The 144,179-nt window shown below is 40.6% G+C and overlaps 6 protein-coding genes across 13 annotated transcripts; 2 read left to right on the top strand and 4 right to left on the bottom strand.

Moving 5' to 3' along the window:
- Positions 1 to 7,439: 7,439 nt before the first annotated feature.
- Positions 7,440 to 43,151, bottom strand: ophn1 (oligophrenin 1). 2 transcript variants are annotated; one of them, XM_080749656.1, is made up of 24 exons: positions 42,744 to 43,151; positions 41,092 to 41,187; positions 40,679 to 40,740; positions 38,908 to 38,979; positions 36,319 to 36,420; positions 36,097 to 36,207; positions 34,367 to 34,471; positions 33,739 to 33,868; positions 33,548 to 33,648; positions 31,830 to 31,921; positions 31,082 to 31,160; positions 28,800 to 28,833; positions 28,576 to 28,638; positions 27,714 to 27,788; positions 27,352 to 27,436; positions 25,931 to 25,989; positions 22,740 to 22,845; positions 22,447 to 22,606; positions 21,731 to 21,878; positions 20,392 to 20,736; positions 15,001 to 15,136; positions 10,962 to 11,012; positions 7,695 to 7,743; positions 7,440 to 7,554 (listed from the first exon to the last, which is right to left on the bottom strand). In XM_080749656.1, exons 1-24 carry the CDS (start codon positions 42,895 to 42,897, stop codon positions 7,543 to 7,545), a joined length of 2,427 nt encoding a protein of 808 aa, XP_080605782.1. In that variant the 5' UTR covers positions 42,898 to 43,151; the 3' UTR covers positions 7,440 to 7,542. The 2 variants fall into 2 exon arrangements, with proteins under 2 accessions (XP_080605782.1, XP_080605781.1); XM_080749655.1 differs by lacking the exon at positions 7,440 to 7,554 and having other exon boundaries at positions 7,626 to 7,743.
- Positions 43,152 to 50,281: 7,130 nt separating this feature from the next.
- Positions 50,282 to 51,330, top strand: LOC308304202 (gap junction beta-1 protein-like; the record flags this gene model as incomplete). Its single annotated transcript, XM_080748764.1, has 2 exons — positions 50,282 to 50,309; positions 50,600 to 51,330. 2 exons carry the CDS (start codon positions 50,282 to 50,284, stop codon positions 51,328 to 51,330), a joined length of 759 nt encoding a protein of 252 aa, XP_080604890.1.
- Positions 51,331 to 55,701: 4,371 nt separating this feature from the next.
- LOC308304772 (gap junction Cx32.2 protein-like) lies at positions 55,702 to 56,751 on the top strand (the record flags this gene model as incomplete). The annotated part of the gene is made up of 1 exon (XM_080749402.1): positions 55,702 to 56,751. The coding sequence occupies one exon, from the start codon at positions 55,702 to 55,704 to the stop codon at positions 56,749 to 56,751; it is 1,050 nt and encodes a 349-aa protein (XP_080605528.1).
- A 7,997-nt stretch (positions 56,752 to 64,748) lies between these two features.
- Positions 64,749 to 89,812, bottom strand: tbc1d8b (TBC1 domain family member 8B). Of its 3 annotated transcripts, XM_080749785.1 has the most exons (21): positions 89,591 to 89,812; positions 88,441 to 88,551; positions 86,862 to 86,980; positions 86,122 to 86,347; positions 85,029 to 85,269; positions 81,236 to 81,443; positions 80,870 to 81,037; positions 79,189 to 79,350; positions 78,259 to 78,409; positions 77,892 to 78,106; positions 75,475 to 75,592; positions 74,270 to 74,555; positions 74,005 to 74,134; positions 73,701 to 73,799; positions 73,382 to 73,450; positions 72,990 to 73,230; positions 72,338 to 72,403; positions 70,807 to 70,899; positions 70,440 to 70,487; positions 70,204 to 70,301; positions 64,749 to 69,413 (listed from the first exon to the last, which is right to left on the bottom strand). In XM_080749785.1, the coding sequence occupies exons 1-21, from the start codon at positions 89,757 to 89,759 to the stop codon at positions 68,991 to 68,993; spliced, it is 3,441 nt and encodes a 1,146-aa protein (XP_080605911.1). In that variant the 5' UTR covers positions 89,760 to 89,812; the 3' UTR covers positions 64,749 to 68,990. The 3 variants fall into 3 exon arrangements, with proteins under 3 accessions (XP_080605911.1, XP_080605909.1, XP_080605910.1); XM_080749783.1 differs by lacking the exon at positions 70,807 to 70,899; XM_080749784.1 differs by lacking the exon at positions 70,807 to 70,899 and having other exon boundaries at positions 79,189 to 79,341.
- Positions 89,813 to 91,522: 1,710 nt separating this feature from the next.
- On the bottom strand, positions 91,523 to 96,232 carry LOC308304771 (tetratricopeptide repeat protein 37-like; the record flags this gene model as incomplete). The annotated part of the gene is made up of 1 exon (XM_080749401.1): positions 91,523 to 96,232. One exon carries the CDS (start codon positions 96,230 to 96,232, stop codon positions 91,523 to 91,525), a length of 4,710 nt encoding a protein of 1,569 aa, XP_080605527.1.
- A 3,945-nt stretch (positions 96,233 to 100,177) lies between these two features.
- npas2 (neuronal PAS domain protein 2) lies at positions 100,178 to 137,251 on the bottom strand. Of its 5 annotated transcripts, none has more exons than XM_080749176.1 (21): positions 136,938 to 137,251; positions 128,108 to 128,297; positions 126,738 to 126,794; positions 126,029 to 126,183; positions 124,669 to 124,760; positions 124,425 to 124,514; positions 123,327 to 123,447; positions 122,020 to 122,133; positions 121,589 to 121,707; positions 121,366 to 121,448; positions 119,192 to 119,298; positions 118,748 to 118,895; positions 116,489 to 116,570; positions 115,823 to 115,949; positions 112,941 to 113,020; positions 111,481 to 111,705; positions 110,786 to 110,986; positions 110,053 to 110,237; positions 108,478 to 108,570; positions 107,363 to 107,573; positions 100,178 to 106,498 (listed from the first exon to the last, which is right to left on the bottom strand). In XM_080749176.1, the coding sequence occupies exons 2-21, from the start codon at positions 128,164 to 128,166 to the stop codon at positions 106,298 to 106,300; spliced, it is 2,550 nt and encodes an 849-aa protein (XP_080605302.1). In that variant the 5' UTR covers positions 128,167 to 128,297; positions 136,938 to 137,251; the 3' UTR covers positions 100,178 to 106,297. The 5 variants fall into 5 exon arrangements, with proteins under 5 accessions (XP_080605302.1, XP_080605303.1, XP_080605304.1 ...); XM_080749177.1 differs by having other exon boundaries at positions 111,481 to 111,702; XM_080749178.1 differs by having other exon boundaries at positions 112,941 to 113,017.
- Between the last annotated feature and the right edge of the window lie 6,928 nt (positions 137,252 to 144,179).

Raw genomic sequence — 144,179 nt, 5'->3', positions numbered from 1 at the left:
TTTATTTTAAGTAAACAACTGTTCATTCAGTCACTGTTTTGCTTTTTAATTATGTAAATATTTTTTTAGAGTTGCCATTTCAGCTTTATTAAACATGTGGGGAGGGTAACAAGAAAGCTCGTCATCAGCCGAATGTGAACCCATGCGACTGCATTTTATGAGCTTTAACTCACTGAGCCACTATGATGCCCCTGAAAACTAAAAGATACTGTTCACCGTTAGCTACAGTGTAATTACTGTACAGAAAACATGGAATAGCTGGTCTGTGCTGAATGTGCAATGTATGTATTAGGCTGGTTCTTTGTATGTGATGCAGTAACTATGAATATCTATAAGCTGAATGTTCATTTTGGTGTCTAAACCCTTGACTTTGGAAGACATTTCTTGTATGATTTATACAGTACCTTTTGTGATCTAAGTGTTTTTCACTTACTGGGTGTAAAGCTGCATCACCTTTTAAAGGCCATTAAAGCAGTGAATTAACATGTGTCTGAAAATTACCATTATTTAGAACTGTGGATTTGATGATGTTTTAAAATCTGATATTTTTTCCAAACTCAGTACCAAATCAAACTCAACACCACATGCGGGTCAAATGAGACAAATGAGATTTGAATCAAAATGTAAAATGTGCAGAATATGTGGATAATACATCATAATTAAACTACAAGAGAGTGCTCCTCAGTACAAAATCAGACTTACACATCTTCATTAGATGACAGAGATCATATGTACTGATTTTTGTTAATTTTGGACAAATCTGTTGTAGCACAAAGTGTGTTTTGAAGAGAACACTACATGGACACACTTCTTATTTGACATAAAGGCCTATATGTTGCTCCATGGAATCAGGGGGTAAATATTTGATTGTACAACGGTTCAAGAGTTATAATCTAAAACATGAAGTGGACTATGGTAGAGCCACCATGAAGCCGATTTGAACAATTTGGAGGTTTTCTTTGGGCTTAAACTAGTCGTAAGGTGCGTGCAAGTTTAACAGAAAATGGACCCTGCGTTCATGGTTTGGAAACCAGTGGTAGTTAATCAGGATGGAATATGAGAAATCTGACAGTTACGACGCTATAAGAGGCCGATGTTAAAGATCTGGGGCAGGGGCGCCCGCTGGCCTACTGGTCCAGGCACATACCACTTAGGCTCAATACGGCAATATAGAAATACTCTGTTACAAGTAAAAGTACGGAATTTAAAATGTACTTGACTAAAAGTACAAAAGTATTAGCATTAAAATGTACAAAAGTAAAAGTACTCATTATTATGCATAATGTCCCATTTAAAGTTTTCCAATGTATAACAATCTTTTGAAAATAGCAGATCTACTATTTTCAAATGGCCAAAATGTTAAAGATGGGGTGCTAGGAGGCAGATTCTTTAAAAAAAAAGTGTACAGGAAGAGTTAAAATTATGTTTTAAGTGGCCACACCCACCAGTTCATTAGGTATGCCTGGTTGTCAGGTGGGTGGTGAGCCACACCCTTTTACCATATACACCTGTTGGGTGTATGGTAAAAGGGGGGTGGATGATTTTATGATGTCATTAACTCGGTGTTTTTCGATCAGGCCTTTTGACTCTTTCAGCTTTCAGGAAGAAACCAAAAATACACGTGGAAGGCAAATTTAAAATAGACCACCACAGGTGGTAATATGTTAACTTCATAGACACATACAAAACAGAAAAAGTACAAAACTATGGCGACACCCCTTTAAGGCTGAAGTGGTTAGTATATGTTTTGTAATAATAATCAAAATCTACATAGTAACGAAAGTTGTATAATATAATAAAATAATTGTAGTGGAGTAAAAGTACAATATTCGCCTCTGAGATGTAGTGGAGTAGAAGTAAAAGTACTGAAAATTGGAAGTACTCCAGTAAAGTAAAAGTACCTCAAACGTGTACATAAGTACAGTACTTGAGTAGTGTACTACCGGTAGTTACTTTACACTACTTCTGTAAGAGAAAATAATTATACTTAACTAGGTTTCCTTTAAAGATTATTAGGGCCTGAGTGCACAGTAGTGTGAGGACCTATTGTAATTGCAAAGATTATTATAATTATTATTAGGACACTTGTGAGTACTGGTCACGAAAGGTCTCTTAAAGGTTAATTGGGACGGCAGATGGATAAAGGATGCTCATAGGATTGAAACACCTTGTGATTGGTAGGGTAAGAATCAATCTGGGAACCACATCATCAAAGCAAGGGCGACGCCCACTCGGCCTGTCTCTCTATACAGCAACTCTGAGGCTGTCTCGAGAGATTAGGTAAGAATAGACATCTAAGACATGGGTCTGTCTGCCTTGATAGGTAAGTATAAGCTGCCTGGAACTAAAGAAGAATCAGCTTGTTTTCCCAGGATTCTGTATGCCCAATTGTGTTGCAGGGTGTTGGTTGGAGAGTAGGTGTAGTCAAGGGAGTCGGGACACCTGACACCTGGCAACTGCCTCCTGCCCTTCCCTGGTTCTGAGACTTCAATTAAAAAAACAACATATTTTGTAAATAAAACATTTTTTTTAAAGTTAAAACTCTCCAGTTTCCAGTTTATTTGTTGCGCCCTAGAGACTAAACAATAACATGAAATGGAAGCGGTTGGATTCAATTTGCGTAATTTGCTATCCCTGAGTCACTAGAATAGCTAAAAAGCACACCCTTGTGAACTGAGCGGTGGTTTGGAAACAGGATGCAGTTATGGGCCCGACTCAGCCTATAATTGTTGATGATTGATTTGCTCCATGGACCATGCCATTAGCACAAAGTGGTATCTTCTTAAACTTTATTCGGCTACAAAAGAGGAGCTGTGGTCGTCACTGTTTGTGGTTGAACACTTAATGTAACAGTCCAAAGTGACAAATTTGTTTATTTAAACGGATCCCCATTAGCTGACGCCATTAACGTCAGCTAGTCTTCCTGGGGTCCAAGACATTACAAATATATAAAATATCATAAAGTATTACAAAGAAATACATAAACAGCAAAAAAAGAAAAAAAAATCACCTAAAAATAAAATAACATGTATACAACAAATTTAAAAAGTAAGAAAATTAGATATTTTATGTATTAAGTATGCATTAAAGAAGACAAAGTTTCCTTTTAAAACAGGCTTTTTCTCTGGTGTTACGAAGTTCATTTGGAAGACTATTCCATAGCATAATTGATCTATAAAAAGCAGCCCTCTTCATAGAACAACAACAAAAAACAAATGTACTTGATTAAACAAAACCTTGTGTACTCTTGGTAGATTGAACGCTATATGCTACTAATGTCAATTACCGATATACATGTTACTGACACATTACTAAACATATCTGTATTTGCTGTCAATGAAAGCGTAAATCTGGGTAAACGTTTTCCAACAGATGGTTTTAAACAATAATCAAAATCTCAGTTGTGTCATAATGAACCCTGGTCATCGGTGGGTCTAGCTGTAGATTCGGTCATTCCTTGGACAGGCTAAGGGATTCTGTTATTTTGGGCACCTGCTATATCCCTAAAAACACCTCCGCTACCCGTTACATTATGCATCGGTGTGGTTTGGCCGTTACAATAATATAACCAATCACTGTGCCAGATGCCATTGCCTTTAGAGAAGACCTGCAACCCTTTAATTGACCCTTTCCCTCTCTCGTCATGAAATGTTGCCTTGGAATAAAATTATATTGATACTGTACAGAGAATAATCACTCACGTTGCTGGTTATTGAGAACTTTAAATTACAGCAATCTGCTTGTGTTCTGGATTAATTCAATGAAATGTCAGGTTGATGTGCTGCTGTCTCCATAAATGTAACCAAAATAACAGATGTGTAAGCTGTCAACACACCATGACGCAGTGCGTTGATAGCTTGTAAGTCTGTTTTGTTTTTGTGTTGGGCACATCTATAGGATCTAGGAAGCAAAGAAAGACACCGCAGATTGATTCGGTCATAGCTCGGTCAGTTATGAAGCGTTTTCTCAATTAAAACGTGTCCAAGTCTCCATATTCCTTGGAAAGTCCAGTTCCATAACCAATGGAACAATGGTTGAAATTTATAGATACTGGACAGAACTTTGATGCCAATACTGGATGTAAAGTTAACCTCAATATTGGTATACCTTTAACAAACATGAGGATGTTAATAGTGACAGAATGCAAGAGGATGTCCACAAAGCAACATAATTCTCTTAGCTTCACTTTTATTGAAATTAAATTAAATTCAACAACAAAATAAACAACAAATGACCATTCCAAGTTTGGTTCTCACAAAAAAATTATAAAATATAATAAAGTACAGGCGTGTTGTTCAAATCTCCTACAGAACTATTCTTTACCATTCTGTAGACGTGCAATGAACTAAGGGAAGCTTCCCATCAACATAACCTACAGCACCTACTGTAGTTCCCTTAGATATAGTGTGACACTAAACTTACAATTAATACAAAACAAAAATAACAAATTTAAAATGTAGAAAATGTTAAAATGTCTTTCACTAAGAGCATCACCATATTATATAATATCAAAAACCATACACTGTACTATACACTGTAAGTGCTGTTGAACATTAAAATATGGTGTGAATGTGGAGCAGGAAAGTAAAAGAAAGAAAAAAAAACAACAACAAAAACATCATATATAATACACAGGTATTTAACGAATACCTATAATAATACAACAACAGAAATGTATCCCTGTAGCAATTATTCTATATTAAGTTGTACTGGTTTTCATGGACATATTTTACACAGACATATCTGGTATATCTAGAGACACTCCAAAGTTCAAGATTACTGTTTGGATAGTGTTCAGAATTAAGATTTTTGCATTGATGTGTATGACTAACCACTTAACCCAATTGTATGTGGCTGATTTTATATCTCACTTCCAGTAGGGACCACTAACACCATTGTAAATTAACTTGGTGATGTCATATTGACAGGTACATTCACGCTCATAATTGTGCTGTGGATACAAGAGCAAAAAGGCACTACTAAAGTAGTAATGTAATTGCACTTTAGGAAGGCTGTACCGTCCACTACAATCATTTTGTGTAAACCAGTGGTTTTCAAAGGTTTTTGTACGGCACACCAAAGAGAAAGTCAAAATCTCAAGGCACATCTTTGTCCATATAGTCCAGTAGCCAGCCCATAGAGCCCCATTGTGAACCCGGACATTTTGAGTACCCTAAAGTTTTATGTTAGAAATGTTGAGTATGGGTCCCCAGCAGTTAGAAACTGCCGGATGCTAACTTGCATATGTTGGGCAATTTTCATAATTAGCATCATTAGATTAAATTAGCATAATCACCTATAATAATGGAAAATATGTCAAAAACTGATTGGACGATTTGAACAATATTGGAGTGGTTTTGGGGGTTATTGAGGATGCTGAATCCATTTCTGACATTTTCTAAATTCAAAAGGGCCGTTTTAAACCGGAAATGGCCATATACCAACTTAAATTGGGATGATTTTGATACTTTTTTGTTGATTTTGATTATGAATTAAATTATAAATGTGGTTATTTATATGCTTATAGATTATCTGCATTTCAAAAGCAAAATATAGACAATCCACACAAATTATTAGAACAATGACTGCCACAATAGCCTATCAAAAATAGTCACTTCATCATTTAGAAAATCAACAAAAAAGTATCAAAATCATCCCAATTTAAGTGATTATGCTAATTTAATCTAATGATGCTAATTATGAAAATTGCCCAACATATGCAAGTTAGCATCCGGCAGTTTTTAACTGCTGGGGACCCATACTCAACATTTCCGGGTTCACTTTCTGGCTACTAGACTAATACTTAAAAAGGAAGGCTCAAAACCAGTGGTGGACAAAGTACTCAAACCCAGTAGCCTACTTGAGTCAAAGTACAGAATCTACAGATGGTCAACTACAAGTGAAAGTTGCTCTGTCAAATTTGTACTTGAGTTAAAGTACTAGGGTACTTAAAAAGGAAAACATATCCGAGCACTCGAAAAAGGAACATAGGAGAGGACATAAAATCAACGTACTTTAATGTCTATTACAAAGGTTAAAAAGCCAACATGTTTTGACCAGCTTGGTCGAAGTTTGTTTCAAACCAAGTAGGGATGTTCAGGTCTGTTACCCGAAGGAGATCCAAAAAGGATCAAAACGTTCAAGTTTTGTACAGAACAGAAAAAGTGAGTCAAAAGCCTTCCTTTTAAAATGATTTCACTGTATTTTAGTTTGGTTCAGCACAAATGTAGGTGGATGTGCATGAAACTGACCACAAACACTTGAACTTGTCTCACTGCATACCCAGTGAGCTGCCGCACCACCATTTGGGAACCACTGGTGTAAACTTTAGATTTTAAATATTTCCCACATATCGATACGTTGTGATTTAAATGATTTAATCGGTTCATATAATGGAATCACTTGTGCTTTGGGAGAGGAGTGTTTTCCATGCAAAACATACTGCTATAAAAAAATTAAGCCTAATTCATAACTATTTATGCGTTCAATTAGTTTTCACAATGGTATTTGATTGGCTGGGTCATCCATTCAATACATGACATCACAGGTATCCGAGTCAACAGCATTCACATACATAGATAGGCAACACTGTAAAATGTCTGCAAAACGAAATGCAAAGCTTAGAAACGTTAACAGTTGGTATGCAATTACACACATTCTCATACCGTTACGGACACTAACACATAGATGTATATACATAGATACCGCATTGGCCGCTGCTGTTCATTGGAGCAATGCGTCAATGCGATATTGGCAGGTGCAAGCCATGCCTCTACAGCATGTACTGTATGCCTCATGTACAGTAAGTATGTCTATTGAAGCAGGAAGTCTTTCCACAATTCAAATAATTATAGATCTTCTAAACCGAGAATATACCAAGCGGTTTGGTATATTACAAATGTCAGACAATGTTATGTTATAATATAGGACCCATATAATAGGATAATTGGTTACATTTAAAATGAGTGTCTCCCAAATGCTTTCCCTACCATATCTTACGTAGGTACTAACAGTAATGATCTATATAATAAAATGGAAACATTTTCAGTCTCATGTACAACAGCAGATTTCATACAGCGGAGTCATGGCAAGTTGTCCCTGACAATATGGCGGTGATGTTGACGTACAGTACGATCCAGTGGCCAAAGTGTCTACAGTACGTATATTATGTCTATGCTGTAACATCTAAACTTTGAAACAGTAATCAATAACACACTACCGGTAGCTAGCTTGCATACTAAACCAGCTAGTGACTGGCTACTGTTATCATAAAAACAAAATGAACTCCTGCTTTTTCAGTTTGAATTTTGTATGATAAAACAAAAAAGAAACTCCTGCTTTTTCAGTTTGAATTTTGTATAATAAAACAAAAAAGGTATTCTAACCCCCATCCCCACCCCCACCCCCCAAAAGCTGACCATTGCTCATCAGTACCAAATGCATGCAGTGAGTTCATTATTGGTGACTCCATGCTAGTAGTACTGTGTTTGGTCCCTTCTGGTCTACAGATGAACATACTGGTTGCTGCTGGCTTCGGTCTCCTTAACTTGCATTCTGAGATAAACACAAAATAGATGGTGGTGGGATCATTTATGTCTTTAAATGGACAAAAGGCTAAATAAATACTGCATAAAATAAGAAGAATTAAGAAGGAAAAAAAGTCAATTAAGCTGTAAATGCAAGGTACATGTTACCTCTTTTTTTACATTCGACGCTGCAGATGGTGAAGCGCTGGCTGACGAACTACAATGGCAAAAAGCAAAAATAAAACATGTTTTTAAAGGTGTGTCAGGCCTGAAGTCTATTAGGAATTTGTGGCACAACGCACAATATTATTATTATTATTAATAATAAAAAAAAAAAAAAAAAAGAAAAATGACATTTATATAGCACTTTTTAAGATACCCAAAGTATGCCCAGAGTTCCAGTTCCAGTTTTGACCATTGTATAATACAAATGGTGGACATACTGTCAGTTAAGTGTGCAGCTGTGAGAAATTACCAAATTCAAAGTTTTACAAATTCATACCCGTAGGACAAATGATCGATCAATTGATAGACCGACCTTCTTTGATCCTGAGGGAAATTCAGGTGTCATAACTGCAATTCTTCAAGAAGTTAACTCTCCTCATGTTGTCAATGCGACCCTAATAAGTCATTTTAAATGGAAGCCAGCAACATGAAGCCACTAAACTAATGCCTGACGCTTGTTGCTGTGTGATTTGTATGCTACAAATCGAGTTCAGCAGGTCTCAGCTCTTTAATCCAATGACGCAGTGAAGCATCAATCAATGTTTTGGTTTCACTATTTCCACGCCCATCTCTCCCCACAATTCATGCTCTGTTCCGAAAAAAGGAAGAAAAACTAATTCTCGCTAGTTCCGTGTGCCATTTAATCCGACCCATTTCATTTATGCAGTGTGCCGATCTACAAGCTCACAACGCATCACAAAGCAACTCGTTGTGAGCTTGTAGATCGGCTATTTTCACTACTTTTTAAACATTTGTTTTCTAATTTATGGAATTACTGGATTTTTAGCTTCTTTTGGGAACGTTTTCTTATAAATGCAACCCCAGATATTTCAGGAGTAGAGGAATTGCCACGCTGTCTCAATATGAGTATCATCTTGCTTTGACTGAGGGAATACACTGGCCTGATTCTGACAAAAACTTCACTCACACATCACTCAATCAAACTTTATTTACATGCCATAGTTAAAGACCTAGGGTGCCTTCCCTTATAGGATGGCAGCATCCCTGCTGTTACTGTATAAGTATGTGTAATATACTGTATGCCACCAAGCTGTCTGGGTGTGCCTACTATCCTGCCAAGAAAACAGCATTGAGGTTGGATGTGGTTTCTACAGCTGTAGACTGTTTGCAATGCTTTCCCCTAGTCTGGAAATGTGACCCAACACAATGAAAGGATCTTGGGATGTACAGTGGATGTGGTTGAATCTCACTTTGGAACAGTTCCTCTCAAGGGAATGGAGCAAAATTGACTGGTGCCAATCATACAGTATTTAAAGCCATCAATGTTAATCATGCAACATGAGCTGCTGCTCTCCACTCCAATGCCGTGTCTGCTTCATCACTCAACCATGTTGCTTGACAAACATTGTTTATCCAACTCACACTGACACTTTGTTGAAAATGTTACATTTTTGTCAAGCAACACGGATGCTGACAACGTTCTTGGTCTACCAACGTTTTTAGATTACTACTTCTATGCATTTGATGTATTACCTTGTGCTGTCCTTGCTTATTGTAATTCGCTCTGGATTAAGAGCGTCTGCTAAATGCCTAAATTGTAAATTGTATTGCGAAGAAGTATAAATTAGCCTCCAGTCTCTAAGATGCATATTTCCATGTGCCTATTCTAATACCGTACATGGACAGCATGTACTGAATATTTGGTCTTTTATCAAGGGCATAGCCCAAGTACTGTACCTACTGTAGCTTGTGTTTTTTTTTTGTTTTTTTTTTGCTGGTGGTTATCCGAGTGCTAGACATTAGAGAAGATCCTGCATACCCATTATCTACTTTTCACATCCCCTCACTTGCAGACCTACAGTATAATTATTTCCAGAATGAGCCTTTCACAATTGCCTGGTTCGATTCCATGATCAACATTATTTTATATTGCTACTGTTGATCTAATGTGATGTTTTCGGGCCGGGTAGGGCCTAAAATGTATGCTAAATAGTCAGGCCGGGAACAGAAAATCTTTCGGGCACAGGTCTCACCAGGTGAGGTAGGTTATTGTGACCTCCTGGTGGCGCTATACTAGGCCAATATGAAAAGGGTGTCATGTCTTCTTGGGCCTTCCACGGCAATCGGACGCTGCATTGCATGATTTGAGGCATTTTGTTTCAGAAGAATTGTTTTGCAAAAGTCGACCTACTGGTGGCACTATAACAGCCAGGCTAATGTGAAAAGGGTGGCATTTGTTCCTTGACCCAGTCGGAATGTGTGTGCAAGATATCACGGAAATCACAGGCTGCTTTCATGATTTGAGGCATTTTATTAAAAACGGACCAATCCTGCAATAGCCAATTAGGTTAGAATATGAAATATTGGACAAACTCATCTTGATCACATCACTATAAAGATACTGTGTACTGATTTGCGTGATTTTTGGTTAAAATTTGAAGGAGTAATATCAAAGAATGTGTTTTACATAAGTTGGCCTCCTGGTGGCGCTATAAAAGGCAGGGCAAAGGTTTTTCCTTGGCGTCTAGGGAGTGTGCATACAAAGTTTTACAATGATCGGTGGAGTTATAGGTAAAAACACAAATCGGCCAGACAGACAGACAGACAGACAGGAGGCAAAACATACTGTAGTCTCGGCCATGCTTTTCGGCCTGGCGGAGACAAATATATACTGTATAGTACTGTATACCGGTATGCTAAAATTTGTTTCATGGCAACTGTACAAATTCTTACATGAATCACAAATGTAATTGTAAAACTAGTAATATTCTCCTTTCCCCAAATGTTCAGCTCATAAACTGACATTTTGGGCCAACCAGTGTGCAAGTCAAAATCTCAAGGCACATGTATTGTTATTTTTAATGTGTGCAAAAATAAACATTGTGCCTAAAATGACATGCCTAAAATAGGAAGGCCAGGTTGAAAGTGGTTTGAATATGGTATACATTTTTAGGGTATAGAATTTGCCTATTGGGAAATGAAATGAATGTGTACAACTTACTGATATAGTAACTAAAATAAAATCATAACTTTTCTTTCTATATATATTGCAATAATATCATAACATTACAAGGAACACACCTAGACTACATAACAGTAAGTCAATCATGTCCTTCAAAAGATATATAATTTAACATAACTTATACAAATTAAATTTAGTTTAATCCACTACAATGTATTGTACTGTAAGGAAACAAAGAAATAATGCAAACTAATACAGTATATAGTATAGAATAAATGGATTCATACCTGCCGATTTGCTTGGAGGCATTCTCAAAAAACTTGGTTTTGGAAGCAACACTATAGAGAGAAAAAGAAAGTTCACTTTGATGTGTGGATATTACAGTTAATACTGCTGTAATTGCCATATAATGTTTTAACCCATTAAAACCAGGAAAGCATCCATGCCATTTTAGATTTTTTTTTTTAGTTTAGTTTTTTTTTAAGCTCACAGCTATTTTTGAACATTTTTGAAAAATCTTGAAAGTGTGATAAACAGCGCTGATTTAGAAGGCATTTGTATAGGCCTCAGGTCTTAATAGGTGAGTTTTACACTCCAACTTAAAATCTTTCATACAAGGAACATCAGGGTAGGACAACAGATCATTGTATTTGAAAGATCCTGTGACTGCTTAGACTGAAGAGAAGAATGAATCCGCACACTGTCTCACAGCTCCCAATTAATTTTATTACACAGCGGCCTATCTGGCCTTTGTCAGGTGTATATATACTGAACAATGTTACAAAAGTGCAGGTATATACAGTATAGCCTAGGGAATGCTGGGTAATAATAGCTATTCAGTTTAGCATAACTGAGACCAGATAGGGGACTCCGCCTCAATGAACTTGACTAATTACTAATAATATATACAGTATATAGTAGACTACTGATGGCTCTGTCTGCTGACAGTAGACGGATCTGATTAGTAACTAGAAGCAGTGCTCTTCCGAGCACAAGTCTCCACCAGGTGAGGTAGGTCCTGGTGGCGCTAAATGTGAAAAGGGCGCCATGTCTTCTTTGGCCTTTAATGGCAATGTGACGCTGCATTGCATGATTTGAGCCATTTTGTTCCAAAAATTAGTTTGGCCAAAGTCGACCTGCTGGTGGCGCTATAACAGGCCAATGTGAAAAGAGTGGCATTTGTTCCTTGATCTAGTGGGAATGTGCTTGCAGAATTTCTCTGTAATCACATGCTGCGTTCATGATTTAAGTCATTTTGTTCCAAATGGACCAATCCTGAAAACTTTGGAAGCCAATGTTAGCCAATTGGGATGGAATATGAAATATCAGACAGGTGAAGGAGTTTAAGTATCTCGGGGTCTTGTTCACAAGTGAGAGAAAGTGGAAGACGGAGAAGGAGATCAGCCGGAGAATCGGAGCAGCAGGAGCAGTTTTGCTGTCGCTAAATCGCACTGTTGTGAAGAAAAAAGAGTTGAGCCGTAAGGCTTTTTGTTTTACATAAGTCGGCCTCCTGGTGGCGCTATAAAAGGCAGATATGAAAAATGCAGGGCAAAGGTTTTTCCTTGGCCTCTAGGGAGTGCACATACAAAGTTGTACACTGATCAGTGGAGTTATAGGTAAAAACACGAATCGGCCTGTTATAGCGCCACCATGAGGCTGATTTGAAAATGTTTAAGTGGCATTTATTCCTCTGTCTATTAGGAAACTGCATGCACAATATCACCAAAATCGCACACTGCATTCATGATTTCAGGCATTTTATTCAAAACACACCAATCCTTCAAACTTTGGAAGACAATTTTAGCCAATCAGGATGGAATATGGAAAATCGGACAGATCCATGTCGATCACATGATTGTAGAGACCGATTTGTGAAATTTTTGGACAAAATATGTAGGATGTACTGGCAAAAGTTAGTTTTGCAAAAATCGGCCTCCTGGTGGCGCTAGAACAAGCCCATGTGAAACATTTGGGGCAGAGCTTCTGAATTGGTATCCAGGGAGTGTGTGTGCACAGTTTGGTAGCGACCAGGCCAAAGGTGCCGGAGATTAGCTGGTAACAGACAGACGGACGGACGGACGCACAGACAGACGGACAGACGGACGGACGGACGGACGGACGGACGGACGGACAGAGGCAAAAACATAGTCTCTCCCATGCCTTTCGGCTGGTGGAGACAATTAGTCAAGTTCATTGGGGTGGAGTCCCCTATCTGGTCTCAGTTATGCAAAACTGAATAGCTATTACCCAGCATTCCCTAGGCTATATATACCTGCACATTTGTCACACTGTTCAGTATATACACCTGACGAAGGCCGGATAGGCCGAAACATTTTTTTTTATATACGGCTGTGTATTGTGTGTAATAAAATTAATTGTGAGCTGTGAGACAGTGTGCGGATTTATTCTTCTCTCCAGTCTACTTTTTCGATCCAGCACCCGTCGCAGTTGTGTGGTGTGCGTGTATCTCCCGACCGCTACTGCTTAGACTTGGCCATTAGTGATGAATTTGCACATGTTAAGCAAAGGCACAAAAAAAGAAAGAAAAAAAAAAGAAAAAACACTTTGTGGTGTCGTGTTTTTCACGCACATACACAAGAACAGCCGTGACAGTGACATACAGGAGAACCTCTCCAAGTGTGAAACAGATGCAAGCTCATTTAACTAACGGCGAGAGATACTGTAGCACACACTTTGTCCATTGTGTCTTTCGCCAGAAATACAAACAGGTGAGATCCAGGCAGAACTAAAACCAGCAAAAAAATACATCCTCATATAACTTGTTTGGTTTTGGCACGACTATCAACCACTTTCTTAGTGATTAGTCATGATATCATAAAGATTCTCTTCTCCTTAAACGTGAACTGTTCTGGAGCTATACTATTCTCAGGGTCTAAATGAAATGGACATTCACCCCCTTTTTAAAGAATCATGACTTCTGTTTACTCTGGTTCCCATGTTATTCCCTGATTCTCCGTTTCTATGACCATGCTATGCTGTTGTTCTCACATTGCACCTTTAATAGAAAAACATTGGCACATCTTCATTAACCTGTTGTTTCATTTCATTCATCATATATTCAACATCAACAGGTGCAAAGCATTCACTGTGATCGTGTGATTTGTGTATTAAAGAGGGTGTCTGTCTCTTATTTACACCTCGGACTGATGAAGAGCGTAAGCTCGGAATGTCACTAAGCATCTTGTGGGTACAATAAAAGCTGTTTGAACTGGAGCTTAACAGTGTGCAAACGTTTTTGTGGTTTTATTTTATAGTTTGGCGTTTCCCCCAGCACCATCCAAACTTTGGGTAGAGGCAGAGGTACTGCCTCTCACTTTACACACCATTACTTTTTTGATGAATCAAATAATGGAGAAACATTTGTTTATTTTTCTTTTATATCAACGAATCGACATGAAACAATTCGAATACATTTTTTATAATCAACTAAATCGATTTGTCAGATTAACCACTAAAGCCCTACTTTATGATATACGTTGTACAATGGTGTCATGCAAGCATTTCAGTAATAGCCGATCTACAAGCTCACAGTGCGTTGCGACGTGTTGCGAGCTTGTTTATCTTTCTATTTTCTAAAATCGATTACGTTTTATAATCAAATAAATCCATATGTTTTAGTCTGGATTTCCCCTTTAACTGTTGCAACCCTAGTAGAATGATGAGCTTATCAATGTACTGTACCCTCTCACAAGCTCTCTGTCATTGCTGGGATCAATTGTGTGTGATACAAGAGGTTTTGTAACTGTAGCTTTTGACTACATTTTATAGTTCCTTTAAAGTTATACCATGTAACTTTTTTTATAAAACAAATCTTAAAATTGTCCTAACTCTTAAATCGCTAAAGTTTTAGAACACCCACTCCGTTATTTTCAGCTTCTGAAGCCTTCTCTTTATATATTTTCTTCTAGCAGTGACAGGGGCGGGTTTCCCGGCAAAATGACGTCATCATACACTACCGGCCAATCACAGCGAGGGTTATACACTGCCGGCCAATCACAGCGCATCTTGAAGTGGGGTCGCTAGCTATCACAATAGGGCGGCCATATTTGTAGGCGCCTGTGTGTCTCTATCTATACTCGGGTGAAACACTCCGTTTCTCCGGAATGCCTGAACGCACAGGAACCAGGGACCCCTCCAAAGATAGATCTCGGCGAGGTGGAGGCAGACGCGTGGGTGACGCGGGGGTGTGAGGCCCGGTCCGCGGCGAAAAACGGCCGAAAGACGCGGACGCTACTGACCACTAGTTGAGCAACTTACACAGTATAGCTTTAATGTGAATGCATACTGTATTCAAAGTCTACTTACTAGGATGCTGTGTTGTTGCTTTCACTGTTGGCTGTGCCTGGACTCTTTTGAGGTGTAGTATATCGAGCTGGGGGTTCAGGGGGTCTGACTGGGGGTCTGCAGATGGCATTAGTCCTTTTTGGACCCTCACCGTCTCCTGTAAGACAAGAAAGAGCATGATGAATATGAAACCTTGCTTTGTAGAAAAAAACTACATTGTCATACATGTATAGCCTGACATTACCGCTACTTTGATCATTCTCCCTGACTGCTGCAATTTCCCATTGCAGCCAGAACTGCAAACTCACTCCCACTTTTTTTTGAAGTCTGAAGACTACAGGTAATCTCTTCAGATTCCACCTCACCATCTAGCACTTCACTCTCCCTGCACCCCTTTTTTGTCTAAAACACTGCAATGTACAGTATATTCGTGGATACTGTTAAAATAAATCTAAATCAAAAACTTGACCAAGATTTGTCATGCAGACAGTCTTGGTCACTTGTTCTCATTTATCATGAAATGTTTAAAGCTGTATATTTTGATATTTAAAATTTGCCAAAAATGCTGCGTGGCGTTGTAAGCTTGTAGATTGGCTATTTTTGGAGGTTTGTAGAGGGAAAAGAAGAGCAGACTAAGTATTTGACTGTTCAAGTGGTTAAATGTCTGAAAATACACAACATCATGACAGTGCCGTCAAGTCTAAGCTGTCTAAGAAATCTATGAACACAACACAATTTTATACAATATCTAGTGGGGATCCCGCTTCATTTCTCTCTCAGCTAAGGGGTCCCTGGCCTGAAAACGTTGAAGACCCCTGCTTTACTGCCTAAAGTATATCAATAAATTACAAAGAAACTGCCAGAGACAAGCATTGAGTGTCTGCTCTGCACTGTCTGTGTGTTGTCTACCGCTGGGTGCAGCTGTTTGGACACCCTCCCTGGGCACGGACTAGTCACACCATCATGACATTGGAGGGATTATTTCTGTCTACAAAACCTCACAAAATAACGTTTGTGTAGCTCAGTTATCTCCTACCTCCCATCCTAATTTACAGTACACTTTAAGACAGAATAAGACTTAACTAGAAGCAGTGCTCTTCCGAGCACAGGTCTCCACCAGGCCGTGCGTACTGGTGGTGTTACTGTATAATAGGCCAATGTAAAAAGGGTGGCATATGTTCCTCACCTTAGATCTTTCATGGCAATCGGACGCTGCATGCATGATTTGAAGCATTGTGTTCCAAAAATGTGTTTTGCTAAAGTCTACCTAATGGTGGCGCTATAACAGGCCAATGTGAAAAAGGTAGTATTTGTTCCTCAGTTCCTCAGCGTGTATACACGCTGAGGAAGACCCACCCGGGTCGAAACGTTCGATTGTTGCTGCTGCTGGGGCATCTTGTAATAAAAAAAGAAAGATTTCATTCTAAAGTGAGTGCTGGCATCTCTTTTCTAAGTTCATTCGTTCCACGAGCCGTGCACCCAAGACAACTATTTGATGGAACTGTGTTTGACGAGTGCTCCTCTCTCTCTCTTCTAAAGTATTTGTTCCTTGACCTAGTGGGAATATGTGTGGCAAATTTCACGGTAATCGCAAGCTGCGTTGATGATTTGAGGCATTTTGTTCAAAAGCGGAGCAATCCTGCAAAATTTGGAAGCTAATATTAGCCAATCAGGATGGAATATGAAATATCAGACTGATCGGACTTGATCACATGACTATAGAGATACTGTGTACCGATTTGCGTGATTTTTGCATAAAATCTCAAGGAGTAATATCCAAAAATGTGTTTTACATATGTCGGCCCAAAGGTGGCGCTATAAAAGGCTGATGTGAAAAAATGCAGGGCAAAGGTTTATCCTTAGCCTCTAGGGAGTGCGCTTACAAAGTTTGAAACTGATCGGTGGAGTTATAGGTAAAACCACAAATCGGCCTGTTATAGCGCCACCATGAGGCTGATTTAAAAAAAATTAAGTGGCATTTCTTCCTCGGCCTAGTGGGAACGTGTGTGCGCGATTTCATGATAATTGCACTTTGCGTTTGTGATTTGATGCATTTTGTTCAAAACGGCTCAATCCTACAAATAGGCCTGGGGCCAATTCTGATATCTTCACAAATTGGTACCACCCAAGGTGACCGTACATTTTTTACATTTTTGACTTCCTACATGTCTCTAGTTTACATTTTGGTATGATAACCCTTTCTGCGACCCAGCTTAATTGATGTTATCACCCGCTAGAGTCGGTCTCCCATCGACTTTCTATACAGGAGGAAAATACCCAGAAAAAGATTTTTTTTCTGGGTATTTAAGGAGGATCTGAGGGGTCTAACTAGGGGTTTGTCATGATGCTGAATCCATTGCAGGCATTTGTTTTGCACAAAAAACATTCCGTGGGCTAGAAATGGCCTCAGAAAACAATACACGTATGGGTGAGTATTCATGTTAGTCGGAGGCCTTAAGTTTTTTTTTCTCGTGCTAATCAGTCTAAAAGTGCAAAATTTTGCACAGATGTAGCTCAGGGCATGCTCTAATGATTTAGCTAGGGCGCCCGAGTCTGCGACATTCGGGGTCGCCACAGCGGCCAAATCAAGTTGGGCTCCCATCGACTTTAGTGATGAAAAGTGATGAGTCATCACTTTTCAGAGTTTTGTGGGTGCTGTGGTGACCCCGAAGGTCGCCGACTCGGGCGCCCTAGCTAAATCATTAGTGCATGCCCTGAGCTACATCTGTGCAAAATATTGCACTTTTAGACTGATTAGCACGAGAAAAAAAACCCTAAGGCCTCCGACTAACATGAATACTCACCCATTCGTGTATTGTTTTCTGAGGCCATTTCTAGCCCACGGAATGTTTTTTGTGCAAAACAAATGCCTGCAATGGATTCAGCATCATGACAAACCCCTAGTTAGACCCCTCAGATCCTCCTTAAATACCCAGAAAAAAAATATTTGTCTGGGTATTTTCCTCCTGTATAGAAAGTCGATGGGAGACCGACTCTAGCGGGTGATAACATCAATTAAGCTGGGTCGCAGAAAGGGTTATCATACCAAAATGTAAACTAGAGACATGTAGGAAGTCAAAAATGTAAAAAATGTACGGTCACCTTGGGTGGTACCAATTTGTGAAGATATCAGAATTGGCCCCAGGCCTAAAACTTTGGAAGCCAATCTTAGCCAATCAGGATGCAATATGCAAAATCGGACAGATCTGTGTCGATCACATGACTGTCGAGATACTGCCTACCGATTTGTAGGATTTTTGAACAAAATCTGTAAGAGTAGTGCACAGAAATGTGTTTTGCGAACATCGGCCACTAGGTGGCGCTAGAAAAGGCCCATTTGAAAAATTTAGGGCAGAGGTTCTAGATTGGCATCCAGGGAATGTGTGTGCTCACTTTGGCAGCGACCGGGCCAACGGCGACTGAGATTAGGTGCTCACAAACTGCGAGGACGCACGGACGCACGGACGGACGCACAGACGGACACACGGACGGAGGGGAAAACATACTCTCCCTCAGCCTTCGGCTGGTGGAGACAATAAAGCCATAATAAGAAATAACGTGTTGGTAATTAGAACTAATATGTTTTATGTGCCGGTGCCAGAGAATGTATCCGCTCTTTCTGCTATTCTGTCTTTGTTTCTGTCTAATAAAACATATTAGTTCTAATTACCAACACATTATTTCTTATTATGGCTTTATTATGTCTTATTCTGTCTTAAAGTGTACTGTAAATTAGGATGGGACCAGTGTAACTTTCAGAAATAATTGTCATGAAACTCTATAGAAAATACACATTATTTGCGCTGATGTAAGGGGATACACTTGTGTTAGGATATTGTGCATCATAGGCTTACACACACACACACACACACACACACACACACACACACACACACACACACATATATAATATATATATTATATAGGGTTAGGGTACAGTATATATAGACAGAAGGATAACGCTGTCCTACTGTGCCTTGTAGCTTTTGAGTGAATTGATACAGTGAAAGGTTATTGACTGTCCCTCCGTAGTGAAACGCAGTGTCGGTGACGTGCTGAGACTAATACATAAATAACAAAAAAGTTCACGCAGCACCTCGCACCGGCTGTGTGGGCCACTGACATGGGCTGGTTGTAGCCAGCAGGTGAGTGGACATGTGAAGTTGTTGACGTGGGAGGCAGTGCCGATTTGTTTTAGGTTGACATGCACACTACGCACGCTACGCACGCACGTCGCACGCACACAGTTTCGGTCAGGGTAGCTCCAATGCCATTTGACGAGCCAGTAGGATTAACCCGTGACACTTGTAATTTCCACTTGCTCCAAATTAAGCCATCCACCCACCCAAACATTCTTCCTATCACTCATCACTTATTAAGTTCCTTAATGATGAGACACCATCATACAACTTTGAGGGTTTACCCCACCTCCCTCTGGTTTCCGGTAGGAGCCTAATAAACTACTGATGTTAGTGAAGACAGACTATTGGGAAAGGGGGTGTGCGTGACTTTTTGGGACATGTTCTATGACATAAATAGAAAAACTATTTTTTTTTTAATTATATAAACTAATTATAATAACTACATTAAAATAGCCTAAAAAGAAATACATCACAATATTGAACACTGCGTGGAGGCCCCCATTCCTAGCACAGCATTGCTATAAATGAAAACAACATCCTGTCTATAATTTATTTCTATGGTCATCCGATTTGCCTAAAGATCATCACAGCTGACAGATGAATTTAATTTACTATATTAACAGCCTCTTACAACATTCTCATAGGCTCAAAATAAGCTATGGTAAGCAGGTTCTCCCTCTATAATACAGTATCCACAACTTTCCAACATCCCGTCGTGCATTGTGCAGAAGGCAAGCTGCATTTCCGGCGTCGCAGCCGAGTGTGATCTACAAGCTCACAAGGGTTGCATCTGCGACGCGACGTGAGCTTGTATGTCTGCTGTTAAACGGAAGTGTCCCGCAGATACAGTAAAGTCTTGCGGAAACAGGTGGATATATTTTTTGTGTTGGTGTTGACTTGCAAGGCAGGAGTGACATTGGGTGCAAAGACCCATCATATGGTAGTGGGCGGGTAGGAAGGTCTGTTAGTTACTTTGATCTTAAAATTGCAGAGGGAATTTAATAAGCATGTGGGTGAAGTTGGTGAACGCACACCACAGTCTTTATAAGTTACCAGTGGTGATAGCAAGATTCAAAGAAAAGAATACAGCACACACCTTGTGTAGCTCCATTTAGGTTATTTTAATTACCCATCTTCATCAGGGGATTGATACTCTGATGAAGACAGCTTCAGGTTATTGATACTATGATGAAGACAGTAATTAAAATGATCTAAATGGAGCTGCATTTTATGGGCAGTATTCTTCCCTATTTGAGTAGAAATGCAATACCTTCTCTAATGGCGGCTGCAGCAGGGAGAGGTGGTCTCCTGCCCTGGAAGGAGAGAGCTCGGCTCACAGTGACTCCGGCGCCCCCATTTGACGCCGAAATCGCATCTAGCCTCTGACTTGAGTCATCCATTTTAGAGACCAGCTTGCCAACGTCAGAGTCAGAGTGCCTGTCGTGACGTGACCCTGGTTTGGGTAGCAGAGCGTGCCTCGGAGGAGGGTCTCTTGGAATCGGTGGAGCGCTGCCTAGTGCAGGTTTCGTCCGCTGGAGCGGTACGGGGCTGGTCGGCATGTCCCCGTCTGGCACCTGTGGTCTGTGGCTGTGTGGAGAGCAGTCATGTTGGCCATCTGTTGGAGATCAGCAACATGATGGTTAAAACAATGCATTTGTATTGGACGTAGGCCCAAGGGGTAGGTAGGCCTAGGTAAACATGAATATGCGTGAGAAATGTAGTAGGTTAGATTTACTTATTTCTCATGTCTAATCAGCAGCTTTGGATGTTGTTTCTATAAGGTCAGCATTAGACAGGAATCATTCTAATAGTATTACACTTAAATCAGTGACACCTCTAACAATCAAATATGATAGCTATAACGTAAATAAATGGTAGGATGGTTTTGTGGAAAAGTTGAATATTTCTGGGCAAGCAATGGAGTTACTTTGGAATACTTTGAGTCTGACAATTCAAAGGTTGGGATAAATTCAGGCAGGGGGTTGACACAGAGCTGGTTATTTGCCAACTCCGAGCAGTAACCTAAGAGCAATAAATGAAATACCACACAATGCAGGGAGGACATGTTGCAGGTGTTCTACGTTTTGATGAGAGGATTGAAATACACCCACTTAACCAGGGGTTTCAAGAGAAATAAATGACTGATCTAGGCCTACATGTACAGTAGTTTGGAGCCTTTGGGGGTGGTTAGACAGCATCTACATTAGTCTATTGTTTGGGATGCAAAACAAGTCACTTAATTTGATTGACACAAGTCTACAGTGAAAAAATTCAATATGTAAATTTAAGGTTTATTTATTTAAGGAATAAACAATGTTTTTTCTCTTCGTAATAGACAAATCGCATGCGCAGAGTATTTAGTAGTCAGTCCACCAACCCTAAACACACAAAAACAAACTTTCACACAGATGCACTCACAGACACAGACAAACACAGACAGGTCCAACTTGCGGAAGTTCAGAAGGCATTCTGGAAAGGGGGTTGTACACACATTTTCCTGTGGGAAATTTTAATAATAACTCAATAATTATCTACAGTTGACAAGATGGGCTAATGAGGATGATGATGATGGTGGTGATGGTGATGATGCCAAAGAGGATGATAATTACTCTCTGTGTTCTGGATCTGGTCATAATTAAGAGGTTGGTAGACGCGGGGTGGCCTCTTGGAGATTGTGATTGGTTGTCGCTTCCTTGGGGTGATCCTGGGAGGAGGAATGGGCGGGGCAGCACTGTCCTCTGGCCTTCCACTGAAGATCTTTAATCACACCAATGACATATATGAGACAAGTGTAATTACTAAACCAAAAAAGAAATCCTCCTCACATGGAATACTGAGCTCAGTTAAATCAATGAAACACCTTAGAGCAGTGGTTCTCAAACTTTGAAATTTCAAGTCTCCCCTTAACTCTTACTGTGTACAAATGGAACCAAATGAACATGTGAGGGTTCTCTTGCACAGGTTCATTTGGTTACATTTGTACACTCTCCAAGTTACAGACTTGTATGGGTCAATTTAGACCCCCCTAAAGCAAACCACAATCACTGGAATCCACTTTGAGAACCACTGCCTTAGAGTATAATTGTACTTTGTAGATTCAAAGTTTTCAAAGGAGTGTAATTGTTACTGACAGTATGAGTTGGTAGTCGACTAGGAATGTTTGAGATTATCAACTGCCAGATGATTTTCCAATGATCTGAATCCAATGCATACCGGAGTTAAGTCAGAATGACCTAGTGTATGTTTACTTAATCTCTTTTGTTTAATGTCTTAAGTTATTTTGATATTGAATAGTACTGAATCATGAGGCCACTGTCACATGTACCTTTCTACTGTCCTCAATCAGAATCTCAACTACTATGTTCTGAAACTTAATATCCAACATGGCTGCCACACTCTCCTCCTTTGCTCTCATCAGTGTTGGTCCAAAAATAACTCCCATGTTGGACGGAGTCATTAAGTTCTCTTGGCTGTGGCTGCAAACACTGTTGGGAAACATCAAGTTGTATTAAATGTGACACTCAAACACCAATAAAACATAAAATATAAATGTATATTTTACTTCAGAAGCAAACGCCATCTCAGATTAATGCAATGAGAAAGACTCTTAGCTCCCACCTGACCAGGTGCTTAATCAGCATGTCTAGCATCTCGTGATTCTTCTCCGGTAATTTGTAGGTTAATGAGTGAATCTCACTTAGTCGATAGTCCAGATTATCAGACTCTTAGATACAAACAAAACAAAGTAATTTCATTATTCACTTGCTTTAGAAACTTTCTCTGCATCAATGACTAAACCTGGTCCTTCACAATAGCATCACAATATCGGCAAGCATACTGTACACTACAGCATGCTGTACTACCACAACATAATAAAACTAATACTTTGCTTAAGTATGATACTCAATTTACTCACATAGTAAATGTGACCGCAAAATAGTGACTTTAAGTCATTAAATCACGTTCAAAACATAGTTGTCATGAATACATTTTGCATTATAAAAGATTGAATTTGATTTGTTTGAACATAAATGACTGCATGTCATGCAAGCCAGACAGACCATATTAAATCTTCTGCCTTTAATTGAAACTTGTCAGGAATCTTGTTTTCCATTTTCATAATGAAAAACACATACCGTAAATCAATTCAATCTCAGTTAAGATTAGTATTGAGTCAAAACAGAATGTGATCGGTAAAAAAAAGAAAAAAAGCCAAGCCAATTATGGGTTGGATGACAAAGAAAACCCAATCAGTATGAGAATAACATGTCCAAGCAGTTGTAGCCACCATCTGCACAAAAAGATCCAATATCACTAGCAGGGTCCAAAACCATTACTTTTCAGGAAATATCCTGTGTAGTTAATAGTGCTTGTTAAAGCTTTATTAGTTAAATGTTTATAAAGCCCACAGACAGACCTAACCACTTTCAGTTTGATTCTGATTCTGAACACAATGTGTTGTGAGCTTGTACTGTAGATCTTCGCTACTTTTGGGCGATACTGCCATACGACAAAGCATAAAAAGAGGGCATTACAAAAAGATGAGGTTTCTGCCTGACAGTGACAATATATCCTCATTGACTATCATTTTTTTTGTCTTAGAAATTGGACAAATACAAAAAATATATTATTTAACTCAAGTCTCCATGGTGTGAGTAATCAATTTGAAAAAAGTCATTTTGGGGTGAACTACTCCTTTAAGTCTTTAAATTGTGACTTCACTGTCATCAGATTGACAACAATCTCCCGTGGAAGGTGGAAGAGAATAGAATAGATGGAACAAAGATATATGTTGCGCAAGAGTTTATTACGTGCTCTGGTGTTTTCTACAAACTGGGATTGTCTTTGAATGATTGATGCTTGTGACGCACAGTCAACGTGAATAGCGATCTAAAACCTAAAACAACTTGTCGCACAACTGAGTTTTGCTGGCCCGTGGCTCGCTCCGTAGTTGGCTGGCGTGTTTCCCGTGTTTCACGGCTATCACAGGCAGACGGCAGAGAGAGGGTCGAGTCACGTTCTAGCCTCGTATAGCAACACTTCCCAACTTTGTGTCGCAAATAAAAATACAAAAGTATCGCTATGCTTGTTATTAACACACACACACCCACACACACACACGTGTCTCGTCAAACATCGCATGCATGCATGCATCATGTGAGCTGTAGTCTATCAGAAGACGCTGGCCCGTACTTGTTATAGAAAAAAGTGTGACCCATAGAAAATTGCGGCGCGCACGATTTGTTGTTTTATATACCGTTTTTAGGTGATTGTACACACATCCAGCATAAAGGTTAATAAGAAGCAAAAGACCAATGAACAGTCAGAGGAAATATAACAGAGTGTAGTGTGTTACTACTTTTATTGTGCTTTCTCTGTCTCTCTCTCTCTGTTTCTATCGCGCTCCGTGTGAGAGAGAAATGTATACTGTATGTGTGCACAAACACATCAACGTTACTGTGTGTGTGTGTGTGTGTGTGTGTGTGTGTGTGTGTGTGTGTGTGTGTGTGTGTTGGATCCACATGCAATCTACTCTTTATGGAACTGCTGTGCAACGTGTATCTCGGCGATCATATCATGCTTGGGCGCGCGCGCGCGCGCGGGGGGGGGGGGGTAGTCAACTTTCGTCAACACATTTGTCTGCATTAAATTTGGATCCACACGCAATCTACTATTTATGGAGCGAAGCAATGTTTTGTTGAAAACACGCAAAAGGCGTGTGTTTTTTAAGTCCTTTTTGAGTGTGGTGTGAGTCCTGGTCCTGGCTCCCTTCGGTGTGCAACAGAAGAGACTTTGACGGTGCTCTCTCTCTCTATCGAAAACTGTACGGTAAATATGCATTCTGTAATAATGGTGACTTCCAACACAACCAAAGGGTTGGGAATAGGCCGGACAGAAAGAGGCTTTTGCCGGTGCGAGTTGATGTGGCAGAGATGTGGCAGAGATGATGCGAGTGCAGAAAAGTAAGGTTCACCAAATCTACCCTAAAGAAGCATTAATGGACCACATGACACAAATAAGCTCAAAACTCAAAAATGTGTTTATATCTTATATCCAAACGAGCACACGTTACAGAGACCGCTTTCACACCTGGCTGGCATCAAAATGCATCTTGGGAATCAATCATTTTGCCAGGTTAGTTGTGTTACAGAGAGCCCTTTCTCACACCTGGCATCAAAATGCATACTTTTATATACTTTTGCCAGGTAGAGTTCATCTAAGTAAAACACAGCACAGCAGTGTACACCATCTGAACTCGCCAATAAGAGGAGGTGGTATTGATACCAAACAAAAAAGTAAAAAGAAAAAATCAAAATATTGTTGCTTCACTGACACCAGTATATTAGCAGTCATACATTTACACTGCTGTATACCTTCTGCACGTGTCCAAATCTGTGTAAAAAGATACACAACATTGACTTCCTTAAAGCCAATTATGGGATTATGTATACAAGCTCATTTGCTATCTTCCTCATAACACACATGAAATCACTTCATGATCAGACTCTGCAGGACTGGATCAGAGAACAAGCATAATCATCAGAATGGTGACAAGAATGACAGTACAATGACTAACCTGTCATCCCTATAATGTATGACCAAAATAACATAATAAATAAAATATAAATAGATCTATCTTTTTTCCCCTAAAATTGTACTTTAATCTTTAATGCCACCGTGAATGCAGGATTTCCACGGATGTGAGATGCAAATGGAAGCAGAGTGGCAAAATATGGACATGATGATAGAATGCTATTTTATTTGTGCATATAACACTTCCTAAGAATTTCCTAAAATGTGTGACTTACTTGCAGCTAGTATGAGGTCTCTGTGTAGACTGTAGGTCATCAGCGGTTCAGAAAGACTCCTGTAGTGTAGACAAACAAACAAACAAACACACATGAACAAGAAAGCCACAGTAATTGTATCAAACACAATTAATAAAATAAAAGACACTCTGTGGACATACAAATATGTACACGGACATCCCTACTAATTGAGCACAGTCAATGGTGCAAAAAGACTAGAAGACTAATGTTTCCACTTGTTGAAACAATGTTGTTTGCATGAGCATCATTAAAAAATTGCCAAATTGACCGTCTGCTCCAGAACGGATTTCTTTGTTCAGAATCAGATCACAGCATTTCTGAGAGGCTCCAGTTCAACAAGGTCTGCCAGCTGATGCGAATGATATGATATTCCCTCTTTGTACCGCAAGTACTACTCACGGTGTGGGGTGTAACCTAAGCCCTCTTTGTCAAACAACTCCTTGCATTTTCTTTCCAAATAAAATGTTTTGATTTAAAATCATTACAGCAGAAGAGATCAAGGCCATGATTGAGGTTTCAACAGCTGTGGGGCCAAACAAATGTGTTCCCTTTTGAGAGTAGGCTGACATCCAATAAATAAATCATGCAAGTTAAATTACAGGTTAGATAATAATATCTGGATTAGTCAGTGACGTCACAACTAAGAGTTATGTGCTAGCAGAAGCACTTCAGACCCATGGGGCCCTGTGCAAAACAACACCATTGAGATAATATGCATCGCTCGACACTTGTCAAAAGTGCCCCATGAAACTACAGCCCACACTTACTTCAAGGTGTTTGTAATTGTAACATCACTGTCCTCTCCTTGGTATCTTTGTTCTAGGTTATAGGGTAAGGGATGGAACATGGCCTTGGATGCACAAGGCCATGTCACAGAGCACTTCATTTTGTTTTTCTAATAACGTTGTTTCTTCTCGCCCCCGGCCCGCACCACTGTGATTGGCTTAGAAGCAACACAGTCCGTTTCACAAGTAGCAAACACGTCACGATATGCAACAGGTTTTTAAACGATAGCAACAACAACAACGATGTGGCAACAACAGACAAGAGTGGTCTAATGCGGCGGACAGCTCTGATTCCTGTAATAATAAAATAAGCTACCTTTTACATGGAGGAATGTATTATTTTGGTAAAGAGTTAAGTATGAGAAAACCAATGAATGAAGGAATGAATGAATTAATTAATAACACTACAACTATAATCAATGGTTACCAGGTACAAAACTTGGACAAGTTTAATATTCAACCAGGGGCCCACTGGTACAGTAGAAGACCAGAGATTATAAGGGACAGAACGCTATTTTAGAAATACATCTATAACTTTCCTTCATTTTCCAGTTCGGCCACATCTTAGTTGGCTCCTCACAGAATGCACGCACACACGCACACGCACACACACACCTTAGATAAAACTTCATGGCACTCGTGATGGTTTTAATGTCCCAGTCGTTGTTTTGGAAATCCACATCTCCTGGACATGTTGGGTCTATGGGGAGATAGTGTGAGTCACTCAAAACCAAACAAACTAGGAAACGTTGCACACCATTTATGTCCAATCTCCAGCAAGCAGTATTTAAAAACAAGTTCTGAGAAGAAGAATATCTTGCTGGTCAAGGTCACTGGCCAATGGCCTTCTGTACAAAACCTTAAAATAGTTCATAAACAATGTGAACATTAGCATAATACATTCAGGTAGAAAACCATGGTGAAGACATACAGTCAATAAATAGACTAGATGTTGACTGACAGAGTAATTTCCTTACCAAAGAAGGCATTTAAAAGCTTTTGCACTTGGATGTTGCTGCCAACTGTTCTGTACACTCCCTCTTGTGTGAGACCTAGAATGAAGAATGGAGGAAGGGAGAAAGAGGGAGTGTACTCAGGAGGAATACAAGGCAGTGGAAATCTACAACACACTCCACCTCAGTGCCTGTAGGAACCCCAGTTAGTTCAAGACCACTGAAAAACACTGGGTCGGGACTCATTTTATGGGTCCCTTAGTTGTTTTGTTTCCTACGTTTAGTTTTTAATTGTTATTATTTCAAAACATTTTCAAAACACATTCCCAAAAAATGAAGCGAAGCGGTGTGAGCTTGTAGATCTGCCGTTCTCACATTCTCACATTATTTTAACCAATCTAAATGGAATCTACTATATGTTCGTACAAAAGAACAAGCACATCTGCAGTGGTTGGATGTATTCTCCCTACTCTTCCATTGAGAAATGTAACCACCTACAGTACAGTACATGTTGTACTGCATGAACCTTATAAGTGCAATATATCCCCTGGCCAAGCAGGGATTGACTCTTAAATGAGCGGTACAAATTTTCCCGAAGTTTGAATTCCGGGTCGGACATAAAAGTTAAGGATTGCAGCTTTAAGAATGTTGCTTGAATAATGTATAAAATGACACCCCTTGACAGTACACCATCATTAAAGCTCTAATTCTAATTGAGAAACATACAACTGATTTTGAGCATTACGTTCAACAGTTCTCAATAAACGAGAGCTTTGCCCAGGAATTCATGCAGAATGCAAGAGGTAACAACATGCAACCTACAGTATAGCGCAGCAATGCCCCCTTGAGGGCAAAAAGCTAACTGTGTAAAAGCTAAAATGTTTACCTTTGGTTTCAACAAAGTTTATGCACTTTCTCACAAACTTGAATCCAACTTCATTCAGCTCCACTATGAACGTGAAAATGAAACATTGTCAGTTGGTTTTCTTTTTTTAATATAGCCTTTATATTTTACACACACATATTCCATCCATATACTGTACAACATATAGATTGTACAAAACATGTTACATACACCAATACAACACTTGGAAGGAAATCTTGACTTACTTTCAGCTTGCTTGTGTATTGGTGAACGGTAAATCTGAAATGACAGCACAAACTAAGCAACGGCCCACATATGTTACAAACCTGAATTCATTCATCCAATTCATATGAAAACCTAGTTTAGTTCCTTTTCCTTTTTGTGAAGATTCATAGTACTCTCCCAGAGCTGAAATCAGAGCCAATGTTTTGGGGACATGTTGATGATGTTACCAACATACAAAGCTGGACCTTATTAAATAGGAGGCGACACAGAGCAGAGGCATTATCAATAATGACTTCATGGGTGGTATGAACGTGATTTGGAAGAAAATTGTAAATTACTCAATGTCTTATTTCATTATGCAACAAGAACAATGTCCATGCAAGGGCTTCATCATGAACTTGATTAAGTTAATTAAATAAAACACAGGAGAACAGTATAATTTATTGTGTGTACATTCCCATCTTTTTACTTGAATATTCTTGGTCCACCGTTTTCAAAGAACTGTGGGGATGTGCATATCCTGACCTATTCTATCAAAATGCAGTTATTTACCTACATTTTACATTATGTAAAAGCACAGGTTTAATTGGCTTTGAACCTTATGTTGCTTATGTTGAAAGATATGGGTGCAAAGTTGTATTCGAGTAGCACCAAATGGAGTTGGATTCTGTTTTTTTTTTCTTTTTCACAGATTCATCTCAATGATTAATTTGTTCATCTGGGTGGCAGAAATGCTGGCAAACTATCCCATTTCTTAAATAATAGTAAGTAGTATTGAATGTGCATTTCTCAGCTTTGTGTTCAAGCTAAAAGTTTTTTACTTCACAACAGTTTCATCTGAGAAGATAGTGAAGATGATAGTAGACTTGGAGGTGACAAATCAATTCAGAGCAACACATCTTGTTTTCGGCAAGCACCATATGGGCTCATGCTTATTCATTACCATTGTTATCCAAAGTGTTGTCACATGCTTTAATTTTCCGTTACTTGCCTAAAAATCTCACTATATTTTCTATCAAAATAAGACTAAAGCAGGGTAACTATAATAACCAAAATAAAACCTCTGACTGATAGAAATAACTCCTAGGCCTCTGTGCATTCATCTGACTGTTAGAATAACTCCTGCCTGAATGACAGCTCAGCATATCTCTTAGCAGAACAAACCTAGAGTCTGCACTGTGGGCTCCGCTTCAGAATCTGTTGAAAAGAAGTGTCATTTTTGCTGAGATATATCAATGAGGAACTGAAAACTGCATCCTTTTCATTTTTCACATCCGCTGGCAAGATAATGATGATATCCAAGCAGCCACACTGGAGCAGCATCCATTGCTGAACTAGTACACTGTGAAATCCTGAGGTTTTATTTAACTCGCAGTGGTTCCATTTGTAAACTACGTTGTATTGATTATAACTGAGGATTTTACTGTGCATGTATTCTACTCAGTGATTGAATCACATTATTTCTTTTATTTTTTACTTTAAAATCTCTCGTATTAAAAGAAATCTGAGGCTTGATATGTGCGCCAAGAAACACAAAGGGTTGATGGAAACTACTACACTACCACTTAAAATGATATATCATGTAGACAAATCTGAATGGAATACATATGATACAGTGCAGATTGTTATTGTAGCTACTTTCTGTGTTTTAGATCTTTGGGGTAACTGTGAGTGAGTTTAGGTGTATACTGTACTCTGTATGTACATGATTAGATGGAGGTTAGAAGCGACATTCCAAAGCCTATACAAGCTAGTACTATAACCACGACTACTACTACTGTGCTATGACCCCGCCTCACTTCTGCGATGAACGCGAACCTCCCTCCCATCTTGCTTTTTAGTGAAGTTCGCTTGAGCCGACCCAGCGCTGTTCGAGTTATGTGCCGATAGACACAGAATCGTAAATCGTAACTCATGTTTTGGGGTGAGCGTTTTCCCCAACTGCCACTCGTAGTGGCTACTGGCCAATTACAGTGCGTCCTTATACAAGCAGTATATAGGCTTTGGGATGTCGCAGGTCAGAAGGTGTAGGGCGCCATTACATTTGGTCATTAGCAAGAGAAGCCCCTTCTGCTTGCTATACTGCATTGCAAGGCACATTATTTAGCATTTCTACAAGGATCTATGCTGCCTAGCTTCCCTTTTTTAAGAGAGAGAGAGAGAGAGAGAGAGAGAGAGAGAGAGAGAGAGAGAGAGAGAGAGATTTATTACATTCTTTTTTGAATGCATAACAGGTGTACATCCAAATAAAATGCTACAATACTAGCTTCCTGACAAATTAAATGAAAATAATTTAACTCACAGGCTCTTTTCCATCCATTACTTCCATCCACAACTTCCTGTTCGCCTCTGAGAGAGCCTGGAATGTGACGGGTGTGTTTCTATGGCGTGTCAAAAAAGGAACACAATTTACTTTTATTAATTTTTGACAACACCTAATGTGACAACAAGCAGTCATTCAGAACAGTTTGCTAATTTCAGAAGGATCATATAGCTTTTCTTAAATCATAATGAAGCACGTTTCAATTGTGTTTACGGTGTGTGTGTGTGTGTGTGTGTGTGTGTGTGTGTGTGTGTGTGTGGGGGGGTAACATTATAAAACGTGACCAGCCTGACAAGCTTAGAATGGTTAATCAGAATCAGAAGACTATGATGTTATGTGGTGTTAATACTTTCAAGCACATAATGCATAATTCACCACACATTTAGGAAAATTCAAGCATTTCACAGATTTCAAATAATAAACTGAATATGATGACATGTCAGCCAATGGCAGATGTGTCTTTTAAGCAGTCTGTACTAAATGGCCTGTTCATTGCGTTCTCCCCCCCACCCCCACCCCCCAGCCTGAAATCACTGACTTTGCCATCTGTTTCCAGCAGAAGCCTGTTGTTGTGTTGCCAAGGCATTGTTTGGGCTGGAATCCAGTTTGCCCCAACATTGTGTCCTTGTAGGCCACCTGTTCACCTCACTGCTTAAATACGTTTATCCCACAAGGCTGAATGTTACCTCATTTCACAGTTTGCTGTTATTATATTTCGTGTGCTAACCTCTCATTAGACTCAACGTCAAAGCAGAAGCGCTTGTCTATGGATTCTGTCTTCCGGCGGACGCAGGATTTAAGTGTCAGCTCTGTCGTACCCTGGAGGACAAGAAATCAAACAGATTGGAAAATTGTAATTAGAGAGACAAGAGACACACAGTGTGTGCGCGTGTGAGAGATAGAGTGTGCGAGAGAAAAGAATAAAAAATATACTTTTCTTAAACACAATACATTAACTTATTGATTGCCACGCGCACCAAGGCCCGCCCCCACTTAATCATGAACTTAAGTAAAATTACTTGGTGAAATCTCGCTTTTTCAACGTCCCATCATTTTGACAAAGGGTTAGGGTTAGGTTTAGGCATAGTTTTACTGAGGTTAGGGTCTGGGTTAGGTTTAGGCATAGTAGTTAACATTCACCAGGTTAGCATTCACCAGCATCAGCAGGTTAGCATTTCACAAGGTTAGCGTTCACCCGCGCAGAAAAGATGGGACGTCGAACAGATGTTATGTCGAAATGATGACACGCTCCCAAATCACTTACACTACCTTTAACTCATTGAATGATGGCTAACATTGTTTTTCGACTTATGACGTTCCCTACCGGCAATTTAAAATGTTCTTACCTTTTAAAAGTAGTCACAGCATAAGATCATCCACACGCACGCCGCAACACGGCGTCGCCGACAAAAGACTGTGCGTTAAACCGTTAATCCGTTTCAAAGCTATGAGCTAATTTAGATAGTATGTTTACACTGGTAGACTTTCCGCTGCACAGTAAACAGAGACATTTTCCTGCAAAATTTTACATGGAAGTGAATGGAGATCTGTTTTTTTATCACGCTTACTTCCTGTTGGAAACGGAACCGATTATTTTACAGCAGATGCACACAATTGCGATTATTAATATTTAGAAATTAGCAATTAGCCTACAAAATCAGAAATTAGCCTACAAAAACAAATATGTTGCTACATACTGTACATGTACTGTAAGCCCCTCCCATACACTAAAATGTGTTCCCGGCCTGAATGGGTAAACCCATTTAGGCCTGAACACATTATGACGCAATATTTTATGCTTTAAATATCAAAAAATAGCAGATATACAAGCTCACAGCGCGGCACTGAGTGCCGCGCTGTGAGCTTGTAGATCTGCTATTTTTGAAAAAACTTGAAAATTAGAATTTTGTCCCGATTCTATAAGTGTCTTTTGAATCCTTCTAAGATTTTTGGAGAAAACCTATGTTTCTATGTCAGCAATCTGGCCAGCCAACGTCAAAGAAAAGGTCCTTTTCACTTTAACTGGAGCTCAGTTAGTCTGTTCTTGAGAGACTACTATGTCAATGGTTCTCAAACCTTTTCATGTGAAGGACCCCCAAAATGATATGTATTCGGCCACGGACCCGCATCTCAAAAGTTCCAGGGACCACCCAGAAGCAAAATTTGAGTTACAACCATTCGCTTTGAAAATACACATATTCAAAGATTTGCACACATTTTCATGACTTTTTCAAAAATAGCAGATCTACAAGCTCGCAGCGCGGCACTCGGTGCCGCGCTGTGAGCTTGTATATCTGCTATTTTTCACTGGTTAAAGCAGTCAATAATTCTAGGCCTAAATGGGTTAAGAGAAAGCAGCCTTGATAGTCATATACATAGGGTAAAAGTAATAAGAGTATAAATAGAGTATTCACAATACAAAGCAGAATAATGTCTTTCGTGTACCTGTTTCGCTGTAGGTTTCTGTTCACAGGGCACCATGACCAACAGTCCGCTGTCCTTATGATACTTGCAGTAGTACTTGACCCAGGTCATGCCCAAAGCCCCTTTTGAGACAAAGGAGAGGTGTCACGTCAGAGCATGTCAGAGTAAGAACACAGTCAACATGTCTGTGTGTGCATGGCTGTTATACCTACACTTCTCCTGACAATACAGGTAACCCTCCATGATTCCATGGCTGTGGATTTTACAAATCTGCGATGGATGTTTCATTCTCTTCATCAGCTCCTCCATCTCCTCGCGTGTGCTCTCATAGTGGTTCCTTGTCTAGACATGAGAAGGCCCAAGACAGCGATTATAGGGTAGTTGTAATACAAATTTATATTGTATTATAATCACAGTTAAAAGGGTCACTTTGTTTCTTACCAATAGGGGTACTTTTGTGTAATAGATGGATATGGGAGGCCAATACTATACATATCATTGTTTATTCACAGGTTCAGCTATATAAACATAATTGACTTAACTTTAATCAGATGTAAAATGTTCGGTAATTTGTCTCCAGTCCAAAGTCATTAAAATGTTACCAGATTCATTGCACAGTAAAGAAGTCCCGGATCTTTGAATTTATAAGTGAATTTATACGTTTCGAGCCTCTGCAAGTTTATTTTCATTCCTTGCTAAAATGAAATGGATCCAAATGTTTCCTCTGAGTCTGCAATAAAAACACTGTGTACTGTATGCTTCGGATTAGTAATGTCAAGTATGTGGGTCATGGTCATAGACCACTGGTATGGTCCTTTAAACCTCAGTGTAAGAACTTACATTTTGCAAGCTGAGCTGCAGTTCCTGTTTGTAGGGCATGAAGTCTTGAGTCATCTCCACTGTCAGGTTATTGAGTGTAAAAATGCTGTGAAGAAATGCCAGCACCTGTCCAACCAAAGCATAGATTTGGGTAGTGTTAAAACCACCAACACAGGCACTGACACCAAGGCTTGCCCACCTGCTCCCGGCAGGTAAATAGAACTTTCAGGCAGGTGGAGTTTGCTTTCAGGTTGCCCAACCGGGCAAGTGCTTGTTTGAGCTGGGACGGAACTGTCTATAATCAGAACACAAGATATCTGTCTAGCGCTACACTTAAAAATATAAAATAGGTGTGAACCCATAGTCATATTCAATCATAGCAATGTAGGTATTTGGATAAAAATGTAGGTATGACATTTTTTATCCAGTCCCGGAAAGTAAAACAAAATAAGTGTTAAAGTTATACCATGTAACTTTTTTTATAAAACAAATCTTAAAATTGTCCTAACTGTTAAATCGCTAAAGTTTTAGAACCCCCACTCTGTTATTTTCAGCTTCTGAAGCCTTCTCTTTATATGTTTTCTATGAGTTGTGAGGGGGGGAGAATTTCCCGGTAAAATGATGTCATCTCCCACATGATACACTACCGGCCAATCACAGCGCCGATCATACACCACCGGCCAATCACAGCGAGTCTTGCTGTCTCTAAAGGAAGTAGCTTCCCTCAGCAACTGTGTTTACATTGGTGAAGGAATCTTGCTTGCTACTCCCTCAATCCTGGTCTAGAAATGATGGGAGACGGCTCTACGGAATCGTATCGGCGAGGCGGAGGTGCTCGCGACGGCCGCGGGGGTCCGCGGACCCCCGTTCCGGTGGTCCGCGGCGACTCCGGCCGAAAAAAACAATACCGCTACTGACCACTAGTTGAGCAGCTTCCACAGTACAGCTTTAAATTGAGTAGAACATGACCTGTACTTGCCCGACGGGCAAGTGCCTCTGAGACCTTAGTGCCAACCCCTGAACATAAATCATTCTCAAAGTGACAGTGGCACATAGGGCATGGTTAGTCACAGATGTGCTTCATACTCGTCACAACCATCAGCTTCCCCGTTCACTTCCATTCTATGGGAGCAAAGGGGTGGCGTGTCTGGTGGCGGTACGCTGATGGCGTTTAAGCATGTGTAGTGACTTTGACTGGGGAATCAACCAATAGGGAAGAAGCGCATGGCTGCCCACTTGGCAGCCATTTTACTTGTAGTTTAACTTTAGTTTTCTTTCAGTGAGCCAAAACTCCAACGTAAGTCAAACTAATTACACATCATAAAAGGTGCAGTCCTGCTGAAATTGCCCACAGCTCCACGAGGGAAATTGATGCATCTGAATGGCTACAACACGTATGACATGAAGCGGATGTATGATCGTGCTCTAACAGTTTGCCTTGCTCTTAAAAAGTGATGACTGGAGATTTGATTCAGTACACACCTTGTGTTTTGGTTAATAGATGAACTATTACAATTACTACAATATGAATGATGTTTGTAGTCATTGTGTTTTTACGGCTGAAACCCTTGGCCATAAGTTGTAGGGAACTGTATGTCATAGATGACTGACATCACAGGCTGGCCACATTGGAGTCATGCTGTACGTGATTCTATTTTTAATAATTTATGTTGGGATTCCAGCCATCACTTCTAAAATGCGTGGGACCATGTAAGCACGAGGAAGTGTGGGAGAAGATGGACAGCACTCACAGGCTCAACCGCGTCAAACTTCTTCCTGTCCTGCACCTGATGTATCTGATACACATACTCCACCGACGACTCATAGAAGTTCATTCTCTCTTTGTCTAGGAGTTCATCCGCCTAAAGGTGAGACAGAAGGTTTACAAAAACAAAACAAAAAAAGTTTTTCCACTTCTTTCAGACATATACTGTATGTTGTTGACGGTAAATCTTTGTGGTGTTTCAGCTAACCTCTTGGAGCTGACTCTCTTTCTTCTTGGAGGAGAGATTCAGGTGTTTGTCTACCTGAGAGTAATACTTTTCACTCTCTTTCTCAAACTTCTTCCTTCTCTCCTAAAGGGAAGATATACAGTCATGATTCATTGAGATAACAGACTTAAGACTTACAATCAGAAATCAGACCATTCTCAACGATTATAGTGATGTCTGTACCTATGCTTCGCTAAAGTAATTTCCATACATGAACATTCATTTTATTCTATTCTATCTATAAAATATATACCATAAAATGTCTTTAAAATATGTATATATCTTTTTATTTTCCATTTCTGCAGCCAGCTAGATAGGTTTCAAATAATTTGATTTACAGTAGTAGTTATTTGCAGGATTGCAATTGCAAGACAAATGTATTTTCTTCGCATTTTCAACACTTGTTGCACACAGTTAGGCGGAAGCATTTGGAAATTGTGTGAGCCAACAGTCTGTCTCGAGAGTGGCTAATAAACAAACTAGACAGTTCCTGAAGAAACCTGTATGCCTCACTATAAGCAAACATTGGATAAGGATAAGCAAAAAGAAAGGAGCTGGAATGTAGAGAGATTTACCTTAAAATATTGAAATTGTATACATTTTTGACACATTAAAGTCCATATCAACCACAGGACAGCATTGTAAAACATTGATAATTGTCATTATTGGTTCTAAATATTGGTTTATATATATTTTCAGTTAGTATTAAGTAAATATTAGAGTAATAGAGCAGTTAGTGTCCCACTTCAGGCAGACAGACAATAAAGCCTCTATCAGAGTCCAAGGTGAAGAGCTATCCACCGCAAATTTTAGGTGGAAAGCTTTCCACCTCAAGTCAGAAAATAAGTGGAGGCCATCATAGTCAGTCACGGTGAAGTCCTATTCACCGTGACTGACTGGTCTAGATCGACCAATCAGTGAACGGGGTGAAGAGCCTATCTGTCTGAAAGTAAAAACAGAGAGATGTGTCGGGACTCGCGGTGGAAAGCTCTTCACCGCGAGGAATGATGTAACGTTGTAGTTTTATGACTCAAAAAGACTACACCGCGGTGGATAGCTCTTCACCGCGGTACCGACTCTGATAGGGGCTTAACTCTCTTCTGGTCAGGACACAGGCTATTGAGTAACACAGCTCCACAACATTATTCTGGAGCAGAGTTTCTGTTTCAAATCAACGCAAATATGCAAGACTGCGGAGTTGAAGAATGGCACTGATTTACATAGACCTGCGGAATGGAACTTTAAACACCACTTTATTCAACGCACACTGTTGGCTGGCATGCATTTGCTTAGACCAGGGGTACGCAACCTTGGGCACGGGTGCCAACATTGGCACAGGAGAGGGTAATCACTCTGGCATAAGTGTTTCTTTTTTTCTTTTTAAATGTAGTCAACTCCCTTCGAATCTGTATGCAAATTACCTCCTTCACATAATCCTTGCTCCTATTCATGCAGCCTATGCTATTTAGTTTTGTGTACACCCTGGAGCATATAGCCTATACGCCAACTCACAATGATTGCGATCACCCTGCTGCAGTTCTGACTCAGAGAATAAAGACAAAAAAGGCAAAGAAAGTTCAAATAGCTGTCTACTCTAGGCATACCAGCCTTATGGAAAAATATGGTTTTGGCTCCGACTTCTGACTGATACATTAAATAAGGTGTGGTGGGAGTCTGGGAGATAAGTGGCATTATTTTATGTTAATAGTCTAATACATTTCAGTCCTGTCCTGTTGTGAAATATAATGTTTAAACTAAGTTTAAAACAAAATTGTCATCGTTATATAATTGAACCATCAAAATCTGTTGGAAAAGTTGTGTGTTTGTGTGTGTGTGTGCACACGCATGCACGCACTCACATAGTATATATCAATCAATCGATAACACAAAATTAATAGATGTTTTAATAATCAACTAAATCAACCATTTTGATTACCCACACATGTGTCCAATGTATAGTCATTCAGTAGAGTAGCAGAGTATAAAGTCCCTAGGTGGCTGTCACCTGAGCACTTGTTTGTGCACTGCAAGGTTCCCCTTTTCTTTACCAAAGGCCTTTACATATTTCAGTGCAGCTAAAATCAAACATTTCTAGGCGGCTTAGGATCTGCTCCAAAATTGTTGTTCCAAAATCATTATAACAACATGTTGAGACTGGCCAGCAAGATTTCATTTCCCTCGGAAAGGTGCTTGAGGCTCCCCAGTGGGAAAAAAACAACAAATACACTTAAAAACTTGTGGGTTCTGCATTTGATTAAGCTGCTGAAACAGCAATAGTTTCCATGCCATGTGCCATAAATTGTGCAATAACATATAAGTATGTGTTGTGAACTGTATTGTATTATTTTTATCTCATCTCACATAGTGAAGGCTGTATGTGTGGCCTATACGGTTACGGTATAAGGTTGTCATTAAGAGAAGTGGTGTTATACAATTCATTGGGGAGGTCTGGGTAGAGCCGTCACAAAAGAACAAAGGTAATTGTGAAACTCCACACCTTTGGTTTGTAAACACAACAATCCAGTGCTATCCATTTTTTTAATATTGAAGAGCAAACAAAAATCAACTCACTTTTGTTACTGAAATCTGTTCTTTGCGGAACTTCTCCAGTGGTTTAATGAGCAGATCAAAAGAATTCTGAACCTGAAATGTAAAGTATATCACAGTAGTTTGGATAACAAAATGCAAAAGGAAACTTCACCAGCAAATTAACTACTACACCATTAATAAATAAGATTAAATGAACTCAGTACAAAACCTGAGGACTAGGAAGAAAAAACACCAGTAGATGTCACTGTCATCTCAACCACTGTCAGCTAGCAGTCTGGCCAATGCTGTATGCCATTATGGAATCCGTAGGAGACAGTGGGGGAAGGAGCGCTTGTTTTCGGTTCACCAACATCAGGGTAACTGAGGTGCGTCTAGCAGAATACCAAGCGTGTTTAGGAAGGGAGCGCTCGTTTTATGGTTAGATGTCACAGTTATTGTCCACGACATTCAGTTATTGTCCACGACATTGCAAGCGGCGCGAAGGCCAGCGGACCTTGGTCCTGCTCTTCGCGCCCGAGCACCGCAGGCGCGAGTGCCCGCGCGGCCGGCGGAGCGCCGCGCAAGTTACGAAGCCGTGGTGAATGCAATCGTTATATTTATGCCCAGGCCTTAAGGCCTGGGCAAGCCCACGATAAACGCATTCTATTCACCTCCTCTGCGCGGTCCAAGTGACTACAATGGAGCGCTCCCTACCTCCGGTTCAGCCAATCACAGGGGGCTCGGGGGGGGGGCAGGAACTTGTACAAGCTTGGGTATCCACTAGACGCAACTGAGGTTAGAGTTAGGTTTAGACATAAGAGGTTAACATTCACCAGCGTCGGCAGGTTAGCTACTCACCAACGTCAGGGTTACTGAGTTTAGGGTTTGGGTTAGGTTTAGGCATAGAGGTTAACATTCACCTGCGCGGTCCAAGTGACCACAGCCGAGCGCTCCCGACCTCCGCTCCAGCCAATCACAAGCTGCGCCTTCTAATTTATTCAACCCCGTCTCCTACGGATTCCATTATTGCATACTGCATATCAGTCACTATTTGACTTAATTTTCGTAATCTGCCACCCAAGTGTGGAAATCCTTGACCTCTGCCCTTAAAACATGTAGCTCGCTGGCCTCCTTCAAAACTGCCCTGAAAAATCACCTTTCAGGAGACCAGAGGCAGGGGTAGTTAACACTTCTCCCATTAACAGGTGAGATAAGTGATCATGTTTTATACTTGCGATGATATTTGAATGTTTTTTGTTGACATTTTATGTTGATGAATTGAACACCAAGGACCTCCAGTGGAAACAAGACCGCAAGGGCTTTTTTGGGGTGTTCCTTTTAGGAAGGGTGTTTGACTGTACTCGTACTGTTCTTCATTTTTGTCTAATAAAACATTCAATCAATCAAAATCAGTGGGCTAGGATCAGCATTAAAACCCAAAGATCTCGCATAGGTTGGGCTCTACTGTTAGATATGTCAATAGCCATCTAGAACTGGAAACCCAGCCTAACAGGAATTACTAAACACTAGTATTTTTATATGGGTATGAAAGAGTGTTGAGCCTCTTTCCTGGCTGATCTTCTGCTACATTAAAGGTTGCACCTCTTGTTGTTGCTGGCACACAGACTTTTCTTCTATGTGAGTAATAAGGAAGGGGAAATACTGTAGCGATTGTCTCTGTTTGGCTGTTTGAGTTAGGAAGAGGTACTAGAGTGTGCTAGACGTGTCAATATCTTTGTATTGTGGTATCATGGGAACAAAACACATGGTCAAAGAGGATGTTCAGTGAACGAAGAGGATGTTGATAACCCACCAGCATCATCCTGTCATGCTCAATTTCCTGTAGCAGACCAGCAAACTCTTGAAAAGACTCAGCTAAAGGCAAAAAGAAACAATATATTAATACATACTGTGTAGTACACATTGCATTACATTAAACAAACATGTACAAATATATGAAAGACTCCAAATAAACATGCATTACATTAAACAAACATGTACAAATATACGAAAGACTCCGAATAAACATGCAAATATCATTAGACCTGAAGTATTACACTACACAGAACATAATATAAAGAGACCACACATACTAATGACAATGATCGTTATGAATTCCTCAGATATCTAATGTGCATTGTGCTGTATTACGATCATGGAAATAGCGCTGGTGTGCAGTAAACGCAGCATGGGCTATATGATTCATTGTCTATGACATCATCTTACCAATGTTAATCTCATCATCTGTTAGAGAGTCGCCAATAAAGTCAAACTTGAATACTCCCAGTGTCTCTGAGAACTTCTGTACTGCCACAGAATAACCTGTGGAAAAAGTAGGTTTTGTCAATAATTATGTCAAAGCTTGACTTTCACTATTAGTGGAGGAAGATTGTATTATTATATTACTAATGGTCTATTATATGGCATGATTACAGCTGGTCCAACTTCACTTTATACATTAATGAATGGATGACTATATAGCTATACATCAGTCTGGCAGAAATATCAGCCATTACTGTATTTCATTTTGGGTGGATATGGGGAACTAAAAACAACCACAAGATAATGCATGTTGTGCAATGCAATGCCAATGTTGCACATGCATAGTGATAATTACTGAAGTGGTATTCACAGACGGGGAACCGGTTAGTAATAAGATCATTTGTCTTGCCTGAATAGGCTTCCACTCACAGTACACCCTAACAACAAACTTTTCTGTCCAGCGCCACGGCTATAATAGAGACTGAATATTGGACTGTCTCCACTTTGCAGAAAGACTACCTATGATGACAGTTTCTGTTTTCAAGATAAAAAGCTTGGCATTGTTGTTTTGGACAGAAAGCTGTAATCTTGGTAAACCATACAGAACAAACACTGTTCCACTCCTTGGTGTGACAAAGACCTGTACAGTATTGACATGTAGTAGGCCCTAGGGGATACAAGTCAGGTGGGCAGGCACTGGGCACCATATGTGTTGGACAACTGGGCACCTGGATGAGTGGGAGTACCGACTACCGAGGTCAAAGTACATTATAACAGAGTTTCAAAGTACAATATAAGAGTATACTATTTGCCAAAAGAAGAAGTACTGTTAAAAAGTAGAACAACATATAAGTAGGCTACTATTCATATGATATATGATTTAAAAAATAAATACCAAAATGATGGAAAAATAGAACAGTACCCAATAAAATGAGGGCAAAAACTGAGACAAATAGTAGCGTACTGTTTTTAAAAAAGGAGCCCACTCGTCCAAGTGCCCACATCTGGTGCCTAGTTGTCCAGGTGCCCACATGTCTCTAGTCTAGTGCCCAGTTGTCCACGTCTCTAGTGCCCAGAAGGTTTTTGTGCCCACATGTCCCTAGTGCCCAGTTGTCCAGGTGCCCACATGTCTCTAGTGCCCAGATATCTCTGGTGCCCATTGGTTTTGGTGCCCACCTACTGTAGTAGGCCTACAGTATGCCATTAGTGACACTGGACAAAAATGTCAACAGAAACTCCCAGACAGGTGCAGGTTCGAAGCCATAGTACAATGTCAGTCAGTAAAGAAAAACTGCTGTTACATTAAACTAAAAATAAAGTGCTAACAGAATTTTGCTATCGTGGTAAATGCATGCCCTTTGGCCATTATCATGCTCAGATAGATAGGCTATCCATCTCTCACGCAAATGATGCTCCCCCAGGCCCCAGCGCTAAGACAAAAACCTTTTGAATTTGTGCCCACCACCCACATTACAGGCCTACGCTACAGAATGATCGCCAGGTCCCAAAATGGCCCAACCAATTCTTGTTGTGAAAACAATGCACATAATAAGGCTACAGTAGGTAGGCTAATAGGCTACATCTACTAAATGAGACGGGAGAAGAATATTGCTTACCCTTTATCGCATTGATCACACTGTTGCCATCTTTAATGACATCTTTGAGGAATTTACTCGTTCTCTCCAATTCAACTTCATAACACTTGAGTCTCTCCCTGAAACCGGGGCTGTCCAGATAACAATCACTGAACTCGAGAGGCGGATGCCCCATTGTTGCTTTAACGAAGTTTACAACATACAATTTATCAAGTATTTATGCACTGGTTGTTATTGTTATTCGGTTTTCTGGTCAGTTTATAAGAGGCGACTTCACGTTCAGCTGCAGTCCGCGTTTTCTCCACTCAGAAACTGCAGAAAGAAACCATGGGGTCCTTGGTAGCCCGCTGCCTGCAGCCAGTCGTGTGCCTCCGTACAGCGCTGTCTAGTGTCATAAACATTAAGCAAAGCATAAATGTATTTCCATGATTCCTGTACACGTAGTGTTAAACTACATTGTAATTTTTTACAGACAGTTTTCCCCTTGTTGGAAGTGGAACGCCGTAATTTAGGAGAGCTGTCCGATATGGAGGAGGGCGTGAGTACGTTCCATTCCAAAAACCGTGTTCACTTGTCATAAAACCTGTCAGGGCTAGTCCCGTCCGAATATCAGTAGAGTCGCCGAAATGAAGCTCGCCGAGGAACGGGGGGTGCGTTCGGAAATGCACACCGGGTGGGGCAACGCAACGGTGCGCTTTTTCAGTCTGAACTCTGAAGGTAAACTTTCTGAAAAGCAGCAGTTGCTAACCTAACGTTGCTATTGATGTTTATAAACTAGGGTAAATTATAATAGAATATTAGAATATTAATAATACATGTTGATACTGAAGAAGGCATACTGTGATTGTGTGTCCTACTTTACATGTTTGTTGTTGCTAGCATTAACATTTATGATACTGTGAGATTAAGACTATAACCATAATTTACCCTAGTTTATAAACATCAATAGCAACATTAGGTTAGCAACTGCTGCTTTTCAGAAAGTTTACCTTCAGAGTTCAGGCTGAAAAAGCGCACCGTTGCCACACCCGGTGTGCATTTCCGAACGCACCCCCCGTTTCTCGGCGAGCTTCCTACTAGCCCTGAAATAAACATGACGGTCGTATCTCACAAACGTCATGGATGAGGTTCAACCTGAAGTGGAGCAGTTTAGCCAATTTGCCACGCACGTCTACACAAACGTTCGGATTTCAAAAATAAAGTAATTACCGGAGGCTCACGGATGTCACAGTGTGGTACGCTTAAGCAGAATGACGCGAATGTTACGTATTGTTTAATATGAAGCATTTTAATCAGATCGCTCGCCATTTTCTAAACAAGTTTGAACGCATCAGATTGCAGTACACCTCACAACCGATGGGGTCGCGTAGTCGAAAAAATGCCCATCGATCGGATTAAAGTGCTTTTTATTAAACAATACGGAAGATACGGGTAATTCTGCTTGAGCATACCAAATTGTAACACTTATGTACCTTCAGTATTGGCATTTCCTTTTTAAATTGAAAGTTTGTGTAGACGTACGTGGCAAATTGGCTACACTTTCCAACACCAGGTTGAGGTCGATCCATGATGATCGTGAGATACGACCGTCATGTTTCAGGGACCTTTTCATAAAACCTCGTTCTGTCCTTTGTACAGATTTCGCTAAAAATCGTCTGGACAGAAAAACCTATTCAGACAAAAACACCACTTGTGATCCTCTTTACAATTATTAACACACATGTGATTCAGTCCCAGTAGAATACTTCAAGTTTAACACACAGGCCGTTTATTCTACATATTTAAGGTCTAAGGACAGGCTAAAGATAAAACTGAACGGAACGGAACGCATCCAGATTCCTCGGGACGCCCCTCTTTCCCACACCCATGAGGTCCTTAAAGGGACAGACCCGGAGTGCCGGACGCTATTGTTCCAAACGTAGGAGACGGTGTTTGAAGGAGCGCTCGTTTTATGGTTAGATATGTCACAGTTATTGTCCACGACATTGCAAGCGGCGCGAAGGCCAGCGGACCTTGGTCCTGCTCTTCGCGCCCGAGCGCCGCAGGCGCGAGTGCCCGCGAAGAGCGGGCCAGGGCCGCGCCGCGCGAGTTACGAAGCCGTGGTGAATGCAATCGTTATATTAATGCCCAGGCCTGGGCAAGCGCACGATAAACGCCCGCGCAGTCCAAGTGAACACAGCCGAGCGCTCCAGACCTCCGCTCCAGCCAATCACAAGCCGCGCCTTCTAATTTATGCAACCCCGTCTCCTACGGTCGGACAGACTCCCCTTGGCTAGATTTGCACAGTTCTTCAAAATTGCTGCTACTCATATTATTGTACAGTACCACTTTATTGCCTTAAATGCTTCAACTGAAAATCAAATAAACAAAGTTGAAAAAAAGTATGTAAAAATCAAATTAATTAAATTAAACAATAAATGTAGGCTAATTGAGATTGTTGTGGCACTGGATTGGAACAAAACTTCTATATTGATTGATTGATGACTTTATTCAAGGTTTGCATAGGAAAAGGTACAGTTTCATAACAGTAGGCCTACAGTTCATTGGTACAAGCCAAGATCAACTAAAATGATACATGGTTACACCCAAAAAAGCCTATGGCTTGTTTCAATTGAGATCCTTTAAAAAAGAAATCATATAACATTGATTGACAGATAGAACACAGCGTCTTGCAGTCCTGGGATGGCTATTATTGAAGCATCTCTACAGATTCACCTTTCGCCAGCCAGATCTATACACGCTGCGAATTGCTGATTCTGTTATAATATTTAATATTTACAACAGTGTTGTATAATTGTAATATCAAAACCATGTAAATCACATAGGTCAGGGGTTTTCGTGGTCCACTGTTGTGTTGGGTTACTTGGGATATGTGGCCTAAGATGAGTTCAAGGTGGGATGGGGGGGCCTTGAAGATTGATTATGGTGCTGTTAGGGCAGTAAATTTATATAACTAAACATCAGTTCGACCAATTATATTACACAGTACAATATGGTATAAATGTCCAGTCAGAGAGATACTTCTGCTGCACTCCACCTTTCTGGTTTGAGGATAAGGTCATACATACTTGAGATTACGCACACACATCTTATACAGTGACTCCAGGAAACTACCAGAAACCTGCGTGGTCACTAATGATTCCACATGAGTCTGTGGAATTGCTTGGCCTCCTACTTCCCAGTAACTGACTTCATTCTTAGGTCACCAGGTCATTTAGTGCACTGCTTCTCAAGTTGTGGTCAATGGACCACTAATGGTCCATGGCATGATTACAGCTGGTCCAACTTCATTTTATACATTAATGAATGGATGAGCAGGGACCACATGAAATACCTTCATGCACCACCAGTCATCCACGGACCACCAGTTGAAAACCTGACATAAGGGAAAGAGGCTTTCACGTGACAGGGTGAGCAGTGTGTGGAAGCATGACATGCATGGCCTTTGGACTTCAATTTGGACCAGAAAATAATGGAAGAATTTCTATACCTTTCTCCCCCTTGACTTTCTCAATAATAATAATAATAATAATAAATAAAATATTGCTAATTGTAACCGCTATTTCATTGTCGAAATTGTGATTATATAAACACAATAATGTGATTTAATTAATCTTAAGGGGCAACAAGTAGAGTAATTTATTATTTATGATATTGTTACGCTAAATGTGTGTGCAGAGGATTGTAGGCTAGCACTCTGGCTCATTGCAATCTCTTTATTGGACTACAGATGGCCCCCTACACTACACCACACAGGCATAGAGCCATTGGTGCCCAGGAGTCCTCTATAAGACTATGGCCATTGCTATCCAGATGTCCTCCTTTATGACTACTAGACCATATGCAATTTATATTAAGATGTCCTGCTACACTTCCCCACAAGACCATAACAGGGACATTGCTGTCTTTGAGCACCGCCACCATCCACCACACACACTTAGCCTAATTCACACTCTAATAATGTCAGCATTAATGTACAAAAAATGCTCACATATTTTCCTGATAGAGCCTTCAGTTAGACTTAAAAATAATCAATTTAACAGAGCATATAGACTGGTGACATTTAGATTTGACCGGTGACCCTCTGAATGATCAAGAGGACATTCTGTTCAGACTTTCTCCCAGAATAACACCACTATAGAGTTTTCATACCATACCACTGAAAACTGATAACTAAGTGGTTCTATGTATAAACCTTTGCTCAAAGGATATGCTACACCAGCGGTTCTCAAACCTTTTTAGGCCATGACCCCATTGACCCCCAAAATAAACATATTTGAACTGGGGACCCCCACCCTGACAAGCACTTGGAATTGTAGGTATTACATTTAATGTGACTCGGTTCTAGAGATAAATATTGTGAAAATAGCCGATCTACATGCTCACAACGCCTCGCACTGCTCACAACGCCTTGCATATCAAATAGCTTGATGTGCAACATTGTTTCCTCACTCAACTCAGTAAACAAATCACCAACATACACACGTGTCTACAGGGTATCTGCACATTTCTAGGGTGACAAAAGGGACTTTTTAAACACCTCTGAAATTACATTTTCATTGAGTCGGTAATCAACAATATACTATAAAAGATTTGTCAAACATTGGCCAAATATTGAAAGAGGTGTTGTGAACATGTAGTTCAGCTATTTTCAATTATTGTATCTGTATAACTGAATACAACTAAATGTATTGCCGCAACTCCTACAATTCCAACTGCTTGCCAGGGTGGGGGGTCCCCAGTTCAAATTATTTCAGATTATTTTGGGGGGTCACGGCCTGAAAAGGTTAGGTGTGACCTAACAGTAGGCTACTAATGGTAAACAGGTTTTTTGACAAGACTTGCCAGCAGGGAGCATCCAAGGAGGATCACCTGTTAAAACACTGTCAGTGACCCACATTGAGCAGCTTCAGCTTGCAACATACTGAAAGTCACAACAATCTTTCTCTTTTTCTCATGTTTTTTTTCTTTCCCCCACCCCACATATTTTATTTCTAGATGATTTAAGTGATTTAAAATCCTATTATCTATTTGATCACTAATTGTAATATATGGTTTAATTTAGATCTGAAGACTCTCCTCTTCAGTCTCCAACTTAGCCCGTAGCAATTGCCCTATAGCCTTGACGCCTGATGCACAGGCCAAAATGTCATTTAGCACGTTATGTAGGCAGATGTCCTTGCAGGTTCATTTGTAGACCTGGCATCCTAAGTTTGTATCTTTTCAATGTACAGATTATTTTTATTTTATTTTATTATACAGTTTACAGTTTACAGTTTAACACTGAGTCGGGATCCATTTTTTATGGGTCCCTTAATTTATTTGTTTCTGTTTTAATTTTTTATTTCAATAAAAAAAAACATTTCCCAAAAAGCTAAGATTTCCATAATATTTTTAAGTAATTTCATAAATAAATGAATCATGAATGTGTTATTGTGGCCCCCTGGTGGTGCTTTAATAGTCCAATGTGAAAAGTCACTGTAATCTGACACTGCATTCATGATTTGAGGCATTTATTTCCAAAAATGTGTGTTACAAAAGTCGACCTGCTGGTGGCGCTAAAACTTTGGAAGCCAATCTTAGCCAATCATGAAGGAATATGAAAAATCTCAAAGACGAGTTTCCTTTAATGACTATAGAGATACTGTGTACTGATTTGCGTGATCTGACAAAATCTGTAGGAGTAACGTCCAAAAATGTGTTTTGCACAAACCCACCTCCTGGTGGCGCTGTAACAGGCCCATGTGAAAAATTGGGAACAGAGGTTCTGCTCTGGCACCCAGGGAGTGTGCGTGTGCGGTTTCACTGCCAGTGTGCCAACGGTGCCGGAGATTAGCTGTCCACAGACGGAAGGACACACGGACAGGGGCGAAAACAGTCTCGGCCTGCCTTTCGGCCTGGCGGAGACAATAAAATAAATCTAAGAAATTCTATGAATTAGAAAACAAATGTTTAAGAATTGGTGAAAATAGCCGATCTACAAACTCACAATCCGGTTTGAAGTGACACGTTGTGAGCTTGTAGATCTGCTATTTTCACTAGTTTGGATCCCTGGCAAAAGTCTAATTTCTCTTTTGGGTCACAAGCTAAAAGGTTTGGGAACCACTGGTTTAGATTATGATGATAGGTTCTTGCTTACTGTAAATCACTCTAGATTAAAAGCGTCTGCTAAATGCCTACAGTAAATTGTACATTTTAAAGTACAAATACTGTATGTGAAGTGGGCTACACTGGTGATGAAGAAGAGCATGGATTCTTTTTACTGGAAAAATGAACATAAGAAAAGAACAAGAGCAAGGTAGCAATATTTGTGAAAGCTGAAAATCATATTCTGGATGCAGAGGCTGGAAAGAGCAGCTGGGCAACACAGGCAACTGATTACCATGGCCAAATTCAATTTCAGCACTTGTATAATAAACTCCTGTCCTCTTATCTTTAAGATTTGCCCTACCAGCATTTATATAGGACGTTCATTGTTGTTGTTTTCTTGTACATTTTACTTCATATTGCGTCAAAATCATCCTCCACTTCCCTTCCAGAACACAGCACAATGGGCAATGGGTGAAAGACGAATCTCCCCACACAGATTCCTTGGTTTGGGTCGAGACGTTTGATCTGAAAAGACGTTTGTTTGTTCCCTGTAAATGGAGCTATTGTATGCAAATGTTTCACACAAAAGCATATGACTTCTTCAGTGCAGGGCAGTGGCTAGTGTGACCAGAAATTAGCAATGCAAAGTCATGGTCTAATGCTTTCTTTACCAGTCACTAATGGAAAAAAAACCTTCTAATGTCAACGTAAATGTTTCTGGGCATGCTTTTCTTTAACTACATCTGAAGGTAAACTTGTTTCATTTGTCTATTTTACAAACAGAACATCAAGCTAAAGCAATTATAGTTTATTTTCCAAAATTGTTGTGTTATGTATGCACTACTAATGGTCTGCTAATGTCAGTTATATATGTCACTTAATTTAACATTCTTTAGCAAGTCTCTTATTTCTGTAACATGTTTGGACATTTTCTTAATTTTATATCCTGTGATACTAGCCTACACATAAAAATGTGTTGCCATTATTGCAAATTGACCACCAAATGAAAGGGATATACAATATACAGGCTGGGGTACAATGTTTGACTTTTTAGTTCACATTTAGTCCAATAGTTCTTCCATATTTCTTCCGTTGATGTGTTATGTTTAAATTATTATGTGCACTACATTGTCCTGATGAAAAGTACGGTCGGTGCTATGCTATACATTGTCTAGTTCAAGTTGTAGAAGTGTGCTTATCTAGTCCATTCAGAATCATCTCACATTCTGAATGACAATGGCCAAACAATGGAGATAAATTATAGAAGAGACTACAAAGGTTGCTGCTGATGTCAAAATTAATTTCATGCTCCCATCCTGCTACTGGTGACAGCAGGTCACATGACGCATTATGCCAGATCATAGTCTGCCCGCCAACCCGAGAGGGCACAGAGAGATGTGCTTCTCCTCTGGATTCATATCCATGCTAAACCAGTGGGCACACGTTGACCTCCACCCTGGGTGCCACCTATGCCTCTTACACCACCCATTGAGCCTGGTAACAACTCCAACTACATTTCTAGCGGAATGGCAAGCCATGTTTGGGACCATGGGAAATGATGACTAGCACAAAGGAGTTCACACTTTTTGGAAAATTATTTCCCGCAAGCTATAAATTGATTCTGACTGGGAAGTCTTCAGCTCATGTTGGGTTTGATGTAAAGGTGCATCTTCCCTATAGGCAAGGAATATATCATTGCAAAGTGATAATTAGATAATATCATGTTGATTTTAAATGCAAAATTTGTTCAACACAATGTGACCCGTTGTCATGTCTTTGTCTTTCAGACCCAGAACCGAAGATGAACTGGGCATCGTTTTATGCCGTCATAAGTGGTGTAAACAGACACTCTACGGGCATAGGTCGCATCTGGCTGTCTGTCCTCTTCATTTTCCGTATCCTGGTTCTCGTGGTGGCGGCAGAGAGCGTGTGGGGCGACGAGAAGTCTGGCTTCACCTGCAACACCCAGCAGCCTGGCTGCAACAGCGTCTGCTACGACCACTTCTTCCCTATCTCCCACATCCGCCTGTGGGCACTCCAGCTGATCCTGGTGTCCACCCCAGCCCTGCTGGTGGCAATGCACGTGGCCCACCGCCGCCACATCGAAAAGAAGCTCCATAAACTGTCTGGACGCGCCAGTCCCAAAGAGCTGGAGCAGATTAAGACTCAGAAGATGAAAATCACAGGCGCTCTCTGGTGGACGTACGTCATCAGCCTGTTCTTTCGCATCCTCTTTGAAGTCACCTTCATGTATCTGTTTTATATGATCTACCCCGGCTACAAGATGATCCGGCTGGTGAAGTGTGACTCGTACCCCTGCCCGAACACTGTGGACTGCTTCGTATCGAGGCCTACAGAAAAGACCGTCTTCACTGTGTTCATGCTGGCTGTTTCAGGTGTCTGTATTGTGCTCAATATTGCAGAAGTGGTCTTCTTGGTTCTGAAGGCTGTTGGCAGGCACAGGTACAAAGATTCAACCATGGGGGCTTGGATCTCCCAAAAACTCTGCTCTTACTAACAAACGTGTGACTCAGTACTGGCACTAATGGACATGAAAGTGCCACCTAAGAGTAATGGAATTACTGTACATCCATCCAGGTAACTTTATCATGGGGGAAATGTAGATTTTACGAATAATATAAAAAGTATTGCCATTGAATAACCACTTGATAAATTGAACATTCATATGATCAGCACTCAAACATAGAAAGTGAAATCACTGGATTCAACTCAATATTGAACTGGCCACAGTATTTTCTTCCCCCTTTTTTTTTTACACACATTCGGAATCGTTAACATGCACGATGTGAATGGTGGTGAGAGTATACGGTAAATCTGTAAATGAAGTGCTGTAATCACACTTCAGATACAGACTTTCGTGTTATTTTGGTGTAGTGTATAAACATCAATCAGTTCTGGCGGCAGTGGCTCAGGAGGTAGAGCGACTTGGGTTCCAGGTTCGATCCCCAGCTCCTCCTGGCTAAGTCAAGTGTCAAAGTGTCCGGAATGGAACCCAATTGCTGCTGCTGTTCCTAATAGTTTCAATGCAGAGAACCAGGTATGTCCAAAATGTACTTGTTTGATGCCCCAATAACAACGAAAGGGGACACATTTTTATTTTCATTTATTATTATTTTTAGCACATATTACTTGTATTGTATTTCATATTTAAATAGTGTTAGTGCTTGGTCTTTAAAATAATTATTTATCATTACCATGTCTGAAGCAACATCTAGGCCCAGCACAAGGCTCACTATTGTTTCTGATAACCAGTATTGTAAGACATTTTTAATTATGACAGTTGTTCTCTTTACATGCAATTAGTTATTTATGAACATAATAATAGCCTATATGAATACAGACAAATCTACAGAACATATTTTAATTCAATGTTGAAACTATTGTAACTTAAACAGTTAATATCTATATTATTTATGCTTACAGTATATCAATCATGACAATAAATGTCTTGCATTTGCCTTAAACCGCAAACAAATTGAATATAATATAATATAATATTTGCTAATCCTATTTGAATGAAACATTCCTAGAGAGTTTTTTAAGCAATATATTATTCTGCTTCATAGAGAACATTTTACATTTTGAACCAATGTTAAAACAATATACATGATGTCTGCTTTCAAACCCAAATTAAAGAAGCAATAGCCTGCCACAGAAAAATATCAACTGGACTTCAGACACCATCTTTTTCGCAACTTCAGGTAATTTTTCAAGAAGGCCTGTCTGGTTGGGTAATTGTCCTCATACTGTTAGGTACCGAATTAAAGAAGGTTTTAAACATTCAGTTGGAACATTCATTCCATTACATACATACAATATATTACAGGTAATGTGAATATGAGATTCTACTACTACCTAAAGTATTCTGACTGTGTGAAAGAAAGTACATTAGAGCATGGGTCTTCAACAGGGGGTCCGGGACCCCTAGGGGTTCCTCAGAGTTACTACAGGGGGTCCTCCAAATTTTGTATTGTGTTTTATATCATTGTTATCGTTGATTTGTCACCTTTACAATGAGGTACAGCTTGTAAGGATCTGGCATTCGTGGAATGAGCAATACAGCCAAACGTGTGGGTAGCGCCCCTCCAAAAATGGTCAAAATGGCCAGGCAGGCCTGCAATACTGTTCTTTTGGTGTTCACCTTTGTTGCTTGGAGCATTGGATGATTGCACTCTCCCACAGTAATAAGGAAAAGAAAAAAAGAACACATATTGGCCATTTTTACACTTTTTTTAATGTTAAGCTCAGTGTCAGGGAAGCCCAAAGCAAGAGTAGATGCCAGCAGAACAGTATTACAAGCCATTTTGGCAAAATCTTGGTTGGCGCTACCCACACATTTGGCTGTGGTGCTCATGCCTCGAATGCCCGATGCTTACAAGCTGTACCTCGTTGTAAAGGTGACAAATCAACGATAGAAATAATAAAACACTAAATACAAATTGGTATTATTAAAGGGGAGATATAATGGACCAAAGTCAAGTTTTCTTTCTTTTTGTGCTGAGTTGGAATCTATGAAAAGGTTGTGGGGGTCCCTGCTTCATCTCTCTCTCTCATTGAAATTGTGCAATAGAGACACTTAAGAGATCCTGTGACATTTTGCCACCTGTAAAAAATACTCAAACAGTGTTACTAATTAAGTTCTCTAGACTAGGTTATCAATAGCCTGGTCATGTGAAGGGGTTACTGTGTCAGTGAGGTTGATTCAGGTTGGACAGCTGCCAAGGGCAAGCGTGAGGGCACTTCTCTTTTTCTGGCACATAGGTGGTCGTTTGGTCATTTAGGCAACTGTTGATGTAAACTGCGAGCTCCGAGTCAATAAGGAAGAGGCTTTATTCTGATTAAAGAAATCCTTTTTGAATTACAACGTCATTGCACTGTGTCAAACTCCCAAAGTGGAGTCGGCACCATGTACCACAGTTTGAAGTAATTTTATTCACCACCTTATAGGTCATACAATTACAGCTTGGAGTGCCTAGAATTTCTTTACATGCTAGACTGTAGTGTACAGGATGCCTTACTTGAATGACTAGCAATATTAAAATTAATTATGATTTTATGCAATCATCTGTCTGTCATTGTCATTTTTTTTGGTCTGGCAATGTGCATTGTGATTCTCTAAATGAAGAATTTTGACGTTTGATTTCCCTAGGTTGTCAAGTAGGGCCATTTCACATTAAAGTGAGAAACCATATTTGTGTTCACCCTGTTGCAAGCATATAATCTGTTGACAATATAACCACCACACACTCTGAAATTCCTGTCAGTCTATCAATAGTCACTCAAGAGTAACACGGCAAATAATCCCCACCATATCGCTAACCGGATAGTCAAAGGCCATCTCACCAAACCCCACAACACCATGACAGCATAGCCACTCCCTGAATTATATTTAGGACATGAAAGACTATCCCTCATCCTTATTGGACTACTGGGCTGCCAGTCAAATGTGAAGACACGCCACTTTAACACGCTGAGGTAGAGGTACACACATGGGGTCTAGTTGTGCCATCTCATAGAGTAGCCATTCACTGGGGTCAGAGTAAGGGACCTCGACTAGTTGAAAGTTATAGCCAGTAGTTGTGATTAAACTTTAGCACTACTATCATCACCAATCAAGAAGGAAAAGATATCAGAGTGGACAGGAGAGCTCCACTTTTTGGAGATGAACTTTGTCAGGTAGGTCTAATTTGGTGCTAAAATTAAAGATGCTGCAACAGTGCTATGCTACCTTAATTTTTTCCATATCAAATCTGTCTTGCAATTTATTAAGCTGCAATACAGTAGCTGTACAGTAAGTCTGTATTATTTAAAAAGAGAAATCCAAGTCAACCATCATCTTCAAATGCCTGGCTCAATCATTCAGTAGTGTGAGCAGAAAGACTCCTTAAAGTCCATGGTTGTATTCTTCAAAATAGGACATCCAAATGCAGACGATAATTGCTGTCAGCTTGGGAGTCATATCCTACAAGTCAAGTCATGTCAAGTTTATTTATAGAGCACTTTACTACCAACCGTTTCTAGCAACAAGCATTATAGGGGCAAGAATAAAAACGAAATAACTGTATGAACATACTGTACAACACATGCACATTACCATTATGAAAAGATAGGCTTCCAATGGTGTCCAACAACTTCTTTGCTATGAACTAGAAACGTAATTCTGGAAGGAAAGTTACGCTACAACTTGTTGGGTGCTGCTGCATCTCAAGGCCTACAGTATGGTACAAGTGGTGTATTATCACACATATCCGTCAAAAAGTAACCAGGTTCTAATTACTAATCAGAACTTGAAAGACCTTTCTTACAACAGTTAGTGATGGCATTAATATATATATATACAGTATATACAATATATATATATATATATATATATATATATATATATATATATATATATATTTTATTTTTTTTCTTCTTTTTTTTTAAATCATGATTTGCCTCGCTGATTGTGGAGTGTCTTTTGACCAATATTCAACAGATACTTTTTAACATACCAGTACTTTGTAGACCTAGTAAGGCATGAAATGAAATCTATCCTAAATGAATCTGTACAGTGTGACTGTACCTTTCACTAAATACGCGTACGGTAATAAACACTGCAAACCGTGAGTGTCCATTTATCTTGGGGTGTAAAAATGGAAGGATTCAGATCCATTAATTATACAGTGTAGCCTACTGTCTGTGATAAGAGTGTAAAATATCCCAGGTTTTCCACTCACATTACCTTTCAGTACAATATTGGCATTATTTTTGGTAGTAGTGGTAGTTTTTTATACCATAAATATATATATTTTTTTCTTTCTTCTTACAGGTGTCTGTCCCGATATTCTCTATAAAAGTGACATTACAGTACACGTTGTGAGCCACCATGGGTGACTGGGGCTTGTTGGAGAAGTTGCTGGACAGGGTTCAGACGCACTCTACTGTCGTGGGTAAAGTGTGGCTGACGGTGCTCTTCATCTTCCGCATTATGGTGCTGGGGGCCGCGGCCGAGAAGGTGTGGGGAGACGAACAGTCGGGCTTTACGTGCGACACCAAGCAGCCCGGTTGTCAGAACGTGTGCTACGACAGGACCTTCCCCATCTCCCACACCCGCTTCTGGGTACTGCAGATCATCTTTGTCTCCACGCCTACGCTCATCTACCTCGGACACATCCTTCACCTGGTGCGAATGGAGGAGAAGGCCAAAGAGAAAGAGAAGGAGCTCGAGAAGCAACACATGCTGCCCACGACCAAGGCTAAGAAGCCAGTGAAGGATGACACGGGCCATGTTATACTTAAAGGGGCTCTGCTACGAACCTACGTGTTCAATATCATTTTCAAGACCCTGTTGGAGGTGGGCTTCATTGTAGCTCAATACTTGCTGTACGGGTTTGAGCTGAAACCGCTGTACACCTGTAACCGCTACCCTTGCCCTAACGTGGTCAATTGCTACATTTCCCGGCCTACAGAGAAAACCATCTTCATCATTTTCATGCTGGTGGTGGCCTGCCTCTCTCTACTGCTCAACCTCGTAGAGATGTACCACCTGGGTTTCACCAAGTGTTGCAAGGGCCTCCGCTACAGACGGTCACATGCCAAAAGGGAGCTTTCAAAGGCAGCGAGTGAGCCGGTCATGCCCTTTGTCCCAAGCTACAACTATTTTGCTGGTCACCCTGCAGTCACCGAAACCTTCCCTGCGGACGCCAAGTACAGCATGCCAGAGCCTAATTCTACATACAGCCCCTACAACAGCAAAGTGGCTTACAAGCAGAACAGAGACAACCTGGCAGTTGAGAGGAAAAGTAAACCAGAGGAGAAGGAAAAGAAAAGATCTAGTCCGGTCTTTGATGGGCCCTTTGAAAACCACCAGCGGCGAAACAGTGAATCAAGCAAGCACAGCAATAATAAAACTAGGCTGGATGATCTGAAGGTCTAGGTAGATTCCAGGACTTTTTTGTTTTGTTTTCCAGCAATACGCATCAAAGACTATACTGTCTGATGCATGTGTTGTTTTTGTTTACAACCTATTTACTTGAAATGAAAAAAGATAAATCAAGCATTTCCTTCATCATTAACTGAAATGGCATTATTGTTTCTGTAGATAAAAAAAAAAAATATATATATATATATATATATATATATATATATATATATATATATATATATAACATTTTACACAATTTGTACAATTAGCGTGAGGATGTAAAAATGTGGATTCAAACACTGTAAAAGTAACAAGGCAAAGTATTGCAGGGCAATCCATAGTCCCATGCTAGATGAACCAGGGTTTATGATTGGGCTTTAAGGTCACAGTGAACTATTTTGGTAAGAGACCAACTGCCTTCCCTAGACGTAACCATATACTGTACCTAGTCTGCTCATCCTAGGCTGCATGGTATAGATTCTATACCATGCACATAGAAGATACAATATGCTATGCTCCCGACAAGATCTCAGATGGACAGAAGGACAGACAGACAGACAGAGCAAATCTACAATCGTCCTGCCACCTTCCCCCAGCAGGTCAAACTGGCGACTCAACACGAATAACTCAGGGAATACATTGCGCAGAGAAGACATAAAACACTACTCTGAGTGCAAGCAACTCTGCAAAAATGCAGCTGGCATTGCACTTTGATCCACATCATTAGTATTGTAAATCCAAACTTAACCAAGATAGCTGCATGGATACATGAACACCAGCAGTAAGTGAGATTTGGTGATTACAAGCTACTAAAGGAGACAGTGTTGATGGCCGGCACTTCATGAATAACTTAACTTAATCATTTAAGTCCTATTTTCAAAATATGTAGAACATTTTTAGAAACTTAACCCCCCCCCCCCCCAGCAGCCGATCTCACAATGCCTTGCAGTGGCACGACCTATTATGATCATGTAGATCTTTCTTTCTTTTTAAATATAGATTTTGTGGCTTTATATGCCTTCATTGACAGTGAGATGGGGAGTGAAAGGCAGCAAAGGCTGCAGAGATTACGACTCAAACCCGCAACGCGCTGTTAGGCTGCATTAGAGCCTAAGTGCCCGGACCGCTAGGCCAGCGGGCCAATGGTGTAGATCCTCCTGGGTTCTCAACCGGTGGTCAGTGGTCCACAGAGGTATTGCAGGTGCCTGGCCATGCATTAACGAAAATCTTTTCTTTTTCTTTTTTGTTAAAAAGTACTTTTACTTTTTTAATTTTTACATTTAACTTTTATTTGCTACTATTCTTTCTTGTTTGCATGTGAATAATAATATTTTTGAGAGAGGACTTTGTCCAGGGAAAAAATACTTTTGTAAATATTTGATCAAACGTGGCTGTATGGATATCCAACAAAAATGTTGCGCTTCTTGGCAAACGATATCCCTGATCTGCTTTGAAAACTGACACTATTGTGTCGGGTGGGTCTATGATGGACCCATCCAACAATATAGTCGCCGGTCCCCAGGTAGCTCTTAGTCAGGATGGTGGTCCCTGGGTCAAAATCAGTTGAAAACCCCTGGTGTAGGTCTTCCACTCATTTTTACCATTATTTGAAAATGTGTGTCTTTGTAAATAGAGGCGGCAGGTAACGGTTTAGAGTGGTTGACAGGCCAAACTACTGTAATGTTACATTGAATGCCACATATCACGTCACTGTCGGGCAGAAACCTTGTATTTACGTCTTTCAAAATTGTACTTTTTTAATGTAAAGCCCTGCTTCATCATACAAGAGCTACAAGCACACAAAGCCTTGCGGTGCGAGGCGTTGTGTGCTTGCAGATCGGCTATTTTCACCAGTTTAAATAATTTTTAAAATGACAAATGCAAAACGAATGGTTTTGGACATACAAGGTTTCCACCCGACAACAACGATATGCAATTTTCTTTTTCCCCCTTTTACTTTCATTAGTTAAAGGGATAGTTCACCCCCAAAATGACATTTTCGATTACTCACCCCAGAAAATGTTCTCTTTGTGTCTCCAACTCTCCATAGGGAACAAATTAGGCTCTTTGTGTCTCTCTTTGGGAACCACTGCTGGTCATCAAAGTATAGGCTTAGGAAGGCGACAAAAACAAAATTCATGAATTCAAGTGTCCATGGCGTGAGTAATCGATAGGAAAAAAATATATATATACTGTATATATCTTTTTGGGTTAACTATCCCTTTAACAATAGTGCTTAATGTTGTAGTTGTTTTTCCCTTCAGTTATTAGTATATTTCTTCAATGAATTTGAAAAACAAGGAATTGCATGCACAATAGTCTCATGCACAATAGTCTCTCACTGGCAGACAGTGCTCCTATGATTCAATAATGCAGATCTGCTGAGTGGACACATTCCAGAGAATGGGTCTATTAACCACTTAAACCATCTAGACATAGTACAATGGATCGAAGTTGAAACTGTACTTGGTATGCTCTTTTTTTATTGATTGATTTATTGATTGAATACTTTATTAGAAGTTCATATCGGAAAAGCACAGGACAGTAGAGTTCAGATACAAGGTCTACTAATAGATTTATACCCAAGACTGCACTATGGATTATTTACATTGGGGTTTACACGTCCAGCCCTAAACTTCTTTGCACTATTTTAAATAGTTCAAATAGCTGATCTACAAGCTCACAATTTGTCTATCTAGATCGCCTATTGAAGTATTTTAAAATGTTTTTAAAAATAATAAAAAAAGGCAAAGAAGTTTAGGGATAAGGGGTAAGGCATGGACGAAAATATAGCTGCAAGTCTCTTCACCAAAAATAGACGATCTACAAGCTCACAATGCAATGCAACATGTTGTGAGCTTGAAGATCTGCTATTTCTGGTGAACGTTACCCCCAGAATAGGGATGCTGGGGTTCAAGTGGTTAAAATGCTGCTGGTGAGGATTTATACCTACTGCTTCTTATGATGAGAAACCCTTTTAATGTGATAAAATAAAATGGATTCATCCAAACATTCAAACTGGGTCTGGGTCTGCTTCAGTAACACATTGTTAGTCATATAAATATTTGAAAAACTGACTGAACTGTTCATTTAGACCTGGAAAGCATCTGTGTCCATTTTTTTATATACTTTAGCTATTAAAAAATAGCAGATAAATAAGCTCATAGCGGTGCCGAGCTATGAGCTTGTATATCTGCTATTTATTTATTTTTAAAATCATGAAAATGTGTGCAAATCTTTGAATATATATTTTTTCAAGCTAACAATTGTAACTCAAATCTTTGCCTCTGGGGAGTCCCTGGAACAAAATCTATTCAGATGGGGGTCCACAGCCAAATACATATAATTCTGGAGGTCCTTGACATGAAAAGGTTTGAGAACCACTGATATAGAAACCTGTTTTTTTTTTTCTACAGAAATGTAGGATTTAGAAGACAGAATCAGAGGATTAATGAATGCGTTCACATGTCCAAACAATATCCAGTCAAGGATATTGTTAGAAGTTGTTTAAGTTGTTAAGGTAAATGTCTTATGTTGTCCCCCTGCTTTTTAGATAATGCTGTTTGTTTGCCAGTAACACAGACGTGTTGCAAATGGTGTGTTATGTGAATGGGGGCCACAACACATGCCATTGTACATCTCCAATGGTGAGAAGTACTTCAATGGGCTACTCTTTGTTTCTATAAATACCTCCTGGCACACTCACAAAAGTATTATTAGTAAACTGGGAAAAGGAGGCCAAAACCAGTGCCCTACATTCTACTGTTATTCTTTTAACTATTAGTCAGTAGCCACAATATAGCCAAGACAGTATCTCTCAAAAATATATTACCAAACCCATGTTTAAAGCTAGGTTAAGTGATATTTTTGGGATAAAACAAACAAACAAAAAAAGTTAAAGGGTTAAATAAAGCGCAGTATTAGTAGTAATATTGCATAGTAGCCTAATCACTGGTATAGATAGAGTGTTTGTTCAGTGGGTCACCAGCACTTTCGCCTTGGAGGAGAGTCTTTTCACCTACCTGTCTGAGCCATTTCGCCTACCCTCAATTCTGCTGTCAGACTGTCCATGTTTGCAAATTATCTCTTTGTCATTTAAATAGTATAGTGACTGTGACAGTGGTGTCAAGTGAATCTAACAGTTTACTTGACATTTATTATTTACATCACATTTTATTCCTAAAAAATGGCAAAATAGTTTTTTATGCCTGTTGACAGGCAAGGTTGATTCTATAGGCTATTTAGGTGTAGCATATCTTATATAGACCTATATAGGCTAATAGCCTACATATATATTTTGTATAGCCTAATGTTAAAACAATATAGGCCTACAATACTGTTCATTTTACAATACTGTTCAATACTGCACCAAAGAATGTATAGTATCGGGACATGGATTAATTAATTATTTGGGCGTACCTGATTCCAATAGCTCTGTATTTATGTGATTACTATGGAGTGCATAGGATAGCCGTGTGTAGGTTTGACATGTAACACCACTGTCACAGTCACTATAATATTTAAATGACAAAGAGATAATATGAAAACATGGACAGTCTTACAGCAGAATTGAGGGTAGGCGAAATGGCTCAGACAGGTAGGTGAAAAGACTCTCCTCCACGGCAAAAGTGCCCCGCGAAAAGACCTGGCGAAAATGTTATAGGCGATTGTGCCTGACACCGTTCAGTGACAGAGGTCTCCCCATCTCCCCAGTTCTTTAATTTCAGCCAACCAGGAGAGACTAGAGTACCAATGTATCAGCTTCAATTTGATAGTGTTCCAGTTCTAATTTTGTCTGCTCATTTCTTATCCATAGGTTCTCTCTCCTGATTGGATAACATTGGTATCCTGACCTGAGAACGCATTTTCTATTTACAAAAGAGCTGGAGAAACAGGGATTCTCTTGTAACTGAACACTCAATCTGTACTATGAGAATAACCCTATTATTTTAACAAAAGAAATATATATAAAACCAGTGCCTGGCTCCACCCTGCCTTTAACTGACCTAAATAACAACATAGGAATTTCGAAGTGACATTGATAGCACGAAAATGACAAGCACCTTTTAAATAGCCACACATTTTTGCTCTTGACATCGCAGTAAACAACAACACATTTTCAGAATTCCACTGCATACACACTCCATAAATGACTGACACCATAAATATCTCACAAGCATTATCGGCTCATCTTACATGTATTTACTTCAACTGAGTCAACACGTTTAAATCTTCCCTTTAAAAAGTATTTTCAGCAATATCATCATTTTAGGACTCCAAGGCCACTTTGTATTTACCCACATGCTCTGTCATCATTAATCTTCTTTTTTTTTACGCTAACATATACATGATAAATTGATAATGAAAATAGTGCAGTAAGAAGAATACAAGTAAGTCCTCTTTGTTTTGGATTTGATTTTATAACCAATGTTTTGGATCCCTACTGGCTGACAGACATTTTACAAACATATCCTAAGCAAGCCATTTTTAGTTATTTAAATATCCAGTACTTTAATTGAATGTTATTGGATTTACATTATTAGGTAGGTATTACTGTATTATTAATCCTTGTTTTGTTTAAATGATTGTGGGCTGTTCTATGTATTTTCCTTTGAGTCATTGTGCACTGCCCACACATACTCTGGTCATTTATTTTAAAATGTTTTATGTACCTTTTATTTATTTTTTAATACTCAGGTTTTTATATTTGGTATCTATCTATCTATTTACATGTCATGTATATGGCAATAAACTACACTTTATAATCAGGCTTGGAGCTAATATGCCATCTCACAACCCACAGGGTTGGGGCGCATTTGTGGGTCGCAGACACATTTGTATGGGTCCATACATTTTTTGCTTCCTACATTTCAAAACATCTTAAAAAAACATTACTAAAAAAGCAAAACCTTTCGCGGCGCAAAGCGACACATTGTGTGCTTGTAGATCTGCTATTTTCACTAGTTTGGGTCCTGGGCAAACATCTAATTTCTCTTTTGGGTCACAGGCCAAAAAGTGTGAGATGTATGTGGGCATATTAGAGTCTACAGAACATGGCCAAATGCTCTACTATTCTGAAAGACTGTTCAATGAACCACTTAAGCCGTATTGAAATAATCTACAAGCTCACAAGGCGGCAAATCGTGAGACGTTGTGAGCCACATATTTTGACCATTAGAACCACATGCCCCAGAATAGGGCCGCCAGGGTTAAAGTGGTTAAAGACAGGTGACAGGGTTGTAACCCGGTGCCACGGCTGAAGACGTGAGTGATACTGTACACTCAAGAGGTCATCTGTCATTGGCTCCTGCCTTTTCTAGGTCAAACAGACATAATGTGGTTTGGAAACTATTGAGGTCTGGTTGCGGCGTCAGGGGTGGGGGTTGTAGGCTGTTTGGGGGTGGTGGTGTTGTTTGAGGGCGGGGGTGGGGCTCACTCAATTTATAACCTATTTAGAAATTCAAAGTTCTTTCTTTATTGCACTTCGGGGGTTATTTCAAGAAACTATGAAATGCCAATTGAAGAACACGAGAACACACTAAAATTATACCAAAATGACACCTACGAACACAGTCAATTAGCTACATTATAACACATAGGCCTACCCATTATCTGCGTTGTGTTGGATTCTGGGTGGTCTTTGCCTAATACTGTAGTTCTTCACCTGTTACTGTTGACAGAGACGTGTGGTCAAAAAACAAATGTAAAATACTTTCTTTTGTGCTAGCTCAACTCTTGACTATTGAAAAAGTTGGAACAAATCTGTCATGATGACGGACACACAAGCTGAGTTCCACTCCATCAGTGGGAGTGAGTGGTGCCTTAAGCGCCATTCCCACCGGGCACCATAACTATAAAGATAACTATATCGTTCACTATTTGATTTTGTTATAGTCTGTGCGAACTCTGCCATCCACTAACGATTTTTAAACTATACTTTTTAGTTATAGTTAGTTATAGTGCTCAGTGCTCAACAGCACCACTTGAAAGAAGGTCACACAGCAGTATTGCAGCGGTTGAGGCCATACTACATACGGTACATACATACATTACATGCGGACAGACAATAGAGATAGACAGACAGACACACTTGGTCAAATGTTGGCACTGCTCAAAATGTGGATGCATTTCCTGTCATTATAGTTATTATAACAATTATTATGACAATAGTTGAGTATGATCTGAATATCTGGCTGCTATGGTGCAACTTTCACTTATAGACTCTTAACTATCCCTGCTTTCTGGCGGTCATCTATCCCAATAAGAACATAGACACAGTATGAAGAACACAGAGCGTTCCCAGTTCGATCCCGGGCTACCCCAGAGTTGGTGTCAAAGAGACCTTGAGCAAGACTCTGAACCCCTAGTTGCTCCCGGTGAGCAGGTTGATGCCTTGCATGGTTTACTCCGCCATCCATCGGTATATGAATGTGTGCGTGAATGGGTGGATGTAATGCACAATCTATGTAAAGCGCCTTGGATAAAGGCGCTATACAAATGCACCACTGGTGATGAAGCCCTACACACCATAGATAGATATCCTATAATGCAATATAAGCCTATAAGTCAGAACACAGAAGCCTATAAGTCAAAACACAGAAGCCTATAAGTCAGAACACACTAATTGACCACAGTAATATGGGGGGGGATAGTCAGAATAAACTGGAAAAAGAAAAGAACACGTAACCAAGGTCATGACTCACCCAGAATGCCCATATGTAATATGTATGTTACATGAAGCGTAGCCCACTTGTGCCAGGAGAACCGCAGAACCACCAGAATGACCTGTAAAGAAGAGATAACAGATCAAACTAGTGCTAGTAGTGGTGCCATTGATCCATTATGCACGTCTTGTTTTGGAGGAAAAGGTAAAATGGTTGTACATATTACATTATTTCTGGACATACGTATACCAGAGCAAAGAATGAAAAAATACACATACTGTAAAATACAAGTGTTTATAGAATCATTTCCGGTCTTTATTATCATCATACATTTTTACGGGGAAAATGTTATCACCAATCAGGAAAAAGGGGGGGGGGGGGGGGAGCATCTTTCCCATCAAAATTCACTGACTACAAAATACATGTAGGTCTACGACAGTTACCCATACAAGGGACATCACTTGGAATGATACGGTTGACAGCATTGTCATGTCCCGCCTGTGCTTGTGCACAATCATGCTCCATCTTTGAATCATTTGTCTCTTAAATAGGGACTCAATTGGCTTTCGTCCCAGAAGACAGAAAAATTAAAAAAAATAAAACACACAGACTTAAAAGTATACTTGACATTTTCTAAACCTTCTCAATATGGCCCTTTCTGAAAATACTTAAAACCAAGTGAACAAATTATATTCAAATTGTGTCACTTATAGTAAACAAAAACTTTAATGTGCATGATTCTTAACACACGAAAAAGAAAGAAAAAAAAAACACTATATTTATAGAGGTAATACTACTACTAGATAAGTTGTATGGTTTGCATTATATAGTTGTTTTCTGAGATTTTACCAGGTTATTAAACTGCTACAAATGGCAAAAGGCGTAAGCTAATTGTCATACTTTACTTTAATAGACCACTATTGTCAAAAAATAATTTAAAATATTAGAAATAGAAATGATGTCCTGTTACAGAATGTGCTGAAACACTCTTAAAGCTTAACGTTTTGATTACAGTCACTGTACACCACAGTTGCTTAGCATACATTTGGACTGGAGACACTGTCACTTCAATTGGTTGAATGATTGTTTTATACAAAGTGACGGCTAACAGGAAACTCACACGTACTGTATATATTTAAATCTATTGAAACATATTGATCCAAAATCAGAGTTTCTTTAAGTGATGTCCAAAAATAACGAATACAAATAAAATTACATAGCTCAAGGTACAGCAAAACTATACTAATGAACAATTGCACTTAAGAAGCTTCTTTAAACATTTTCTTTCCTGTGTGAGTGTTTGTGAACTTGACCGCTAGACTGTTCCAACATCTATTGTCATCTAAAGTGGCAGTCAAGTTCCAAACATATACTACAGCATGTACAGTAAAGCATACAGCTAATGTGCAACAATGTCTCAATTACACTGTTCAATGCTTTTATGATCAAATGTTTGAAAACATTTAAGCAAAGGCAGACCATGTATAATCACACATCTCAAAAGCGCTTTTTTTGTGCTATGGCTATGGAAGGAAGCAGAGACAACATGCACTTACAGTGAAAAAGACAACTCGGAAATACATCATATCTGGTATTTTACAGGCAATGGATTTGATAAGTGGCATCATTAGGCTGGTTGTTGTAGGATAACACAATGAGGAAAAATATACCAAAAAATAGATGTCCTGCTCCCTTATTTTAAGTCGTCAAATTACATCCTGAGATGAGATTTACCAAGCAAAATATATCACAAAGCTACAGTATGTGCAGGAGTCTGCACAGTAATCCCCCATATCATATACTCTATTATATATATTTTTGCAATCTCTTAGTTTAATAACCAAACCACTACTTTACATTTAACTGAATCTTATGAACAATATCATATACTTTCTATAGAAATTAATTCCATAATGCAATATTACAAACAAAAACATGCATGTTTTTCTTTTATCAAGAAAACATTGACGAATTCCCTTTAAGCATTTTAATGTGAAAAGCACAAAATGCATTTTTCCCTTTGTTGTCACTGTCTGAACTCCACTGATGCCTAGCTGAATCTCTCAGACCTAATGCTTTTACTCAGTCATTCTGCCTATTTTCAGTAACTACAGCAGCAACTGTGTAGAATGTTCTAAAGGCCTTAAAGCCCAGTGGCTATGTTTCCAGCATAGGACATACATGAGGCCATGCTATAACCTTATAGCATGGTTCCTCAATAGGCAGCCCGCGGGCCATTTGCGGCCCGTGGGGGGCTACTGTCTGGCCCACACCAACCCCAGTAATAATGGTGGTATATCGTTTTAATGGTGGTATACCGTCGCACAAAAGTAGTGAATACAAGCACACTGTGTGCTTGTAGATCGGCTGTTTTCACTAGTTTAAATAATTTTTAAAAAGATAAATTCAAAACGAACGGTTTTGGACATACAATATTTTCACCCGACAACAACGAAAACTGTCGCTGGAGTAGTGGGAACGCCACCGTCGCCCCCTGCAATGTTGTGGCCCTCGGCTTGGTACCCTAGACATAATTCGGCCTTTGGGGAAAACTAATTGGGGAACCCTGCCTTATAGCATGTGCTGCTGTGGGAGAAAGGACAGTTAGTTGGACAGTATAGCTTTGACCAGCATAGCTTTCCTCTTGTATGTTATTGCTCATGTTTGAGGTCTTATCAAATAGTTCCAATATAATATGTTATCTACAATAATGGGCGGTGCTGTAAAATTTGCACCTTGTCATCCAACGGTCAATCAAGACTTTTGTATTGTAATGTTAGTTTTTGCATGAACAGCTCTCCCTTGAGGTGAGAAATTGTAAGAGGTTTTTGTTGTGGATAATCCCACAAAGTTTCTCTGCAAACAGCAGAGGACTGTAGATTAATAGTGGTTGGGCAATTACAAGCAAGCAAGACTCACTTTGAAGAAGAAGAAGATACAGTGGTGTAAACTAACTAAGAACATTTAATTAAGTACTGTACTTAAATACAATTTTGAGGTATTTGTACTTTACTTGAGTATTCCCAATTTCCAATACTTTTACTTCTACTCCATCCACTACATCTCGGATCCAAATATTGTACTTTTTTCCACTACATTTACTAGTTACTTTGCAGATATAAATTATAATATTATAAAACATACATAAACCACTTTAGCCCTATTTTATACCGTGGCTATTTGAAAATCTATAAGCTCACAACGCGTCGCATCATGACGAGTTGTGAGCTTGTATATCTGCTATTTTCAAATATTTTGCACTTTTACTTTTGGTGCTTTTGGTGCTTTAAGTACATTTTGATGCCAATACTTTCGCACTTTTACTCAAGCACATTTTGAATTCCAGGCTTTTACTTGTACAGTGTATTTCTACATTTTAAGTACTTTAGGCCTAGAATTATTGAATGCTTTAACCAGTGAAAAATAGCAGATATACAAGCTCACAGCGCGGCACCGAGTGCCGCACTGCGAGCTTGTAGATCTGCTATTTTTGAAAAAGTCGTGAAAATGTGTGCAAATCTTTGAATATATATATTTTTAAAGCGAACGTTTGAAACTAAAATTTTGCTTCTGGGGGGTCCCTAGAACTATATATTTTGAGATCCGGGGTCTGTGGCCAAATACATATCAGTGCTGACATAGAAACATAGTTTTTTTTCTTCAAAAAACCTTAGAAGGATTCAAAAGACACTTATAGCTGTGAGCGGTGAGCTTGTATATCTGCTATTTTTCAATAGTTAAAGCATAAAATAATAATACACAATGTGTACCCGTTTTAAATGGATAAGGACTTTTACTTAAAATTTTAACATCTGAGTACTTGAGAGTAAATGTCCATCTGCCCAGAGAGCTCCCCTGGGTCTGCCCACTGTCAACGTCAAAGTCACACTAATTAGAGCTATACGTCACATCATGGCACGAGGTCTAGGGTCTGACTGACTGACATTCATTCTGTTAAAACCTCTGGCTGTAGGAGGCCACAACGATGCCATTAACAGCATCTCCATCCAGAAAAGGCAAGACAACTTTGAAATTCAATGACATTTCAGCAGAATTCCCCTCGAGGACGATGAGGGGATGTCGGATAAATATCTAAATTCCATACTGAGGGGTGTGGCTGTAAAGCCATGGTGGATTAAAATGAGAATGTACTCAATCTGAATTGCCATAAGATTATTATTATCAATGGCATTTTATACCGCCTTAAACTTAAGTTTAGAAGGAAGGTACTGCTGGAAATTTGTTTCGTCATTTTGTTCCAGCCATCATTTTTAGCTAGTCATCTACTGGTCATAATCTGGTTGAACAACCTCCACCAGGCACTACTGTAGCTACATGCGTTGTACAACCATGGGCGGTCCCTCTGGGAGAAGAGCGTTTTGGTGTCAGACACACTAAGATGCCAAATTATGAAAACATTGAAGCAGAGTAAAGCAGTGGTTTTGCTTTAGTGACTGCCTCTTTATGATTGATATCATTTCAATCCTCAATATCTTATAAACGGCACCTTCAAAATCAGTTGTTCCCTTCAAGTGGACAAATTACTAGAGACAAAGTGATTGATCAAAAGCCAGACAAAGTAGCCACTCATTTGTTTGCGCTTGATTTCAGTTGGGCAATCTTGGCTTGGTCCAGTCGAGACTGAACATCTAAGGGCCTTTCAAAGAACCTCACTACAGTGGGCTCGTTGAGCAGAGACGCCAACACCTGTTCAAAGGCAAACGACCATTCCACCTCCTGGAGGTTGGGTGCCGTTCCCTGGGTGCTCGAAATGTCCGAGCTGCTCTCCGGGGAACTTGAGGATTCGGTGTTCACTTGAAGCCCCTCCGGAGGAGACTCTAAGGACCTCATGCCCTCCTGGACGCCGTTTGGCTCCTGCAGCCTTCGTCCCACCTCCTCCATCCTCAGCAGCAGACTGGTCACATGGGCCACAGCACGGTACAGAGGCTCCTCGTCTTGGTCACCATGGAAGAGGTTGAACAGGGTCTTGGAGAACTGGATGAACTGAGCCTAAGAGAGAAAAATATATACAGTATATTATCGTTGTTGTCGTGGAAACCTTGTTATGTACAAAACCGTTCTTTGGTATTTATCATTTTAAAAATGATCTAGAATAGTGAAAAAAGCCGATCTACAAGCACACAACGCCTCGCATCGCGAGGCTTTACAAGCCAGCCCTGATACTGCGCTCATTCCTTCCCCAGTATCAGATCTGGACTTCGGCTTATAGGCACCGAGTATGATAAATCAGAAAATGATCGAGGCCAATCAGTGACTGCGTTTCAACTGCTGTCTGCAGAACAAGTGAAAAGCTTCCCCTGATTGGTCCATGTGTAGATGGTGACATAGAATACATGCTGTGGCATTTTCAAAACAACAATGGCTGCCCTCGATCCAACAAGTGTAACAGTTAACGTTGAAACGATAAAACAAGCAATAAGTGAAGTTATTTCAGAATTGGAATCAATTACAAATATTAAAAAGGAACAGGAGTATGCTTTAGCGGAACTCATAGGCCGAAATTATGTGTTTGCCGTTTATTTTTAGTTTTAAGATATGTTTGCCGTTCTTCCGACTGGCTGCACTGTGATGTCGTCAGATGTTTTGCAACGCTGAGTCTGTCTGTCAAGGCAAGTACGGTACTACCACCTACTTTTCAAGCTGCCTATAGCCCAAAGTCCAGACTCATATTGTGAGAACGAACAAGTGAGTGAATAGCCTGGCAAGCCAGGCTAACGTTATGCATTCATGGTAACAGATAATGTGTTGTCCCAGCAGCATGAATAATGAGTTGAATTACCTGGTTGATTCTGGGCAAGTCCTTGATGGTCTCTTCTTTCTTAAGTATCTCATCTTGCCATTGTTTCAGGTAGGCCTGCAAGTCTACTTTTCCTCTACCTGTAAAATGGAGGGACAAGTTGAAACACAAACCAAAAAGACATCTTCAGCAATGTTATAATGACAAGATCAAATCTGCTAGTAGGTTAAGTTACTATTCTAGCCGGAGACTAATAAGCTAATAAGTAGAAATAATACCTCTCTCAGGACTTTTCCTTATCACACCATCCTCTGGGAGATCGAATGCTAAAATACGTGAACAGTACGTCAGCGATTTGAACACAGAATCAATTTATTGATAAGTGGATAACACAATCACAATGTAGGCAGGCATACGCCTAAAGGACCATACTGACATCAATACATTATTAATTTCATTTATTTATCAATTCATGTCAATTCATAACGTCGGCCAGATAATTATTGTACATGAACAATTTTCACCTCAATGGCTTTATTTGTAGACTTAGAATTTGTTTACATTTTGTCCAGTATGGTCCTTTAGAAAGGAATATAACACAGAAAGAAGTTTGAAAGGAGAAAAGAGCACAGCAAAGAAGCTGACCGGTCAGTTTAGTGAAGTGAGAACAGTCTTCAGGCATTGGAATAAAGTGCTGGAGTCTTTGGTCCTTTGAATGTAAAGGACTACCTGTGAAGGCTAAAAGATTGTCTCAGTAAGTGCATGCACACACACAAAACAGAACAGCACACAAGAAAGGATTATTTGAACTGAGCGTCCAGATATAAGTAATTAATAGTTAATTGAGCCACAAAGCAATGGTGAATTGTAATGAGGCTATGTGTCTGTTTGTTTGTTTGTTTGTTTGTCTGAATGTATGCGACTGTCCACAATGACAAAATCTTTAGACATCTTTAGAGCAAAAGAAACATCATATACATACAGTACGAGATATGCAACTCAATATACACAAATGGTACAACTGACTGCAAGTTTCTCTCAAGGCATTTTACTTAATTTAATAAGGACTCATTAAATTGGCATTTCATGGCTCAATTATGCCCAGTTATATAGGTTGCGCGTGTTAGTAGTTTTAAATTAGGTAATTAGCAAAGATAGTGTAGAGTAGAATAAAGTGACATTTAAAAAAGCCTAGCTATTAATGGGTGGTAGATAAACCTTTGTCTTAAGGATGGTTGTTGTGAAGAAGTTTAATGATTATTGAAGATTATAAAGTTAGCTATGTTCACTTAGAGACATCCCTCTATTGTAAACTGGTAACCTACAGTAATTGCATCCCAAGCAAATGTAAATAACGATATTTAAATACTAAACACCTATATGAACAAAACTGCTTCACAACAACACTGTTGGTGTAACTAAGAGATTTATTTATACATGTATATATTTTCCAATATCAACTACACTGGCTGCAATGGGTTCTTTTCTCTATAAGGAAATGTACTGACACTTTTCCGTTCCAATGACATGGCTCTCTAGCCCGAAAACCAAATCTACTCTTAGGTTTGCCAATGAGCCAACTTCTAATTAGCACTAGCCCAGGATCTTGATCGGAATAAGATCTGTGGCTAAAGGTATGTGGACAAAATGACATCTTTTCTCACTGCCTGACACCTCAGATGCACTAGCACCAGAATGGGACCTGTCCTTGGTGCTGATGCAACGTGCACTCCATTTAAAAATAGCCTCCTGCTAGCACATTCTAGCACGTCAGCAGCTGTCAGTCTATCTTTCTATACTTCTATTGTTTAGCAATTAATGGTGATTGAAGCAGTTCTTTGCCCATTACTTACACAAGTGGTGTCCAGAGGTTGCCATGGCAAAGTTCTTTCACCTTGTCCACACACAATTGTTTCCTCTTGCCATAATAAGATAAGATCTAGCTCAGAATCAAGGACAGTTTGATGTGAATCAGAATAAAGGCTTTTTCTCCTACTCTACTTCCAAGTTTGGGTCCTTTCTATGTGATGATCTTGAACCCTTGCTGTTTGAGATACAGTATACAAGCCTTACTGTATAAAGATCAGTCCTCAAGCTAACCACTAACTCTTTTCACAAGAAACAAACCAACTTGGAGTCGTGGTGCTTGGTATTAACAATGTGTTCCTTCACTTACCGGGCGGCAGGTGCAGCTTGAACAAGAACTTCAGCCTATTTGTGAAAGAGCCACTGTATAAAGTATCTGTGAAAGAAGCAACATACAATAATAGCAGGGGGATGATAGAGAGCTGATCTTGTCGACTATAACTATGCCGAAAAATGTCTGTCGACTACCTTTTTCACTGACGAAAACTAAATAAAAACTAAGGTATGATGACTAAAACTATAACTAAATATATTGACAATTTCATCAAGAAATACAAAAATAGACTAAAAATGTTAGGGAGAGATCCAATAGAACAGAAAACAAGTAATTTTATGTTTGGTTGCACTCTGAAAATAGCAGATCTACAAGCTTGGCTATTTTCAACATGCAACCAAATGTAAAATCAGGCATTTTGACGTACAGTACAAGGCATAAGGCCCGCCAAAATACATTTTAGTCGACAAAGTCAACTGTAGATTCGTCGACTAAAATCTTAAGATATATAGTCGACTAAAACTAGACGAACACTAAAACATTTCAGATGACTAAAGCTAAATGGAATTTTATTCAAAAGACTATGACAAAAACTAAATCTAAATTTGCTGTCAAAATCAACACTGGATCAAGGTATGGTGATGGGACATTGATTGAACATCAGAAAAGATAGAGGGGGGGCGCATACCAAGGGCATAGCAGAACTCTTTAAAGTTGACCAGGCCATCCTGGTTCTCATCTATGAGGCGGAACACCCAGAGGGAGAGGGTGTTCTTGCTGGTGCACAGAGGCCAGGGCTGCAGCAGGGAGAACAGCGTGCTGAACTGCTGGAAGCCCAGCTGGTACTGATCTAAATAGGCCAGACTGGGATCATGGTGCAACAGCGCTTGGCTGTTGATCGTCCAATAGCAGCTGAGGAAATGCTGCCTCTGAAAAGTCGGACAAAACAGATATAAATGTCTGACACTATTTATTTTTAAATGTTATATTTGCATGACAATCGTGTTGGCAAGAAAAGGTTGAAGCTGAAGTGTGTTCTAAAGAGTTCAGTCTAGAGATTTACTAAAGCTCTTCACTCACTTTGAACAATCGATAAAGGTCGTCAAGTTGCGAGGCGCCAAACTTTACCTCTTGTGACACTACTCGAAGCTGAAAGCAGAGTTTAAAGATTTCAGTACTTTTGCCATTTTTATGCTTCATTCAAAACTAAGGTCAGAGAGCATGATGCGAGACAAGACTGGAGTCAGATATGAACCCGAGGTCCTTGCACTCACAATGAGCATAATATGGTCTACTCTGTAACTGAGACACCAGACACCCCCAGCAATGACATAAAGTAAACCATGCAATACTATACAAACAAAATAAACAAAAAAAAAACGTAACATTATGCACTCACAACATTTTGTTTGGTTGTATCCTCCAAGGTCTGGATCACATGGAGTTTGTTTCTCTTCCGCAAACTCTCCACTTCTTCAGAACGAATGTGTCCATATTTCTGAACAGAGTTACATGGTTTAAGTTGAAGACAACCACATATCAATTTCAATTCAATTCAACAGAGCTTTGAAGGGCATGAGGCATGAGAAACCATATGTTTATATTTCCAAAACAAGTGTCAGAAATAAAATAAATATCACACACAGTCCAGGCAGGTTGAAAGTGATATGAATATACACACATATACAATTACTAAGGTTTACCTCATAGGCTTCTCGGATGAGATCACTGATGTCAACCTTGAGGTGAGTTGCTTTGTCATTATTGCCCACTGAGTTTTGCTGGACAGTGGGAGGCAATGGGCTATCTTTGTTTGTCACGCTGTCAAAAAACCTGTCAGGAATGAAACAGCGCCGCAAAGAGAGAAAGGGGATGTTAATGAACGTTGTAATTATGGATACATTATATTTTTATTCATCACCTCTAACTAAACTTTTAAATAATCTGTTTCGCCCTTTTGACACAGACTTGTTCAGGACCGTGACCGATTCCGCATCGTCATGGCAACGGATCAGTGCCTCCATGTTGTAGTCGAGCACGGCCAGGCCGAGCTGCAGGATGGCTTTGATGCCGTCATAGAAGAAGCAGTCCACCACGTTCACAGCACTCTCTATGGGCAGCACGCTGATGAACAGCGTGAGGAACCAGGACAGGGACACGGAGCTGAAGAACGTCAGGTCCGTCATGTGCTCCACCAGCTGCGGGAGCTGCTCTCGGATCAACTCCTCAAACACAGCCTGGTCCACCAGAGCACCTGAGGAAACGCAGGCACTGACCTCAGAACACTCTCTCGCTCTCATGGTGGAAATTCCTCCAACGTGATTTAAGAAGCGGTATAAATTAGTGATTTCCAACCCTTTTTTTTACATCAAGGACCATTATTTATTCAGCATTTGAGCCACGGACCACCACATGATGACATTTAGCCTCTCAGACCCAAACCGTATAATATTTTATCATCGCTGGATTTGTTTTCTTTCATTTTACACTCTCAAGCGTTAAAGATCTATAAGGGTCCATTTGGTTACCAACTCAACCCCCTCAGGAACCACTGGTTGAAAACCACTGGTATAAATATATCCTTGTTGCTTCATTTAAACAGGATAGCAGGGGGACATGAAACTGAGGGCCAAGAGACGGCCCATGCAACAGGTCGCCATTGATCTCAATTGTTCTGGGGACGCAGACGCAGATATTATGTGATCAACACACTAAACGCTCAGCTACCAGGTACAAGCAAAAATCATCCAGGATCCAGTCCCCCAATGGTTATCATTACTCTAACCTTTAACCACACCCATTCCTACCCTTAAGCATACTGCCAGTGTCTAACCTTCAATTACATTTTAATTAATTCAAATGAACTGTGTAACCAAAGGAACATTTCCCATGTGGGATTCAAATCAAGATTAGTTTATATTCAAGCCGTTTAACACTATGCCATTGAAATACACAGTGTTCAAACTAAGTCCTGGACTAACAAAATATTGTGTTGAACCATGGCAATATCAGATTATCCAGCTACTATTCCTCTGATCATAATGTGACTTTTAGCCAAATACTTACAGTTAGTAGGAACCTTTTTAGATTATACTCAGTTATTCTTGTGTGTGTGTTATGGTGCATGTGTGGGTGCTGCACCTCGCCCCACCTCCAGTACACCTGACTCTTACCAATGATACGACGGTTGAAGTAATCAGGCAGCATCCTCTCACAGACGGCCACTAGTAGCCAGAAGGCTTCCTCTTCTTTAGCGTAGAGTAGCAGAACGGATGTGAGAATATTCATGGCCTACAGTAGATAGAGGGGGGGGAATATCAAAGATGGGTGTATTAACACTTAGGCTGCCTAACCCCCCGGCTCCACCAGGCGCGTCGAGCGTCGCGTCAACGTCAACGTTGGGAACGCTCCCGTTTTAATCAATGAAGGGAGCTCCACTGCCGACGGTAACGTCAACGTCGGACGCTCCGGTGCCGGCGTCCAAACTCAAAAATTGCCCCGGTTCAATTTTTTGACGGCGTCCACAACGTCCAGTCATGTATAAATTATGATTAAATGTAATTGCATTGCATATTAAATGTATATACCGTACGTGCCTTTCTGCTGTTGGATATCCATTCACGTCATTCACAAGGGTGACTAGATGTCCCAAAATTCCTCGCATATTATTTTTTTTTAATGCAATTACGGTGGTCTTCCCACTTGATATTATAGGCTAACTAGAAAAGAAAATTTCGAAGAAATTTTAAGTGTGCCTGCAGCTCGCTATTTGTGTGCAACCTTGTGTAGCGGTTGGGACTGTGGGACCACCCACTGAGTTTGAGACCAGTAATGTGTTGGGAAGTGGAGTTATGGCTGTTTAAAGCCCAGCCAATTGGAAGACAGAGCTCATTCCTATTGGCCATCTAAGTACACACAGCAAGTTTCGAGACGGTACCATGCTGCAAACTGGAGATATAGCCGTTTAAAGCTCAGCCAATAGGAAGATAGGGGTGGGGCTTAATAGGGGCGGGGCTTAAGTAATACGTCCCTATTGGCCGTTTAAGTCCAGACACCAAGTTTCAAGTCAATACCATGCTGTGAACTGGAGTATTGGCTGTTTAAAGCCCAGCCAATAGGAATACAGCGGAGGCGGGGCTTAATCAATTACAGCTCATCCCTATTGGCCGGAAAAAGACCAAAGTTGTGTGAGCATTTTACATTTTAAATGACGTTGCTAGGCAAAAGTATGGCAGAGTAATGTTGCGCCAAAGTTTCTGTTTTTTTTTCAGTCCCCCATTCAAAGTCAATGGGGTTTTTGGGCGTAGTTTTTTGCGAATTACGTCACCATGGTAACACTGATCGGAAAGAAAAGTAATAGCACACCACTCCCGGCCAAGCCGCACATTTTGATGTATATATTGCGGGGATGGCGTAAATTGTGCGGCAGTTATTACGTGCCGAAATTTCCCCCATTCTAAGTCAATGGGGTTTTTGGGCGTCGTTTTTTGCGAATTACGTCGCCATGGTAACGCGGATCGGAAAGAAAAGTAATAGCACACCATTCCCGGCCGAGCCGCACGTTTTGATGTATATATTGCGGCGGTGGCGTAAATTGTGCGGCAGTTATTACCGCACCAAATTTGTGGGATCATTATCATTAATTAAGTATGGCGGATTACAATAAGTGTTTTGCCATTGCGTTGCATGGCAGGCACACTTAATCACAAGTTCACAACAGGCAACAACTTTCTCAATTCTTCCTCCTAAAAACAGGCCAGCAGTGAGTGACTGAGTCTGAACACAGATTTTTAGGCTATACATTATCGTGGCTGCGCTGGACTGGTGTACCGAAAATAGCCAATCTACAAGCTCAGACACAGTCACAACAGCATGATGACAGATTCATGCACTCGACATGTTGTGAGCTTGTATATCTGCTATTTTTTCCCGGCACTTTACACAGCATAAATTATTATAATTAGGCATATATAACACTACAGTTTATAATGCGAATATCCTATGATCTTTGATTGAAATATCAACACATGTCACGTTCAGTGGAGCCAGTCGGACGGCAACGTGTCTGCGTCAATGACGCCGTCAAGACGCAGAGCAACGCGACGCAGCCAGTGGAGCCCTGGGGTAACACGTCCAGGAACGTGATAAGGATTAACCCCTGTGGAGTGCTGCGGCCCCGTTATCACGAACAGGGACGTGTTAACTGGTTACCATGGTAACAGATAGCCCCCGTGCTGCGGCAGCCGCTAATGAGCGAAAAGAAAAAAAACTAAATTTCCCATGATGCCTTGCGCAATCCGCTGCTGCTCACTTCTTTTTCCTCATTGTATACAAGCTCCTGCACAAACATGGATGTATCTATTCATTTAATTTTACTTTTCCCATATGGCTTGTTTGGTCAAAACCGCCTGTTTTCACACAAATCACGGCTGTATTTTTTCGAAAATCAGGTAAAAACAATAGGAAAGATACATGGCAGCTAACCAACCTTAGTTATGGCAAAGCTATGGCAGCATGTGTTAAACATCCAATATATCTATGGGATTAATCACCAACAAGTGAGGAATGTAGACATTTTCCAGCATCGTACCTGGCAGTAGCCAATTTTGGGGTTCCTGTAGGCATAGGCAGTAAGGACCCTGCGTAGAGCAGAGATCCCAGTGTCACTCTGAAAGGCAGGGTGCTCTGGCAGTGAGCGGTGCAGGTCTCTCTCGATCTCATCTGTAGCCAGTGTGCTTGTGCCCAGGGACTGCTCCACCAGCTCCGTGTAATAGCCTGGGTGAGTGGCCATGTCATTTACTGCACCTAAAAAAGAAAATACATCCCACCCAACACACAGTCTACTGTCAATCCAGCTGACAATATTACTTCATAATTTATGTTGACTGCGTACATAAAGCTCCCAATCTCGACTCACAGTGTTCAATTATCAAGACTACAAAATATTTCTGAAATACCTGAGAAAAGCATCCACAGCTCTCCTCTCAACGCCTCTGGTACACCACGAACGATGAGGTCTCGTGTCTTTTTGGTAAAAAACATACTTGTGCCACGTCCGTACTCTGAGAAGTGGATATTCCACGACTGCTCTTTCATCTTCTCTTTAAGCTGTGAAACAAAAACAAAAAGTTTTTTTCCCCCACCCACCACAGAGTTATAATGACTTCACATTAATTGTGGATCTCAGATTTCCAATAGAGGGTATGCATCACATGCCACTCATCAGGACTGAGTGGCAAAACATAAAGCAGCATGAAGCATTGGAGTTTGAAAGTGCTGGTTGGGAAACTCCTCCTCACTCCAACTGACTCCTCATGACTCCTACCGACTCTTTTTTTGCCACTCAGTTGGCATTCCTGCATAACTTTCGGGTACGATGATGTCACGCGCATACCCTCTATAACAGGGGTCTTCAACAGCGGGTCCGGGACCCCTAGCGGGTCCTCAGAGTTACTACAGGGGGGCCACCAAATCCTTGTGTGAAAGGATAATTATTTTTAAATTAACAACTTGAACCCTCGCATCCCTATTCTGAGGAGAAATTTAAAAGGCGCTGAGAGGCGTTGTGAGATGGTAGATCGGCTATGTTCGGCAAATAGGTGGTCTAGAGGTAAAAAAGAGCAGACCAAGTACAGAGTAAAAGGTCAAGTCTAGTATCGCCAATTTAAGTAAAAAAAAAAAAAAGAAAGAATCCAACATAGACAGATGACAGTGCTGTCAAACAAGTCTACGAATCGAATCTATCAGTGAATTCAATGAAAATCTCCATCACATTATACAATATGTATAGGGGGTCCCTGCTTCATCTCTCTCTCAGCTAAGAGGTCCTTGGCCTGAAAACGTTGAAGACCCCTGCTCTATAAAAGAAAATGTCTTCTGGTGTTTACCAATTTGGGGTCCAGGTTTTCGACATCCTGAGGGTGGAACACAGTCATCAGGGCCTCAGTGCTGACTGCCTTACTGCTGTCCCTCTGACCCACCATCAGGGTTAGTTCTTCTGGGTTGTCCTCAATGTGGTTGAGAAGTGAATGACAAACCCCCTGCATGGACTACAGCATATTATAAATACTGTTCATTGTGTTTTCAATGACAGCGACAAAGCCTAGGAGGTACAGAATAGGACAGCAAACGGTTATAAGCATCGGGCATTCGAGGCATGAGCTACACAGCCAAACGTGTGGGTAGCGCCGACCAGAATTTTGCCAAAATGGCTTGCAATGCAGTCTGCTGGCATTTACTCTGTTTTTGGGCTTCCCTGACATTGAGCTTAACATTAACAAAGTTTAAAAGTGGCCAATATGTGTTGTTTTTTTCTTTCCTTATTACTGTGGGAGAGTGCAATCATTCAATGCTCCAAGCAACAAAGGTGAACACCAAAAGAACAGTATTGCAGGCCTGCCAGTCCATTTTGAACATTTTTGGAGGGGCGCTACCCACACGTTTGCCTGTGTTGCTCATTCCATGAATGCCAGATCCTTACAAGCTGTACCTTGTTGTAAAGGTGACAAATCAACAATGATATCAAACACAATACCATTTGGCATAATTAAAGGGGGGATATAACGGACCGAATGTTGGCACATTTTGCATTGAAAGCCATTTTGGCAAAATTCTGGTCGGCGCTACCCACACGTTTGGCTGTGTAGCTCATGCCTCGAATGCCCGATGATTACAAGCTATACCTCGTTGTAAAGGTGACAAATCAATGATAAAAATGATATAAACACAATACAATTTAGTATTATTAAAGGGGAGATATAATTAATTATCAATATGTTTCCTTTCTTTTTGTGCTGAGTTTATGTATAACATATCTTTAGCCGCACATAACGGCTTAAAGATTCACAGCTGCGATATTAATGGCTGTAATACATAATAAAACTTCAAACTGGAAACACATGAAGATGTCATGTGTGTTTCCACTTCAAATCAGCAGCTGAGCCAATTAAACAAGTTGGTCAGTGACAGTGACAGGGGAATACAGTACAAGGGGAAATTGGTAATCAGCATACAATGAATAAATTGAGAGAACAAGGGAAAAAGAAGATAATTACATAACAGAAACAAAGGGATGATGAGCAGATACAGTACATCAGGGTACATCAACAGGGGGTCTGGGACCCCTAGGGGGTCCTCAGAGTTACTACAGGGGTCCTCCAAATCTTTGTGTGATAGAAACCTTCTTCTCGTTTTTTATATAAACCACTTGAACCCTAAGGTCCATATTCTGAGAACTTTAGCCAAAAAATAGCAGATCTACAACGCCTCATCATTGCGCTGCGAGGCGTTGTGAGCTTGTCTATGCTTTGGTGTATTGGGGAAAAAGAGCAGACTAAGTACAGAGTGAAAGTCAAGTTTTATAATTATTGACGGTTCAAGTGGTTAGATATCTGAAAACACAAATTGACATGAATCCAAAATACATGAGCTGTCAAACAATGAAACTATATGGAATCTATGAATCTAGGTTGTGGGGGTCCCTGCTTCATTTCTCTCTCAACTAAGGGGTCCTTGGCCTGAAAACACTGAAGACCCCTTCAGTACATCCTGTAAACCAGAGGAAGTTACCTCAGCTTGTACAAGGTGTTGAGGGCTTGCAGTCATCCCGCACCTGCTACGGATTGTGTTGGCAAGCCGCTCATAGTCCCGGACCTCCGAGAAACGTAGCGCTCTCTTACCCCGCAAACACACTGTCAACGCCCTGCTGCTGCTGTCCGGCTTCTCCACACTTATGATCTGCAAGAGGCCATCGTTCAACACCGCAAAATAAATAGACTTCTTCACTAAATAACGAGATACTGTTCAACTCCTGTTAACAGCCCAGCTGTCTATTTGTTCCAACATAAAGAAGACAAGCAGCAAACAGACTGGCATTCATTTGAGGTTTTTCAGACATATGCTGTATTCTTAACGATGCACTGTGCTTTGCTTTACCTCTCGCATGGGAATAATAACGTGGCACTGGCTCCCATCCTGACTTGCAAAACACAAGTAGCTCTCAGAGACACAGATTTTGCCGAGTGTGTTGAAGTGGCTGAAGGGGACCCACAGGAAGCTCTCATATACCTCCAACAGATTCTCTTCCTTAGGAAGTCTGAAAAATGCCCGAAACTGCTCACTCCTTGCATGAGTTTCCAGGCCTCTGAGGAGAACAAAACAAATGGAACATCAGAGAGTGAACCGTAAAGAGCATTTTCTAGTATCATAGTCCCATCACACACACACACACACACACACACACACACACACACACACACACACACACACACACACACACACACACACACACACACACACACACACACACACACACACACACACACACACACACACACACACACACACACACACACAGGCGACCAATTTAAAAAATTGCATTTTAAAGTTGACATAAGAAAAAACAACTGCATTCAAAAGAAGTATTTATACCAGTAAGACTCCCTAATCGACAAATAGGGCAAAAATGTGTTTTTCCAAAATCTTCCTGATCCATGTTGATGACATGAGTGTAGACATGCTGTGTAGTGATTTTCGTGATTTTAGGGCAAAATCTGTAGGAGCAGTGTCCAAAAATGTGTTTTTAAAAATCGGCCTGAAGGTGGCGCTATATGGGACAGATTCATGGTGATGGGATGAGTGTAGACATACTGTGTAGCGATTTGCGTGATTTTAGGGCAAAAACTGTAGGAGCAGTGTCCAAAAATGTGTTTTAAAAATCGGCCTCATGGTGGCGCTAGAAGAGGGCCATGTGAGAAATGAGGGGTGGGGTGTCCGCGTTGCCTTGGCGGACGAATAGGTACCGGCCCTGGCTCTCCCGGACCCTCCTAGCCCGAGTTACGGCATTTTATGTGAGCTGCAGTGGAGGGGGTCCTCCACTGGGGGCGCCACCACTTTTGCATCCGTTCTGGAGCACCAGGAGTGGGTGGTCCCCGGGAATTCCCCGTGAGCAGCCCCGTTGGGGTGGTCATTTGGCCATTTTTGCACATTTGGTCATTTTTTACATCTGGGGGTCCCCCAGGGACCTGGGGGTCCCTGGAGCTCCGGGGGTCCTTGGAGGTTGTAGTTTGGCAGCCAAGGAGCGTGTGTGCAAAATTTGGCATGGATCGGGGCAACGGTTGCGGAGATATGAGCAGGGCAATAGTGTGACCTACGGTCGCAATTATATATATAATATTCTGGTATTTAATATGCAGCAGCAGCAGTCACAGACAAAACAAACGTGTATCAGAGTATTGTATTTTCAAGTTGCCTGCATCAAATTATCTCATGAAGCAGTAGTTTAAAAAATCACACCTGTGTGAACTGAGCAGTGGTCGTGGAGGCTGCGCAACAGCAAAACAAATATATATATATATAATAAAAAATATTAAAACAATATTAAACAAAATATTAATAATAAAATGCATGTCACTCAGGCCGCCACTGGTATCCATCCATCATCCGTGTGTGTGTGTGTGTGTGTGTGTGTGTGTGTGTGTGTGTGTCTGGTCTGGACAACAGCGCCCCTCCCTTAACATGTGTGGTCAAAAAAGGTACTGTAGGCTACATACAGACAGACAGACAGACAGACAGACACGGACGCAGACAGACAGACATACCCACACACACGGCCACGTATAGGAGCGTTGTGACCACCGCTCAAAAATAACACTGCTCCACCTTGATGTTGCAAAATAACCATGGCAATGGATATCACAATTTTCTAATTATTTATATGAATTGTACTTGGGGGAAAACAAAGGGAAAAAATCACACCCGTGTGAAGTGGAGCTGTGTGTGTGTGTGTGTATGTGTGTGTGTGTGTGTGTGTGTGTGTGTGTGTGTGTGTGTGTAGATCATGTGTACCGATTTTTGTGACATTTGAAGAAAATATGTAGGAAAAGGAGCAAAAAGTGTGTTTTGGAGAAAATTCAAGATGGCGGAAAATCTATCCTGGCGCAAATGGGCGTGGCCTATATGGGGAGATGCGTCTTGACCCAAGGAATCCAGGGAAAAAAGAATTTTAATTTTCCGATCTACGGTTCAAGAGTTACGGGGCAAAACGTAAAGTGGGCCGTTATAGCGCCACCATGAGGCCGAGTGATGTAATTCTTTTTCGATTCATTCTTAAAATCATTATGAATCTCCTCTCCGAGGTTTGAAACTGTAGCTCCTATGGTTTACGAGAGAAAAATACTTGAAATTGATTTCTTGCATTGTCCCATTATAAGTCAATGGGGACAATTAAGCGTCGTTTTTTGCCGATTACGTCGGCATGGTAAGGCGGATCGGAACGAAAGGTAATAGAACACCATTCCCGGCCGAGCCGCACATTTTGATGTATATATTGCGCGAGTGGCGTAAATGGTGCGGCACTAGTTACGCGCCGAAGTCAGGCTACATACAGACACACAGACAGACAGACACACACACAGACCCACACAGCCACGTATAGGGAGCTGCACACAGCTCCAAAAAAGCTTTTGCACCTAGAGACAGTTTTTAGGTTGCTTAAATCAGTATTTAGTATGATATTGCTTTTATCAGACACACCGCCTTTCAATAAACCCATCAAACATATACTTTTCGAAATGTCTGAGTGTCTGTCTGTCTGTCTGAAACAGCGTTTCAGCAATTGATCTGAAATCGCATCACCATTAGCATATGAACACACCTGACATAACTGTGAAGCCCGTTTGTCACTTTCACAAATCATATGCTGTATATTAGCATTTTTATGGTGTATCTACTATCTATTCTGCATCTAGCATGAGGCAGCATGAGGGGTGACCATAGCTGAGTGGTTAGGGAGCCTGCCTGGGGAACCAGTTCCCCTGGTTGTCCCTGGTTCGATTCCCGGTCAGGCAGCAATGTGTCAATGTGTCCCTGAGCAAGACCTTAACCCAAAATTGCTCCCCGAGCGCCGAATATGGCTGCTCACTGCTCCTAGTTGTTATAGGATGGGTAAAATGCAGAGATAAATCTCACGTATGTGCAAATGTACGCGACAAAAAAACGTCCCGAAGGCGCGGGACCATATTCTTCTATTCATATCTATTCTGCATCTAGCATGAGGCAAAATGTTTAACCAGCTCTGTGTGTGTGTGTGTGTGTGTGTGTGTGTGTGTGTGTGTGTGTGTGTGTGTGCAGGCAGGCGGGTGTGTGTGCAGGCGGGTGGGCGGAGGGCGGGCTGGGGGGGGACAGTATCTCTGTAGCCATTAAACGAAACGGGTTTCTTACATTGATGCTCCTACATCATGCAAGCACCAGTTAAAGTTACTTTCCATCCCTCATATACTGTGTGCACAGTGCACATCCCATAACCCACACACTGCACATCATTTTGGAGCTCATATCTTTGAACGGGTAAGGGCTAGTATATATAAATATTGAATCATTCAACTTAAAAAACTTGTCTTGGGTGCACATAAAAGCACAGCCTCGTTTTGGCATTTTCAGCACCCTCTGATGGACAAATGTGTGTACAGTGTGAGCTGCGTGACATACAAATACTAGTACATACTGTTCATACAAATGGACAGACAGACAAACAGACAGACAGACAGACAGACAGACAGACAGACAGACAGACAGACAGACAGACAAAACTCCACTCAACGGGTACTCCAGAGTCAGACAGATTAAAGCAGACATGCCAGATTATTAGATCTTCTGATTCTATGTAGAGTTGGATTGAGTTTGCCACCATTACTAATAGGATTATGTAACACAGTGAACAGTCGCGTACCTCTTGGTAATCTGAAGGGGGTCAGAGAGGGCTGGCTCTCGTTGGAACGTCTCTTTATCAAAAAGACGCTTGATGGAGTAGTCAGCCAACTGTTCCATGATAAGGAAAGTTTCATTAAGGTGCAACAACATGGAGAAATAGTGGTCCTCGCCGTGGGCCAGAACATGGATGCTCTCGGCGAGAATGACATTAGTGGTTTTCTCCAGCCTCCACACCTCATCCCAGGAGATGATCAGTTTCACTGAGGAATCACAATAACTGTCATTTAAAAGATGCACTGTTTTTACACAGATAAAAACATTCACTGAAAGGTTCGCTTTCATTGGTACAAGGATGCGTTCTAGACACAATAACATAATAATCTAACATAATAATCTAAACATGTGACAGGAGGATGTGAACTGAGCTCCTGAATATAGCTTGCTTAAAACTAATAATAATCATAATCATCATCATAAATAACCATCCTAATAGTCACAATATAGATATAGCATTGTTCTTAAAGTTGCAAGTTTGTGTAAATAATAATAATACAAAAAATATAAAGATAAATGCACATATAATGATATGTTCTCTAATTTTTGCACAAATCTTTATTACCGGTATTCTTTTTTCAACAGACAACACTTTACTGTTTACCTTTACTGTGTGTATCTACCATTATCTGCTAGTTCACTGCACCCAGAAGGGCAGTGCTCTGATATATAAATATTTTGACTGTCAAAATGCTGAAATGCTGACATTTTTAACATCCTTCACAAAATGCATGTGCATCAGGAGCACTGACTGAGATCTGGCTGAAAAGATGATTAACCTTTCACCAGTATATCTTTTTTGGTAAGTCTGTGCAAAATGTGTATCCTAAACAAGATAACTAAAAGGCCAAAAGGTCAAAATGTACAATTGTACCAAATCAAATTGTTGGATTACCATAAAAAAGCCTTGGCTTTGACCAACCTATCACGACCAAATTAAAAAAGTCTATCATGTTGAATCTTTTACAAATATGTACTGTACCTAGTGTACATAAGGAACATAATGTGCTGGAAACAAATCCCCAGTGTCAGTAAACCGCATTGTAGGTATTACTTACCTTCAGATCCGAGCAGATAGGAATAGAAACAGAGGAAGTTTGTGCTCAGGTACAGCCAGCCCTGGCAGGGGACTCTGCCTTTCCAGTAGCTGCAGGAGTAGTAGGTGACCAGCTTCTCCTTCTGAGGAAGTTCAAACCACTTCTCAAACCTTAAAAGAGCTTCTCGAAACCTCTCCGGGTCATCCTCCTGCACTCCTGATACCTTCCCTTCCTCAGCAATGAGACCCTACAAAAAGGCAGAAAAAGGTCAATGCTGGTTGGAGCATTCGCTGACTGAAGCATCTCCAACTGTATTGAGAAAACGACATATTCCTGCAGTTTATGAATTAACTAAATCAGGGGTCTTCAACAGGGGGTCCGGGCGAGGCCTTGAGAGATCTTGTAGATCGGCTATTTTCGGCAAATAGGTTTGTTGTAGAGGTAAAAAAGAGCAGATCAAGTACAGAGTGAAAGGTCAAATTAACTAAAAAAAAAACACGAATCCAACATAGACTGATGACAGTGATGTCAAACAAGTCTATGAATCTATCGATGAAATCGATGAAAATCTGCATCACACATCTATACAATATGTAGAGGGGATCCCTGCTTCACCTCTCTCAGCTAAGGGGTCCCTGGCATTAAAACGTTGAAGACCCCTGAACTAAACCACAGACAAAACATTTCCTCCATTAAAAAGAGCTGTGCTCCCTGACCAGATTCCCTTTAGTAGTGTGATGATTCATTGGTGATTTACTTACTCTGATTTTGCCCTGCACAAAACTGGTGATGTCATCAGTAGAGTCGAAGACAGAGAGCGTTCTCATGATGTTGTGCTGCAGCCATTCCCAGTGCTGGACGATCTCCTCTTTGGTTGCAGCTAACCCAACAACAACAACAACACCACCACCAACAACACCATCAGCAACAAACATGAACGTATGTAGGGGTGGGCGATATGGTTATAAATATCGTTGAGACGATACAATATCTTCACAATATTTCTTTTCAAAGATATCCTATATATCGTGATACTTAAAAATACTGAAAAAATCGTGTGCATTGCAGAATCCATTTAAACCTGCATTTTGGTCTAAATCAGTAGTTCTCAAACTAAAATGTCAAGGTCTCCCCTTAACTCTGACAGTATACAAAATGAAACCAAATGGACCCGTAAGGGTTTCATTTCTATACTGTCAGAGTTACATACTTGTAAGGGTCAGTTTAGACCTCCCAAAGGGAACCCACAGAGTCCCTGGACCCCACATTGAGGACAACTGGTCTAAATAGTCTTCTACTCCTTTTTATTTTAGTTTTTGTTACCTTGTACTGTAGGTGGTTGTACTGTTAAGTAACTTGAAAAATAACCATAAAAACCAACATGAAAAATAATCGCGATAAGATCGTGTTTCATGATACAGCTTGGAAAAATGTTGTGATGTTGTATTTTTCCATATCGCCCACCCCTAAACGTATGTACAGTATATAAACAAAACAAAAATGATATCCTTTTTGGAGCTGTGTGAAACACAGGCTCCCTATACGTGGCTGTGTGGGTCTGTGTGTGTGTGTGTGTGTGTGTGTGTCTGTCTGTGTGTATGTAGCCTGACTTCGGCGCGTAACTAGTGCCGCACCATTTACGCCACTCGCGCAATATATACATCAAAATGTGCGGCTCGGCCGGGAATGGTGTTCTATTACCTTTCGTTCCGATCCGCCTTATCATGCCGACGTAATCGGCAAAAAACGACGCTTAATTGTCCCGACGCTTAATAATGGGACAATGCAAGAAATCACTTTCAAGTATTTTTCTCTCGTAAACCATAGGAGCTACAGTTTCAAACCTCGGAGAGGAGATTCATAATGATTTTAAGAATGAATCGAAAAATAATTACATCACTCGGCCTCATGGTGGCGCTATAACGGCCCACTTTACGTTTTGCCCCGTAACTCTTGAACCGTGGATCGGAAAATTAAAATTCTTTTTTCCCTGGATTCCTTGGGTCAAGACGCATCTCCCCATATAGGCCACGCCCATTTGCGCCAGGATAGATTTTCCGCCATCTTGAATTTTCTCCAAAACACACTTTTTGCTCCTTTTCCTACATATTTTCTTCAAATGTCACAAAAATCGGTACACATGATCTACACACACACACACACACACACACACACACACACACACACACACACACACACACACACACACACACACACACACACACACACACACACACACAGCTCCACTTCACACGGGTGTGATTCTTTTGTTTTTGTTTTTTGTTTTTTTTGGGGGGGGGGGCTTCAATGTGAATGAGGTAAAAGTAAAACACTTCATACCACATGCCACGTGCCAATACACTTGTGAGTCTGGTGTGTGGTGTAGAATCCGAAAGGGAGCCACCTTGGATGTAGAATCCAACACAGTATCCAGAGTTCCCACAAGAAGACCTGCAAATGCAAGCAACTTAACCACATTAATACAACCGATGGTGACAGATGTGAACACGTGACAAATGCATTTATGAAACTATGATTAATGATGCTCTTTTTAAAGAAATCATACGTCATCGCTGTGAGGACATGATATTCCCGGGGTCCATGGCAGTGCCCGGTGCCCATGACATCTAATATTTTTATCTCTGAGATGCCCTCTATGAATTATTAAAAAGGTTACAGCTAAAACACACTCAAGCCCAGCATCAGCATTACACAGGCCCGCTTGGCTTGACACATCTCTCCAGATGTTGTCAGAGAAAATCACCACATATTATACACAGGAAGGCAAACACGATGCATATTCACGAAGGTGAAATCTCTATAGCACAAGGGAGAGATTCAAACAGGATACTTCAGACATGCTGGGGTCTATGTTGGAGAGTGGTTCAAGTGCAACCTTCAATGTAATGTCAAGCAGTGATTAACCTCCACCATCATTAGACTGCCCACATAAGGCTGCAATTCTTTCATCTACAACCCCGTTCATTAGTGGTGACACTCTGGAGAGGAACCCACTGGCCATCTATGGGAATGCCAGTAGAACTGCTTGAACTCTGTCAAATTACCAATACTGTAAGTCAATCAAAGTTTAGAATATAAAGTAGGCTATTTAAATTGGTTTATGTCATTAATGGACCCACAGCCAGTTGCCCAAACATAGAGAAGCAAAATCAGATGGAAATCATGTAATGTTAACTTTACCTAAAAGAAGCATTCAATCAAATTCAATACCCCCGGATATACAAATCATACACAATATAGACCTAATGTTTGTAACTTGCGAAGAGTCCTCATTTCACCAATCCTGTTACCTGTTGCAATCAGTCCAGTCCAGCACACATCGTTCTATGGCACAATCCAGATTATGAAATTAATCTGACCATGCATGTAATATGTATGGGTCATATGAGATGATGGGTTGACAATGCAACATCTGCTTGAACATCTGCTTGGTAAACGCTACAAGTAGTGAAAACAAACATGACGTTACCTGTCAAACCGCCTGCACCTTCACCATACCCTCGTCTCCTTTGCAATATGAAATAATCATTATTATTCTCAGTGACCCATAATTTAAACGCGTTTTTAAGCAGTATTTCCTCGGGTTTAAGCCACATGCTTCCAACGTCATTGATCGTTCGATCAAACGGAATTAGCATGGACCCATAATGTCTCGTCTAACATTAGCTAACATAACATTACACTCCTGACTATTTTGTTTGTGACTGGACGGATCCCTCCCTTCCCACGTCGACACAAAACGTTGCCAAAGTCAATGCTGCAAGGCATTCTGGGATTGTAGTTTTTGTTATGATAGCGCCCTCTCATGACGTTCATCATCAAGCACAAACGTTAGGACCATGGTTAGGACAAACAAACAACAACAACAATTATAATAGGCTGTCACGGCTGTGTAATAAGGGTAATAATAATAATAATAATAATAATAATAATAGGCTACAATATAAACTTTATTTTAAAGCATTTATAAAAACATGCTGTTTCCTTTGAAGAATAAATAAAAAAAATTAAGAATAGCCTAAATCAAATATTTGAAATGAGATGCCAGTCTTCATCACCAGCATATCATATTTGTTTGTGTGTGTGTGTGTGTGTGTGTGTGTGTGTGTGTGTGTGTGTGTGTGTGTGTGTGTGTGTGTGTGTGTGTGTGTGTGTGTGTGTGTGTGTGTGTGACGATCGGCCTGCCCTATACATATAGTTTTTTTTTTTTTTTTTTTTTTTTAAGGCTCAATCTATTTTCTGGTTTAAGTTCATGTTGTAGGCTGGGTATTAAAATATCAACAAAGACCCGGGTGGGTCTGTCCATAATTGAGCAGAAATCCTCACAGGTCCTGAGGTCCACCTGGTTACACATGCACACTCCAATGCAAAAAAATCCATCATTTTGTAAAATAATATGTAAATCAATGGTTTTCAACCCTTTTCATATTAAAGGAGTAGTTCACCCCCAAAATGACTTTTTTTCTATTGATTAGTCACGCCATGGAGACTAGAGTTCAATCATTTGTTTTGGTTTTTGTCACATTCCTAAGACAAAAATGTGATAACAATAAATTTACCCCCATTCATTCCGGATGGAATCAATGGGGGTAGATTTACTCTAATCAAATTTTTGTCTTAGGAATGTGACAAAAACCAAAAAATATTATTGAACTCTACTCTCCATGGCATGAGTAATCAATAGAAAAAAAGTCATTTTGGGGGTGAACTACTCCTTTAAGGTCCATTATTTATTCAGCATTTGAGCCACGGACCACCACTGATTGATGATATCTCAAACCCAAAACCTTTTTCTATTGATCGATACGTTTTCCCCCTCATTTCCATGCTGTCTTGATGTTGGTACCAAAGGAGAGATAACAATTCTTCTGCATTCTCTAATTGTGTTGACTTGTTGTAAATTAAGTAATGCAGATGTTTAACCATAGGCCTAATTTAACTCTTGAGAGCGTAAAATGAAACCAAATGGACCCATAAAGGTCCATTTGATTTCATTTTACACTTTACAGTTAAACATCTATAAGGATTCATTTGGTCACCAACTCTAGCTGGGGACCACGGAACCTCCAGTGGGTGGGTGGACCACCTGGAAACCCAGGGGGGTCCCCGGGCCACTGATTGAAAACCACTGGTGTAGATCATTAATTTCACTGTGTGAATACAGATACAAGCTGGGTGTTTCATCTTGCGCCAGCAGAGCGTGCAAGTACTGCGTTCGGCTGCGTATAGCCATGTGTGTTTAAGCCTGTAGCCAATCAGGGACCAGCATTTCTGGTAACGTCATCATTAACAGCCAATGAGGGACCAGCATTCCTGGTGATGTCTGTATGGCCTACTTGTGCACAAAGTGTAAGTTTGCACCTCGACAGAGTGCAGTTCTAGCTGGGTCTGTGTCTGTGCTTCAGGACAAGGAGGAGGATGTAAGCAGTGAATGGAACTCCAGCAGTCTATGGTCTTTCTTAATTTTGGCGTGTTCCAAAAGAGTATCCATCAGCCCCTGGTCATTTCTGGCATGAAGGTGTCTGAGGAGGTACCACCTGGCCACCTGACCTACTGACACAGGGCAGTCCGGGGAGGACGTGTACACCAGGCGCTCCAGCAGACACCTGGTTTCCCTAGCGGCCATCTTGGTGGTAAACTGGAGCAGAGCCTGGAAGAGGACCACCACAGGGGACGATCCCAACTTCAGAACCTCTGTGGTGGCCTCAAGCACCAAGTCCTTCCAGTCATTACCAGGAACACCAGCCATGCAGGGTCTCAGGGCCAGCAGGGCCAGTCGGAGCAGGCTGGATATCTGGCTACTGTGCACACCCAGCTGCGAGGCCAGCTGCAGACTCTGCTTGTAAGCCATCACAGCTTGGAACAGACGTCCCTGACTACGATAAACCTCTGCAAACCAATGCCAAGCTTCTATCTGGTTGGGGTTAGCCACAACGGTGCTACTGGGTTGTTCTAATACAGCCTCTGGTAGTGCAGTACCACCATCAGCCATGAGGAGGCGCTGACACTGCACCTGTCTGAGCAGCAGCACTACTGCTGGATGTTCTGGAGACAGATTCAGCACCTGTGAACAGAGGGCCTCGGCTTGGTCAAGCTGCCCTCCCAAGGTGAGACCTGTCACTGCCTGTTGCAGTACCCAGCCTTCCAGGGCCTGTGCTAGGGGGCGCTCCAAGTCCAACTCTCCCACGTCACGCACTTTCTCTGAGACCACCAACATCAGGTTTACCTCCAGTCCTTTTCTGCCTGGAGAAGAGCCGTAGAGGAAACAGCAAGTGTTTTCTGTGTGACAGGCAGCCATTAATCCCGCCCACGCTGCAGGGTCATCAGGACAGATCAGCACAGCCCTCTGCATGGTTTTCAGGGCATTCCTGTGCCTGTCTTCTCCAGTGTGTCTCCCACAGGCCAGCTGGTTGACGCCACTGTATAACAATGCCCTCTTTCCTTGTGTCATGCCGGAAAGACAGGCCACATGGCCGGCCATCGCTCCACCATTGGCTTTCCTGGGGCAGTACTTTGGGACGAGCCTGGACAGGAGGGCCCATAGAGATGGGTTACCTGGATTGCAATGTACGGCTCTGGCTGCCTCCCTCTGCACAGCACTGTAGTCACCCTGTAGTGCCAACAGGGCACAGGTGAGCAGACATCGCTGCTCCACAGCCTCTCCTGTGGCCATTCCCAGTTTCAGCAGCTCTCTTAGAGCGGCAGTGGCTAGTGTAGCATCACGATGGACCAAACCAAGGGTGCAGAGGCACAGTAGAGACTCTGGGATAGGTTCCTTTAACATGGAGCATTCGAAGAGCAGTGTTTTAGCAGCGTCCAGGTTACCCTGTCTGTGTTGCAGCAGCGCCAGGGCTGTCAAGACGTGTGCCTTCTCCTTCTGACTGGATGCCACCGCCAGGGCACGCTCGTACGCATCAATGCTTTGTGGGATGAGCCCTGCCCTGCAAAAGGCCAGAGCCAGGCCAGTCATATCACAGAGATCCTGCAGTGGCGTGGAAGAATACACACGCACCGCATCATCCCATTGACCCGAGGCGCATAATGCACGGCCATAGCTGCCCAGAGCAAAAGACAGTTTTTCTGAAGGAGACGTTGATTTAAGCAGTTCCACAGCTCTCTGGTAGGCCTGCACAGCCTGCATCCTCAGCTGCAGATGTTCGTTTAGGTATCCCAGCATAATGAAGGAATCGGGATCACACTGGATCCTCTCTGTGTACTTGCTGAGAGCCACCTGAGCTGAAGCTACAGCGTTCATCTGGACAATATTGTAGCGATACAACTCAGAGTCCCTGTTGCTCTTGTCAAGCAGAGTAGAACACACCCAGTAGGCATAGCCTTTCACTCCCTCTGCATGTGTGCTCAGCTCCGTGGTGTGCCTAAAGAGATCCATGGCTTCATGGTTTCCCACTGTCTCTGCTATCAGGGCCTGCCCAATCCAACAATTGACATAAAGGGGCTCCAAGGACTGGGAAATCTTGAAGGCCTCATGTGAAAGCTCAATGTTTTTATTCTTCAGATACAGGGCACCAAGATTTGTCCAGGCAACAACATTATTAGCCTCTGCTTGAATGGATTTGATGAAGCAATGCTGAGCCAGGGCAAAGTCTTCAACTCCTTTGTGCATGGCAATTACTCCAAAAGCATTCCAATAGCTGTGGTTCCCACTGTCCATCATAATCGCCTTTTTCACACACTGCTGGGCCTTCTCCAGGAAAGAGCTGCCCTCCTCCTCTGCAGGGCAAGATATGTTCGACTGGTGGTAGTAGGATAGCCCCAGGGCATACCATAGGCTGGCGGCCTCAGGCATTAACTTCAGGGCACAGCCATAAAACCTCTCCCCAGCTTTGAGTGTCTGGGCCTGGTTAAGACTGTGGTTCTGGGTGGTGGGTTCTAAACCAGCCAAGGGTCCAGGCACCTGAACATGGGCTCTGTTTGGAGACATGGTTCCAACGGTGGTGCAGGCATCTCCAAGCAGCTTCCACAAACAGGACAGGTCTGGACGAAGTTCCACTGCTTTAAAAAGGTTTTTTATAGCCTGTTGGATGAGGTCAATCGCCGCTCCATCTCTGCAATCTTCCATCATGCCTTTAGCCAGTTCCAGCAGACACTCCCCTAGACCTTTGAGAGCAGGGACATAGTCCTCCTGTGCTGTGATCTGCAGGTACTCTGCAGCAGCCTCTTTGAATTTGCCGGTGGTCTGTTTGATTGCAGCTGCCTGGTAGACACTGTAGATGGAGGAAGGGTGGAGCTGGTGGGCCTTGCCAAAGGCCTTCATGGCTGACGTGAAGCTCCTGCGGTTCAGGTAGGCTTCACCCAAACACTCCCAACACACCCAGTCCTCTGGGTCTGCCCTCAGAGCTGCCTGCAGGTCGGCAATGGCCTGCGGGTGCTGTCCAACCTTTAGGTAGTAAAGGCCACTTCTCATCCAGGCCCATTTGGCCAAGCCTGGAGAGGCTTTCTGTAACACTGACTCAAGCATTGCCAAGACAGTGTCCATGTCCCCTTGCTCCATACTGAGGTCCACCCAGGCAGCCCCTGACTCAGCATCGCTGTTGTCCAATTCAAAGGCCTTCTTATAGCAGCCTTGTGCTCGGCCACGGTCCTTAGCCACCTTGCGGTAGTAATGTCCCAGGTAGCGGAACACAGAACCATGGTGGGGGTCCTGCTTCGCTGCCTTCAGCAAGTAATTGTGGGCCTTGGTCCTGTCTTGACGAGTTTCTTCTCCCATGTCCCAGTAGAGCTGTCCCAGGAGGAAATAGTATTCTCCACAATCTGAGCCCTGGGCTGCTGCCTGCATGAAACTCTGCTCTGCCAGTTGATGCTGATTCTGGGCTAACTGGGAAAGGCCTCTAAGAGCCAAGCCCTGGGACAAATTAGGGTCAGATTCCAGCAGCTCAGATGATACCAGGAGGGCACGGTCCACCTGTCCTTTTATCAGATACGCTCTTCCTTTAAAGGCCATCAGCACAGAATCATCTTTAGCATCCGGGATCTCTGTGAGTATCTCCAGAGCCTGGTCTGCAGCCTCCTCATTCATGCTCCTCACCAAGGCCTCGAGCCTCAGCCTCAGGAGGCTGAGCCTCAGCTCCTCATCGCCAGACGTACACAAAGTCAGACCTTGGGCACAGGATGTGGCACAGTCTGAGTAACTATGCATTCTGAGTTGGGCCAGAGCCAGGCTGTGCCAGCCTGTACTGGAACCTATTTGTTTTAACCCTTGTGCCAGCTTATTAATGGCATCTACATACTTGCCCTCCTGCAGGGCTTTGGTACCCAGACCTAGATGACCTAAACCACTGTCTGGAACCATTTCCAGGAGCCGGACAAAACAGTGGTTCGAGTCCTCACTGAGGACACCTGTTTTAAGATAGTTAGAGCAGAGGACCTCCAGAGGATAACTCAGAGTTGGATAGAGGGACAGCATGTGCTCACACGCCTCTTTCATTTTGGCCTCTTCGTGTGACAGCTTTGATAGACATTTGACAAAGTCGGCTGAGAGTTTCCTGTGGTCCTCTCCTGGCACAGGGTCGGTGAGAACCATAGCCCTTTCAAAGGCTGTGATTAGATGCTGTTGAGTTGCATCGTCCTGCTCCTCAGAATTGCAGTCTGAGAGCAGACAGATTAACTGCTTCCATAGGTCCAGTAACACTTTCTTCTCCACAGCCTCCTCCTCCTTCAGTTCAATACGTCGTAGGCAGACTTTAGCCAACTTTAAATATTCTTTGTCCGACTGATAGATGTCTGATAATTTTCTCATCACGTCATAACATTTGTTTTTGTCTGAGATGGCATACAGCTCACTAAGTTTCTGGTAGATGTCAGGTAGGTCTGCTTTGAAATCCCACTGGTCAGTCTTCTCATACAGATTGGCCAACCCTTGCCATGCCAGTAGCTGTTTAGGTTCCAGTTCAATGGCCTTCCTGTACGCAGTCTGAGCCTGCTCTGGCTGTTCCAGCTCACTTGTCGACAAGCCGATGAACACCCACGCATTATAATTGTTCTTCTCAAGTTTCAAAACAGCTTTGCAGTGTTTAAGGGCTTCTTTGAATTCTTTGTTTTTAATGGCCTCTCTGGCACTCTTTAGTGCCGTTTTCAATTCTTTATTAGACATCCTGTTGTGATGTTACATCGGCAGCCCAATTAATAAAGTAACTGTGTGCATTGGAAACTTGGGTTTTGTAAAGCCTGTTCACTGCGGGCGTGCATGTATGTAAGTGTGTCTGTGCCCTGTTTATGCCCATATATAGAGAGCCCTACACACTCCCAAGTTGGTCATCAATCACAGTGACATCACAGTGACATTGGGCACAAACGGGCATATGATGATATCAGGGATCTCCATATATGCGTATAAAAGGGATAATGACAGCTGATTCATACAGCAGCCTCAGAAAGTCTGATGACACATGATGCTCATTGATGGAGTGTGGCAAACTAAACACTTTCTTCATCACAGTTTATATCTGGTGCACACAAATTTGCTTCCAAGTGAAATTGATATCAACATCACTGACTGCTCCCTTGTTTACAACGAAAGGAGACTGGGCCGTGGTTACAAAGTCAGAATGTGTGTAGTTCCAAGGGTTCTGCTGTGCTACCAAATGTGATTTCCCTCCCTGTGTTGGGCAGAGATGACATTGGAAATGTAATGGGACTGCAAAATGACATGCCCCCTCAGGTGAGCCGAAAACATCACCCCTCTCTCTGGAATAATGAGGATCCTGTGGGCAGCATTATGGGCTTCACATGGCCCTCCATCTGATGTGGTGCTGTTGTGGATGGTGACATGTGTGAACACTCATGTTTGAATATCCAATCTTTTATTTAATTGAGCAGGGCATTATGGATTCATTTTGTGAGATGCAAACAAACAAACAAAAAGATATAACACTTGCTTCTCAAATGTATTGACCTTAATATTTTATTTATGTACTTATGTGCTGAAGTCAAATCAAATTGTAACATATTTACATTTAGAATGACATTTGACATTGATTACATTTCTGAAGAGAAGGTAGTGAAGTGCAGTCCTGATTGTGGCCAATGGAAAACATAATTACAAAATGGAGTTGTCTTTATCCTCTGCAAGAACAGGAACATTATGTGGGATTCACTGTGTGCACGTGTGTGTGTGCGTGCATGCGTGTGTTTCAAGCCAACAATTGTATTCCTCACTATGTCTCCTTGTAGCCTACAGTATGTCAGATTCGACCAAAGGGTTAGAATTGCTGTTTATTTCCATTCCTTAAATGGAAATGCAAGATTTTCAAAGGCGTATCCTATCCTTTACTATAATTATATTACTATAATTAAAACAAAATTCCTAGAAATTGCCAAAAATGATTGCTTAACTGAATAATAAGTTGTTATTTCCTACTCACTTTACTGTAGCAAACAACTCTTTTATTAGAAATCATTAGAAAGAGTCTTGTGCATTTAAATGTGGTGATGCTATGCTACGCCATGTCTGTGCCTTTGTTTAGGTCTAGAGAATTCTGGACATATCGCTGGATCCATGCAGCGAATGGGACATTGAAGCATCCCTTTATCAGAGAGATTTTCCCCCTCTCCGCCAGACATTTTCAATGCTATCTGCCCAACTAGTACATATAGGCCTATGTATGTAACTAAAATATCACATGTTAGGCCTATACCTATTAGAGACCATACAGAACAAAATGTATCTACATTTAGGTCATTTTTGTTTCCTATTTCTCAGTGAAATAGGCTACTTGATTTGCACTCAAATGAGGGTTTCCCAAGTGAAAGGTTCATTACCTAAGGTGTTGCGAGAAAGCTCGTTACAGGTAGCTTAGTAAAGCTGTTAATGCTTTACAAGAAAATTATAACTAGACAAGATATCATGAGGTATCTGTGTCACAAAGGTCAGCCATATGTGTGACCAAGTGTTGCACCAAGGGAGAATAGTTTCCTCCAGTGGACCAAAACGTGCTTCAGAAGTCTATTGTTCGTGGCCATTATTGCTTCCCTCACCCCCCACAGGTCTTCATTCAGCTGGTGGCAGATGGCTCAGGTTAGGCAACAAATCAACAACAGAATAGCAATTCTCAAAATACATTTACTGAAATGTGTATTTTTAGAGGTCCTATGAAAGAGAACATCTTTAAGGCTAACGCTAGACCGAATTAGCCAAGTCACATATTCCCATTATATATGTTTACGGATACAGAATACCAGCTGCATTACAAACAGCTGTGTCACATTTATTGTCAGCATCACTGCCAGTCACTCACAACTTGTCAGCAGAGGGCACACTACCAGCCCAATTCACAGCATCAGTTACTCCAGTTACTGTAGCAATATTGCCCATGTCAACCTGCAATTGTACAGAAAATCTGTTCAAGAACACAGAAAATAAATGCCTGCTGCTTTAAAAGCATTTTCTCCTATTTTGTGGACTACAAAATCCCACATTGTCTGTGAAAACCAGGAACCAAACCAGGAACCAAGAGATCTCATCCCTCCCGTGCTTATGAATAGTCAAGAATCATTGTGTCCAAAAGACAGCCTGCATACTGTAGGTAGCAAGAGAACCAAAGAGAAAAAGAAACAATCTAATGTCGCAGCTTGCTGCTGAGCTGGCAGTGTTGATTTTGACAGCTAATTTATATTTAGTTTTAGTAATAGTCTTTTGAATAAAATTCATTTAGTTTTAGTCTCATTTTAGTCATCTGAAATGTTTAAGTGTTAGTCTAGTTTTAGTTGACTAAATGTCATACTATTTTAGTCAACTAAATTTACAGTTAATTAAGTCGACTAAATTGTATCTTAGCAGGCCATGATGGCATCATAATGCCGGATTTATACTTAGCTGCATGCCGAAAATAGCAGATCTACAAGCTCACAATGCTTCGGGCTGTGGCGCGTTGTGATCGGCTATTTTTGGAATGTGACACCTGCGTTCTACTGGATCTCTCCACTAGTCCATCCCTAACATTTAAGTTTAGCTTTTATTTGTTGACGAAATTGTCATTATGTTTAGTCTCAGTTTTAGTCATCATAGCATAGTTTTAATTTTGTTTTCTTCAGTGATAAAAGGTACAGTAGTCGCCGAACATTTTTGTCTCCGCCAGGCTGAACGCCGAAGGCATGGGGTGACATTATGTTCGGCTTGAGGAGTCTGTCCGTCTGTTACCTGCTAATCTCCGGCACCGTTGGCCCGGTCGCTGCCAAACTGTGCACACACACTCCCTGGATGCCAATTCAGAACCTTTGCCCCACATTTTTAACATGGGCTTGTTCTAGCGCCATGAGGAGGCAGAGTTTTGCAAGACAAATTTTTGGGCATTATTTCCTACAGATTTTGTCAAAAGATCACGCAAATCGGTAGACAGTATCTCTAGTCATGTGATCGACAGGAACCTGTCCGATTTTCCATATTCCATCCTGATTGGCTAAGATTGGCTTACAAAATTTGCATGATTGGTCCATTTTGAATAAAATGCCTCAAATCATAACGCAGCGTGCGGTTTTGGTGAAATTGTGCAAGCACATTCCCAAAAGGCCAGGAAGAAATGCCACCCTTTTCACATTGGCCTGTTATAGCGCCACCAGTAGGTTGACTTTTGCCAAACTCATTATTGGAACAAAATGCCTCAAATCATGCATGCAGCGACAGATCGCCGTTAAAGGCCGAAGAAGACATGGCACCCTTTTCACATTGGCCTATAATTAGTGCCACCAGGAGCCCACAATAACATATCTGACCTGGCGGAGACCTGTGCACTGCTTCTAGTTCGTCATAGTTTTAGTCAACAAAATCAACACTGAGCTGAACAGCACAGTATGCCTACCAGTTATGTTTGAGAAGTAGGAGCAGAGAGCATATTTTTAAAATATTTGTGACAGCTGAGAATAAATTATTGACTTGATAAGCAATTGTCTCATGGCAAATGTTTGCACATATTTATTTGGGAATATTTCATAATATCGAGGTTGACTTATAAATATTCAATATAACAATCTACAAGTTGTCAGTATGTAAACATATTTATTAATTTATTTTTAAAACAATATTAACATTTTAAAGCTTATTTTGATGGTACTGAAAATACAGAATAAAGACCAAGCCATACAAGTGACTGTGCAACATCAACTTGAACTCAGAAGAAAGTATCCCTTCCCCTAATAAGACACTTCATAATCTTACAAAATTACTTTAATTTTAAAATCATGTAACATATGTGTAATCTATTCGACATATAAAATATACAACTATATATTCTAAATGTTTGTACATTCTATTTTACAATATATTCAATGTTTTTATTTTTCTTCCTGCATTGCAACTGCAGAAACTGTTGTACCAGGTCAGTTTTGTTCATAACCTGGTAAATTATATACAAAACATTACATGACTGTCTACTTTTTTTCTCCAAGATAAAAGTAGTGATTAAAATGTGATTGAAATCACACAACTTCAAAAAACATGAACACTTTCAAATTTAAATAAAAAAACATGCGACAACTACACAATAAAGTCCAGAGTGTTCATTTAGCTCAAAGTGCTCAAATGGAAGCATTTGAACACTCAGAATTAAATTAACAGGATTTTACAGTGCCTACCGCTTGGGAGAGCAAGATAAACTCGACCACAGACAAAAAAATGGTAGGATTTAATCTAATCAGTGGCTCTCAACATTCTGTCATATCTCTGACAAATGGTGAGAAAGGGGTGAGTCATCTAAAGTTATTCCCAATTCAGGGCTTAACCCATGATCAGAATGGACAAGCTGTTACAGTGATTCACCAGCCGTTGTTCAATCTGTTTAATTATCAGGCAAATCGTTATTTCTTCAAACTTCTAAGGCAATTATTAATCATTTCATAGGGTATTTGCATACAGCTATGGGCTTTGAAAATGAAGGGAAAACATGTTTTACAAGTAGAATTCAATTCATCAAAGTATTTTACATTTAACATTTAGCATCTGTGTTTGACATAAAAATAAATGGGTATAGCGGTCTCTATACAATGTCCTTTTAACAATCATAAGGTATGCATTTAATGATGCCTTGGATTATTATCTTAATTATGTCAAATCTCAACAAAAAGGGGGAAAACATATCGGGACATATTAGTGAGAAATTTCCCTTTTAAAGAGGAAAGGAACTGCCAAAATCAAGGAAACAGGAGATGTCATTACAGTATATGACACAAAATTCCCAGAACAGCTTTACTGCACCTTGGCAACTATGTACCAATGTAAACAATTCTATTGGAATTAATCCACAAAAATAACTACAGATGGTGGGGCTCTCACAATTCATGATCTTCTTTGAGGGGACAGCTGGACATCTTGCTTTATTACCAGCTACATTTGTCCTTCAGTTTTCCTTCTGGTTGGAACAGAAGCCATTTGAAACTTCCTCCCACTGTGCATTTGCCTCGTGATAAAAATGGAAAGTTCCAAATGACCACTAGAACTAGGTGTTCCCCTGATGAAAGAACCCTGTTTCCATTTCCCTTTGTCAGCCCTGATGAAACGGTCGTGAGCCCTGACTTCTAAGCTCCAATGGGCAATATTCTGTGACAGATCCCCACACAAGGAGTGGCCAGTGAACAGACAGATCTCCCCTCTGAAGTCTCATACACTTTGCGCTTGTGTGGCTGGCACTGGTTTGAAAACACTGGGTCGGGACCCTGTTGTGGGTCGCAGACACATTTTTATGGGTCCCTTTATTTTTTGTTTCCTACAATTTGTTTTTAATTATTATTATTTCAAAACATTTTCAATAAATACCCCCCCCCCCCCTACTTTCTTGAAGAAATGAAAGAAAAATCGAAGAAATTCCACAAATTAGAAAACTGATGTTTAAGAAGTAGTGAAAATAGACAATCTACAAGCTCACAACACGGCGTGGAGCAACACGTTGTGTACTTGTAGATCTGTTATTTTCACTCATTTTTTTTTTGTCCCGGGCAAATGTCTAATTTCTCTTTTGGGTCTTGAGCTAAAAAGTTTGGGAACCACTGGCTGGGACTGTCCATTCAGTGACCATTATTCTGGATATTGTCTTGGCAGGAGGAGACAAGCGTTCTGAGATAATTACAAAATAAAACTCCTCACCACTGGCTCCGTGAAAATAACTTTATAATTCTTGGCATTTACCATTGCTTCTATTAGGATGAATTAACTTAAAAGATGCCGAGAAAAAGCACCCCATCATTCAATAATACATGTCTCAATTTCCGTCATTTTGGCAGTTATTAGTACAGTCTTTTGGGGGGAGGGGGGGGGGTGTCACTGGTTTTCATGTTGAATTCTGTAGTATTCAGTTAATCTGAAGGGTCACATTTTCCACAACTATCAAATGAAGTAATGAACAAAGTTGTGTTTTTTTTTAAAATAATGTACATCTCATATTTTGTAAAATGCATGAAATGAGGCCTGGAGGGTAAAAAAAATCACCCATCACATTCTTGGCCAGGCCATCTGAACAACATCTTAATAGTCCTTAGTGGATACAATTTGTACCACAGAAAAGATACTGCTGATATTAATGGTTGAAGGAATGTTAAAGATACTTTCATAAAAAAATACATTTTTTTCCATATCATTTACATTGGCTTTTTTATAAACTCTATAAAGAGTCCATCTCTTCGGAAACATAATTTAAAAAGTATAAATTAACATTCGTCTTTTTAAAACTGACATTGCACATAGTAAAGTGTAAAACGGCACTGAACGTACATGCTCAAAGTGTTTTTTTGAGTGTCTTTAGCCAATATGAATGGCACTAGTCTACTGTACATGACAGCGGCCATGAAAGAGAAATGGTAACTTGCAAATTAATGTCTAAAGCTGAGGTAGCCGCGACATTAAGAACCGTCACATTGACCAGTACAGATTACAGAACCCTTCTTAGAAATTGTAGTATAATTATATGTTCCACAGTGAAAATATCTGAAAAAAATAAAATAAAATAAACGAAGACACTATGGAAACCATGGGACAAGTGAACCAGCTAGAGTTAATAGTACTATTTTTATGATTCTGGCATAGGCAATCACATATATACTCTAAGTGGTTGGTTTGATCGTCATTCATTAAATAAAGTGTATAGATTCTAGTGTGTATGGTGTTCCCAGGGGTTATTCCAGAAGTCAGGTGACAAGACACCATAACCCACACATGCCATGCAACTAGCAAGGAGACTGTCAAACTCCACTCCAAACTTCACAACATTTGTTAAAGGACTTTCTGATACATTATTATTATTATTGCCTTATGCGGCTACCTTCTTATGTGGACCTACTGTTGTGATGCTACCTTTGCCCATCATGTATATTCCTGCTGCTTATTATGCTGTGTATGTAAATATCTTCTCTTTTTTCTTTCGTTCTTGGAAAACAATGAAATAATGGCGTTTGCCCTGATTGACGCCCGGTGTGACAAATGGATCTGATTCTGATCAAGGTTTTTCATATTACTTTCTTAATTACATAAAATACTGCAGCCAGGGAAAGCACTTCCCTGGGAATTAAGCCTGTAAAAAATATGATGAAGTTGGAAATGGCTGTTGTGAAGTTAGGAGTCTGGTTATGAAGTCTGATAATTGGTTGCATAGCTAATTAAATTCATAGCCATAGCAGCAGTCTCTAGCTTAAAAAGATCTTGGCAAAAAGTACATAGTACTACCTAAAATGTATTCAGAACATTATGAAAAGAATTATCCATTAGTCTGCTATTTCCTTTTATAAACAACCTGAGGAAATGTAGTGGTATGAATAAGCAACATAATTAATGTTTGATTACAATGTTTTCTTCTTTCAATTCATCGTGGCAGCAATTCAATTTACATGATACTGTGTAAAAATGTGATACAGTGATGATTATTGTAATTCCTTGGCTAAGTTATGTAATATAAAGGTTGCTGGTACTTTTGATTGTTAAAGGAAAACTCCACTTTTGCATTTCACACTCCACTTTTGTCATTTTATTCATCATGCAGACATCACACATTTGACAGTGGAGTGTCCTTTAATGTTAAGTTCATGGTAGGACACAATGTACAGTACCATTGTGTGTTCGCTTGTTTGAGAAGTACGATTTGCCAACCGATTTCCTCAAGCTTTCTGCGTTTCTTGTTTTGGGGTTGAGTTTCTTTTTAGTTATAATTCTGTGCTCCGCAGAGCCCACAGTATATGTTGAGTTCATTGTTGATATTTGTTTAAATGTGTACTTCTCCTTTTGTATGAAACTGACCTTCAGTAAGTAGCAATAGGCTGATCCCACAGCTTGCTGCAGCTCTAGTTTCATTTTTATCAGCATAATTGCATGACCTCAGAGTGGGGGGAAACGCAGAATGTGTTGTCTTTAAAAATAGAAAATAAATAAATAAGAAAAGAAAAAGAAAACAATTTGCAGGGCACCATGAGAACATCATTCCATTATACACATCTCCCCAGGAAAAGGCAACCGTTTGTGCATGTTTTTCTCCTGTTCAAAGCATTCTACCATGAACAAAGTTTAAAAAGGTTAAGGCATTAAGACTACAGTGTTTATCTTTAATGCCTCAATGCATAAATATAACATATAAAACTAATTTGCCCATATAATTATTTTCAACACCCCATATTTTAAAATATATTATTAATAAATAAAACACAAACAGGGAAACACTGAAGAAAACATAACATAATCTTTTCTGTCTTAAAATAATTGCTTACTGAAAATGGAAAGGTCGCAAAAAGCATTGTAGTGACAAATATATCCAATATAAATCTAAATTGTATTTTGTTTTTCAAAATGTATGTGGAAAATAATAAATGATGACTTATGAAAATATAACTATTTCAAAGGACCTGAGCTGGATTTTTAAAGCCATAATCAGACAAAACCAGCAAACCACACCATATAATTACATGGTTGTTAAAGGCACATTTTTACCTCCACTTGTAAGCCATGTCTCACTTCAAGATTCTGCCCCACCGCTCAACAAAAGTAGGCTACTCACAAGCTTAATTCAAGTGCTTTTCTGTCATGATACAATCATGGCATCCCTTCAATCCCAGATTTAAGCCTAATTTGCACTTCATCGTACGACAGTGTGAAATGACTGGTTCAGTTCTGAACCAATTATTTACAGCACCAACACCATTGTATGACAGTATAAATTAGGCTTTAGGCTTTAAAAATCTAGATTATTGTGTTTAATAATGAAGGTATATTGCCCAAGCTTCCCAATATAGCACATTTCAATAAATATTCTTCTGAAATGTGTTTAATTACAGATACAAACGGCTGTTTAGTCACCCCAGCATGCTTATTCTGGGGGGAACATTAGCCAGAAATAGCCAATTCAGATCGGCTATTTTTGGCAAAAAGATTTGGTGTAGACTGAAGGAAGCGGTTCAACTCCAGTGGTATCTCAGGTCAGTTTTTTACCAAGAATAGGGGGTTTAAGTGGTTAAAAATCTGAAGGTTAGGATTAAAGACATCTTTAGTGACTTAATTATAAAACATATCATAGGTTTGAGGGCAAAAAGGGCTGTGTACCTGCAACATTCCCTTGCTTCACAAATGAACCTTGTTTTGATTGTAGCAAGTGGACCTTTCCATGCACCTCCAGTCCTCCACTGATCAATTTTCAGGGGCTCTGAACTATGTTCGGAGAGTAGAAAGTCTGGGACGATGCGTTGACGTTGGTAGAAGGCAGTAAAAATTAAACCACCCTTTATTTGGGGAATGTAATTTCCATTTATCGACTAATGGAGGTACTTCAGGACAACAGGATGGAACAAACAAACAGTTACTGTAGAGAGACACTTGAGGGAACAAAATCTTCAGCATGTAAACATGTGAAAGAAGCGTTTTCTTTAAGCATTCTGATAATCCTCTTGTTCCAGCCATGTCATTGATTGATGATCAAATGTGATTGAAGGTCCAGCGCTTCCATTTGTTACACAATTTAAAATTAACCTCAGCTTGTGGATCTTTTGGAATTGGTGTAGAAACAGCTTCATGTGAAAGGTGACTTCTTTTTCAAATGTAAGGTCACTACAAGCAATCTTGCTGTAGAAATAAGCTCTGGCTTCCCGCGCAGAGCACAGATCTTAGCGCCAAGACTTGTCTCTTTCAATGCTGTGGCGCTATTTCACCTAAACTGTGACCATTTTGAATGATATCTCAGTGCTCAATGAGTTCAAAGGGCTACCGAGTGAGCATATTTCGGAAGTCTGAAAGGCTGCCAGTCTGATTTTGGGAATGGTGGTGTTGCCGTTGTTGCTGTTGTGACTGTTGCTGTGCTTGTGGCTGCTGCTGGATATATCCCACAGTACTTTGTTGTGGAACTGTAGTCGCGTGTAAGAAGGCTTGAGTAGATCCACTATGTAGGAGTCCTTGAGTCTGCATCTATGGCATTAAAAGCAGAGTATATGAGTGACAGATATACTGTGACAGTTGCATAAAAAGACCCTCCTCAGTTACTGTATTTGTTCTGTAGCTCAAGCACATAATGGGCATGGATGAACGTATATGGAATGTAAATGGTAAATGGTGCTTTGCAATGATTGTGCGTTACTATCCATTCACACACACATTCATACACCAATGGCAGAGGAAACCAATCTGCTCATCGGGAGCAATTCGGGGTTCAGTCAGTGTCTTGCTCAAGGACACTTCGACAGTAGCTCTGGGGGAGCCCAGGATCAAAGTGGGAACCTTCCGGTTCACAACCGGCTGCCACTGCCACCCATGTAATGTATACGGACGATGTATAAAGCACGACAAAGCACTCGCTTTTCTTGAATAGTACCATATCGTTGTTTTGTTTTTTGTAAATTAATGTCCTACTTCATCACACTATAGCCTACTGTCACACAAAAGTAGCAAGACCTACAAGCTCGAAACGAAGCTTTGTTGAGGCTATTTGTTATTTCCTAATAGCAGATCGCAAGCTGTTTCATTGTGGAAACACATTTCTAAGCAATATATTGTGTGCAATTATTGATAATTCATAAACTGCCATGTAATAGGCAGAATATAGAAAATAAACTGAAGAACAACATTCTCGTCAGTCCTGCAAATACCTCAAAACTGTACTTAATTTAAGAACGGTACTTAAGTAAATGTACTTAGTTACTTAATTACCCCACTGCGAATCTTTGTGTTTGTCACGTATTCAGGGGCCTACTTGCAATATCCTCACGGCCAGTGGGACCCGGCCCTCAGGTTACCAATGACCATATTATTGTTATGGATGTTCATTTCTTTTACCTGAAAGAACTGGTGTGGCTGCTGCAGCTGCAGTGACTGCTGCTGGGCGTGGGGCTGCGTGTGGTAGCCCTGCTGCGACTGGTGTGTGATGAAGCTGTTGTGAGGGATCATGATGGGCGACGTGAAGACCGGAGACGGCACCAGAACGGCGTTACAGTTGACCTGCTGCATGGAGAACGACGGCGCCATCATCTGCTGCTCCAGCGTATACCTGTGCAGAGGAGCAAAACCGGCACGTCAGGCACACGCCATTTCCTAGTTTCGTAATGTTGAGGCTCCATATCGTCACTGTCAGGCGATGAACCTCGTATCTCCAAGTTTCAAAGGTGTATGTTTTTTGGTAAATTAAAGCCCTGCTTCATCATACAAAAGTGTTGCACAAAAGTAGTGAAAATAGCCGATCTACTAGCATACAACGCCTCGCACCTGTTAACATACAAGGTTTGCATCCGACAACAACGATATGTACCGACTATATGTCACAGTGGTTCCCAAACTGTGTGCCAAGGCACACTTTTGTGCCGTGAGACAAGTCCATCCAGGTGTGCTTTGGGAGTTTGTGACAAGTTACCACACATTGTTATTGCACTATATTCAACTAAACAAAAGCGTATGATTTTTTGTAAATTGGCTCCAGGCCATAGACCACACCCACCCCACTGCTTATCTGGTGCTTCAGTCTGATAATCAGGCTACTATATCAGTACTTTGTGTGCAAAGTACTCTTTTTACCAGTACAGAGGCATACGCTGTATCCTACAATAAATGTTTTCACCACTATGAGCTCTATTTTAGTCATTACAGGTTAATTCTATTTTTTCTTTCCACATTCTTTTTCTTTTCTTTTTTTTCCTTCCAAATTGCCAATCTACAAGCTTTTAGATCTTCTATTTTTGCTATGAATACAACTGTGCCCTGAGATTTTGTGTGCATTGTTGTGCCTTGGGCATAAACTGTTTGAAAACCACTGGTATATCAGAACACACAACTATGTCAAAGTGGGGAAAATACGTCTCTTTCCATGTTACACAGCAATGAAAATATGGGATCTGAGAAAAATGGTGGTTCAAAAATGAATTGCCTTGTGGAGGATGCATCTATCCCATCACACTCACTTGGGTTGTTGGATGCCTGAGTTGCATTGAGAAGGCTGGGAGCTTACACTGCTATTGGAAACCAGCGTCTGCACTGGCTGATTGAGAAGCATGCTGCAGGAGAGAAACCTTTTTTAAGAGCTAGAAATCTGACTTGATGCCATAAAATCTTGACATGTATATCATTGGGTCATTACTATTCATGCCATTATTTCCCTTTAACTTCATTATAGAGAAAATCTGCAAGTTGCAAATGTCTATCTCGAAGCCCACTGATGATAAATCATGTGAGACAAGTTTCTGTTTGCCATTATGCCATTCACATTATGTGCTGTTGGCTGAGGACATGATTTTTGCATCACATGATCTTAGCAAAGAAAATGTGAAAGAAAAATATGGTTTGAGGATCATTTCCAGCCAACTGATGGTTTGGCTAACGTTCCCTGTAAATAATGGTTGCACACGAATATGTGCAAATGTGGTAACTGTCTCAGGCCGGCGCCGGTTTGAGCCAACATAGCGATGACCTCTGCCCTTGAGGGCAGAGGACTCAAAATGACCCACTAAAAATCTTCAGGGGAGCAGTGGTACTGCAATGCTCTGGGGAAAAGTAGAACTGTCATCTGGAACTGGCAATGTGTCTCCGCTTGGAGCAGGCATGTTGCCCAGCTCTCAGACCAGGTACTCTGTTCTGAAAAACAAAAACCATATCCAGAGCGTCTAGAACGATGAGATCAACCGGGGCATTGTAATTCTTGCAAAGGGTCTCTGTGCCACAGAGCTGGGTTGTCCCTGTACTTTGGGACGAATTTCGGATTCCTGCTAGGGCAACGTCCAGCATGTGGGCTGGTGTCAGCTGGGCACCGTCTGAGACCTGTGACAGTGACCACAATCAAAGGTGTGGTTACTGTCTCGGGTCTTGGTGTTGTTCGGCCGGCGCCGTTTTGAGGTTCAGTGACTTCATAGACAGAACAGCGTTTGATTGGTCCGTGCTAATGTTGATCCATGCTAATTCTTTTGGTTAAACTCGTTCTGGGACTGACGGACCAATCGAAAGCCGCTGCGTCCATGACGTTATGGACAAAACAGCGTTCGATTGGTCTGTACTGTTTGGCTAACACGTGACATCATGGTCAAAAGAACTTTTAATTGGTCCGTGCTAATGTTTGTGCTAACACAAAGTGAAACATAGGAGCGGTTTGCACCACTCAAAAACTAGAACGATTCTGGAAAATTGCAAGTGTGGTTGCCGGTTGAATTCCGTCTTACCCTGCAGGGGCAACCACACTAATTAAACTGAATCGCCCATCTATAATCTATACTTCCAATATAGCATCCTCAACTGCGATGTTGGCAGGACACATGAGTAGGACTAGTGTACACTGTAGTAAATCAGTGGTCAACAAAGTGGGGTCAAAGGACCCTCAGGGTTCCTTGGTGGGATTCCAAATGGACCCTTACAGGTCTGTAACTCTGAGAGTTATGAGGGTCCTTATCATTAAAAAGGTTTGAGAACCACTGCTGTAAATAATGGATATAAGTGGGCCATTTGACTTTCTAGAAAGGAATAAAGTGATGCTTCTTCTGGGCTCTCACCGTAGTTGTCCATCCTGGTTGAACTCGTTGTCTATGTGTCTTTGGTTTGCATCCTGCAGAGTCCTTGCGTTGGTCTGAGAGAACATCATGGGGTTGCTGTAGAAGGGCATGGTCAGACTGGTGTGAGTCTGCACTGGCAGACTGACTGACTGGATCTGCCCACTACGCACAAGCCTCTGCTGGACCTGCATTGAAGACAAGAACATAAGAAGACCCAGGTCAATCTTCTGCGCCTTGACCATGATGGAACACTATTTATTATTTATCTGTCATATTTGGGTGATTGAAAATCTCTTGGCAGGTTCCTATCTTGTCATGTGACCTAACTTACTGTACTGAACTAAGTTAGATAATAAGTCAATATATTATTGTTTAATGACAAGTTAAAGACATTACTATAAATATTCCAAATGTTTTACAACTTCTCTGAACACAATTAAAATGTTTTTATTTTTATTTTCAGGTGTCAGCACCTCGTGAACCAACCTCGTGAATTCTAAATGAATTGCTGTTTTTTGAATGGCCTGAGTATACAATTAGGCGCACTAGGGTACACAGTAGCATTAGCATACGCACGTGCAGTAGCGTTTAACTGCACTCCCAGGTTTGACAGGCCGTAAGGCTGCTTCAACGTTCTACCGTGGTTCTGGGGGCTTGGTTCAAGGTCTAAATGGGTATAAGAACAAATGAGTGGGATCCCCACAAAAGAAGCGTCCGCCCAGCAGTGTGGTACCTGAGGAGAGGGTGAGCTGTGCTCTCTGACCAGAGAGTGAGGGGATGAACTGTGGCCACCACAGGCCTGCTGTTTCGGGTGGCCAGAGATCTGCCTGATCACTCCAGACTGGCTCTGCGGAGCGGGCCTTCCCGGACCCTGCTGCTGCTGGGGTTGCTGGGCTTGGTTGAAGTCGTTCTGAACAGGCTGCTGTAACAGCATCTAATGTTCACCCACCAGAGAGAGACAGAGAGCCGGGGTTAAACTGAAACATGACTACGAGATGGGACTAAAAATTAAGGATTGGCTTTGTATCTATAATCTTGTGTAACAAGTATAGCACATTTCATACACAATGGCAGTGCCATACATAAGCATAACATATATATTATTATTAGATACTGTATTTCATCTGATATTTTGTAGCCATATTGTAGGAGGTACTAACTTCGTAGTTGTACATATGTAGAGGATGTGACCCAGTTCAGCACATCAACAATTGGACATCAAGTCAAAGATAGATATGTAAGGAACACATGTACCCTTAAAGCCCACATGTATTAAATACTTTTTTTATTGATACTTTATCAATTAGCAAATATAAATATAATATTTTAAGCCTTTAAAGTTCAACATGCTTTTTCTATCACCCCATTTAGGAAGGCTATCTTCAGGCTCCAATAGGGAGGATTTGCAGTCATCTGCAGGAGTGTTACCTGGAGATTAGCAAGCTGTAGCTTTTCCTTGATATCATACAGCTCCTGCTGCTGTGTCTTTATGTCAGCTTGCAGTATCCGCGTCCTCTCCTCCAGTTGCTCCTTCAACTGATCCATCACACCGAGCTGAGGCTGTTGAAGGTCATACATGGACTGTTGCGGTTGTTGTTGTTGTTGTTGTTGTTGTTGTTGTTGCTGTTGTTGCTGCTGTTGCTGCTGCTGCTGCTGGGAGCACATAATCCACAATCGTCATAGGAGAAGATGGATGTAAACGTAACTTAGATGTACAGCGAATTCTTCAGTGTTAACTGAACTGTGAGAGTGTAAACATCAATAAAGGGTCTGGTGCACTTCAGCTAAAGGTTTCTTTGGATAAGTGTCAGGGAAGTTGATTTTAAGCTTCAAGCCTTAAGTAACACAACTTTATTAGCTTGATAGTGAGAGGACAACACAATTTAATTGTTATATGGAAATGTCCAATACTAAGGATATCACTTTTCAAAAAGAATTATGTATTTATTTGTGATTTGTGACCAGATAAATGCCAGTGTCACAAAATCCACATCATCTATTGAGCTCTTTTTAGTTTTTTTGTGTGTGGATCTGGAAACATTTGTAGACAAAATAAATGACGGAAGGAAGTAAAGAGGTAAGCAACTATTATAATGGAAGACCATAAACAGAGAGGAATGGACGGTGACAGGAGGGAGAGGATGACTAAACAACACTAACCCAAGGGTCTTCGACAGGGGGTCCGGGACCCCTAGGGGGTCCTCAGAGTTACTACAGGGGGTCCTCCAAATATTTGTGTGATAGAAACTTTTTATATGAACCACTTGAACCCCTATAGCGTCCATATTCGGAGAAATTTAGCCAAAAATAGCAGATCTACAAGCTCACAACGCCTCGCGCTGTGAGGCATTGTGAGCTTGTAGATCGGCTATTTTCGGCAAAGAGCTTTGGTGTAGAGGGGAAAAAAGCAGACTAAGTACAGAGTGAAAGGCCAAGTTTTTTAAGTATTGACGGTTCAAGTGGTTAAATTGACATGATTCCAAAATACACTGATGATTGTGCTGTCAAACAATGAAACTATGGAATCTATGAACAGGTTGTGGGGGTCCCTGCTTCATCTCTCTCTCAACTAAGGGGTCCTTGGCCTGAAAACGTTGAAGACCCCTGCACTAACCATTACTTGCTTGCTGTAGGTGGGAGAAAGGGGGAGGCTCAGTTGGGGAAGGAGGTCAAAATAATTTTGTCTTTGTAATAAAGTCTACAAGGGTGGGGAAACAAAGAGACGTGAGGTTCAGCGGCACAAACCCCTCAGCATGACATTTTGTCAAGTCATGCAGTTGTTGTTGTTTTCCCAGTGGCTACGGTACTTTGTTTTTCAAAGACTGAAATAACGGGTGGCCTGACCTTTGAGGGACTGACAAGCTCCCATAAGTAATGGGCGGACTGACCTTTGAACTGCTTGGCTGAAGTCTGGCAGAGGTCTTGTCCGTCCCAATGGATGGTGTGCATTCTGTGTAGGAGTTTGCTGCTGGAAGAAAGATCGTTCACATATGAACACACTGGCACACACCTTTTAAATGAAAGAAAATCCAAGTTTAACTATAATTACATTTAAAAAAAATACATTTTGCATAATATAGTAAGTTGATGATAGACAATTATAGAACAGAGGTGTTACATTCGGGTGGCCCTGGGGTAAAGTTCTGCCCACCACTGTGATGACTGGGGTTTAAATTCTCCACAGTGCCTCCAGCTTGCACCAAAATTAAAACTACACCCTATTGAAATCACAGACATGTAGAGACGCTGAACGAGCGTGGCTGGATTTGAAAATGAATTGTTTTAGGTGATTGTTTTGGGACATCCCTGGAGGAAGACAGTTTAGATTTAGATGATGTAGGCTACAAGTGGTAATCACATGTAGCCTAGGGATAAAAGGGATAATTAAAATACTATAGGACTGAAGCCCCGAAGTGTGCTCTACTGACAATAATTGAATGGCTCAAGGATTGGTGCAGACTCACAGCAAACAGTCAGCAATCACAAAATAAATGTTTGTAGACTGTTTCTTATGACTCTTAGGCCAAGTCCCAAACTGTGATTTTTGAAATAACAGTTTAACAAGAAGCCTGGTTCACACAAGCAATCTGTTTCCCTGACAATTACTGTAGCACAACATCTAAAATGATTATGTTTTGGTTTTATAATTTTAAATCTACTCTATGTTGCTGCTGTTCTACATACAGCCAACCAAGTTGAAGAAATCCTAGATTGAAACCATTGCTTTTATGAAATATACAATACTATTAGGGTCTTATGGAAGATGCTCATTCTGATGTACGGTATTCCATTACTATTTTGACCAATTCAAATACAAAATATCAATTATTATTGTTGGGCTTGATTTTATTGTTGAAATGATGTTTTCATCTGTGTATCCTGTGCTGGAAAAGGCCCAATAAACAAAACATGAAAAAAAAAAAAAGAAAAAAGAAAAGAGTTACAAGCCATGAGAAAGGCATGCTGGCCTCTATGGAATCCAGATTACCATCCAGTTGTGGCAACTGAGAACTTTAATCCATGCATGCCTCCTTGTGGAGATTTACGCACCTTTGCAGTTCTTCTAATTATTTCCTAATTTGTCACCAGAGTTCTGTAATGAACCCATCATGCAAACATTAAGCAGGCCTGTGTCATGGTGGAAGTCAAAGAGGTATACAGTACATGCCTGGCCCATATTTTGAGGGTTGTTTACTCTTTCTGCAATATGCACCAATCAAATCTCTGACCAGTACAGTTTGACACAATAACGGCTTCAGGCTTTTGTTGAGTTCAAAAGAACGGCATCCCTCACATGCATGCCTTTTGAGTATAGAATTACCTTTGTGCAGTTACACTACAAACAAAATGGTAAACAGCTGGTTCCCCACCCTCCATGCTGTCTTTGCCACTATTGAAAGGTTTGTCCCCATAAGCCTGATTTATACTTCATTAATGACGGTGTCAGGTGCCAAAAATACTCGTGCTACTCAACAACACACAACATGTTGTGTTCACGATGCGCTGTGAGCTTATTGATCTGCTTTGTACGGCATGCAACATCGTCGCACAACAAAGCAAAATACAAAAGTACATCCTATTTAGTATCAATGCAGTGCTGTACCGAAATTTTGACATTTCCCCCAAATACATTTCCGACAGTTATATATAAAATAGTGAAAATAGTACAGTAGATCATAAGCTCACGTGTCGCATCACAAGTTCAACACTTTTGTAGATCTTTGAGCCATAACTTACAGTACTTGTCTATTTTAATTTTGCAGGGGCTGAATGGACCTAAGGACTCCCAAACCAAATAAAATAAAATCATTAAAGATTATCACCGTGGCGACATTAACAGAGGAAATTGTGCACTGTAAAATCCAGAATGTTGATTTACATTTTAAATGAATTAACCCCTTATTTATATTTGTGGCAAACATAAAGAGTAAACCCTCGTTATAACCATGTTATAACCAGGACCTGACTTTATTTAGAGTGACCTGGTATCAGTGGTGTAAAGTAACTAAGTACGTTTCCTTAAGTAATGTACTTAAGTACAATTTTGAGGTATTTGTACTTTACTTGAGCTTTTCCAATATCCAGTACTTTTACTTCTACTCCACTACATCTCGGATCCAAATATTGTACTTTTACTCCACTACATTTATTTGAAAACTTTAGTTATTAGTTACTTTGCAGATATACATTATAATATTATAAAACATACACTGACCACTTGTAGCCCTATTACGTGGGATTTTTGAAAATAGGCGATCTACAAGCTCGAGCTTGTAGTTCTGCTATTTTCAAACATTTTGTACTTTTACTTTTAGTACTTTAAGTACAATTTGATGTATTTCTATATTGCAGTATTTCTATATTGCAGTATTGATACTTTTACTTAAAGGGGTACTGTCAAAGGGGTACTGTCACCCTAATTAAGAAGTCATCTTAAAATATAAGTTAATATTTGTATGATGTCATTGTGGGAATGTGCAATTATAAGCCAACCAAATTAATTGACTGTACTTAGACTACTTACTGTACTGGTCAGCTGTTGTTGGGGGGCAAGGGCAAATTACACTGTGACATGAGTTTCAGACTATTTCAGACCGTTTTCAGAGAGACCACGTGACCTACTGTATCATACATACTATTATAATTACGGGGCGTGTCAGCGGGCCTTTAAGTAAAACATGTGAGTAATTTTTTCCATCACTGTCTGGTATTAATGACGACAGCAATAATATAGCAATGACGACAGCAATAACAGCAGACAATGACTCACATGCCGAGTCCGACAGAGCGGTGTGGGAGGACTTCCGGGAGCTGTGGGAGGACACAGAACGCGCACCACTGTTTCTGTCCCGTGGAGGATCCAGTGTGGAGCAGAGGTCCAAGTACAGCTCCTGAGCCTGGGGGCACAAAACAATATTCAGTTCAAAGCATCTGGGCAAATGGCTGGAGATAAAACAGTGCCTTCAGTACAGCCCTTAGTGTTGATTTACTGAATTTCCCCCTTGGGATAATAAAGGTATCTATCTATCTTATATTTAACACTCAATAGCACTGTTTCCCAAACAGTGGGTCGGGACCCATTTGTGGGTCGCGGACACATTTTTATGGGTCCCTTAATTTTGAGTTTCCTACATCTTGTTTTTAATTATTATTATTTCAAACATTTTCAAAAAACATTCCCCAAAAAGATTTTCATGAATAAAAAATATTTTAATGAAAAATTAATTTCATTAATTATAAAAAAGAAAACTCCATAAATAAGAAAACAAAGAAGTAGCGGAAAATAGCCGACATACAAGCTCACAACGCGGTGCTTTTGTGAGCTTGTAGATCTGCTGTTTTCCCTAGTTTGGCTCCCGGGCAAACGTCCAATCTCTCTTTTGGGTCACAGGCTAAAAGGATTGGGAACCACTGCAGAAGAACCCACATCACGTACCTTCAAGGAGGAGGCTATCTCCGGGGGTGACATCTCCTCCAGGCCAAACGCCCTCCTTCTCTCCGCTTGTACTTCTGCGTAACTGTACAGAAGAAAGAAAGGTTGTGGCAACTGCAGATATAGCTTGTTCTATATCGTTGCTGTCAGGCAGGAAGGAACCTTGTATCTACACTTTAAACTTTGTATATTTTTTCCCCCATAAATTAATGCCTTACTTTGTGATACTACAGTGTCTCACAAAAGTAGCAAATATAGCCGATCTACAAGCTCACACACAACGCATCGCAATGCTTGCTGCTATTTTTGCTATTTTGGAGAGTTGTTTTTATGTGAAAGTGATTAAGTGTTTCTGCAGATTTTATAAATATTGAACCAATGACGTAAAAATGAATGATGATTATGAAATGTATTAATAAAGGCTTGTGACTGAATAATAACTACATTGGATCCTCAGGTTCTTTATTCCATTTCCTGAAAAGTAACAGTTTGGACATACAAGGTTTCTACCCGACAGCGACGATATCATGTGCCACATCCTCTACGATCCGCTTGACACCCTCCCACCATCACGACAGCTGTTTCCAAACCATACTAAACATTAACATCATTGATTATACTTGTAAGTCATACATTGCCAAGCTACTGTAAGGTCCTCTGGGAGTATTCTAGTAATCAAACACCAACACAAACTGAATACAGTATGTCTCCTGCTAAACACTGTCATGCAACCAACCATCACCAGGGAGACCTTTTTATGCACAAGGGGAATTTTTTGAGGGGCACGCAATTGCTACCATGTCATGTGTGCCAAGATAGCAGCATATTTGTTGATTGTTTGTTTGCTTGCTTGCGTGCAGTAGAGACAGTTCAGTTGGAATTTCCAACTGTACTCAGTTCCAGTCGTTAAAGAAATGAAACATTGGGCCTCATTCACAATGATATTCGTACATTTCTAAGTAATAGACCAATGTCTGATTCTGAACGGGTATGTAAAGCCCTGATTTGTGTGCATTTCAGATAATTAATTCCACCTGTTGGTAAATCAAATGTGCGTTCATAAGTGTATCATTTGCATTGTTTTGTGGCCTATTTAACACCGTGATAGGTAACCAGAATGTCAAACGTGAAACTAACTTCACCTGGTGTACAAAACAAACAAATTCAGTTGCTGAAACACTCATTGTGTGCCTTAGTATCTTTTTTTTTCTTTTATACTATTGAATTTGTATTCTATTGCAAATTTGTCCTAATCACATTCCATGTTCTTTTTTTTCTTTGAAATGAAATTGACTGTGTACTCATGTTTTACCACATTGTTTAGCTTGATTGGCCACAAGGTACAGCTAACACCAAATTATAGCTCAGAGGAAGCAATTATAGTACAGACTGTACTATAATTGCTTCCTCTGAGCTATGATAGTACTATTATGAGTCATGCAGACATTTTGTTGCATATATATGGGTGGAGTAGTAGCGGACAATCAAGTGTTTATGCCAAATGGCAATCATGCTATCTAGTGTGTGCAGCGCAAGAACTTAAGATACGTTTTATTTTTGCTTATGTCTATTTTAAAACCATCAATCATAATAGTGATTATTCATGAACCAATTAGTGGATACTGATTTGCCATGTAAAATGACATGTAATATTCCACTATGAACATGTACAAACACAGACTTTAAGAATCTAGAAAGAATCTTCAAAGGATTCATGTGCTTATATGTTTTGCTCATCACTGGGAGAGTTGTGTTGCATAGTGGCAACCTGACCCTAAGTGGTTTTAAAGGTAGGGTAAGTGATTTTGTTTTGTTAAAATAAGTGCTTTATAATCTGATAGTACCTATTGGTAAAGAGTCTCTGGATATACATTTTGTCCAATCAGGAGAGAGAACTCACACAGGACACAGGATAAACAAGTGAATTTGGAAGTGATGACGCAAAAAAAAGAGCAAACTAAATTGGAACTGTCTGGAACACTCCATAAAATTGAAGCTTATAAATGGGTACTTTAACCTGATTGCCTGAAGATTGGCCATCCAAATTTATTTTCTGTTTATTAAAGAGCAGGAGGGACGCAGAGACCCCTACTACTGAACAAACACTCTATAGCAATGATTACTATAAGAATATAGTAACCTTTCAACAAAGAAATGTTTTGATTTTAATCAAACAATATCACTAGTACTACCTACCTTTAATGGTACCCTAAGCAAAGCATAAAGAAAAAAACAAAATGGGGGGGGGGGGGGGACATTTACCTGACTACTGTGTGAGTACAGACAATGAACTCAGGCTTGGAGTTCCACTGGTGGTATGTGATGTAGTAGTGGGTCTGCAGCCAAATCCACTGTTGACCCTTGGTGAGAAAGCGATAGTAGCAAGATTTGCCCTTCCCAAACTGCATTACTGGGGAGAGAGAGCACAGAAGTTGAATGTACATTATGTAGAATGCTCACGTTCCACTAACAACCCATTAAGCTTGTTCCCATTCATGGTCTAACGACAGGGCATCTTAAAAACACTGGGGCTATGTTAGCAAGCCCTGCACTATGTTACAGGTCTAGAATTTTTCCATGCACTGGTGAAGTGGAAAGAGAGATGTGACTATAGTGAGATGACCTATTTTTGTGAGATGGCTGCCTGGATCCTCTGGCAGTGAGGGAGGCTCCGTGAAAGACAGTGTGGAGGAGAGAGTTGCTTACGTTGCTTATGGCACTGTGCTATAAGCTCCAAGTCGTCCACATGATAGTAATCATAGCCAGAAGTGCCAAGAACCTCAAAGGGCAAGTAGCCTATGATTGGTGAAGCTCTGGAAAAGGAAAGGAAAAATTAGCACAAAAAAGCATTACGAACTGTAAAGATACTTTTTGATTTAACTGGAAAATAAATGCCATAAGAGACATTTCATAATTTGAAAATACACAATTACACATACCGGTAGTCATTATACTGTACACATCTTCATGTAAGACATATATATATATATATTGGATTAATTTATTCAATTATAACTTGAGACAAGGAGATCAAGAAGTTTCAGTTAGAAGCGGTGCAAATGGTGCTGATGATGGTCCATTTAATGGTATTATGCTTTGAGTGTAAAGACAACTTTCTCTTATAGAACACACTGTGATGAGTTTGGGGCGTGGTTATCCCTTTTTCCTCCAAGGGAAAGAAAACTCGCCTCCTGTAAACTAACCTCAGCTCTACCCCCAATCTTCATCAGCAGTGGTGGGAAAAGTATTTGGTGTTTTACTTAAAACAAGTAAATGTATCAATACTGCAATGTAGAAATACTCTGTTACGAGTAAAAGTCCGGAATAAAAAGAAAAAAAAGAAAAAGGTAAAAGTACAAAATGTTAATAGCAGATCTACAAGCTCACGTAGATTGTCTATTTTCAAATAGCCAAGGTATAAAAAAGTGATTTATGTATTTCTTTCTATTATTGTAATTAATATCTGCAAAGTAAATAGTAACTAAAGTGTTAAAATAAATGTAGTGGAATAAAAGTAAAATAATTGGATCTGAGATGTAGTGGAGTAGAAGTCAAAGTATTGGAAATTGGAAAAACTCAATATAAGTACAAATACCTAAAAATGTACTTTACACCACTGTTCATCAGCTACATTGTTTCAGCTCCAGTGGTAGTGACACGCATCAGACCTACATAGTTAATTATGTTTCTCCCAGAAGTAAAGTAACTATGGTTACATAACGTAACCTCCAGTTTGTTTGTCTTTTGACTTTTGAGAGCAAGTTTTCACTAAATATCTTTATTTCTGCACAGTATCGTTCCTCGTCTATCTGCCTGCTTACCTGGCAATATGCCTGCCGCTCCAGCCTACACATGCCATTCACCATTGCTCCTCAACTCCCACCCAAAATCTACAAATAAACCTTCTTGAACCTCACCTTATCTCATGTGTCTGTGTTCTGCATTTTAGTTCGCTCTAAACTTCATAACACTTGGTAGTTCTTTTGTTCGTTCAATTTGTCTCCATCTTACATCACAGAGATAAACCGACAGTACCTGAATTGTTCCAAGTTGTCGGAAAAATGTGATGTGATACGCTCATACAGAAAAGAGTCTACATTTGTGTGGGGGGAAGCTTGGTGAGGCAGTGTGCCTTGAATACACAGTAAATAAATTAGTTATTAGGCTACTAACACCTTACTCAATCCGTCACTGCATCAATTGTGCTCACTTGATTTATTTCCTTCATCGGTAATGTGTAAGATCCAATTAGCCCTGGCCTCACAGAGTCAAATTCAGAATGGCACTCGAGTCTCAAGAATGGCTACCTAGTACCCTCACTATGTGACATAACACTGCACTTTCACAAGGAGCCGAGAGAGACCAATTATAGCTCAGCAAAGGATAAGACATACCATTTCCTCCCAATCATTTTCTTGCACAATAGCTTAATAGCGTTCTCATGTCACAGCCGGTCTCACTCCTTCACTCAGCCAGCCTCCTGATAGGTGGCTTTAAGTTGATTTTGAAATGAGAGCCCATCACTAGCTCACTGAAGGTAAGTATGTCTCCCCTGGTTTGACCAATCTTGTAAAAGAAATGTGAACTTAAAAGCATTCTAGTTATTTCACTCAAATAATTTCCATAGCAGTATTTAAATGTATGAAGTTCTATGAACCAATAACAATGGTCAATCACTCTGTCATGTCAGCAATAGTCTTTCCAGGATAATTGGACCCTGCAAATGAAGGGACACATTGGGGTTGTATAAAAGTAAACTAATTTCTCATGAATGTCTCTAGTGGGGAACAAGGAAACTCAGTACATGTCACTGGTGCTCTCAAATACCTTGATGGTTAAATTATAGCTTATATTTAAAAGAAATACATTTATTAACTTACCTGTGATCTAAAAACAGGAACTTCCATTCAAGGCTGTGTCTGGAGGTGAACTCGTCACAGGGATCCTCCACAGTACACGAATCCTGGTAAAGAAATTCCTATTAATATGGAGGGATCGACTTCAAAGCTGCCTTTCTGGTTATGACTGCAGAAATGTGTTATTACAAATGATTAGCAGAAGTGGTTTCTGATCAGGTTGAAGTGGAAGCAAATTGCGTCTTACCTTTAAGAACTGTGGAGTAACTAAGCGTACGGTAGCAACAAGGCAGACCTGCTCCTCCAGTGATGACTGCAGGGTTCTGGGTAACGTCAGCTCATACCCATTACATGAGGATGTAGGCACTGTGAAACAGACCACAAAGTCACTCTTAAAACCATGTTAAAAATGAAGTGCAATTACACCGTTACAAGTTGCGTTGATTTTAGTTACATTGCTTCATACTACAATTACATCATGTTTCATCATGTTGCATGTTATGTCCGCTTTGTTTGCAGTTACACACAAATATGTCAGGGAAAAAGCTTACAAGTATCTTCTAAAGAGAACATGGGACTTTATTTGTTTGACCTAGAGGCTATTGTTGATGGCAGATTATTTAAAACGTCATAGTTTTACATCTAGCAAACACTGAGGAGGAAAATGTGTATATTTACCATTGTTATGAAACTTGAAATCTCCAACAAACTTCACATACTCATATATTGGTGCTTCCTTTGGGTCAATGTTACTTCTGGCCAAATGACAGCAAAACTCAACATGTGAATCACCTGAAAAAGACCAGATAGCAGTCAGTTGGCCAGTCATGAGATTGCTTTATTCAGAAAAATGTACGGATTATGAAAAGGCTAGTTTGGCAATCTACAAAAAAGTTATCATCTTTTCAAAATAACTTTGTACTGTATGAAGGATATGTCTCTTGATTTTTCGGGAAATTATTTGTCTGAAATCATGACTAAAAGTTCAGTTTGTAGCATTTTAACTGTTCTGAGAAAGCCAAATATTTGAGAATGTTGAGTAATACGATGAGCTCAATATGAGTCAAAAGAAAAGCCAGACAGATCGATGCAGAATTTGTGTGCCTTGCTGCTCATAATAAAATGGAGCCAATTGCAGTTGATGATTATTCCAGACATGGCTCCATGACAACTTGTTTTGTATTTTGAGTTCTAAACACAGTCTGAGAAAGCAGCTATTTTTACAGAACAGCACGAGCACAGGATTAAGGTCAGTGTCTTGAGACCCAGATACCGCATTGCTCTAGATTACTTTGTTAACATAACAGTGATTAAAGGTCTTAACTAAAAGAAGCCGGCTAGCTACTATTATTAGCTAAAAGGCTAATCATAGACATGCTAATCAGCAATCCTTTAAGCTTACAATACCACATTTGGTAACCTGCTCTATATATACTGTAAAGGTCCCACGTGGCACAGATAAACACACCTAGAGATACACTACTATACTTTTGGCACTGTGACATGTAGGAGCCACTGAAGGGCAGAGACACGTATGTGTGTGTGTGTGTGTGTGTGTGTGTGTGTGTGTGTGTGTGTGTGTGTGTGTGTGTTTTGTCAAAATTATTTTATGCCACAGACATACACATTTACAAAATGAGTGGGCAATAATATTACACTAGCCCTGAATGACCATAACAGGTCTGTAACACTGAGAGAGTGTACAAATGGAACACACACTCAGTGTTATGGGGGACCTCGCAAATAAAACATTTGAGAAGTACTAGTTGAACTCCTAATATGCCATAGTGTCATGGTAAATAAGTGTGATACATATTCTGAAGAAAACCTGGAGACTGACATTCAGTAAATGGGTCTTATGATAAAATAATAATAACATAATGGTGTGTAAAAAAGAAAATCTAGAATTTGCCACGGACAAAACAGAGTCTTGCCGCGGTGTGTGTGTGTGTGATGTTAACATAGGGACATAAGGAAATCCTCACTGTCAAGGAAGTCAGCAGCAATGGGGTCATTCATCAGCATGTGGGATGATAGCAGCTTGTACACCTCCCCATGTTCCCGCTCAGGGAGGAAATTCAAGATGTTTTGATCCACCATATCTGACTGATACAAAAGCGTAGATTTATGATTATCATTTTGTGGTATTTGAGTTGTTCTAGATTTTGCACTCATGTATGCACAAATGTCCACTGGTCTTTTATAAACAGAATGATTGGCAACTGGCAAAGCATCGTAAAAGGCAATCTAGTGGTGTTGTATTGGTGAGAAACGTCTCCATTATACAGGTGAAAAGAAACCATTACATGGTTGGTGCCAACACAATGACCATTTATAATAAAGTTATGCCCATATATGGAGATGCGCGGCCGAGCGTCTAGTCGGCGCCCTAGCCAACTCGGGAACAATGTAAATATGCCCATATATGGAGATCTCTGTAGGACCCGTTTTGACCATCTGTTTGCCTGTTTGTCTTTGAGTCAGCAGAAGTGATGTCAGAATGCCCATATGCCCATATATGGAGATCTCTGTATCTGTGTCCCCTTTATGCCCATATACGGAGATTGCGTCCATTGTATGTCACAATGAGTCAGCGCTTGCGCCGATACATCCATTTATGCCCATATATGGAGATGGGCGGCCGAGCGTCTAGTCGGCGCCCTGGCACACTCGGGAACAATGTAAATATGCCCGTGTTGTCATAGGAGTGTGGGGTCATGTGGTGTACGTGATGTCAGAGCCTTTTATGAAGTGATGTCACAATGACATGATTTCCTCCGGAACAGCCTGATGTCAACAATCAGCTCCGCATAAGGAGATTCCGAACGTTTTGCGCCGTTTCGGAAAAAACGTGCGTCGGGTCGGGTCGAGGCCCGGCACTGCACTCCGCGCCACGGCGGAGAACGTGCGTGCCGAATCTGAAGCCGGTGGGACGAACGGTTCTCGAGATACGTGGATTACAGACACACACGCAGACACGCAGAGACTTCTCGCATTTATAGATAGATGTAAGTTTTGTACTGCCGGCTCTTTAAGGCCTTTTCTTTTAGCTGCGATATCAGTGCTGCTTCTCTGTCACTTACCGGTAAATGGCCAATAAGTGAAGACACACTGTCAGATACATAGATGATGTTTCCATCTGTCGTTAATGCGACAAGGAAACCATCTAGAGCCTGTTAGAAGAATAAAAAAGCATTATCACTTTTATTGACTACCTGTATTCCGGTCTGTAAAAAGTGGTCTTACTGATTGTACTGAAATAGTGAGCAGGGTTATTTCAGCCTTTGCAGTACAATCTATTCTCCACACTACAGTTTTGGGCTTTACCTCCATCATCAACTGGGTGAATTCCTCATTACTGAGGAACGAAGGCTTCCAGTCCTGTTGTATGTCACAGGATTCATTCTGTGCAGAAATATCTGAAAAAGATGAGAAATAATAGACCTGCATGTTGAACATTGCCAGAAATGTGGGTAGTATATTAAAGCTACCTGGGCACTGTATTATCCGGTTAACATTGCATTTAGAACAAATGCTTGGCACAGAATGTTTGTGTAGTTCTCTTGCGTCCAGTATGGCTGCCTGTAACCTGCCTGTAACCATTGGTAACCACTTTAAAAAGAGAATTCCATGTTTTGCGAAAAGTGCCCTTTGAGCGTCTGTATTTGTATTTGTGAAAAGTAGAAGTTAATAGAGAATGTGTTATGAATGCAGAATGTTATTTAATGATCAAAACAAGAAAAAGCTACAGGGAGCATCAACAATTATCAGCTATTCCCTCCCTCCCTGTGTTGATTGTTTCTGGAGAAGGTTGAGTTGCCCATGATTTGTATGATTGATGATGAGACAGTGATGGCGAATTGCTTTGCGCACAACTGCTGATCAAAAATCATCAATAGGGGAGTTGAAATCATGGTTGCAGCAGAAGCATCAGTTTAGTCATATGGCTGAGTCCAATGCATGTCATTCTCTGTCTGTGTGTAGCATAACTTGATGTCTGCATTTAGTGCATGACATGAGAAGTTTGTAGTTGTAGGCTATAAACAACACAGCACTTGTTCTGTTCACGTGATGTTTTGATGACCCACTGGCTCTGTGGGAACTGAACTGGGAATGGATGCCTCACAAAGTCGGTCCAAACCTTGTCTGCTACTCCTTGCGCTTTTGGTGCGCAAGTGTGCATGTGCGAGTTGCACTGGTCAGTGACGTACGTAATATGCGCCACGGCACTACAGTGACGTAATATTCGTCATGGTACAGTAGTGCGCCACTGTACTGTATACTGAACGAAGGTTCAGTCAGTACACTGTCCAAAGGCTACAACCATGACCGATTTTTGTCATAATGTATAGGAAATTGGAATGCTACTACATAGCACAAACAAATAAATATCCAAACTCTTTCCATTTGTCGTGCTCCTGAATTGGGTGATGTTCTTTCCTTCTTGTTAAGGTATAACAATAACGATTTAGCACTTCAATGCAATGCAATGCAAGAGTGTGGACTAGCCATAACCAACTTTATTGATCCTCATTTGGAAATTCAGCTGCTCCCTGATTGGCTACGGGCGTAAACACAAACAGATACGCGACAGATGGCGCAACTAACTATGTGCTTTGCTTTGTAATCACCAAATACAATTGCAAAACAATGTCTGGCTTAACAGGGCATTGCAAATTCAACCTACCTTTCTGTTTCTGCAAGAAATCAATAGTTCTCTGCAGTATGGTGGACTTGTCCATCTTGCGTGGATGTCCTTGGCCTTGCAACATGGTGCATAGCTCCTTGATGAGCACATTGAACTGGTCTCTTCTTTTCTTTTCCGATTTGTTACGGGATGCCCTTGAAAAGTCATCAAAAAGAATTAGAGAATCAGTGAAAAGCAACAGTCCTAAGCTTTATTTGACATGACAGGTCAAGTTTACGGAATGTCTGTCTGTCCGCCATACCGGTATGTCTATCCACTGTCTGTCTACAGTACTCTGACGTCATAGTACTGACATCACATACTGACCTGGACACGGAACACCATATATGGGCATAGGACTCGTAACACCATATATGGGCATAAACGGGTGAAACAGTGCCCAAATTTCTGTACCTGTACTGCGCATGCATCTCCGCCATAGTAACATCCGCATGCTGAAACAATGCCCAAATTTGGAGATGACTGACATCACTGATACGTCTAGGTTCTCAAACATTACTTCTGAGACTCCAACATATACTGTGTGCACACCCCCAGGCAAGGTCATAGTATATATAACACATACAACACACAATCTCACACAGAAACTCGCACGCACGCACGCACGCACGCACGCACGCACGCACGCACGCACGCACGCACACACACACACACACACACACACACACACATACATACAGAGCAGTACCTTTTTGCCCTGTCTTTCTCATCTTCATCCAATAGATCGTCCACACAGCTGTTGGTGCTGTAGATAGAGAGATTTGGAATGTAAAATGCTGCTTCTGTTAATGTCAAGGATGAGCACTGAGAAATATGTACTGTTGTAATGAACTAACATAAATGTATATTGTGAATGATCGTTATGAGCCCTATCCTACACCAGACACAAATCAGCACAAAGTGCAGTGTCATTGATAGTTTACAAATGACTAGCGTTTACAATGTGCACACACTACTTGCATTCAAAGTCCATCTGAATTCATCACTCATGTTCATTAGACATTTAATTACTGAGAGACTCAGTATTGAGGTTGAAAATGTATAATCTTGGCCATATTATTCACATATTGCATCAAAGCAAGTGCCCATTGGCACCAGTCAATTTGCCAAGCTGGGAAGCACTGTTGTTTTTGTGGTCTGAAACAGAAAATGTAACCTTTTTTCAAGCACTTGATTTTAGCTTGCCGTAGCATTCCTGTCATGATTAATAGGTTGTTAAGGACGATGAGCATGTGATGAGTAGCTTCTGTTTTCCCTGTCTCCTGACATCATTATATCAAATTATTCTGCTCCGGTAAATGGTTGCCCAATGTCAATTAATGCACTAGCAGATCCGTTTCCTCAGCAGAAAACGGTTTGGTCCTCTAAGTAGCAGTGCAGATGCAACTGGCTCTTAAGACGAATGGGGGAATAGACACTATGATTCATCTAATTCATTTTACCGGTACGCCCAGCCCAAAACACTACAGTAAATACAAGATCTTGCATCATACTTTACCTGCAGATAATGTGTCATCTAACTAGCAAAATTGCAACCACCATTTATTTATAATATGAAATATTGACCCCATGTAAGTTGGACATTTACATGCGTCTTGGGAATCAGAACTTTCAAACTTGAAATATGCTTCCTAAAGAAGTTTAAATGGCTTCCAATGTGAAAAATACAATTCAGATGCCTGGAAATCAACACTCGCTATACCAATGTACATTTTAACTGCAGCATCTCTATTCTACATAGAATATCCATTTTAAATAATGGATACGCATCTGAGACACTTCTATGACTTTCCACATTATGGTAGAGAAAGATTAGATCTAAAAACTGACACATCTTAAACCAAAGATATAATTATAAAAGCCACACTGCAGCTACTATAATATTTATACACTGCAGCTACTTCATGCCAGATAGTGTCAACTGTGTAACTGACCCCATAGTTATCAACTGCATTACATCATTCAAATGTTGTGTAACTATATTTACACAACTCAAGTTAGTCACTATGTAATAGAAAGGAAACGTCAATGTATGAAGTGATATGAAGTGGAACTCACTCCCATTCCCCCCGGCTGGATGGACAAGGGCCACCAAAGTCGGAAAGGTTGTCCATCATCACTCCCTCTCCCAGCCAGGCCCTCTCTGAAGTCGTGTAAATCCCATCCGTGCTGATGGTGGTGCCTCAACGCCTTGGATAAAACTACCGGATCAGCAGCTTCTCTCTCCACTCCAAACTAACTCCAAGACCTATGAAAAAAGCACAATTAATTAATTAATTAACGCAAACTGGTTCAGCATTCATGTATCTCTAGATTGAATGGCTTCATCTTGAATCATGGGTATCACAACGCATAATGTTTACGACAAAACATTTTGAAAATGGGTCAGGGAACTGAGAAAGAACAAGTATGTGCTGTACACAATTACACATGTTGATGTGCAGTCATTATAGAGACCATATTCACACGGCGGCCGTGTTGGCATTTTGCATTGAAAAAACGGGGTGGCAACGGGGTGGCATTTCATTAACTTAATAGCAAAATGGCCGCCATGTGAATATGGTCTATTCTTGTGAAGAAGTCTGTTGCATTAGGTATGATATTAAACGTCAATGGCACCTTTGTCAACACAGGATATGTCCCATCATCAGTGTGAAACCATTAGAAGATAAAAGGTGCTAATGTGAAGGCTACACCATGTATTTGTCCTGACATCAGTCACATCACGCTATACTACAGTGCAAAACAAAGTGCATAAACCATCTTCGGTTTCCACCTGGATACAACACTTCAATACTAAAGAAATGCTCCGCACGAGAGGCGCTCCTCTTGACCTAGAAAAATGCTTGAGGCAGACACCTCTTTTGATAACGCAGCATAACAAAGAGACTAAAGGAGCCCACCTCTTTCACATCCTCCGAATAAAGGAAGCTTAACAACATGCAGCAAACACCACTGGGAACTATAACAGTCTATATCTATTGCAAATAAAACTCACAGTCTGTCTGTAGCCGGCCCTAGGCCAACTAAGTAAACAAATGAAAGCTGTTCAAAGCCAGACGTTCTCAAAACAATGTCTGAAAAGTAGGCTACAATTCAAGGAGTAAAGCTTAAGTATATGAAGACATAGGCTAATCTATCCCTTTCCGAGAAAGTGATGACAGTTTAAGGGCTCGTATGCACGGTAAAATCTGTTTTTAGAGTCAAGTTGCAAATTAATACTGTACATCTCCATGATGAGTATAATGCGTAGGATTATAATCATATACTGTAAATACTGCAGTGTTATTAGTACATTTCCAACCACTTTAATTCATGTGGAAGTGGAAAGCATTTCACAAGCCATCATCATTCCAGTGCTGTTAATGTTTCCATTGACACATTACAGGGAAACATGACATGCACTACTTTTCCCCTCTTGATCCTGATTAAAACTGCTGTGAGAGTCTGGAAACAGTTTGTACTCTGTATCATTTACTCCTCAGTTGGCAGCTGGTGGCCATATTCATATTATTTTCTGAGAGTGCTTATTCTCTACTCTTCTGGTCTGAGAAGTAGCCTATGCTGTGTCCCAGTTCCACAAAGTATACTAATACAATACATAATGCATTCATCTTTATAATATACTGTTTTGGGCAGTTAGCATGACAGAACATCTCATACTGTAGTGCCTGTTTTGTGCTAACAGTAAATGACATGGATAGTTGACCAACAGACATGATGATGACACTGGATGTAGTCTATTGAGTACCTCTCCATCTAATTAATCATTAATGGCCACTAGAAGAAACTAATAGAACTAAGAATGGATAATAGAACTAAGCATACAATTCAAAGAAAAGTCTGGATATTTTAGCTTTGCCAATGGTCATAATATGGTAAACGAAAAATAGGCTGCCTTTATATTCACATATACACACACACACACACACACACACACACACACACACACTGCAACGGCACATAACATGTATACCGGTTACACAATATATGCTAAAGTAGCACACATTCACACACCGATGGCAGAGGCAACTCTGTAAGGCCTGCTCATCAGGAGCAGTTAGGGGTTAAGTTTCTTGAACCGGATTGAACCGGGAACCTTGCAGCTCCCAGACAGCCACTCTACCTCCTGAACCACTACCGCCACACTGCCATTTAAAAAAAAAAAACAATCACTGCTCATTTGGTGTTTTCACATTTAAAATGCATTTACTTTGGATGTGTTTGTGAATGACGCAGCACTCTACTAGGATACATTACTCTAGTTCAGTCAAACAACTCTTGGATTGAATTTAGAATATATTTTATTTAGCATAACTGAGAATAGATATATGAAGCATAAGTTTGGCAATGCATCACGGCTTTGTCCCATTTCATTCATTCCCTGTAAACAGAATTATAATAAATGATTTGCCAACTATATTTTACAGGGAATTAAATGAAATAGACCCCCATAGGGAATCATAGAAACAGAGGCCACAGCCGGATGCTGGGGTGGTGGTAGCCTGGTAGGAGCAAAAAACTTTAGTGCAGAGTACACAGCAGGAGCAGAGCAGCAAGACGGCAGAGCAGCAGCAAGAAGTATGAGCTTTGAACAGGGAGTAGGGATCGCCAAATGGAGAACCGGTGACCGTCAGGCCCTATCGGTTTGCGCTGTTTTAGCCATTAAAAGAAAAGGAAATTACACCCTCATACAGGGACGTGCTGGGCTCCTGATTCAGCCCGGGAAAAAGAGTTGGAGAGGCCCTCATTGCGCGCTATAGAGAGAGATCTCAAGCGCTGCTGCTACTCAAAGACGCACACAACGCCTCGCACGTTGTGTCCTTGTAAATCTGCTGTTTTCACTACTTTTGTGTGATGTATGATGAAGCAGGGCTTTGCTTCGCGAAAAAATTTATAAAATGGAAGGAAGGCCGACATTTTATTTTTAATTTTTTCCTAATGGCCGGCCTGGACCGGCCGGGAATGAACCGGCCGTTCGGGAGTTGTCCCGCTTTTCCCAATGGCCAGCACGTCCCTGACTTCCTGCCCTCATAATAAAGTGCCCTATTTACACATTAAAAATAAAAATTCAACGAAGAATACAACAAAGTGTTTAACTTTTCCATAACAAACATGTTTTTTGTTTAGAAGTGAAGCGGGAGGATTACACAATCAGTCTGGCACTAGTACGCTACCCTGCAGTGCTGTGCAGTAGCCTAAACCGTCAGAAGGAATATAGGCTAATAAACAACAACAAAATAAGCCTTAGCCTACACAGTGCTAACCAAGGAGGTTTAAATAGCCCGCCATAATCAGATGGACAGAGCGTGTGACTGATCAGCTGATCAGGGTGGCACACTGCCCTGAGTTGTCTGCATGAACTATCAACGCAAGCTGTGTCTCATGAATGTATGAGGTTATTCATTTCAAACGACAGTGACATTCAAACTTGTGAAGGTAATGCCTCACATTGTTTAATTTACAATTTACAGCGCAGCAGCAGAGCAGCAAGATGGTTTTAGTTTTAATTGCTCCAATTCTCCATGACTCCATGAGAAACATGACTCATAACTGAAATGCCAGAAGAACAATCTTAAAATCCTACAAGATAAATTGACAAAATGAAAGAAGAAATCAATAATCCTGTTTAGTGAGATGTTAGTATTAAATTGGAAATTAAATGCCTGCAGCTAATGCTATCATGTATAGCCTACACACAAGATGCAGAAAGCTAGAAATTTGATATTTTGGGCTGACTGGTGCTGCAGCACAAACTTTTGCCTCGTGAGTGGTAAGGACCCCCTGTGAGCTAACCAGACCCCTATGATGTCTCGCATGTCCAAAAGGTTTCCTGATAATAATTAAAAAAAAAAAATTATATATATATATATATATATATATATATATATATATGACATGTTTGTGTCAAACCAAACTTGGATATTGGACAATATGCTAGTATTATTTATTTTATTTTATATTTTAAATGCGCGAAATCGTCTATCTGTGTGTCTGTCTGTCTACATGTCTGTAGTACCGTCCGATCAACCGACTTCAAACTCACCCTAAAGACACAAAACTGACACAGAGAGATGATAAACTCGCATCCCCATGTATTATGGAGTACCCTGGTGCCCTCAATATGACATCATTATATTGGCATCTTTAGCCCCTTTTCCACTACGAGGCGGAACCAGAACTTTCCAGAATCTTTTATTTATTTATTTATCATTATTATTATTATTATTATTATTATTTTTCATAGTGCACAGCCCAGTTTCAGACATGGTTCTGGGAACCTTTTTTAGGTTCTGCTCTTGAAGTAGTACTAAACTTGAGTTCTGGGAACCTATGGGCAGTGTTGGGAAAGTTCACTTTCTACATGAACTAGTTCAAAGTGCGCTGTGAGCTTGCAGATCATTTATTTTCGGCATGCAACACACATCATACGACAAACTTAGTATAAGTCAGGCTTTATGGGAGACGTAGCGAGGAGGCAATGCACAGACTCAAAGTGAATGCATAAAACTTTGCGGAACTTCACAGGTTCTTGAAAGTTCTTAGTTCTGGAAAGTTCTGGTTCGGCCCTGTAGTGGAGAAGTAGCTGTATAGACTGGCCTGGACTCATATTTGGGCATGCCTGACACAGAACTCATAGATTATATCCATACAGTATGTCCATAAATCTCCAGCTGGGCATAAAGGGGACACAGACAGACAGACAGACAGACACTCAGACAATGGGTACAACGGGTATTTCATGACTGCGTTTGGCATGGATTTCCAACTTGCATCGTTCCTGACATTCATTCTTCCCGAGTAGGCCTAGTACATTTGTAGACAAAATTATTCTGGGAATGTCAGTTCTAATTAAAGAATGAATTTTTTTTAAATCAATATGAGTAGCCCTAACTCATTTGGAATTTTCTCTCAATGAGCAGATTTGGTTTTCTAGCTATACAGCTATCCTCCTCTTAAGCCGTGGCGTAATTTTGTAGTCAGAGTCAGACCCGCCACTTCCGGGTGGGGGCAGCAGCTGTATTGTTAATATGCGCAGTGCTGTGTCCCTCGCTATTTTCAACGGATCCGAGACAAAAATAAAGACTAAAGTATAATTTTTTAACAAGTTTAAAGCATTATGACTCCCAATGGTTCCTTTCTGAAAAATAAGCGTATAGTAAAAAAGATTCACGGGTTCCAAGATTGTTGTTTTGAATGGTGAAAGATAGGGGCTGGAGACGCCTAGCCCCCAATGTTCTCCGCCTACAAATTTACGTCAGACTTAAAAGCAGGATATGTTTAATAAATGCCTAACACAGTTGGGTAATTAACTGGATTTAACCAATGCACACCAGCTGCTTATGCCTACATGTTAAATCAATCACTTGCCAACTGCCACCAAGCTGCCAACATCAGCTGAAATAACAAAGGGAAATCCTCAGTTGTATTATGTAAATGTATATGTAACAGCTTTGATTTGTATAATCAACATCCTAGAAATGCATGCAACACAAGATTTGCATGAAACTTCCTTTTTACAGTATGTTCTGTATGCTAGATTCGACAAAACAAACACAAATGTTGCAATGATTAAACGGTTAAACCATGACACTAGATTCTGAATTGAGCTTTCCTCTGACCTCTGTGTGCGTGCGTGCAGGTGTGTTGGCAGCTAAATGTTTCCCTCTGCCCAGTTTGTTTTTACTATTTTCTAGAGGACATTGAAAGAGAACAGACTGATCAAATAATTGGGATTGAGTATACAAACAAGCCTAGTAAGAAAACATGGAGGATCCTGCATTTCAGGCGCAATCATCGCTAATTGAAGGCCTTAAAGGAGTGTAAATCCCTGCCCTCCTTTAAAACTGCTCTGAAAAGCTACTCGAAACTGGCAATAAAGACATACCTAACTCCCCTTGACCTCTTTACTGTAAATACCATTAATTTTATCTTTTTAGTTTTAAAATATTTTCTGCATAGTACTGTGTTTTATTTGTCTGTCATTCAATGTTATATGAGTTTAAAAAAGGACCCCAATTGATACAAGCCCGGGGGCTTTCTTGCTGTGTTTATCCTTTTAGTTGACCTTGTACAGTCAGTGAACTGTACTGTCATGAAACTGTACCTTTTCCTATGCAAACTTCTAATAAAGTCCTCAATCAATCAATCAATCAATCAATCAATCAATCAATCAATAAGACAGACAATAAAGCAAGACAGCCTTGGGGACGTCAATGTGCAAGCAAACATTTCCTCAAAATGATATAATTATCTTTGTTTCTGAGTTCAGGATTAATATGTTGCAGGGCACCTGCTGAATTAACACATACTGTATACAGCCTTATTCTAAACAACGTTGGGATATTCAGTCTCACAAACAAACCCACATTCACTGAATGCATTGAGGTTAAACCACACCTTGCAGAGTTTACCACTACAAAGCACCAGGCTCTGGTTACAGATGCCCTGAGGGGTTCAAGTCTTAAATTGGTTACCTGAACTCATGACAGAGGAGTAAATACACTCAGGTTCACGTTCATGACCAAACCCGGAATGCACTGTAAATACAGTATACTGTAAAGAGAGAGGGAGATGCATACTCTCGTGCTCTGAGTTTCTCATGGTACTGTAGATAAGCCCTCAGGAAATAAGCTGTTGCAGAGTTTAATGGAAGAATTGAAACCTTACGCTTGCTTGCAGGGGCATACGTTTTGTTTCAGTTCTGAGGGCAACACACTACTGTTGCTGCAATTTTCCCTACTCGTTCCTGCTTATTTCTGATGATGGAATATGGTACAGTGTTACACTATCAACCATAACTTGAGAACAGACCACATAAAGATACAATGCAGACGTTTTATATCCGTTTCTCTGTAATTGCTACAATGTCCAAACTACAACAAAGAAAACTTAAGTTTAACCATTAACCCCTTTAACCTGGCATCCCTATTTTGGACATTTCATTATACTGAAATCCTAAAAAATATAAAATATATCCTACAATAAAATGAACAAATCTTAGTCCGTCCATCCAATTTATGATTGATTGATTGATTGATTGATTGATTGATTGATTGATTGAAGAATGTATTAGAAGTTTGAAATAGAAAAAAGTACAGTTTCATGACAGCACAAATCACTGGGTACAAGGTCAACTAAAAGGAGATCCTAGAAAGTTCTACAGCTTATTTTCCACAGGAACCACACTTTATGTATATCATATATGATAGCTCATGCTTTCTGTCTTATGGCAAGGAATGGAAATTACTCTAGTTAATTGCTATTACCAGAGTAACACACAAAGTGCTCATCTGAGACTATTGTCAGAGGTATAGTAACTGTTCTTGTATGCTTTGCAAACCAACTACCTTGCGTGAAAAACCTCTGCTTGGATCTCATGCTGTAGTGACAGCACAAGAGACAACCCATCCTGGACCTGGAAATGTATTCAAGCATCGACATTCATATGAAGAAAAACTGAAATATTGAGCAGCAAAATCTCCCCTGCCAACTCCCAGTTTGCCCAGATGATAGCTTTTTCATGGTCAAACATGAAAAGCAAGGTCTACTAAGTCATTACATGTAATACATCTGCTTGTTCTAACTTCTCATTTGAGCTGCTGTATACCAAATGTATATTCAAGCTCAAGCCACCATTTTGTCATGGCTGTCATAACAGTATACTGTCACCATTTCAAACACCATATGGTTTGAAAGGGCTTGCTCTCCTTTAACTATATGATATATTATTATATCATTTTGAAAGTCCCTTTGACACCAATCACTGTAGATTAAAATGAATAGTTTCCAATTTGAAAATGGATAGTTTGTTCACTTCAATGTTTTTGACTTCTGTGTTGGGATGTACACCCTCTGAGTGTACATTCGGAGGCAGGGTAGTGGCCTCAAGTGATAAGGAAACGTCACAACACTTCCATTCCTTAGGCCTTCTAAAAGGAAAACAATGTAGGAGGGGCGGACCCACCAATGGACTCAATGACCTTTACCTTCAACATGCATTGCACATAACATCCACAGTGGACACTGGCTAAACTCAAGCCATCTCATCCATTCAGAATCCAATTTTTGATGTGAATTCATGACATCTGTCCACAGAGTTCAAAACAACACAAGTCACCCAAGATGTATATCACACACACACACACACACACACACACACACACACACACACACACACACACACACACACACACACACACACACACACACACACACACACTTTTTACATATTCTTAACCAGAAGACGCCAATGACTGCAATAAAAGGAATTGTGAACTTTAATATGATCATAACTAAGTAAGAATAGGCCTGAAAAAGTCTTTGGTAATAATATTGTATTTATTGTTCTATTGCTATTTCTATATTTGAATTAACTAATAATGACCAGAGTAAGTCAACAATGAAAATCACTCCAGTTTGCAGATTATATATAGCCCACTTGTGCTTAATTTTTGCTCTGTACAGCACTTTGAGCAGCATATCATGTCATGAAAAGTGCTATACAAATAAAGTTTATTATTATTATTATTATTATTACTTCAAACCAGGACAGTTGCATATCTTATAGAATTAAATCATTTAGAGAGTATTTAAGGGCGCTGGGTCAGTCAGTGAAGGCAGCGTCTCAAAGACAGAGTTAACCAACAACCTAGCCTACTCCTGCATACACAGTCTAGGTCCTCTAGAAAATTATTAACTGGGTGATGTACGCTAATGATGAGTATAGACCACCTCCAGCGTCATTTGAAAGAAGGCTGCACATGAACTTTGATGTTGTAAAAAATCTAAACCGGTGCCAACGTGTGTGACAGTCCTCTTACGGTGGAATAAAACATACTAGGAGGCTACAATGACACAAAACAATCTAAATCTAAATCTCACATACCTTGAAAACGAGTCTTCAGTCTCCACAGTTCACTTTGGTAAACCTTACTCATAGTAAACTACGGCATAGCTGTTAATGTGCAACTACGCTTGACTCATCACCATCACCACCACGGACAGACGTCAGAAAGCGTTCAATTGCATAACCACGTTATTTAATGTGGTTGATCGCAAAGCGGCAGCCAAAACAAGTCTACCCCTTATTATTAATCAACATATGAGCGAATTCCATCCGCGATCCTTCCTGGTTTCTGGGTCTTTTTTCCAAAGCCTGCACTTCAACATCCTCCAGCCAGTCCGCCGCTGCGCTGCCAGCCGCTTGTAAACAGCACTGAGAGAAAGTAGGTCAGCTGGTAGCTCAATACTCAGGCTAACGACATCATCATAATCACACTGCTGAAACTAACATGCAGCAGCACACTAGAATCCATCCAACTCGGGGACAGTGGTGGGAAAAGTACTAAAAAATGTTTTACTAAAGTAAAAGTATCAATATTGCGATATATAGCCTATATAACATATATAACATATAAGGCTTAAGTGGTAATGTTTTGTGATCTAAATCTGAAAAGTAACTAGTAACTAAAGTTGTCAAATAACTAAAAGTACAATATTTGACTCTGAGATATGTGGGCCTAATATACTCCAGTAAAGTCTATAACTAAAAGTAGGCCTACCTCAAAAGTACTTGAGTAAATGTACTCCTTTACACCACTGTAATCACACTGCTGAAACGAACCAGCATGTGGCCATCGAACTGCGAGCAGGAGCATCACCATGTGGACCATTTACCAGTTTTGCTTTTTTACCCTCTCAGACTCAGAGTTAAATGGATATAGGCCTACTGACAGGGAAAACAGATTTTTACATTGTAACACACGTGTGCAGATTAGAATGCAGATCACTTAACACGGCTCTCTAACTCTATAGCCTAAACTGAACAGATTCGAGGCGCTTGATTCATCATTAGCATACAAAATAAAGAAAGTTTTGTTTGCGATTGGATCACTGACAGTCTGTGCTGCTTAGATACATAAGACTGAGTGACATATTAGCCTATGACAGATGACGAGTGAAGGCTGAGTCTGTGTTAAACTGAACGGTGCGCAGCGCTCCTCTCAAGTTCAATGTCATACAGTTTGATCCTCTTCAGGTTCACATTTAAAGTTGCCCGGAGCTCCACCCGGTAAGAAGAGCCGAAGTGTGACAACTGACAAGATAAAAGAAAAACCTTGACCAATCACTATAAGGGGTAATGCCTGTCAGCAAACAAAAAACAACTTGTTATGCGCAGTAAGTGGTGGAAAAAATACTCACATTTTACATATAAGTAAAAGTATCAATACTGCAATGCAGAAATACTGTTACAAGTAGAAGTCCCATATTAATAATATACTTGAGTAAAAGTAGTAAAGTATACTTAAAGTAATAAAAGTAAAAGTACTCATTGTGCAGAATGCAAAATGTATAAAAATCTTTAGCAGATCTACATAGGCTAAATATATATAACAAAAACATAAAATGGTCCAAGTGGAGATAATGAATATCATCAGTGTCAGTGATGACAGGCAGGACATCTGCAGTGCACTCTGACAAAGGGGTTCCGCCAGGCTAGGTGGCCTATAAGGGCTGTGTTTTTTGTCTCCACCAGCCGAAGGCATGGGGGAGAGTATGTTTGTCTCCACCAGCCGAAGGCTGAGGGAGAGTATGTTTTCCCCTCCGTCCGTCCGTCCGTCCGTCCGTCCGTCCGTCCGTCCGTGCGTCCGTCCGTCCGTCCGTGCGTGCGTGCGTCCGTGCGTCCTCGCAGTTTGTGAGCAGCTAATCTCAGTCACCGTTGGCCCGATCGCTGCCAAACTGAGCACACACACTCCCTGGATGCCAATCTAGAACCTCTGCCCCACATTTTTCAAATCAGCCTCATGGTGGCGCTATAACAGGCCGATTTGTGTGGCCTGGTTGTTACCAGCTAATCTCCGGCGCCGTTGGCCCGATCGCTGCCAAACTGAGCACACACACTCCCTGGATGCTAATTCAGAACCTCTGCCCCACATTTTTTAAATCAGCCTCATGGTGGCGCTATAACAGGCTGATTTGTGTGGCCTGGTGGAGACCTGTGCTCGGAAGAGCACTGCTTCTAGTTTCCTCTCCGTCCGTCCGTCCGTCCGTCCGTCCGTCCGTCCGTCCGTCCGTCCGTCCGTCCTCGCAGTTTGTGAGCGCCAAATCTCAGTCGCCGTTGGCCCGGTCGCTGCCAAAGTGAGCACACACATTCCCTGGATGCCAATCTAGAACCTCTGCCCTAAATTTTTCAAATGGGCGCCAACTAGTGGCCAACTAGTGGCCGATGTTTGCTAAACACATTTCTGTGCACTACTCTTACAGATTTTGTCCAAAAATCCTACAAATCGGTAGGCAATATCTCGACAGTCATGTGATCGACACAGATCTGTCCGATTTTGCATATTCCATCCTGATTGGCTAAGATTGGCTTCCAAAGTTTGTGGGATTGAGCCGTTTTGAACAAAATGCCTCAAATCACAAACGCAAAGTGCAATTATCATGAAATCGCGCACACACGTTCCCACTAGGCCGAGGAAGAAATGCCACTTAATTTTTTTTTAATCAGCCTCATGGTGGCGCTATAACAGCCCGATTTGTGGTTTTACCTATAACTCCACCGATCAGTTTCAAACTTTGTAAGCGCACTCCCTAGAGGCTAAGGATAAACCTTTGCCCTGCATTTTTCACATCAGCCTTTTATAGCGCCACCTTTGGGCCGACTTATGTAAAACACATTTTTGGATATTACTCCTTGAGATTTTATCCAAAAATCATGCAAATCGGTACACAGTATCTCTATAGTCATGTGATCAAGTCCGATCCGTCTGATATTTCATATTCCATCCTGATTGGCTAATATTAGCTTCCAAAGTTTGCAGGATTGCTCCGTTTTTGAACAAAATGCCTCAAATCATTAACGCAGCTTGCGATTACCGTGACATTTGCCACACATATTCCCACTAGGTCAAGGAACAAATGCTACCTTTTTAACATTGTCCTGTTATAGCGCCACCAGCAGGTAGACTTTAGCAAAACACATTTTTGGAACACAATGCTTGAAATCATGCATGCAGCGTCCGATTGCCATGAAAGATCTAAGGTGAAGAACATATGCCACCCTTTTTACATTGGCCTATTATACAGTAGCACCACCAGAACGCACGGCCTGGTGGAGACCTGTGCTCGGAAGAGCACTGCTTCTAGTTTTCTATAATTTTTATCCCTCGATTTTGTAACCAATTTTTTCACCCAGTGCCAATAACCTAAGCTATGTAATCCTGCGGGCTCTGCTCTCCCTCTGCCACCCCTGGGGAGACAACAGACTGACCTCATGCTTCCTTCAATCCAGGAGTAGTCCAAGTTGTTTCTTTTCACCTAACAGGGGGGATTTCCCCGGTATGGATGTAGCGTGTGGAAGGAACACGTTATTCCAACCAGTTCCTTTCCCCTCCATCAGGCGCACCAGCTGGCCAGGGGGAAGGCATTATTGAGACCAGGATTACTGCATGTTTTTGTGAGGGCATCTACCCTAGGAGACACCGGGAGAACATGCAAACTCCACACAGAAAGGCCCTTTCGCCAACCCCACCTAGGTTGTGGGCGCTGATGACGCGGAGGAGAGAACACGCCCACAGCGTCCCCCGGCGGAAATCGAACCCAGGACCTTATAGCTGTGAGGCGACAGCGCTATATACAACTTGTTTGACACTTATCGGTCCAGCGGTTTGTGAGATTAGCTCCAGACTCACTCACTCATAGCCAAAAACATAATCTCCACCTTGACCATTTCTTTAAAAAATAAAATAAAAAATAAAAATAAAAACAGTTAATGATGATCAACAACATACCTACTGTATGAGAGAAATCTACAGCCTACAGTACCACCCAAAATGAGACTGTGTGTGCGTGCCTGTTTGCGTGTGCAGGTGCAGGTGCACTCGAAACTCAAAGGTCTCTCAACTCTGAGAACTTCAGTAGGTCTACACAGGAGCAGATTCAAAACTTGGGCATTTAACAAATAGAGAAGGAATCTACGGCTCCCAAATTTTTGAATTGCTGAAATACGGTATACAGGAGCAAAAGGCAGGAAGGTTCAATTTATTCTATAAAGATATAGGGCTCCTTTATTTCTTTGATTGGCATGCTTAGTTTAGTTAAACTATATAATATCATAATTAGTTCATAATATATGTTGGTACTTGCGCAGTTGCAGTTTGATGCTATGTTGTTTAGCTATATAGGGTGGTTCTCCGTCTGTCGATTTGTTCACTTTCAGAATTAAATGAACACTCAGGATTTGACAGTGTAATAAACAGAAGGATAGCAGGATGACAACGCCAGATCACGCAGGAAATACGTATTGCTCAGCCAGCAGGCAACAAGTGTGAAGCTCCATCAAAGATCTCCCACATTTTACTGCATTATTCACCATCCGCCTACATAGAGATTAGTTCCAGTCTTTTATGTAGGTCAGTCTATTAGATAATGGGATGACATTTACTGTTTATATGAACAGCCCTCAATACATAATAAATGGTCTCCTACATTCAACACATATCTCCTAGCCAGCCACCTTCAGGTCAATGAAAAACAAGATATTTTATTAGCATATCTATCATTGAGCCATTAAGCCATCTTGCCTCTTGATGCTGGTGTTGGTGATGTCACCACGGTCCTCCTCTGAAGCACTGACTGTCATTAATTAGACTGTGGTACTGCTGTTCTCTGTGTTACCATGGTAACATTGTGTGCTGGAGATGCATCTAGTTATCTTCTTTCTATAATAATCCAAGCAGTCATGTCCATCAAGAGACACAACTCAAAGCAAGAGCATCAAACATACCCTCATCTCAAACTGACCTGTGTGCATTTCTGGATGTCTTTTTTTTTTTTTTTTTTTTACATCCCTTTCAGAGGCTGTATTTTGTAAACTGTGTTGGGCCACTGACTCCTGAACCGTAATCGTGCAAGATGTAAAGCCTAATTTAGACTTAGTTAAGCACCGGTGTCATGCACCAAAAATAGCTCAGATTGCAGTGCTACACAATGTGAGAGTGTAGATTGGATATTTTCAGGGCACAAGACTGTGCAACAAAGTATAGTAACAGTTTGACTTGATTTTAAAGTTTGAGTGTGGCCCGGGCCCGGCAGGATGGTGGGTGGTGATGCCAATGAGTATTCCCTTCAATATCAACTGTTAAGTGCCCTCGAGCAAAGCAGTAAAGCCCCAACTGCTCCAGTGGTTGTACTGGGCAGCTGCCAGGGGTGGATGTGTGTAACCGTATGAGTATGAGGTAGGACATTGCGTATACCCCATATACTGTAGAACAGGGGTCTTCAACAGGGGATCCGGGAGCCCTAGGGGGTCCTCAGAGTTACTACAGGGGGTCCTCCAAATCTTTGTGTGATAGAAACTTTTTTTCTCCTTTTTTATATTAACCACTTGAACCCTAGTGTCCATATTGGGAGAACTTTAGCCAAAAATAGCAGATCTACAAGCTCTTAAAGTCTGCATGTTTGCTGCAGCCTGCCTCTGCAGTCTGGAACTTCCTGCGGCTAGATCTGCAGAGCTTGATACCGATTTACCATTTCACAAAATAACGTGATAAAGGGTTTGGTGGCAAATCAAATTGGAATTTGCAATTGCTTCCTTAGCTAGATTCGTTTCCTTTATCTTTTGGGCATTTGATTCTGTGAGTTTCTATTGTATGTTACTATTTGTGCTTTTAATGTTTGTCGCAAAGGCTTCCTCTTAAGAGATATTGCAATCTCAATCTGAACTGGAACAAAACAGCAACAAAAGATTTCAAGATCGACGAAAATATTGGCCAATGGAGATCAAATGAACATGGTATACATGTCCTTCTCCCACACGTTATGGATCTGGCAAAACACACACACACACACACACACACACACACACACACACACACACACACACACACACACACACACACACACACACACACAGACACACACACACACACACACACACACACACACACACACACACACACACACACACACACACACACACACACACACACACACCAGCACAACACAAGTCCTCAGCCCCAGGCAGCAATGAACCCATTGCACTCAGCAAAACAACATTGCACCCCCACTGGACAGTCTTCTTCTTTTCTTTTCTTTTTTGTGGAATGCGCCTGGACCGCTTGGCCAGCTGGGGCCCCCACTGGACAGTCTTCTAACCATGCATTTTAACATTTATTCTCCATTTGTGTAATATAAAAGCAGTGGTGTAAAGTATAAGTATATTTACCTTTTTTGAGGTATTTATACTTTACTTGAGTATTTCCAATTTCCAGTACTTCTACTCCACTACATCTCAGAGGTAAATATTGTACTTTTACTACAATTACTTGAAAACTTGAGTTACTTTGTACTTGTAGATTTGAATTATTATTACAAAACATACAGTAAACACTTCAGCCCCATTTAAACATTGTCTTTTCGAAAATAGCTGATCTACAAGCTCACAATCACGATGTGACATGTTGTTGATATCTGCAAGTATTTTCAAATGATTTTTATACAATACATTTTTAAATGGAACATTCTGCATAACGAGTACTTTTGGTACTTTAAGTACATTTTGATCCCAATGCTTTGGTACTTTTACTCAAGTGCATTTTGAATACGGGACTTTTACTTGTAAGGGTGCCCTCACACCAAAATACCTAGAGTGGAATCCGCCCATGCATTTCAATGAGAATGTAGCGTTTTTTTTTGCAGAAATCCTCTACTGGCAAAATACGCTCCATTCTCATTGAAACGCATTGGCGGATTCCACTCTAGGTATTTTGGTGTGTGGGCACCCTAAGGGTGCCCTCACACCAAAATACCTATGAGAGTGGAATCCGCGTTCCGCCAATGCATTTCAATGAGAAGGGAGCGTTTTTTGCAGAAATCTTCTGCTGGCATGAAACCGCTTCACTCTCATTGAAATGCATTGGCGGAACGCGGATTCCACTCTCATAGGTACTTTGGTGTGAGGGCAGTCAGGGCACCCTAACAGAGTATTTCTATATTGCTGTATTGATACTTTTACTTAAGTACAACTTTTACTTTTCCCACCACTGTATAAAAGCATACAGCATTCTACAAAGAGGTAGCACATAGCATTCTCCTATATACAGATAAAACATTTATACATTTTTTATAC

This window comes from Nannobrachium achirus (genome assembly GCF_963921795.1).
Source record: "Nannobrachium achirus genome assembly, chromosome: 19".
NCBI classification, from domain to species: Eukaryota; Metazoa; Chordata; class Actinopteri; order Myctophiformes; family Myctophidae; genus Nannobrachium; species Nannobrachium achirus.
The sequence above is the reverse complement of the archived record's forward strand: the minus strand, read 5'-3'. Positions and strand labels throughout refer to the sequence as shown.

Bases quoted from the DNA above. Each gene is read 5' to 3' on its own strand.
- ophn1 (XM_080749655.1), bottom strand. From the start codon at position 42,897: ATGGGGCATCCGCCTCTCGAGTTCAGTGATTGTTATCTGGACAGCCCC. The intron at 31,922-33,547 runs GTACACGAAAGA...CTTGTCCTCCAG, and splicing joins AGAAACCTACAGCGAAACAG to GGTACGACAGAGCTGACACT. The intron at 31,161-31,829 runs GTTAGCACACGA...GACACGCCATAG, and splicing joins GACGTTGAGTCTAATGAGAG to AAACACACCCGTCACATTCC.
- tbc1d8b (XM_080749785.1), bottom strand. From the start codon at position 89,759: ATGCTAATTCCGTTTGATCGAACGATCAATGACGTTGGAAGCATGTGG. The intron at 79,351-80,869 runs GTAACTTCCTCT...AATATGCTGTAG, and splicing joins AACACCTTGTACAAGCTGAG to TCCATGCAGGGGGTTTGTCA. The intron at 70,302-70,439 runs GTATTATTTCTA...TCCATTTTACAG, and splicing joins AAGGAAAAGTCCTGAGAGAG to GTAGAGGAAAAGTAGACTTG.
- npas2 (XM_080749176.1), bottom strand. From the start codon at position 128,166: ATGATGGACAACCTTTCCGACTTTGGTGGCCCTTGTCCATCCAGCCGG. The intron at 124,515-124,668 runs GTAAAGCCCAAA...TTCTTCTAACAG, and splicing joins TCACCCAGTTGATGATGGAG to GCTCTAGATGGTTTCCTTGT. The intron at 113,021-115,822 runs GTGAGTCATTGT...TCTTTCTTCCAG, and splicing joins CGCTCTGTCGGACTCGGCAT to CAGCAAACTCCTACACAGAA.